The sequence below is a fragment of the Salvia hispanica genome, chromosome 6 (assembly GCF_023119035.1).
Source record: "Salvia hispanica cultivar TCC Black 2014 chromosome 6, UniMelb_Shisp_WGS_1.0, whole genome shotgun sequence".
Classification (NCBI taxonomy): Eukaryota; Viridiplantae; Streptophyta; class Magnoliopsida; order Lamiales; family Lamiaceae; genus Salvia; species Salvia hispanica.
The window spans coordinates 1,312,323-1,424,063 of NC_062970.1; the positions used below are offsets into that span (position 1 = coordinate 1,312,323).

The following is a 111,741-nucleotide window of genomic DNA, read 5'->3' on the forward strand; positions in this document are numbered from 1 at the left end:
AAAATTCCATGACTAGTGCCCTAGTCTATTTTTGTTAATTCTTCTTCCCTACTTCACAATATTATATTTATTTTATTTAATTTATGGAGAATGAGATCTTACCAAATATTCTATTCTAATTACCTAAAGATCTTGTTGGACTCTATAAATAAGAGCCAAAACCCCTAACCCTAGCCCCCATAATTTTCGGCCCCCACCATCCCATACACTCTCTCAAATTTTTCTTCTTCTACTCTCCAATATTTTGCTATCTTTTGGAGAAGAATTGAAGTTTTAATCCGAGGACTTTGAAGGATCGAGCCTAATACTTGTTTTCCACCGATCGTTTTTCTTCTAGAAGGTATTTTTGTTTAAGAATTTTACTTGTTCTTCTTCTACTTTTTCTTTTTCTTCTTCTCACCGATTAATCGGTCTTCTTGAACCCTCATGCATCTTAGTTGAGTGAAAGTGGGATAAAAGGGATGTGGGAATATGCGCGTGTGTGTGTGCGTGTGTGTGTGTGTGTCGTGTGGTGTGTGTGTGTGTTGTGTGGTGTAGAGTGTGTTTGATGATTAAATAATCTTGTGTGATAAAGATGATCTTGATTAATTAGTAGTGATAAGATAGATCGTTGGGAAGAGGGAAAAGTAACGAGACATGCATGAGTAAGAGTAGTATTGAACCTAATTTGTGATATGTGCCTATGTGTTTTAAAAGGTGAAATTTTGGTTGCGAAGCCGGATAACGGAAAAGCGAAACTACTTGATAACTAAGCAATCGAGGTGGGCTTTACTCTAAAAACTCTCTTTTAGTTTTATAAAATATTGTACGGTGTTATAAGGGTGGTTTAACTGTTATGCCATGCCTATGTTTGTTTAATTGCGATTGTTGGATATGTTATACGAATTCGGGTCTGAGTACGGGCCGCAAACCCTACCAGGCTGTGTACACGAGGGGATCGTGAGCCGTCCTTGCTAGTCGGTCGGTCTCGTGAGTGAAAAGTGTGGCCACACTTTCGTCGCACATGGATATGATTGTGATGGTGGAATTTGATGAGGAAAATGGGAGATATTTGATTGGGAAACCCCTTATTTTTCTTTTTTAGCTTGGGGCTTTTGGCTTTTATTGTACCTGAAGGCAAATTTTTTTCATACATAGAACGTATTTATTGTGGATGGCAAGGCTTCTTTTCCTCCAAGATGAAGCTAATGAGACTCTAAGAGATGTGGCTAAAGATATCTAATAAACGGGAAAGGTGTATGGTTAAACGTCTTCTTCTCCACTCCACTTACGTTTGATTCGTTTTGGCTTATGATTTAATGCATGATCTGTTCTTCTAAAGCAAAAAGGAAGAGTTTCGTGCGAGATGTTTCCCAAATATCTCCTTCCCCCTTTTCGAATGCCATGGGTTAGAACGCGGTAGTTACCCAAGTATAGATTTTTTAAAAGGGTTAGAGGTCTTAGATCTTTTATTGTTCTCCCAAAAAGACTTTTTTCTATATCAACCATGGGCTTCAAAGAGAGTATGTTAACTTTAAGATTGCAATACTTGAGGATTTTTGTGGTAGAAGGTTGTGAGTTTAAAGGGGGGGAATTACCCGGGGGGGCAACTAATTCATTTGAGATATTTGAGTTTGGTGTATTCTAATGATGGTCCAAAGTCTATATGCACCCTTACATCAGACCTTAATTTGAGTATTATTCTATTATTCTATTAGATTGCCAAATGTGATATGGAAGATGAAAAGACTAAAGCATCTTTTTCCCAAAGCTAAATAGAAGTGATTGGGGGGGAGAAACTAAAACTAGGGGGGCTACAAGAGTTGGAGAGCTTAGGTGCGATCAGCGTGGAACTTGCATTGCAGATATCCCTACATTGATTAGTCTACAGAACATGTGTGTTGAAGTTCGTGATGTGGATAGCCTGTTAACTGTATTGAACAACAAAAACAGCCAATTACATGAGAGTTGGCTTTCAGTTCGCTCATGTGATTTAAGTTCGGAGAAAGGTAGAGGTTTTGAATCACGGGTTGATGTCTCCTTCGTTGGTCAGTTTGGAGATACGGGAATGCAATTTGGGTAGCAGTTTTCCATACTACAAACCAGAGATGTGTCAGAATTTAGTAAAGTTGACCCTTAGAAAATGCAAGGTTAAGGTAGATGTGAAAGGGCTTTTGGGAAGTATCCCATGTTGCAAGAGCTATGGTTGATAAAGTCGAGATGGAAGAAACATTAACTTTCCCCTAGATTCATTTTCCCGGTCTCAAACAAATTACAGAATTTGGGTTTAAAGGAATGGGAAGCAGAGGAAGGAGCAATGCCAAAACTTACTTTCTTGAGTATCTATGGGTGCCCCAATTTGAAGAAGCGTCCAGATGGTTTGAGATTCTCCTCCTCTCTTCGAAAATGTTTTCTTTGATATCCAAAAATTCATGGAGAGAGTAAATGAAGAATATTATGGGCCATTTGTCGAAAAGAACATTCTATACATCATATATATAAACTAAATGCTACACCTTATACGATCTTGACCTTGTGCTATTTCTCTTTCAGATGATAACTTTCCGGTCCAACAAAAGTTTAATTCCTAGTGAAGGCTCTCTACACTTGCTTGCTTATTCGTATTAATAATAAGGCTCTAGGGACCTCCCACCATCCACCTACATCTGCTCCAACACTCCGCTCCATTTTGTGTCGTTGTTTCGAGTCAATTATTTATTTTCATCCGGGGTTTTCTTGGTGGTTTTTCCCCGATCGATTATGAGAATCAACCACATAGGGTTAGGTTTGTTTTTCCATTACAGTGAAAAAAAGTCTTGTTGTTTCCATTATTTCAATTGAGCAATAACAGCTTATCTTATTCAAACTCTAAACTCTCTTATTCCAGCATGTGTCCAGACTTGTATCATATATCCTCATGATATTCTACCAATTTGTTTTCTTGTTGGTTGGATGTGTTTTTTGTGGATAAAGGAAGTAATGTTTATTGACTTTTTGTTCTTTCAAGATAGATAAACAGGGATCAGAAATAACCAAGAACGTATAATTCCTTGATTGTAGTTCATATGTGCATTACTTGATTGAACTTATTATTTTGGGCCATATAAATTAAAGCCCAAATCCTACTAACCCAGATTACCATGTTTAGGCCATACTTTGTCTTTTGCTAGTTATAAGCCCAAATCCTACTAACCCAGCCCACCTTGTGTTATTAATTTATGTAATTAATCTAAAGCAGTCTGCTTTTCCTCTCATAATCTAAGGCTAATGCATTTAATCTAAAGATAATCACAGTTGAGCCCATCTCTCCTTGAGTCCTCTGCACAGCTCCAAATCGAATTTGTTCACCCGAATTTAAAAATAATAGATTTTTCTATCCAACTTTCACTTTAATTATTAAAAAAAATCACATAATTAAAATAAAATATTAACGGCCGGGAGTACATTATTATAAGTTCAAATTTTAGTAGATGAAAATTGGAAAGCAACCTACGGCTAGCACTAGTACTGTAGTAACTTTTTTATTTAATCTTCAAATAGTTAAATAGAATAAAAAGGAAACAATATATAAAAGGGGAGTTTTGTGGGTATTTAGGGAAATAAGTAGAATTTTGGGGTATTTAGGTAAATCAATTATAATTCAATTGTAATTATTTTAAATTTTATATTAAATTAAATATATATAATTTAAAAGCCAAAACATGTGATTTAGTGGAGTGAGTGGGAGGTTGTGATTAAATGGAGTGAAACGGTTTTAAAATGGGACTCTCTCATATTATTACATGGGCTATAAATATGTGATACGGAGTATTTGGTAGCAACAAATTCAATCATACACTCAGATAGTATATTTTTATGCAGAATGGAATTATTTTAAATTTTACATTAAATTAAATATATATAATTTAAAAGCCAAAACATGTGATTTAGTGGAGTGAGTGGGAGGTTGTGATTAAATGGAGTGAAACGGTTTTAAAATGGGACTCTCTCATATTATTACATGGGCTATAAATATGTGATACGGAGTATTTTTGGGGGTATTTAGGGAAATAAGTAGAATTTTGGGGGTATTTAGGTAAATCAATTATAATTCAATTGTAATCATTTTAAATTTTATATTAAATTAAATATATATAATTTAAAAAGCCAAAACATGTGATTTAGTGGAGTGAGTGGGAGGTTGTGATTAGAGCGTCTCGATGGTAGGCTAGCGACCGTTATTGATTGACGTGAGCACTGGATTTGGCCAAATTCGAACCATTGGAGCAAAGCTACCAATTTCAGAAAAATCGCCAAGGCTAGCCGATTGCGTGTGGCTGGCCGTTGCGCTGGCCGCCATTGTGGACGGCCCAATCAAATAAATGACGACATTTTTAAATTATTTTTTTTAAACCTATATAAACGCGATTTTAATTTCATTTTCATTTCAGACCGCTGCTTTAACGAGCTTTTCTCTCTCTTCCGGTTTCGAGAACTCCGGTTTCCCGCAAACATGTTCCGCGGCGTTTAGAATGCAGGAGTTGTTTATGCGTATCGTGGCGCATTAGAGCGTCGATATCGTGTTCCGCTTCGAGCACGATAGCGGTTGACGACCGCCACACCCCTATTCAAAAGTGCAGGCGGAATCGGCGGTGGCCTACGTAGGCGCGGACATGTGGGAGAGTACTCCACATTGGTTAGTCGAGCCCGGAATGTCCGAGTATTTCGCGAGGCGGATGAACGTTTTCGGTGAGCCAGACCTTCGAAGCCCTATTCCCGAAGATTGTCGATTTTGATGCGATGCACGGGGAGAAGCATGGGTTCCCCGGGATGTTGGGCAGCATAGATCGTATGCATGAGTGGAAGAACTGTCTCGCTGCTGGAAAGGGGCCTACACGACCAGCTTACAAGTCAAAGAATCCCACGATGATCCTCGAGGCCGTAGCTGATTACCGGCCGCGGATCTCGCACGCGCATTTTGGGGTAGCCGGGTCGGAACAAGCGACCTCAACGTCCACGAACTCGTCTCCCTTCTTCGAGAAGTGCCGGAGCGTCGGTCCGGCCCTCTCGTTTGTGGCCAACGGCGGCCGGCATGATATGGGCTACTACTTGGCGGATGGGATATACCACAGGTGCGCTGTCTTTGTGAAAGACGTCGAACCGCAAGTGATGAAAGAAGGCCTACTGTAACGGAGCAGCGAGAGTCGGCGCGCAGAATGGGACGCGCATTTGGTGTCTCCGGTCTCGATGGGCGGCATTTAAGGGTCCAACGCGTTTGTGGGATGTCGGATGCGTTTCCCAAAGTAATGTCACGCCTGCATTATCCACGGCCCACTGCAACATGATCGTCGAAGGCGAAGGCGTCTGGCCCGACTAGTTGGACGAATAGCACGGTGAAGCTAGGTCCCGAAACCATGCGAACAGCCACCTACTAGCATACGTACGTGGGGTACCTCTCGATGGAGCCGGCCGCCTCGAGGAATTTGCCAACATGCACCAAGTGGATGCTCATATTCAACTCCAAAGGATATAATTGAAGAGTTGTGGACCACGGAGGATTGCACGGCGATAGTTTTTTCTTTATTATGTACCTTTTTAAATGCAATTTTTTTTTATCAATGTACCTTTTTTTTAATGCAGCTGTATGAATTTTCCCATATATGTGTCGTAAATTTAATTTTATGTAAATTTAATCGTAATTTTAATTCCGTAAATGTAGTATTTTTGAATTATTTTTTTACTTGAGGCTGGCGCCATAGGCTGGCTTCAAATCTAATGACGGGTGGATTTTTGGTGTATGTTGACGTGGCGGGGAGAGAGAGTGGCTGACTAACCATTTGCTGGCTAATAGCAGTGGGAGATAGCTGATTAAATGGAGTGAAACGGTTTTAAAATGGGACTCTCTCATATTATTACATGGGCTATAAATATGTGATACGGAGTATTTGGTAGCAACAAATAGAATTTTACCTTATTCGCATCTCTCCTTTAGTTCCTCTGCAGAGCTCCAAATCGAATTTCTTCAACCAATTTAAGGTAACTTTCTCTATGGTGGCATTTTCCGATCATTCTCTCTCTCAATCTTCCCCAATCTCTTCTGAATTTGAGCTAGGTATCGTATCATGCGCGGCAATTTCGTTTTGTTAGGATATAATTACAGTTTATTAGTTGCACATCACATTCCTAGGTTCTGCAGCAGTTACCTTTTGAATTATTCAGGATAGGCCTTTTCAATCATTTCGCTATTGAATTTGAGCTGATAGTGCTGTTTTGTACTCATTTTCGATTATAAGAAACCTCAGATGAAGAATCGTTTAGAGAGAGGAAATCGTCTGCAGTGGAATGCTTATGCATAGATGTGGAATAACCAAACTCAGAAAGTACTAAAAAAATTACATGAAACTAAGTTGAATGCAGTGATTTGGCTACTTGGAAAATGGAAATTGATTTTGTCATATGTATAAACTAGATAGAGTAATGGTGTTGGCTTTCTTTACTTAGGGGTCTGAATTGTGGGGTAAATGGCTGTGGTATCAGGCAAAACTGAACTCAATTATACTATGAAACTAAGTTGAATGCAGTGGTTTAGCTACTTGGAAATTGTAATTTTCATCTGTATAAACTAGATAGAGTAATGGTGTTGGCTTTCTTTACTTAGGGGTCTGAATTGCAAATACTCATCATGGCACTAAGACTCTCATCCGTTGTCTCCTCCACAGTGGTCCGTAGGCGACTCCCTCTGGTGGGTGCCTTTTGTGTTCTTAGTTTCGGCCTCTCCAATCTCTGTGCCGTTTCTCTATCTTCGAGAACAGGGTGTGCTCAGTCTCTCCCTTTTGCCCCTCTCTTCCGGTAGGATGATTGGATATTTGCATTAGTTGTTCAATGGATTTTTCTTTCCAATCTAATGATTGACGTCCGTGTTACTTAATAATAACAGGACGAAATTCGGTAGTCAGTCTGAGAGTAAGAAATATCATAGTGTAAGGATGGAAGCAAGTAAGACGACTGTACCCAGCATTGTTGTCTATGTTACAGTTCCAAACAAGGAAGCAGGTTTGTTTTTTGTTTCGTAGTCTATTATGCTTAGTTTGTAACTTTGTAGAACTTCAGGGTACTATGTGGTTTACATATGTTGAGTTTATAGCTCTCTCACAGTTTTTCTAGTGTTTTTCATTGCTTCTGTTGGTCAAGTTTAGAGTGAAGCATATCAAGGAAGCTAATGATTAATTTTAAGTGATAGAAGAAACTAAATGTTCATCATGGAGAGTTCTACTTATCATAAATCTATAAATATATAGTATCTTCAAGTTTTGTTAAATACACCTATGTCACAAATAAAGGATAAGGATTTGTTTCCCTTAGGATAACTCGAGGTTGTAAAGTGAGACAGTGGTAGTATAGGAGCAAAGTGCTTAAAACTATCTTTTTTCTTAAACTTGGAGGAAATATTTGTTGTATTTAGTTAATGTATCTACAAATAAAAGTTATTGTCTAAAAATCTACAAATAAAAGATATTGACATCTAAAATCTGTATTGAGCCATCATAACTTTTAAAGGGAAACTTATAGGGTATTCATCTGTTTGCAGGGAAAAAATTGGCTGAAAGCATAGTCAAAGAGCGGCTCGCAGCGTGTGTTAACCGAATACCAGGTCAGATTTCTGCAATTTAGGAAATATGTAATACGGGGATACAGATGAAAGTGCACTCTCATTGTATTGAAGAATAGGTAGTCTCTCAGGGATTCTAATCTTGAGTTTAGATCTTAGCTTGCAGTAGATCATTAGTAGCTAAGCTGTTATTAGCATTTGATATTATGACTCTCAAATCCTACTTGTTGATTTGATAAACTATGACAGTTTTTACGTGTTAAACTAGTCTTGGAATTGTTGCATTTTGGGGTAAATAGTTTTCAATACTTATCATTGCTTGATCTTCCAATAAAGACGAAAAAAGTGCTTCTCTCTTTTCTTATCTTTGATATGGTGTTCTAAAATCTGCTACCTATGCAATTTATTGTGTTTTCAAAGTTGTGTTTCTGAACCCCTTATAAATTGAACAGTCAATCATTAGGGATCTTCATAATTAGAGATGGTTCTTCGATATTTACCTATGGATGTTCATGTTCCCATTTGACATGCAATGCCTGCTCTTACGTGATACTTGGAGTCGGCAATTTCTGGCCCAACCCAAATATTTTACTCTTTTTTCGGGGAAAATAGTTTACATGGATAGGGCACCAAAATTGTGAGTCCCGAAAAGGACTCGGCATATCTGGCAGGCGCAGCCCTCTTTTACTTGCAGTCGTTCCCGTGCACATTTAGTAAATGCATGGGCTGGTCTGGCCTTTGAAACACATAGCTGGATCTTTGGCTTGAACGTTTTCTGCCTCTACCAAAAAATAACCTTTTTTCCTCGATGCAGGTGTTGAATCAGTTTATGAGTGGAAAGGAGAGGTAAATGTGGTCATATTTCTATGTGTGTGTGTGTCTCAAGGATGGGTGGTTTGAATGTAATATAAAGCCACTGCTACTGACTCTATGCAAAAGTTTGTTGTTGTTTTAGAGAATTTACGTCTTGGTTCTATTTGACATGCAAACAGATACAAACTGACTCTGAAGAGCTGCTTATAATCAAGACGAGGGAATCTCTTCTAGAGGCTTTAACTGAGCATGTCAAGGCAAATCATGAATATGAGTGAGTAGTTTACCTTGTCTTTTACATGGATCTCGAAGATTTGTCTCTTAAAAGTGCAGTACATGTTAGCTATTTGTCCACTTCTTCATTCTATTATCTAAGTCATTCTCATTGATAGAAATGACACTAATTAAGACTAGAGCATAATTTTCATAAGCCACATCCCTATTTATAATCAGTATTCTTAATTTTTGTTTCTTTTGTTCTCCCAGTGTGCCTGAGGTGATTTCCTTGCCCATAACCGGTGGCAATCTCCAGTATTTGGAGTGGATTAAGAACAGTACTCGGGACTAAGATGAACAGGCAGTCGCTCATACCGGTTTGGACTGCATTAAATAAGTCTTACTTTGCATACTTATCCTCGGATTACGCCTGTGCTTGCTCTGAAACATGGATAAACTCGCATATGTAATGAACTATATTGTCGAGTAGTGTACTACTATATACGTTGATCTTCGTTTATGGTCTGTGTTTGTGCTTGCTTGCTTCCCCGCCCGACCTAAACTTGCCCAGTTTGGGCCAGTCGAGTTATCCATAGCGAGTCGAATCATGCAAATCAAACATTTGAATAAATTGGATTATTTTAGAAATCATACTTATATAATGTGATTATTATTGGTCTAAACTCTAAAATACATATATATGGAAATATAAGGTTCGAGTTGTAAGTTTGAGTGAAATTGAGATACCTACCCACTATAGTCTATAGAGGTTGTTGAGTTTGTGTGTAGTGATGTGATAATCATAGTAATCAATTAAATAGTTTTGTCGATATCTTAACTGTTTCTTGCTTTTGGTTACCAATCTTTTTTGGTGCATAATTTATTGATCATTTCGTTAATTCTTTATTGGTTTAGTGAAATTATAGTACTCCACTTAACTACTTCACCAACTAAATCAGTTTATTATGTGTAGATAATACGAAAAGAATACTCTGGAATCACAAGAATAATCCAGTCTCATTTGATAGTTACTACATCTAAATAATACATCTAATTTAGTTAATTATTGAATTCTAATTATGGATATTAAACATTAATGAGTATTGTGGATACATCATAACTAAAATAATATCACTGCTAAATCCTGGATTATATCTTAGTATTATTTTATCTATGAAATCGAACATCATCCATATACTATATAATATATGTGAATATGATTGATCAGCTGCGACTAATTTCCTCTTATCCGGACGTAAAATTACCATATCCGTCCCCTCCGTTTGCACCGACGTCACCCTGAAAATCGAAAAAACTTGTCATTTTCGCCTTAAACCAACCTACTAATATATATTTCGCTCCTTCCGTCTATGAATCCTGGATTCGCCACTGATCGGGACTAATGAATATCCTCAGCAATACAATAGTAGTGTTCATCCAGGTTGTCATTCATCAAATATATTAACAAAGGTATGTTATGAATAATTATTTATAGTCTTCTCTTATCACTATAGCAAATAAGTATTAACTGCATAAAGACATAATTATTTAGTGTTTATGATTCCCAGCCAACAATAATCTTTCAATGACAATGCGTTGCCCTACTTTTTTTTTTTATTATTTAAAACTTCTCCTATTTTATAATCAAACTGATATTGCCAGCAAGGCAGCAATGCGTAACTTTCATTGTTAGTTTATATATGGTGGAATCAATTTTTAATTGACGATGTTTTTTCTAATGAGAATTAAAAATTTATTGGTTGAGAACTCATACTGTAAATTTAAAATGCATAAAAAAAATAGAATTCATTTAGGACTATTGCTTTTGAATAATCTACTTTTGTCATGAAAAGAAACATCATTACAATAAACAAAAAATTATTGCATATATAAAAAAACATTATTCTAAAAAGTGTATAAATGCTCTATTTTATAAAACAATATTATTGTATATGTAAAGAGCATGTTTCTACACACTTCTACACATGAATCTTTTCTTTAAGTTACTTGTTTATTCTACTCAATCATTAATTAAAAGTTTGACTGTTAATCCTTTGAGTACTAGTTAAGTGTATTAGTCAATATTGTTGAGATTGCTATGTGTGAAAAAAATTCTGACAAACGACATAATTTAATTTCAAATACCCTGGTCACAAAATGTAATTAATTACATTTTGACTTATAAAATGTATAAACTAGATAAACACATGAACTTTGCTGTGACTTACAATTTCAACCTTTCTTTCTCACATTTCATGCACAAACTTTGTAAATGGTGCAAATCAGCATAACTAAGTTTTAATATATAAACAATCCAATTTAAATGATATATGAGGTAAGGAGGACTAGCTAGTGTCACATTATATGTGTAAATAAAAATAATAGTTGGGCTACTTGTGATTTTATGATTAAACCATATTGATATAGGAAAACTAAATTTAAGAAGTTACTATATAGAGGAGACGAGTATGCCACAGTATTTATCTTACAAATTGAATAAACTTCTTAAATCATTTTTTTTCTATTGATCAAATAATTCGTATAATTGTAAAAGTTTTATTATGAAAAAAAAACGATTTTTTACAGGGGTAGTTATAAGATAGTACTTATTAAATTATTTAAGAAGTTACATGTATTCTTATGCAATTAATCAAATTTCCTTCAAAAATTACTTTTATAACTAGCATTAAAATAAAATATATATACTCCATTGTAAACAAGAACGACATATATATTTCCAATCAATTAAAACACATAGTTTTTGTGCATTTCATAAAGAACAAAGCATTGAATTCATATAAAAAAATTGATGAAAAGTTTTATTATGAAAAAAAAACGAATTTTTTACATTTTTTATAAGATACTTATTAGATTATTTAAGAAGTTGCATGTATTCTTATTTAATAAAATATATATACATAGTAAACAAGAACGACATATATATTTCCAATTAATTAAAACACATAGTTTTTGTGCATTTCATAAAGAACAAAGCATTGAATTCATATAAAAAAATTGATGATCTTATTTTATGCTCAATTTTATTATTATCTTCATTAAATTTACATAATGATACATTTGCCTTAAAAATTACATAAAACATAAAACTAAAAAAAAAATATTTAACTAAATTACAAATTAATGAATTCTATTTTAATTTGAAATTAAATTACCTAACCATCATTATATCTGACACTAATCAGACGTTTGAGCTAAAACGGAGTAAATAAAATTCAGTTGCAGAAACGGCGTTTTCCTCTTTAAAACGGTCAACGGTATCGGCCGTTAACCGCAAGAAGCCGAAATGACACAAATGCCCCCTGACCAATTTTCAATTTTCGATTTTCATTATCTGTAGATAAACTACAGAGGTTAGAGAGAGAAGGCGTCGGTGGGGAATCGGTTTACTGAAATAGAAAAAAAATGGAAAAAAAAAAAAAAACTGTGAAGAATTGTTGACATACAATATATATATACATACATACACACACAGTTCGTATAATTTCATATGTGAGATAAAAGAGGGGCGAAAGAATCGCTTCGTATATAAGTCATCCAAAGCTGAAGACCCCTCATTCGATATATGTATGTATAATCGGATATTTACGTTTTATCTAGATTAGCGAGAGAATCTCGGAGTAGCAATCCAATATTGTGTGCGTGTGTGAGGAGAGAGGCGACGGCATGGCTGATTTAAGCGTTGATTCCGTTTGCCTCGATGTGGAGACAATCTATCTCGGCGGGAAGGTTGTGATTTTTTTTTTTTTTTTCAATTTTGTGGTGTTTATTGTTCAATTGAGGCGTATGCGTCGCTGTTTCTGAAATGAAACTCGCTCGTTTTGGTATTTGGAATTTGAATGCTGTGTTTATGAGCTACTTTCCGTTTTTTGGCTTGATTTTACCCAGACGATTTAGGGGGTAATGTTGAGAATTAAGAGCTGCTGGTGATTTGATTTTGGTTCGTTTTTAGTTTATTTGTGGTTTCGGATTGCCGGCGTGATATGTGAGAGCTTCATTTTGGGATAACTTTTCTTTTGGATCACTCTAGCTTTATTTTTGTTATTGTTGTGTTGCTTTGGTGTGAAATTTTGTTTTTTTTATTGTTTGGTAAGTTCACATTTCGTAATCTAGCAATCGTCGAAATAGCTTTGTTTTTTGTTTCCTGAATCAATTGAAGGAAGAATACCATGTTTTCTGCTTTATCCAGCTTGTTTTGTTGTTCGGCTTGCTAAAATAGTAAGTAGCTTTTGGCACATGTTAGTTTAGGCAAGTTCGTTTGAAGAGTTGAGAGATGATGACGTAGATATTACTTGTCGATTCCGAGAAATTACTATGGGATACGAATTGTGCGATACGATGTTTTTTGAAGCATCTGCGTTATCTTAGTTAGGAGTAGATTCTATTGGTTCTGATGCTCGAGCTTGTTGGCTTCTGATAGATTAAAGCCTTTTGTTATCTGTAGTGGCTTGTGACACCTGTAGATTTTGTTATTGTAGTTGTATGTAATATAGCTTGGCTGTTGCTCCGTCTATTCCATTTCTTGTGCAAATGATTAGAAGTGGCAATCATTACAATATTAGCATATCTGTCAGCATAACAATAGTTCGATTCTAGAGGGTGCCGGTGCTCTTTGTAAACGTGGTTTTTTGTTGTGTCAAATGATTGGGAACTGCTGAAGTTTTATTCTGCTTTAACTTTTTATAAGAATTATTTCACACTAAAAGTTGGGTGGATGCACATGGTTTACTTTATTCTTAAGAATGAAAAAGGTGCCAGAATAAATTATGGGGTTTTCCTTTCCTTGAAGGATGATCAAGCTAAATGAATGGTTATTTTTGTTTGACTAATGGTTTCCTGTTTGGTGAGAAAATAATGGTGATACTTGGCTCCTCTCTCGTACATTACTATATTCTGAAGAAGTTGAGTAAATTTGATTGTGAACTTTTTCTTATTATCTATGATGCGTACCTTCAATCAGGAGCATATTGTGCGAACAGGAACTGGTTCGGTATCTGTTATTATATACGGTGATCCAGAGAAACCAGCTCTCATCACTTATCCGGATTTGGCTTTAAATCGTAAGTAATCTGTTTCTCTATGTAATACTAATATTTTTCCTTAAATTGTTGTGACATTACTCTAACAAGTATTTATGCTTGTGTTTCTTTTTCATCAGATGTATCATGTTTTCAAGGTTTGTTCTTTTGTCCGGAAGCCGCGGCATTGCTCCTTCACAATTTCTGCGTTTACCATATCAGTCCTCCTGGGCATGAGGTTCGTTCTTTTCATTGTGTTAATTGTTAGTATGCTCCATGGATTATAAAATAATCACTCACAGAATGTAAATAATATCCAGTTGGGAGCTGCTGCAATTAGTGAAGGTTTTCCTGTGCCTTCTGTTGATGATTTAGCAGATCAAATTCTTGAGGTGCTCAACTACTTCAGGTGACCTAAATACTTCATCTATTTTTAAATTTGTTAACCTTAGATTCCTTGTATTGCGTCTTGTCGATATTTGCTACATTCTGGATAAATATTTTCAACTGATGGAAATTGATTTGGTCAGACTTGGTGCAGTCATGTGCATGGGAGTAATGGCTGGCGCTTACATCCTGACCTTGTTCGCTGTAAGTTTTCGATGGTGTTTCATTACTATATTGATAGTCATCGAGTCTTTAAGACTAATGAGTGTTGATGTTGGCAGATGAAATATAGGGAGCGGGTTGTTGGTTTGATACTTGTATCGCCTTTGTGCAAAGCACCATCATGGACAGAATGGCTCTGTAATAAGGTTATACATCTACACTCCGTATTACTATTGTCTTTCAACATGATTTGATGTGTGAAATAAAAACTATAATGGAACTATGCAGGTGATGTCAAATTTGCTGTACTATTACGGTATGTGTGGTCTTCTGAAGGAATGCTTACTTTACCGGTATTATAGCAAGGTATTTCACATTTCTGGAGTGGTTTTCTTGGGACTTTATTGGTTACCAATTTTCTGTATGCTGTATAGCAGGAAGTTCGTGGCAATGCAGAAGTTCCAGAATCTGACATAGTTCAAGCATGTAGAAGAGTAAGTGCGAAGAATCTATTTTTGTTATTTTTCTTTAAACCAATACCCCGGAGAATAATGTGATTTTTGTTCGAATATATCTAATCCAGCTGCTGGATGAGAGGCAGAGCGCAAATGTGCTTCGTTTTCTTCAAGCCATAGACAGGTAAATGAACATATGATAGTGATTTCGTGTCCAAGTTTTCATGATAATATCTTATCTTATTCAGTTTGTTTTTTGCCAATTATAGGAGACCTGACCTAACTGATGGTTTGAGGAAATTGAAGTGCCGAACTCTGATATTTGTTGGGGATAGCTCTCCTTTTCATTCCGAGTCTCTCGACATGATTGCAAAACTGGACAAGAGATATAGTGCCTTAGTTGAGGTTCGTGTACTTATTAAAACTTTAATCATTTTTTTAACATCTAAAGAGGAGAAAGATGAAGCAAGCATCATTTTATACGCGTAGTTTTTAGAAACGACAGTGATGTTTAGGCTATATCTTGAATTAATGCTGCATATGATGGTAGTTACACACACGCGAACTCTGCTTATGCAATGGAGGAACGATGTTGCTGTGCAGGTGCTCGATTGTGGATCAATTGTCACGGAGGAGCAGCCGCAAGCAATGTTGACATCAATGGAGTATTTCCTGATGGGTTACGGGCTGCACATGCCGAGTCAGCACAGTGGCAGCCCAAGGAGCCCGTTGAGCCCTACTTGTATCGCGCCAGAGCTCCTCTCCCCGGAGAGCATGGGATTGAAACTAAAACCGATCAAGACCCGCGTCACGTCACAAAGACTGCATTAGTCTTCTATTTGTCACTCTGTAAATTTGGGAGGGCCACATGATAGTTTTTTCTTGTTTCTACCATTTGTCACATTCTTTGGTTGTAACTGTTGTCGGAAAATGTTGGGGTAGAGAGAGAAAGATGGGCTGTAGATATATATATGTACATGTATACTGTAAAAGACTTGAAAATTCTTTGGTTGGACATAGGGTGGGATTTGGGAGGAGTTTGTTGGATGATTCATTCATTTGTAGTCTTTCATCATCTTGTAAACATCTGTTGTAAATCTTGATGACGGCGAGCTATCAATAAATAATGCAGATCTGGTCTCTCTCTCTCTCTATATTCCTCCCCCTCCCCGTTACATATAGCTGACAATTTTTGACACGATATGAAAATACGATATGGATATACACGAAATTAGTTGGTTAGTATCAAACTATTTACATTCTTATTCGGTTGATCTAATAAACACGATAATTTTGAGTTGGATTCGATTCAGATGACCCATTACTAATTAAAGATTAAGATTTTGTTTTAGGTTTCTTACTTTTCGTATGACACTTTCATTCTTGCCTTCGCCACAATCACCACTACCACGATGCTATCGAGTCATATTTCTTGCAATATGTGATTTTTTATGTTCATTATTGTGTGGTTGTTACGTATTTGTGTCACTACTGTTTCTTTATTGTATCGTGTCGATAAGAATGAAATCGTATCGTTAAGGAATTTATATCATATGCGGGTTCGAATGTTGCAAATTGAGATCGTCTTCGTGTTAAAGGTTTTCTTAACTTTGTCGTATTCGAAATTAGTCTGAATGATTATCAGGTTAATCGATAACAACTTAATTCTTACGACTTGTTAGTCGTGTACTTGTGTATGTATACACACATATATGTGATCTGTAAATTTGGTTGATTGGCAAAAAGCCAAAAAATGGAGAGTGATATGGGATTGAAAGCACATGGATTCAGCCACTTGTATTGAGGTGGCAGTCACGGATACAAAATTTTGATGCTTAGTAATGTAAATATTTAATAGTACTATTGGAGGACCAATGATTAATCAAATTAAAATAGTTATATGTGCGATGCACGAATGAGAATGGTAACCGTGGTTGTTAATTTTGTTTTATTGTGTACCAACTGGAAATCGTTCATTGGTTTTGGTTTCTTATGTTGTGGGCCACGGAAATTGCACTTTTGACCTACTACAGAAATTTATGTATTTTAAACTATTTTTTTTATTCGTTAGAAAACCTTTTTTTTATTGGATACTCCCTCCGCTTCATAATAATAAAGTCATTTTGTCATTTTAGTACGTTCCATAGTAATAAATTCATTTTTTTTTAAAGTCAATACATTTTCTCACTCCTAATTTACTCTTTATTACTTTTTTCTCTATTCATCTCTCTACCTTTTTCATTTTACACTTTATTCACTCGTTACTTGATTCACCTAAAACATTTTTTTTTAATCTCTGCGCCGAAAAGAAACGTCTCCATTACTATGGAACGGAAGGAGTACTTATTAGTTCTACGGCTTGGTTTTTTCCTAAAATATGACAATTCTTCTCTTAGTTGGTGGTAGACTACGTATGTTTAAATTGAAGTTTATCATTCATTTAGATAATACTTGTTTTTAATTTGAAGCCACGCTATATTAGTAAATTCCACGAAATGTAAGATTGATATAGTGTTCCACATACTATTATCACTCAATTTTTCATAATAGTAAAACATCTTTTTTCAGCCTTAATTCAATAGGCCACACAAAAAATTTACCCAACATATCAAACATTAGAAAATTTAACCAACATACGGTGGTAGTATATTTTTTCTGTAATATCAAATTATCAATAATATGGAGTAATAAATTGTGCTTTTATATTTATGTTATTTATAAAACAATTATGAGATACATAAAAATATAAATAAAATAAATTATGCCAATTATTTTCACGAATTAAAGCCCAATAACACTGCTGAAAGCCCAATACAAACTGGCCTAAAGCCCAAATATAACTGGGCCGCAACTAACAAGTCGTTAAAAGGCCCATTTCCACGTGCTTTCCACGTGGCTCAGTTCTCACTCACAGAGATAATATGAAGAAGAAAACCGTCTGCTGCTGAATCAAGCTCAGAGAGAGAGAGGGAGAGCTCCGGCTGAAATGGCCGGGAAGATCGTGATAATATTCGATTTCGATAGAACGCTGATCGAAGACGACAGCGACCGCTGGGTCTTCACCAGGATGGATCTCACCCAGCTGTTCCGCGACCTCCGCCCCACACTCCCGTGGAACTCTCTCATGGTCTCTCTCTTACTATACATACATCTATATATACGTATTTAGTGTAGCGCGTGTCTCTGCGTTCGTTTAATCTCTTCTCGTTTAGTTTTCCATCGTGTTCAAAGCTGGATGTGATTCGATTTGTTTTAATCTCCGATCACTTGCTTTTAGTTTGATTTAGTGTTTTGATTAGGGTGAATCGATGTATAGTTTCATTGTTTTATGATTTAAATGGATGATTATGTCAGAAATCGCCTCAATGAATTAGTTGTTAATTTCGTGATTTTCGTATTGTTTTGTGATTAGTTCACTGTAGGATTGGCGATTGGAGGAGATGTACATTATAGGAAATTTGGTAGATGATAATTGCCTCAATGAAATGCTAGAACTCAAATTTTACTATGAAATTTTGCAGCCTGTTGCTAGTTGTTAATTTCGTGTTGTGTTGTGATTAGTCCACTGTTTTATATAGGATAGGATAGGCTATTGGAGGATAAGCATATTTTAGGGAAATCGGTAGATGATAATTGCATCAGTGAAATACTCAAACTCTAGTTTTTGTATGAGATTTTGCAGCCTGTTAGTTTTAATTTCGTGATTTCGAGTTGTGCTATGATTAGTCCATTGCTTTCTATAGGATAGGCTATTGGAGGAGATGCACATTATTAAAAATCGGTAGATGATAATCGCCTCAATAAATTACTCAAACTCTAAGTTTTCTTTGGAATTGTGCAGCCTGTTGGTAGTTGTTAATTTTGTGAGTAATGTATTGTGTTGTGATTAGTCTACTGTTTATATAGGATAGGCTATTGGAGGAGATGCACGTTTTAGGAAAATCAATAGATGATATTGCAGATTGTTTGAGAGGAATGCCGTTGCATCCTAGTGTTGTTTCAGTTGTTAAGCAAGCTCATGCTCTCGGGTACTTCCTCGCCCGACTTTTTGTCCTTTTTTACATTTTTGTTGCTCGATTAGTTAGTGATATGAGCATTTTTGGCGGTTTCAGATGTGACTTGAAGGTGGCGAGCGACTCGAATCAGTTTTACATCAGAACTATTTTGGAACATTATGGTATATATAGCTGTTTCTCGGAGATCATCACGAACCCTGCTGTTGTGGATAAAGGAAGGCTGAGGATCTTTCCTTACCATGGTTCAGCTGCGCCACATGGTTGCGATCTCTGCCCATCCAACTTATGCAAGGTATGTTGGTTAGATGTTTAAATGTCTGCATATATGTGTTGATGCCTTGGCTTTGTATCTTGCTCGACTGTTAACTGTTGCTTCGTTTAAGATCATAGACAGTTTGAAAGTCATGTTGCTTCATTTAAGATCATAGACAAAGTTGAATGTTATTTAACAGATTTAGATTTAGATGTTGTGGATTGTGGTGCCTCATTTTCTCCTCGTATTAAGACTGAAGCAACACTGTTTGGGTTTTGATTCTTTTGAATGCAATGACAGAAAACCTAAAGGAGACGGATGGTTTGGTTGACAGGTTTAGACGAGTTAACATTTTGTTTATAAGTAGTAAGACATTTCTCTTGTGCTGACTGCAGGGTCGTGTCATCGAGCAGATCCAGGTTTCTTTATCCGAAAGTGAAAGCAAAAGGCTTATATATATTGGTGATGGGGGGAACGACTTCTGCCCGACTCTCAAGCTTGCTGCCGGAGACTTTGTGTTGCCAAAGAAGGACTTCCCTCTGTTGAGCCGTATCTCGAAGAACAGCAATCTTGTCAAAGCTAAGGTTTGCGAATGGAACAGCAGCGAAGATCTGGCTAAGATCCTCGGGAAACTTATCGAGTGCATGTCCAACGAAGACAAGATAAGTTCCTCGACCACTCAGCTCTAGTCAGTCATCTCTGTAACACACATGCATTCAAACTGCCAGCCATCACTGCATCATTCTCTATTACTCATGTGAACATGATAATTTTTACATTAATCAAATTGTGTAGTTCAAGTTTATAGCTTTAGTCTTTAGAAATTAATTTATGTCACTTCATAATCTAAGTTTATAGCATCCACATGATCAGATACTACAATTTTTTTCGAGTATTTTCTCGTGACACTTCCATTTCTTTCCAGCAATAAAGTTAGACATATTTTATTTTTAAAAAATATTCGTCAGGGGACAAAACGTAAAAAAGAAGAGAAAAGAACTGATACCTTTTCTTTTCTAAAATTCGCATCTCTTATAATTATATATTTATATTCTTGACGATTGAAAATTTGAAAGTAAGTAAAAAGTTCCTAACGAATTCCAATTATATATAGAAATAGAGAAATATTTTGCTACATAGCTTATTAAAATGAGACCATATAGTATATGTTTAGTTTGCTCTCGTTTAGTTCACCCAGCACTGTTAGTTGAAATGAAACCGTATGCATATATTTTGTTTAGTATAGTTTTAGTTTATGGATGAATAAATTATGTCAATCTACACGAGAGAACCTTTGACTTGTGCCTATTTTAACAATGTCAAACTTAAGTGTCTAATGGAGTTTATTTATGTAGATAGGTTGGGCTTTTGAATTTATTAACCAAAGCGAATAAGTCCATTTTTCAACGATGTATAACTCATTTGTCTAGACTAGGTATGATTTTTTGCTTTGTAAATGATTGAAATTAACAAAGAATGCACTTTCTCTATAAAAATAGAAATAATTAAGGTTCAATTCCCACTACTAATCTCCCTCTCAACTTAAAATAAAGAATAACCTTTCGAAAAATTCATCAAATAGTGATTATATCAAAATATTACTAACATTTTTCTTAATTATCTCATTCTTAGATTTGAAAGAAAATGAGTCTGGTAGATGGAAAATATACATAGTCAAAGCCGCATCAATAATTTTATAAATCAAAACGACGTCATTTAATACACTTAGGTCAATAAAGTAACACACATAAAATGCGGGATCACAAATTAAATAAATTTGATGTGTTTATAGCAATTTGTTCTGAAATAAAAAGAAAATTATAAACAAGACTAATCTATTAAAATCAAACCAAGAGATACACAAGGAAAATAACATGATTGCACAAAAACTCATGGGATTCCAAACAAATCATTGATCTAACAAAATCAAACCAAGAGAACATCATATACACGATAAAAACATGCCTAAAAACATGATTGCACAAAACACACTTATCCATTAACCCAAGGGGGTGGTCGAATGGCATGAGACTCGTCCATCCTTAACCAAATGGTCAGGAATCGATCTCTATCTTTGAGTATAGAACTAACTTTAAATCCTTAAAACTGTCCGTAGATTATGGATACCTTTGGTAATTAAAAAAAACACACTTATCCATTGAAACCTTACAAAGAATGTCATCATATTATATCAATTCAAAACTGTCATCATACACATTTAACATAATCAAGTTGACTTAATATACTAATTGAGAGAGAGTAAAAATTGTCATGCTGGTCTTGACTCTTGAGCTTGAACATTTATGACTTGTAAGGGGCAAGCAACATCACAAATAGAGTAAATAAGAAAAGTAAGAACAAAAAAAATTCAGCACACATTCGTTGCTAAACTAATCAAGCATCGCATCATTCACGATGGAGAACACCCAATTAGACCATCTAAAAATTCCCACTTTCCTTAACTACTGAATATTTTTTTAAAGAATCGGGAACTGGAATCTCCCCAAGATCGTTATAAACTTGTCCCGCTTGCGTATTAACCGCTGATTCGAACCCAAATTCTTGTCCCAAACGACACCACAACTCAGTCAGCAGAATTTCCATATTTGGGAGGTATTTTAAAGAGAGAGGGAGCAGAGCCCACCTCTCTCTCTCTCTCTCTCCATATATAGGTTTGTATTGGGGAGCAAGTTGTATACGACAATGGGAGAAGAGGGGGATGGCGGGAATGAAAAGGCGGCGGCTTTGGTGAATGGATTAATAGAAGGGATGCCTGTTTTCGTGAAGGAGCTGATTGCCGGTGGTGTGGCTGGTGGGGTTGCCAAGACCGTCGTTGCCCCTCTTGAGCGCGTCAAGATCTTGTTTCAGGTATGCTTCAGACTCTTGTTTTTGTAATTTTCATCATCAAAGCTGCTTTCTTGTGATTCTTGAACTGAATTTTGTCGGAAAGTCTTCAACTTTATGCCCCCTTTTGTGATGATGTGGAGATTGGGTTAATGGGGGTTCAAGAATTTAGAATTGTGTGTTGATGAGAGAGAGAATTTTGGACATATTCAATTTCTGCTGTGGAATTAGGGTGTTGGAGGCATTGTGCTGCCAAAAGTTGCAGTTGAAAGTATGTACAGAACTTGATAAATTAGTCCCTAACTTCTTCTTTTTTTTCCTTCATCAAAGATGGTTTCTTGGTTCTTGTGATTCTTGAACTGAATCTTGTCTCAAAGTCTTCAACTTTGTGCCCCTTTTTGTGCTGATGTGGAGATTGGTTAAGGGGGTTCAAGAATTTAGAATTGTTTGTTTGAGAGAGAGAGATTTTGGACATAATTCAATCTTAGCATATTTGCTAACCAATTTCTGATGTGGAATTAAGGTGTTGGAAGCATATCTTGAAAGTATGTACAGAGCCTGATTAGTAATCGATCAACTTATACTTAGGATTAGATTGTATAAAGATTATCAATTTTATGTTGTCATTGTACATCCATATAGTGGGTAGCACTTGATTTGAAGGGGTTGGTTTGCATTATACAGAGGTTGTTGAACTTTTATGGTCTTTTCTTGGATGCTGCATTTGCTATTTATTACGCTGTAATAGGTGGTTGGTTGGCCTATGATTACATGAACGTTTCCTCTTTGGGCCTTAATTAACAGTGTTTGCTTTCTAAAAGTGCATTTTGGCAGAGTGTGTTTCTTGTTTAGTGTTGTGTTTGTGTTTGTCTTTCATTCTATAGTTCACTCCTTGTTCAGTCTTCTGTAACCTGAGAGATGAACGTGGCTCCTTATATTCGTCCCCGTCTCCAAAGAAACAAAAAGATACTGATAGCATAAATATTCCTCTAATTATCAGACCACAGAAGCATCTGCCTTGTCCTTGGCCTTATCGGCCAATGCATATTCTTCGAGTAAAATTTTGTCATTGATGAGAAAAAAAAATGTGTTTTTAAGTTAACTTCCAACAAAATGGAATGAGGTTGTGACGGAATAATTACTTCAGTATGATGAAGGCTATATAGCTTGCTGGCTTAGCACGTAATCTCATTTTCAAGAGCGAAGAGAGAAGAAAGAAAACTTCGGTGCTCTCTCTCTCATTTTGTTGTCCTTCTCCTTGAATACGAAATGAAAAGCTTGATTCTATCCGAAGCATGGCAAGTAGGTTAAGTTCTGGCAATATGACTAAACGAAAGGTTCATTTACTGCATTTACCGAACTTCTAGGTTAGCATATGCTTCATCTTTTAGGCCTAATTCACTATTCTCGTTGCAACCTCAGACAAATGGAAAATGTACAGTGAGTCTTGTCTTCACTTGTGCCCGGATCTTTTGATACAACATTCTTATGAGGAGCATTTCATGTTGTTTATTCAGTGGTCTTTAGAATTTATTACAAGCTTGTGTATTATCGCCATGAAAATTTGGTTCTTGTGGTCGGTTCTAAGTGAACGGACTGTGTTTTTTCTCTGCCGGAAAAGTAACACGGAAATATGTGACGGGGGGAAGGAAAATAACATTCGTCTTTTTTCATATTTTACCCAGACCAGAAGATCTGAGTTCCATAGTCTTGGTTTGTTGGGATCCTTCTCAAAAATTGCAAAAACAGAAGGGGTGCTTGGTTTTTATAGGTAGAATTTTATCTTTGTTGTTTCATTTCATCCATAGTGTTTTCTTTGTTTCGTATTCTCCTTTAATCGTCGCATCAGTCTTGCTAACCATTCTCGATCACGTTCTGTTATTAGAGGGAATGGAGCTAGTGTCGCCCGCATTGTTCCTTACGCGGCACTGCATTACATGGCTTATGAAGAATATCGAAGATGGATCATCTTGGGTTATCCTGACGTGGGGAGAGGCCCCGTCCTTGACCTCGTAGCTGGATCATTTGCGGGAGGAACAGCTGTGCTATTTACTTATCCTCTCGATTTAGTTCGGACGAAACTGGCTTATCAGGCAAGTACCACGAAACTCTATCTCTTGAGTGTCTATATATGAATAGCCCGAAAATGGTGGACCAAAAGAGTCGAGGGATGGACAAAAACAACGAATATTAAGCTAACGACACATGTATAACCGGACAAGGGCCTTACGGGGACATAGATGTCCTATAGTGGTTAGGGGTGGCATGGTTGAACCGTTACTTGGTTTCAAGAACCCGTTTTTGTCAACGTGTTCAATAATGAGTGCATTGCAGGTTGTTGAATCCTCGAAGACCGCTGTACAGAGGCATGCTCGGAAAGATATAATCTACAACGGGATCCGGGATTGCTTCTCCCGGATATACAAAGAGGCTGGCATGAGAGGCCTCTATAGAGGCATTGGTATGTTTTGTGTTTGAATCCGTCTCACGTTATAAAAACTCGAACTTCCTTCCAACTTGTGTATCGTCTTTCGTTCTCAGCTCCATCGCTGTACGGGATCTTTCCTTACGCTGGACTGAAATTCTACTTCTACGAGGAAATGAAAAGGCACGTCCCTGAAGATCGCAAAAAGGACATCACAGTTAAGCTCGTGTGTGGCTCGGTTGCAGGCTTACTCGGACAAACATTCACGTACCCTCTTGATGTCGTCAGGCGGCAAATGCAGGTAACACACATTCATCTAACTCAACCCCCATGATATCCGTGTTTGAAACTGTTGTGACAGAATAGAGTAATTGTGTCGCGTGGCAGGTCCAACGGCTGATAATATCCGACAGCAGTCCTACGAAAGGGACTGTCGAATCTCTCGTCGCGATTGTCCGGATGCAAGGATGGAAGCAGTTATTCTCCGGGCTCAGCATCAACTACCTCAAGGTGAGAGCAACCTCTTTCGCGAAATACTCGACTCGTTTTAAAACCCCGGAAAGACTCAATGTGAGCGCGTCCGTCGTTTTCAGGTCGTGCCTTCGGTCGCAATCGGATTCACCGTCTACGATGTCATGAAGGCGTCGCTAAGAGTTCCGTCGAGAGACGAGGGCGCGACCGGGGTTTCGTCGGGGCGACGACACGGTCAGCCGTCGTCGATTCCTTCATCACCTTCATTATCTCAAACTCAACAATAGTCTCTCATTCTTTGCCAAGGTATATGGTTGAATGCCATCTCCAACATATAGGATCATTTAGTTAAGTATATATATACATAAATGTACACTAGTGAATTACTTCAAGATTGAATATAGGCATTTATTTGAGTCAAGCAAGCTTGCTATTGTTCAACTCATTTATATGGTTTTATTAGAAATAATTCCATAGTTAAATACCCTTAAAACTGAAATATTCTATTTTTAATAGTCTGAAATTATAATACTCCTTCCGTCCCACTTTAGGAGTCACGGTTGATCAATTTTGGGCGTCCCGCTTTAGGAGTTCTGGTTGAGATAAATTAATAAAAAACGCCTACAAAGTGTTAAAAGTGGCTCTCAACATCCACTAAAACTAATAAAAAAGTGTTAAAAGTAGGTCCCAACATCTATTATAAAATTTATTCATTGGACACTCAATTAAAAGTGGATCCCAACATCCACTACTATATTTATTTATTATACACTCAAACATTTTTTCTTAAAACATATACCCAACTCAACCGGGACTCCTAAAGCGGGACGAAGGGAATATGATTTTTTAAATCCAAAATAGCTATCGTCATTTGGATTTTGGAATCATACTTATCCAAAAATTATTACTTGTCGTGATGTACAAACCAAACTTCATGTCCAATAATTGTACTTACTTCATATTCAATGTGCAACTATCCTCATCAAATATTCACACTAGTATATATATTTTTTTCCTTCATACGCCCATATCTATTTATTTTTGAGCCATCAACATATTTTCTTAAATTACTTGAATTATTTTTCATTAAATAAAAAACAAAATATTTAAAATGGTCATTAATTTTATGCATATTAAAATGAAATAGAAAGAAATGGTCATTAATTTTATTTTTCTTTTCTTATAAAGCGATCGATTTTAAAAGCCAAATCCAATCACAACACGACATTATTTTTTCCGTCATTTCCAACGGCGAACCCTAACCACACCCAAAACGGCGCCGTTCCCTCATCCGCAATGCCCGCCGGAGAATTCCGCCACCCTTCGCCGCCGCAGGTGCCGCCGGGGTCGATGGAAGAGGAGGAATGGCTGTGGGGCCATATCCAGACCGAGGCTCGCCTAGACGCTGAAGCCGAGCCGGCGCTGGCCAGCTATCTCTACTCCACAATCCTCTCTCACTCCTCCTTGGGGCGCTCTCTCTCCTTCCACTTGGGGAACAAGCTCTGCTCCTCCACTCTCCTCTCCACGCTCCTCTACGACCTCTTCCTCAACATCTTCTCCACCGACGCCTCCCTCCGCTCCGCCACCGTCGCCGACCTCCGCGCCGCCCGCTTCCGTGACCCCGCCTGTATCTCCTTCTCGCACTGCCTTCTCAATTACAAGGGATTCCTCGCTTGCCAGGTAGATTGATTTTGTGTAGGAGCACTTTAACCTGTTTGATTGCCGTCTCGCCCTAAATTGGAGCTCGAATTGATCGAAAATCGTCTTGTTTGATTGCTTTGCTTAGATATTTTGAGCGGTGACATGAAATGGATGATTTGTGGTGCTGGATTTAATTTTTGATTTATCTGAAGCTCATCCTGTTAGCTAAGTTGATGGTAGTCTGTGAGGCATTTGTGAGGGTGGAGATATCTCAACGAACGATTGTGATTATGATTGTGATTGTGTGTGATGAGTTTTCACTGAGTTGAATTGATGATCTTTGCGATTATGATTGTGATAATTACCTGATTAAATTAAATACAGAAGTCAATAGTTTTAGGATTTCATTCGTCGGTGTTGAGTGAGAATACAATCCGCATGCTATTACTGCAGAAGAGGTTAAATTCTTACTCTTTGCATGATGATAGCTGAAATATGAAGAAATCTGCTTGATTGTACTTTGTTTCCGTGTATGAGTAAGATTTGAATGGTTTGATCATCCATTTTTTCTTGTTCTTTGTATGCAATATCTTTCTTTCATGATTTTTCCCTTATAGTAATTGATTCTGAGCATTATTTTTCCTTTGGAAACCCTCTTAGACAATTCAGTTTGGTAGAGAACTGAACTTGGCTGTTATGTAGCTTCACACTTGGGTCAATATGGTGGACAAAAACACGAATTGTTTGATCTTCTACTTTCTTATAGATGCTTATTCATCTCTCAAGTTTATTTGGTTGGGCTTTCAGCTTTCTTGTGATTGATTCTGGCCTTCAATAGGTCTTTTTTAACACCTTTTGGCATTTAGAAAGCACTCAATCTTTGGATAATCTGTATTTTTTGGTTATGCTGGAAGCAAATTGGTATGGCCCGATAGGAACAGGCATTGCAGTATTTAGGATTTTGGTAGGAAGGTTGTCAGTGGCCACTCTATGAGCATGATATGCAATTATTACTCATTGTTCATTTTTATGAATGCTTTGAAGTATCACATACACAGTGTCGTAATATGCTCGATTCTGCTCTGTGGATAATAGAGTTCTGCGTTTGTAATCATGTGTTGCATGAACTGTTCTAAAGCTTTGCTCAAATATGTGCATTCAGGCTCACCGAGTGGCTCACAAGCTGTGGACTCAATCACGAAAGCCTCTAGCACTTGCACTCCAAGCTCGAATTTCAGATGTCTTTGCTGTTGACATCCACCCGGGTGCAAGAATTGGAAAAGGCATCCTCTTTGATCACGCAACGGGAGTTGTAGTAGGCGAGACCGCTGTTATTGGAAACAATGTCTCCATCCTCCACCACGTAACATTGGGAGGAACTGGCAAGTCAAGTGGTGACCGGCACCCTAAGATTGGCGATGGAGTTCTCATCGGTGCTGGGGCGACTATACTCGGAAACGTGATGATCGGGGAGGGGGCCAAGATTGGCGCAGGGTCGGTGGTGCTGATAGATGTACCGCCAAGAACAACAGCTGTGGGTAATCCAGCCCGATTAGTGGGTGGAAAGGGACAGCCAACGAAGCACGAGGAGATCCCTGGGGAGTCGATGGATCACACATCGTTTATATCCGAGTGGTCGGACTATATAATATGATTCCGATCGTTCGGTAATGTTTAGGATTATTAGCTTGATAGGTGGCTGTGAGGACTGTTACAAGGTTACTACATATCTTAGTAATAAATCCTCATTGTCTGTGACTGTTATACTTTACTTGATTATGGTATGAGTTGGAATAAATGAAACCTCATTCTCCATTTGCCTCTCAACAAGCTGTTGATTGTACATGGAGAACAAAATTGCAGATCATTGTAGCACATATATATATATATCCAGTTTAATGGTGATCTTGATTCTTGAAGGTGTGTAGGAGTAACAATAATTATGAAGCATGAGTTTTGGCCTTATATTGAATATTAAAGAATTTTGGGCAAGTTTTCGAATATTTATAAGTTTTAAGTCTATATAATTAAATTATGATTTTGATTTGTAACTTCCAATTATGCATTAATTAAAAAACCATTAAACATAACTAAAAACCATTAAAAAATTATGCATTACAAATATTGAGGCCGTTATAGTTTGTGACTCCATAGCCTAATGTGTGCCATCCAAATTTGGAGACTCATGCCCAAATTAGTATTAAATGTGAAACGGTTAAGCCATTAAAAAAATTATTACTACTTTATAATTATTATTCAATTTAGAGATTTCATGGTCAAATAAAATTTAATTTGCCATTAATCATAAAATATAGTATGTCATGGCTATAAATACATGTATTAGGCTAGCTAATGGAATCATACAGTTCTTGTGTTTCGAAACTAAGGTACTCTCAAATTGAGAGCATGCACATTCTATGTCAATCGTAGAGAATTCTTTTGAAATTGATTATGTATAATGATGATACGTAGAAGTCGGATGAGAAGATGAGTGGTGTTGGTAGCGTCGTCGGCGAATTTTTCTGGCAGTTATGATGAATCCGATTCTTCTTTAAGGTTTATTTGGGTCGAGAATGGAAGGTTGATTATTTGGTTTATTTGTGTTGTATAGTATAATTGTATTGATTTAATCATTGTATGTTTTAGTAGGTTTATAATTTATGGTATAAATTATATATGTTGTATAATATCTGCCCATTTTCTATAAGTTTGTTATTTTGTGGTGGACTTTTTGTATAAATGTATTGATCATGGTCTAATCGTTCATTTTATTCTATACTAATTATGTATATTTTTTATTGTAGTAAGTTAGAGTTTGTTTTTTACTCATGATCTAAGTCACAATTAGATATGAAATATTTGTTCAATAGTATATGAACTTTAGTAGTTAATTTTTTCACACAAAATTTTTATTTATAGTATAACAAAATTTATTAATCAGTAATTATAAACAACATTATGTTGCTTTTCTTGATTTGATGACTTATAATTTTTTACCTATATAACCTATATTGCATAATTTAAGAAGAAAAGAATATTTGTTGACAATATTTATGTTATTAAGTGTAACATAAAATAAAATAAGAAATCTTATTATAAAAATTGTATTTGAATAAATATATAGTGGCATGATAATTATGGTGATAAAGGTTAATAATTTTAGAAAATTTGTTCTATTTATAAACACACTATGCTTATAAACATTTAATTATAATAGATTTACTATAAACTACATTTAATAGAATATTTTGAATTTAAATGAATTAATATTTATCTACAAATATTTATATTGTGTATTTGTTATTTATGATTACATACAATTTTTACATATACTAATATTTATCTGCCAATTCTTGAGTGTTTGATTCTTCTTATTTTATGTAATATTACTACAATTTCTACTGATTTTATGATATTTTTGGAACTTTTATGAGATGTTTAATTTATTTTAAACAAGTTGTAGTGCATAGCATGTTTTGCTGTTTAAGGACACAATACAATTTTTTTATATTTATTTGTTCATAAATTAGTTGAAAGAAATCTTTTTTGTTAGAATTGATTTTTGTAACTAAAAATTTTCTTTACTTTTAAATTAATCATTATGTATAATTTACTATTATATTTTATTTTTTTAATTTTATTTTTGAATTATTACATACAATAAAAGGAATATTAGAAAAATGTGTTTGTTTAATTTTTTAAATTTGTATGAATATAATAATAAATTAAAAATCCGTGCATAGCATGGGTGTTACACTGGTATATATAATAAGGTGAGTTTTGGCTTTATATTGAAATATTTGTAAGTTATGAGTATAAATTTTATTATTTATAAAATATGTCATAATTAATATAGAATATAGAAATATATATAAAAGGTGAGTTTTGGCCATATATTAAAATATATGTAAGTTATGAGTATCAATTTTAATAATTATAAAATATGTCATAATTATTATAGAAAATGAAAGGTTGTTATACTATTCATAATGATAGTTATTAGTTGTGAGTCATTTTACTATATTATAATTTTATTTTTATACTTAATTATTGCTATATTCATACATCTATTTAATAAAAAAATTGATAGGAGTATTAAATATACAAATTGTAACTTGCGGAAGTATAATTATATATGAAATTGAGAAAACCATCTTAAACCTACTTAATCCACAACTTTTATTTATTTTCTAGAAAAAATGATCATTAAAGATTCCCTATTTATTCTCGTGATGATCTGAATTCCTAACCTATTGAATTGAGAAAAAATGTTTTATCAACTGAGTAGTGTTTCATCGTCTTCTTATTTTAGTATTTTTATTGTACGGAATGTGTTCAAATAAATAATAAGCCTGATTTTTGTAATTAAAATTTGAAGATAATTTATAATAGAAATATTTAGGAATAAATAGAATATATAAGAAAAAAGTAGAGAATTCTAGAAGAGAAAAAAAATAAGATGAAAACTTTAGAACAAATACATATGTAGTCTATATATATGCCTATTGTAAATATTTTGTAGATGTTAAGTTTCGCAAGTTTAGTTTTTTTTAGTTTTCAAATTCGAGTGATGATAAAGTGATATATTAAATTAGTTTCCGTAAAATTAATTGTATTTAATTTAGGGCATGATGAATAGAAACAATTCAATAAGTCGTCTTCAAGCTCATATATTCTGCTAATTTTTCAACTGTTAAACTTAAACCTATGAATGCCGCAAAACCCCCAAATTCTTAACGATGGCTTTGCTTCTCCGAATTCGAAGGTCCTTTGCAGCTCAACGGCTCCATCACCGATGCTTCTCCACCTCACTCCCCAGTATGCTTACACTTCTCCTTTTTGCTCTAGCATCTATGCCCCATTACATATGCATATGATAGATATGATTATATGAATGTATATGTATGCTCACACAAAATCACGCTTTTGCCTATCAATGGAGTATCTTTCATCAGCGTTATTTCGTTGGCAGATTTTAAGGAGGAGCAGAAAATGAGCTGTGTGGAAACAGGGGGCAATTCTGGTTTTATTCATCCATCCGCCGTTGTTCATCCGGATGCCATATTAGGTCAGGTATTGACATCAATTTTCCAGTAATGTTAGAAGATTGTGGCCAAGCGCTTTAATTTGATGTGGAAATTTTACAGTAATTGATGAAAGATTGTAGCCAAGCTCTTTATTGTAACTTGTGTTGTGAAATTAATGTGAATAGTATGTATGTTATCGGCTGCGATACTCGTAAGCTGCAAATTGAGTCAATTATTGAAAATGAGATGAACTCTGTTACTTGTGAACAAGATGAAGCTGGAAATCTTTGTAAGAAACTGAGGTTTTGAATAATAGGTTATGTTGTTACATTCTCCGAAGAATTGGGTAACTGGAAATAAATCGTCTGAGTCTTTTCTATGGAAAAGGACTTAATTGGCAAGCAGTTCCTCAAAAGCCATTGATAGGCTGATATTCCTTGTGCCACCGAGATACTAACTTTCGGGATATTTTGAGGAATGAGAATGAAATTGTAATTGTACAGAGATACTGAGTTTTTTTTGGATTCTTAAGATATTGTAAACTGATTAAGTCTTATCTAAATGCAGGGTGTTTCTGTTGGTCTGTTTTGCACAGTTGGACCTTCTGCAAAGTTAGGGAATGGTTGTCAGTTATACCCGGGGAGCCATGTCTGTGGACATACAAAGATAGGGGATGACTGCACTTTAATGATGTAAGATAATTGTAGCTTACATATAATATTGGTTTAAAGAAAGTTGTCTGTGTTCCTTCCATTCAAAACTGAATCTGCCTACTGTGTCTATAGGGGTGCTGTGGTTGGTGATGATCTTCCTGGTAGTACTGTTATTGGAAATAACAATTTAATCGGGCATCATGCGGTTGTAGGCATTAAATGTCAAGATTTGAAATATAAGGTAGGTTGCAAAACCAACACATCTCTCATTAAAATTGCTATAAGAAAGAAGAAAAAAAGCTACCTGATAAGTGTCAAAATTCTGATTCTCACACTTTGATTAGTGTAAAGAATTTATATGTTGGTTTTTGGAACAACAAAGAAATATGGCATGGTTTATGAGATAGTAGCAATTCAGCATGCTCTGGATTTATTGATACCTAAAGAACTCATTTATTTGGTAATTTACTGAGAAAAAAATGCTCTGACAGAATGCGGTGAAATTGGTGAAAATAAGTAGATAGTTCTATATCCTTGCACTATAGAGTATAGTGACGATAATGACTTTCTCCACTTTTTTTTTAATCTCAAGTATGCATACTCAAATTCAACCATTTATTTTAGCCAGGGAACGAATGTTTCCTCGAGATTGGGGACAACAATGAGATCAGAGAATATGTATCTATTCATAGATCCTCACACCCCGATGAAAAAACAGTAAGTAACATGACTTTTTGCTCATTATTTTATGCTGCTTTGGGATATGAAGTGTATCATTAGTCAAATATCCTATACCTTACAATATTTTCATCAACAGATCATCGGTGCTAATAATCTCATAATGGGATCTTGTCACATTGCACATGACTGCAAAATGGGTAACCATAACATTTTTGCAAATAACACTCTGTTGGCAGGCCATGTAAATGTGGAGGTGTAGCCTTAAGTCTTTGCCTCTAACTTGGATTCTTAGATTCTATTGTTTTGTCTATGTAATGACAAGGTTGTGAAATTTGTGATATTGCAGAATTATACTCACACCGCAGGGGCCACGGTTATACATCAGTTTTGTCATATTGGTTCTTTTTCTTTCATTGGTGGCGGGTCAGTGGTAAGGACATATGCTTGAAATATTCTTGATTGTGTTGATAATTTTCTCTTTAATGAGCATTGAAGCATGCCATTCCAGAACCAGAACTGATGGTGTTTGATGACAAGTTGATCGTTTGCTCACACCTCATTTTTATTTAATCTCTTTGATGCACCTCAAAGGTTTCTCAAGATGTACCCAAATACACAATGGTCTCTGGTGAACGAGCTGAGCTACGCGGATTAAATCTCGAAGGCCTAAGGCGCCGTGGGTTTTCAGTTGGGGAGGTTGGTTTTCAGTCAGTTTATATATATTGTAATGTTATTTCAATCTAGTGAATTAAATTTATAGATCTTCCTCCTTTTTAACAAACAACCTTTTCCCCTGGAATTGTTGGATCCGGAACCCATTCCCATGATCTCATCCAATAAAGTTCAACTCAGTTATGTGCATTCCATACAGATATCCTATATTTTAGACATAAAACTCATTATTGGAAATCCCAATTCAAGTCCCCAAACTAGAGATAAAAGAAGAAAAAGAAAACACAACGATGTTCGTGTATACTCGTAATATAACAGTACTTTGATTTGTTTTCATTCCGACCATGACTAACTTTTCCTGATGTTTCCCAGATAAAGAGCCTGAGAGCAGCTTATCGAAAAATATTTATGCCTAGCGAAGGAAGTTGTCATAGCATTGAAGACCGGCTGACCGAACTGGTACTTCTCTGCTCTTTTCATATTCGTTCACCTTCTAGGATAACATTATCCTCCTAAATGCTCCCCCCTGACCTTCTCAGGAGAAGGATGACGAATTGGGTCAAGTAGAAGCCGTCTGTTTGATGGTTGAATCCATTCGGGATTCTTTTGCTGAGGATCGCCGCGGTATTTGCAAGTTTAGGTCACGGATCGGATCTTAATATTACATGCTAGGTAAATTCTTGTTATCTGCTTATCACAGATATCAACCTTGCCATAAAAAAATTATCTGGTTTTTGGCAAATGTCATCAAAATTTTGATATGGGAAAATCCTCAGACTCTTCTTTGTATAACATTTGTATCATAAGTCAAGACATTTCAAGATTTTAGCACTAGTTTGAGCATGTAAATTTGACATCCACCAATTTGAATCCATGATTGATCCTATCTACTTATTTTCATTACACTCTAGGTTACAATCTCAAAATCCAAGATATTATTTTTTTGAAGGGACCATTTAATTCTAAAGTTGTGGTTTTGGCATTAATTTCTAGAATAGGCGGTGGTGCAAATCATTTGTGGCGATACACATCATATATGTATAGTGGGGGGAAATCTACTCAAATATTGCATGTCCCTTTTAATATCCCACTATATATAGTGCTTGCCTAAATCAATTGCCTACCGCCATAAGTCATATGAATTATATAAACTTCCTCTAACAAAATCATCATAGAAATCAATCAGCTCAAAATGCGTACAACAATTCTCCATGTCACAATATGCCTACTTCTCTTAGCTTCGATCAATTGTTGGGCACATAGCTTTGGTGGTGAAGGTGGAAGACGAAGGATGATGGGCTCGTCGGAGCCTAGTGGCGCTTCGGAGACTCCCACCGGAGGTAGCGGGGAAGCCCACGCCCCGAGCTGGGACTACAGCTGGGGGTGGGGCTCCACCCCGACATCCGGGTGGGGCTACGGATCGGGCTCGGGCAAGTCTCCTAACGGTTTTGCGAGGGGGTCCGGTTTCGGGTTTGGGTCGGGGTCTGGCTCGGGCTCCGGATATGGTTATGGTTCGGGTAGCGGTGGCGCTCATGGAGGCGGTCACGGGAGTGGCAACGGGAACGAAGGCAGCGACGGCGATGCAGGCAATAACAAGCATGGTTGAATATGGACTTGTAGTATAAGTAAAGTGTATTATGTAGTGTGACAAGTAGAGCATGCGTGATGCTTTTATAGGACTTGTTCTGCTAAATTTTGAAGTAGTCTTTTTTTTACGGGTTCCATAAAAAACACTAACGTCAACGCTAATCGCGACAAATTTATATCTACCGTTAGTTTGTTAATGATTAATCGTAAAATGGACCCACTTCGACAAATATTTCATTTGTTATAGGCATCTATTTTTCAAAAAACTGAATATTTTTTCAGCCAAATTCATTATTTTCGATTGGGCTACAAATTATACTCCCAAAGTTAACAGGGGTCAAACATAATTAGTGGAAACTAAGAGGTCAAATTATAATAAACGTAAAACCTTCATCTCGATGGCTATGAGCGAAGAACTGTGCGAGTCTCCTCAACTGCAAGCGACTAGACTACAACTGAGAACTGTAGGTACAATATTGTGCTATTCCTTTGTTTTTTCCCTTATTGGCGACGGAAATTATCTACGTGAATGCAGTTAATTTTGATTCTACATAGCTTAATTGCCTCCGAGAAATGAGAATGTTCCTCTTTTTTGCTTAGTCTATAGAAATGAAGCCTGCTTTGATTCAGAAGCGGGATGAATTTCATGAATTTTGGGGAAATATGGCAGAAGTCGGTGAATTTTGATTAATCCAGTTTTATCAGGTCAATTTTGGAGGGAAATATTTCTGATTAGATGTCTGCCTATGGAGATTGACTTAGAATTGCCATCGTTGGAGATAAGAAATAATGATGGCGGTGATGACGAAATTGATGGAATTATGGGGGATGGAGTGAAGTTGAATGTCTCGAGTGATAGTAGAGGCAGGGTAGAGAGTTACATGCCTCAGAATGGTATGGAATTCGAGACGAAGGAAGGGGCCTATTTCTTCTACCGGGAGTATGCTCGGTCGGTTGGATTTGGCATCACGATAAAAGCTAGTCGAAGGTCCAAAAAATCGGGCAAGTTCATTGATATAAAGATCGCGTGTTCTAGGTTCGGGAGCAGGCCTCAGTCCGGCACGAGTGTTAGTCAAAGGCCGTGTGCCAAGACGGACTGCAAAGCTAGCATGCATGTTAAGAAAAGGTCAGAGGGGAAGTGGTTTGTGTACAATTTTGTGGAGGGGCATAATCACGAAATTTCGCCTAGTGATTTCTATAACACTGTAAGGGGGAAGAAGAATAAGGAGGGCGATGCTTCCTGCGAAAGGAGAGGGCTGCAGCTGGTTTTAGACGAGAGGGATGTGGAGTTGTTGATGGATTATTTCATGCGTATGCAAGCTGAGGCTCCGGGGTTTTACTATGTGTTAGATTTTGATGCTGAAGCACGTATGAGAAATGTGTTTTGGGTTGATCAGAAAGGTAGGAATGACTATGCATCTTTCGGTGATGTGGTCTTCTTTGATGCACATTACATCAGAAACAAGTATAGAATTCCTTTTGTACCTATTGTTGGGGTGAACAATCATTTTCAGTTCATTTTGCTTGGGTGTGCCTTGATTGGAGATGAAACGAAGTCTAGCTTTACTTGGTTGATGCGCACTTGGCTTAGATCAGTTGCTGCGCATGGTCCGAAAGTTGTTATCACTGATAATGACAGGTCATTTGCTGAAGCCGCACATGATGTTTTTCCTAATGCTTTCCATTGCTTTTGTCCTTGGCATGTCTTCACCAAAGTTGGTCAAAATCTAAGTGGCGAATTTGATGAATCCGCACTTATTTTGATGGAATTTAAGAAATGCACGTATAGATCTGGGACAAGCGAAGAATTTAATAAGATGTGGCACAAAATGGTCAAGCAATTTGATCTCGCAGATGATAAGTGGGTGCAATCATTGTATGATGACCGTAGAAAATGGGTTCCTACTTATATGAGGGGGGTTTTTCTTGGTGGGTTTTGTACAGTTGAGAGATCACAAAGTGTAGGGTCTTTTTTTGACAAGTACCTGCAAAAGGAAACTACTTTTCAAGAGTTCATCGATCAATACAAATTATTTTTGCATGAGTGGTGTGAACAAGAAGTTAAGGCCGAGGCTGAAACTCGCAGCAGTGGACCAATATTGATTTGTCACTCACCTTTTGAGAAGCAAATGTCTAAAATCTACACAAATGCAATATTTAGAAAGTTTCAAGCTGAAGTTTCAGGAATTCTTTCGTGCACTCCTGAAAAAGAAGGTGAAGATGGGGAAACAGTTGTATATAAAGTTCATGATCTTGAAAGGAAACAGACCTTCACCGTCTCCTGGAATAGAGGAATATATGGCATCCATTGTTTGTGCCGCTTGTTTGAATATAGTGGATATCTCTGCAGACACGCCTTATCAGTTCTCCAACTATCAGGCATTTCCACTATTCCGTCAAACTCTATACTGAAGCGATGGACACAAGCTGCAAAGATTATAGATATACCTCATCAAGCATCAGCCAATACAAACTTGAGGGTCCATCGCCTTAATGATATTTGCAAACTTTCTACTAGATTAAGTGAGGAGGGTTCGATATCAGAGGATGCTTACAATGTTGCTCATCATGCTCTAGAAGAAGCAATGGAGCATTGTGCGCGCTTGAACTATTCTGTAAAGAGCATCATGGAGACCACCAAGACTGCTGCTCATGGTCTTTTAGACATTGGACAGAATAATGATAAAAGTGCAACGACATCAAAGATAAAAGTTCCAAAAAAACGGAAGGTTAAATTTTGTCTTAGATTTCTGCAGACACTGGCATACTTGAAGCAAATTTTGGGCTTGTGAATTTGCGTCCTAACGTTGATCATCTCATTGATAGGTACGAGCAGCTGAGCCTGAAACATGGCCTACTGGGATGGAGGAAAGCGGCCATGATGTGGTTTGTTCCCTTTTGCGATCCTAGTTTATGCGTGTCCATTGAAACCTGCGTATGTTTATGCACCTCTATACCATTTTCATAGGAGCAGATGAACCAAAGATCACATAGGCTTCATGATTCTTACATGTCTCAGCAGGACTTTCATGGGATGGTATGTCAGATATATATCTTCATTCTTCAAAATCAATCTCCTATTTTCCCTTTTCTTTTCCTAACTTCAAGGAGCCGTAGTGAACCTTAAAATCTGCAGGAACCTGGGTTAAGAATCCCCATTGTCAATAGTTACTCTATTGCAGAACATGGCGGTCAAGGACCGGTATAGCTCTGTTTTTTTGCTTATGCATATACTAGATTCTCGTCCTTGTATCTAAACGATCATTATATTTACAGGGACATTTGAGTTCACCATCGTCTCTACAAGATTGCTACTACAGTGACCAATCACTTATGCAGGGTGTTCTGGTATGATGATTGAATCACTATGACCTTAAGTATCTGTAAATATAAGTTGTTTGGTTAATCATTGCATTCAGATGTATTTCTATGTGAAGCATATCTTCTTTTAATTTGACCTTGACTTTCTTTTCCAATCTAGGGGAATTTTTCAGCACGTTCCAGCCTAAATGCTGCCCAACAGAGTCTGCATGCTATGGTATATGGTTGAGCGGACATAAGTTGTTTGAGAAACATAATGAGTTCTTATGCATCAGCTTCAACTCTTGAAAACTATATTTGTAGTTGCAGGGCCACTTTAGCTTCAGGCCCCCGTCCCTGGAAGGCTGTTCTCAACTACGGGATAGCTTGCACAATGTAATATTTGTATGAGAAAACTTCCGCATGCTTTTCTATACGCTTTTCTGTTATGTTTTTGTTCTCTCTGGCCACTGCAGGAACACACGATGCCAAAGCATTTGCACGATTAACATGCTTGGAGGTTTGGTGATCTGCTGATTCAGTTAGAAGGGTAATTCTGCTTTTGATGATTTCGCTCTTCCAAACATGTTTAGATAGTATTATCTACACCAAATTTTCGTGTCAATGTGTCATGCTATGCAACAATTTTCCGTAGTTTTTTGGTTGCCTGGGCTTAAGCAAAATTAGGTGATTGTGATTGAATTGGTGCTATAAATCTGTCACTTTAACATTTGCTTGTAAATTTCTATTTTCTGAACTAATTCATTGAGGTAAACTAATATGCAGGGAAGATAAATTACAGTACTACATACTCTTATAAATAAAAACACATGAGCCACATTACACATGTACAGCCTAAATATTCTTTCTTTAACCCTTGATGTCAATCGACTGAAAACATGGTATTCATGTCCATAATGAAGTTCTGCACCTAAGGTGTGATTCAGAACGATGAACATCGTGTTTGTTGCTGAGTAATAAGAAAATATTCGATTACTTTCTCACCTAAAAAAAGTGGCAACACGTTTGACATAACTAGAGATGCTAGAAAAGAATTACTATCTGTTTTAGCGGTACTCTCTAGTTTAGGATACTCATTGGCAGAACTTGGTGCTGAATATTAGCTACAATCAATGAAATTTTGTCAAATACTAATATAATTAATTCTGATCTCCATTTGCTTCTCTGCTGCCAGTGCTTGTTTAAGTTTTGGGAGCTGACGAGCTTTGTTATGCAGAGATGGAAAGGCTGATTCCTCGAGTATATTTTGCGAATGCTGGTCTTTCTCTTTCCCCCTCGTAAGACAGATCCTCTCTTGTCCAACTAGAAGCGAGATATATGCCTCACTTTCTTGGTGGATACTGCTTGCTGTGCCGATGCACGCTTGAGCTTTTGAGAAGTCACATACATTATCAGCATCAACTGAGAGTTTGCCAAATAGGGTATCCATTATCAGTTGAGCTGTGTTACACCAAGATGATTTATAATATTCATTCCTTGTAGAAAGTATTAAGTTGGTTGGTTTAGTTTATTTTTCTTGCAAGTTACATTTATGAAAATTGAGATATGCAATTCAGTTGCTTGTTTCTGAAAATTGCAAGGTTGTTGTGTATGGAGAGAGGATATAGAATAATGTTTCTTTTATAAATACCAATTGTATTAGAGCATTTACAACCCAAGAAATGAATCAAACCAAAACAAACTAATAAAAATAAAGAAAATTAATTAAATGAAATTGAAACAAATAAATAAAATTGTGAAGAAATTGAAGATATTATATGATAAATTAAAGAAAAATGATCGTTGCCACGTGGTGCAATGTGAGTGGACGAGGGCATGCAGCCTGGGCCAGACTGTTTGCTGCTAGGTGGCCCAAGCTGCGGTTCGCCTTGCTCCCTCGGACGTTCATAGGTTGTGCCTCATGTCCTCAAGTTCATTCCATTCTTTTGGTATCATTTGTGAATGGGTGGCCCAAGACGCGGTCCGCCTTGCTCCCTTCGACGTTCCTCAGTTGTGTCTCATGTTCTCATGTTTATTCCATTCTTTTGGTATCGTTGTGAATGACCTCATGTTGCTTCTATTCTTTTGGTACCGATGTGAATGCTCTTAGAAATTTTTAAGATTATTTAATTAGAAGGTGCAACCACCGTTGCTAATATGAGGTTATACCATAATGACTATTGACTAATATGTAAGACTAATCTTTTTTGTTAAATATATTCATTGAATATTGACCATACATGCATTGTAGTAAGTAGATTTCATTCTAGTTTCCAAGAATTTCTTCAAATTGAAATTTGAAACCATTAAGCCAACCTCATTAGTCAATATGACTAAGAATTCATGTTGGAAAGCTGTGAGTTTCCAAGAATTTATCTACCTTTCTATGCATTGTGAGTGTGATCATTAAGATTTAAGACTATCAACAGAGGAACGATATACTACATACCTTACAGATTATTATTAGCTTTATTATTAGATAATAAAATTTAAATGTGATATATAAACAAAGTTTGATTTTTTCCTTTTTCCCTTCTTGAACGTTCAAAAAGATCAATAAAAGAATAGAGCAAGTTATATAAACTTTTATGTAATTTAAATTTGATGATTTTAATAATAATTTATGTCGGTATCCGAATTGAAAATTAATACTCCACGTAACAACTCGATAATAGAAAAAGTTTAGGTGAATTATTTACGGCAAACCGATGGATTGTGAACACTTTGCACAAATTATATCATATTGTGGCTAATCACAGAGATTAGATCCAATCCTTAAAAAATAAGTTTAGCACTTGAAAAAGAACTAGGAAGTTAGGAAAAGATATTTCTTTTTAAGCAATTAGCAAGAACTAGTGGAGGTACTTTTCGGTACGATAAAGATAATCTTTCAATAAATTATAAAGATTTAAAAGTAATTAATGAAGTATTAACTGTTTGCTTTAAGAAGTTAATCATTTACAAAGGTAGCACCACTCAAAAAGTAAATTAAAGCCAGTTGCTTATGCTAATTCCATACTTAAATTAGGTATATGGTGATTAATTATCTTTCATGTTGTAATAGTATTAATTAGTTTAATTATACAAATCTCTAATGTTGTAAATTATTTCATCCGTTTATAAAAATCGGTTCTTCTATTTTGATAATGTTTTTTAATAAGATGAACGTCATTCTTATTTAACAATACTTTAATCATATTTTTTATATATCTTCTATTTTATTGATATAGTATTAAAATATATGCAATCTTATACTAAGACTATTATTAATAGTTGATGAAAAGAATTTTACTATCTTCTTCTATTACATCTTAATTCAAGTTGTGTGAATGGTTATGCTTATTCAAGATTTTAAATCAGTTAATAGGTGAGCACTATATGAGTGGCGTCTGAGTACTAAATGTTAATTTTATAATATGGCCAAGTAGCAAATAGTAAGAGAAAAGACACTTATATATTTTGATGGGACAATCAAGATATAGCAATCCCACTTATCCAGCCACATGTTAACTTTAATTATTTGAACAAAAACAATAAATCACAAACTAAAAAGAGAGGGAGGAAAGAACAAAAATCTAACATTATGATAATTTAAGTAGCATAATTAGACACCATTTAGTGGACTATAGAGAGGTGATAGTTTCCTTAGGGGCAAGTTAAGTAAAGTTGGCTTATGTTAGAAAAAGGAAAGCATAAATTACATAATTAGTAGATCAAATAAAGATAGGCCTCAAGCTCTGAGCCTAATTAATGAGCCTTGGAATGTGACATAATATGGTAATCTTGTTCATATATTGACAAATACGGAGTTAAATAGGACTCATGTAACATCTGAGACAACTTGTTGAGATATTCACATGTGAGTTGTCTCACATAAAAATGTGAAGTAAAAAAGATAAACTTCAATGCTTATCGGGTAACTCCTCGATCTAAGATTTAGATGGTTTCCTCTTCTATGTATTAAGTATGCTCTAGTTAATAAAATTGTAACTTAACCATTGTAAAAATCAAACTCCTATTTATTAAATAATTTAGATCACGAGTACAACTTAGTAATAGTACAATTTTTTTCGATTAATAAACTAGGGTTCAAGTTACGTAGAGGGATTGTGTATGTTTATGAGACTAAAAAATGTGTTAAATAAATAATTTTGATTATTATTAATATCTTCACGAATTATGACAAAGTAAGCCCATCTAAGAGATTAGGCGAAAAGAAGGGACAAGATATGGTTTTAAATTTACTTTGATTGAGATATAGATAAGTTGTGGGGTTTTCCTGTTCTCAATTTCCAAAATTAATTCAAGTTTTTGACTTCCTAAGTCTTGGGTTGAATTAACAAGCTAAGAAATTAAAAAAAGAATATTACTATTTCTATTTGCTTTTACTTCGTCAACGCTGTATATATATATGAAACTAAGAATTGGAAATGAAGCAGTAATTTTGGTCCTAAATTCAATGTTTTGATCTTCAATATTCTGAAAAGAGACTTTTTTATCAAGATTATTTGAGCTCCTATTTAAAACAAATATTTATAGATCAACCTTCCCCAGATAATGCACACCATTATATTCTTAAGTCTTTGTCAATTGTCAGCATCTTGGGTTGAAAACACTATTTTATAAATTAATCAGATTATCTTTATTTGATGTGCGTAACAGAAGGTTTAATATTTAAAATAAAATTTGTGTCTTCATTAAAGTCTAAAAAAACTAAGAGTGACACATTTTTTTTGGGATATATATAAGAAAGACTGCAAAAGTCTAAAAGTTAATGATAAAAATTAGTAGAGTTTTTGTATCAATATTTTTTCTGCGTCTGTCACAGCATGCTAGTGTAAGTATAGATTCAAAGAGAAATATGGATTTACCATGCGTCAATCAGTAGTAGTTGCGATTATTGCATATACGCATAAATTTATTGAGTGCAACGAAAATAAAAATAGCAGATTCTCGTGACATAAAACAATAACAAAAATGGAATAGCGACCCGTTCAAATACAAACGAAAAGGTACATACAAATACACCCGCATATGTATATATATGTATAAGTATATTTCTATCTTGAGCAAGAGAGTCAAGTTGGTAAAATATCAACCATAAAATAAATCTTGATCCAATCATCTACAACTACTTATATATATGCACATATATTTCTATCTTGAACAAGAGTCAAGTTGGAATAAATATCAAGCATAAATAAATATTGCTCCAATCACATAAAATTGATGTGCATACCATTTTGACAAACCCCAACTTATCCTCTCACATCATATCACATACTATATCATGAAACAAGCAAGTGTGCTTCTCAATCAACAATAGCCTCATCTCTCTCTCTCTCTCTCCCCTCTCTCTTTCTCTTTAGGGTGTGGATGCATGCAAAGAATTAAGCATAGTGAGAAAAAAATGGGGAGGAAATGCTCACATTGTGGGAACATAGGGCACAATTCAAGAACTTGCAACTCATCAAAAGGCCACACCAATATTGGTGGTGTGGTGAGGCTTTTTGGGGTTCAACTCGAAATCTCCTCGAATTCACCTTCCTCTTCTTCTTCTTCGTCCTCAATCCCAACCGCCATCAAGAAGAGCTTCAGCTTGGAGTGCTTGTCGTCTTCGTCTCCAACCTCTTCCTCCTCCTCGCGACTTGGCCCGGTCAATAAGGCCTCCCTCGGCTACCTCTCCGATGGCTCTCCACCGGAGAGGAAGAAAGGTACACATATATCTACACTCCTATTTTCTTGGAATAATTAGGTTAACTTGTTTTTTGCAGTTTTGTGTATAGAAATAATTAGGGAACATTGCAATCCTCATATTAAAATGAATGTTTGTTATGTCTTGTTTTTTTGTGGTAACCTATGCTTGATTTTTTTTTTCTATGCCTTCTCTCTCTCTCTCCTGATTGTTGTGATAATTCTCTAGTTTTCCATACACTTCCAAATATAAAATTAAATTAAATACTTAGTGGAAATTGACGTTAAGCATACACATTGGCTGCTTATACACTTCTGAAAACAAAATATAAATAAAAATTTAAAAGTAATTGGTTATTTTTTTAGATTTTAATTTTGTGACTTTAGATTTTAAATTTGATAAATGATTAAAATAGAACGATAAAATAGTTTGGTATATGCTTATAAATATTTTGGATGGGAAGATCAAGAGAAGAATTAATAATCATAATAATCTATATTAAGAATTAGTGAGAAAGGGTAAGTATGTAAAAATATTTGAATATTAATTAAATTTATTAATTTAGTGGTAATTTTTTTATGAAAATATATTAAAGATTACTTTTATTGTTAAATAAAATACTCAATGGAATTAATAAGGTCCAAATATAGAATCTCCACCACATACATTTTTAACATATAGTTGTGATTAATACTAATAAAATGGTGGGTTTATATTTTTATTAATTAGGAGTTCCTTGGAGTGAAGAGGAGCATCGCTCATTCCTAATGGGGCTTGAGAAGCTAGGCAAAGGCGATTGGAGGGGAATTTCTAGAAATTTCGTTACGACCCGAACTCCGACACAAGTTGCTAGTCACGCTCAGAAATATTTTCTCCGGCAAGCTTCCCTCAATAAGAAGAAACGACGCTCCAGTCTCTTCGACATGGTACTTCTTATATTCGATATTTTAAACCTAACCATTTTTCCTAAAATAAAAATAAAGTCAATTTTTTTTAAAGGTGGATGATTCAAAAGGGGATTTGGCGCGCCCTAAACACGATTTCGAGTTTGACCTAGACCTCAATTCACTCGGTGAGGAGGGTCGTGATCGGGATGATTTCCCAATGACGAATGCGAGTTGGCCGTGCGACTCGCCTGAGTTGGAACTCACGCTTTCCGCTCCCAAAAGTGGGTTGCGGAAAGCCCACGATTCTTCGTCTTCGCCTTCGCCGTCTTCTTCTTCCTCGGTCCTAATTAGTGTTACTTAATTGATGATCGTTGCTATTTAATTGTAATATTGGGAGTTTTATATGAATCAATTTTAATCTTAATTATATATTTTGAAATTGAATGTCGGCTCTGATTAATAATGTTAAAGTCGATACAGACATAAATTTGAATAATTACTACGACATAACTCGTAAACATTAATGGTCCACCAACAAAATCTTGTCCTAAATCTAACTTGTTTGGCCGTTTTCTAATGTAAATCTCTACGTGTTGGACTCACACTTGTTAAATCGTTTGGAGTTTATGTAATATTGTTTGTATTAATAATAGTTCGTGTGTACGGTTGTATTTGTATGTAACAAAAATTTCTCTTCATAGATTTTTTATTGAAAAAATGTCTAAAACTAGTACGTATATAATATTGATACGTTTTCGTGAAAATTTAGATTGTGGGAATATCTCAAGTCAAAATTGGATAAAATCTTGAAATATTGACTAATAGTTTATCACTTATTAAACATTGCTCCATTTAATAATATTGAAAATATAACTATATACTATAAATTTGGCATATAAACTAATGTCATTTTCACAACTGGGAAAAAGGGCTAACTCAGTACATTTTTTAGAAAATAATAGCAAACAAGTACCAACATAAATAGAATAAATGTATGAACTGCTTATCCAGTTCGATATATACATATCCACATATAGTAAAAAAGTTAAAAAGCAATACAAAAGCCGTCTAGAATAAAAAAAAAATCCGACAAAGAGTAACAAAATCAACGTATAGACACGAGTAAATGTTAGCTACATTATAATCGAAACTCGGTTGTAAATTAAGGAGGGCATTGGATCTGAGCTGTGACAGCCTTGAAATGTGATTTGGACCATTCGAATAGGCAAATAGTTCTAAGATAGGACCACAGAAATTGCTAGAAGAGAGTTTGTTTTACTTGGACCTAATAATTACTTACACATTCATATTTGAATGGATTGGGTCCATGAATTACCAACCCCACCAAATAATAATGGAATTATGAATATGATGGAACATTTCGAAATTAACGAATTGGACTCAAATTTAAGTTCCAAAATAAATTACTAGGTTTAAGTGGCTTGGATAGAATAAAGAAATAAAATACTATTAATACAAATTCATGTATTTTTGAATCATTGATGGGTGAAATTTTGATTTGTTTTTCCTACAACCAAATATTATTTATTTTGTTTGATTTTTTGTTGGCTTTTCAAAATAATACACACACTGCTTTAAATAACGTATAGTCATGCGACCTCCTAAAAGGGATAAACGTCTTGCTAACTGAGTTATATTTTGTTATTTATAAAATTAAAATTTAAATAATACTATTTCACCGTTTGTCGACATTGCACTAAAAACACATAAAAAAAATACTTTTTTTATTATATAAAAATAGTCATATATACATTAAAATACATCATTTATTATAAATAACCATATATATAGACGTAGATAGAGATATAATTGAGTTTGGTGTGGTCCATTCCTTGGAGATTCCAAAAATCTTGATTGTTATGTAAAGTTCTCAGAAAATAGGACAATCTATTTATAACGAAACGGTCCATATTTAAAGGACAACTTTTTGTATATAGGGACACTTGTATATTATATGTATATACATTTATATAATTTTGTCTTTTAATCAATACACACGAAATATTCTTGTAATGAGATAGTCGTTTAATTGTACGATGACACTGAGAATTCTCCCATATTAGAAAATAATGATTTTAATAAATCTATGCTAAGCTAATTGTATAAATAAATAACTAGACACTAGTTTTGTACTAATATGTAATGGATAGTATATCTTCTTGATAGCCGTTAGTTAGTTATTTTGTTAAAAAATCTAAATAAAGTTCCCCTTTGACAACTACTACTACTTAATTTACATATAAATAAAATTCTCTAATTTCCGGCCAAATTAAAGGCTAAAATGAAATGCAAATATAGATAAGATAAAATGAATGAATTTGGTGAAGAAATGATTGGACAAATTTGTCGATGACATATATGGTAGATATGTGGTGTGTGTGAATGGACACAAAGTGTTTTTGGAGAGAAAAAAGGCAAAGAGAAAGACAAAATAGTCCTAGGGCAAATTAATTTGGAACAAGAAACAAATTTTTTTTTCTCTCATGTTCTATACAAATTGTCGTCTTTTATTTCATTTTATCCTTCAAAAACTTAATATCCTACTTATGAATTAAATTCAATAGAAAAGCCACTATCAAGCCAAGCCCCCCTCTCTCATGATTTGGCACTATCAAGCATCTCTCTCTTAATAAATCATTTCTCAAATTTTCTTACATGAAATATGTGTTGGTTTTTCTATGGCTAGTTTTCAACCATGTATATACATTTTGATCATTTGTTGTTTTAAAGATATGTTTGTGCTTAAAACGAAAACCATTAAAGATTAAATAAATGTTTTTCTTTCCTTCTACTTAAACATGTAAAAAATCGTTTTCTTATTACTAACTTAATACATTGCCATATAAAATTATTGAATTTGTTGCAAAATATATTGAAATAAAAAAAAAAAATTACCACCACTTAAATTGAGTTGTCAAATGGGCCTATTTGGACCATCCTGGCCAAGGCCCAATGTGCACATAGCCATGACACATTTGGTAAATGGGCCCAATCAGGAAGGCAATGAAAAGGCTTCAAATAAAAATTTTAGGCGACTCTAATGTTCTTTAAATAAATTATTAAAGTGATAAATAAAGCCCACAAAACTCGAACCTATTTTTAATATTTCGTATTCTATTTCTTTTTTACAATCAATGAAGATCATATCAGCCTTATGGGTCAAGAATCAAGATTGACAATCGGCTTCACCAAATTTATTAATATTTTGAATTCAGTTTTATGTGATTTGAATTTATAAATTACTCCACAATTGTTTGTTCTTTTGTGTTTGTTTGATAGAAGCTGCTGAAAATTGTTTCCTTAAGTTTTACCTTATTTAAAAGTTACCTATGTTGAGAAATTAAAACATTATTTATGAATAGAATATATATATATAAACAATCAAAATAAGGCTCCATTAATTAATTAATAATCAGGTATGTCTCCTAAACTTCAGCCGTGAAATACTCTTAATGATGACCTAATCATTATTTAATCAAGCACAAAACTTGAGCCAGAGAATACTCTTTTTGTTGCCTTTAGTTTTAGCTTGTTCCCTCCCTTTTGACTTTCGCACATATATATCAATATTGGAAAGGAAAAGAAGTTGGGAAAAAGGCCACTAATGAATTCTTAATAGAAATTTTGATGTCAAGAATCAAGATTGTCACACTTTAAACAAGTGAAGAACATAAATCTTATTGATAGTTACACCATCTCAAAACTCTACCCCTCACGTCACAATTTATGATCCTACAAAAATATCATGATTTATTTATAATTTCTTTTGGCTCACTTTACTATTTAAGGTTATAGTAACCTCCAACACTCTTCCTCCATATTTCACTCTCTTACCTCTCTCTCATAATCAATCTCTCAACAATGGCTATGAGCAACAACATAACAGCCTTGGTGAACTTCATCGCCCTGATGTGCTCCATCCCGATCATCTCGGCCGGCATATGGCTCGCCTCCAAGCCCGACAGCGAGTGCATCCGGTGGCTCCGGTGGCCCCTCGTCTTCCTCGGCATCGCCTTCCTCCTCGTCGCCCTCACCGGCTTCGTCGGCGCCTACTGGAAGAAGGAGGGCCTCCTCGGCCTCTACCTCGTCCTCATGTTCATGCTCATCGTCCTCCTCCTCGTCCTCCTCGTCCTCGCCTTCGTCGCCACCCGCCACACCGGCGCCTACTCCGCCCCCGCCGCCGCCTTCCGCGAGTACCGCCTCGCCGGCTTCTCCGACTGGCTCAAAGTCCACGTCATCGGGGACGACAACTGGCCCGGGATCAGGGCCTGTTTGGCCGAGTCGCGGATATGCCCGAAACTCGCCGGAAAGTATTTCTCCGCCGCGGAGTTCTTCGCCGCCCATCTCTCTCCTATTGAGGTAGTTTTGCTTTTTATTTTATTTTATTTTATTTTTTTGCATTTGGTTAGTGAAAATGATCATGTCACGTCACATGTTAAATTTTTGGGTCGGAGGAAGTACCTATTTTAAACATATGGTTGCAATTGTTCACTAAAAAAAACACGGGATTTAGCGTCTGGCGAGTTTGAAAGTTTGTCGTAAACAGGGGTGGATGTAGAAATTCGTCTCGGGAGGACATATGTATTTATAATTAGAGTTCGGAATTTTGTTACAATAATTATTGAATGTTTCATTGTGGATTGTGGTGGTAGAGGATTCACACAAAATACTAGAAATTTGATAATATTATATAAAAAAATCTTTTTTAACATAGTAAAACCCCAAGAATTTCACTAGCAAGATTGAAGTGCTAGCAAAGTTTTGAGATCAGTCTCTTATGTTTATCGAATTTCACTTATGTTCGTGGTATCATTAATTATTTGGATAGACACTATGAAATTAATCAAGAAGATGCAAGGATGGAAATTTTTATGGACCCACAAATTAAATTTGTTTGGGGCCTGTTTCTTGATATATATGCCATGTGTGTTAATTAATCTAATTGAAATTGGTCAAAAAAGACTTCATCATAGACTCATAGTAATATTGAACCCACCTCATTATCTTTACCTAATGGTAGGTCCCTAGAACATTTTTCCTATGCTTATTTGCTAGTATTATTCCCATGTTCCCACTTATCATCCACACAAAATCACTAGCATCAAATATTTAATCTATGGATCATATCTTTAATTGTGGCATAAAGTAGCTATGATGACACATATATTCTACAAGAATGTAGTGTTTTTTTCCCCTTTTTCCACAGTTTAAATTACTTTTCTTGTTTTCAAAATGTTCAGTCCGGATGTTGCAAGCCTCCGATGATATGCGGGTACCAGTACGTTGGTCCCACGACATGGAATGGTGCATCCAGCGTTGTAGCAGACGTTGACTGTGCCATATGGAGCAATGACCCTAGCCAACTCTGCTACAACTGTGAGTCGTGCAAGGCAGGGTTGCTAGGGAACCTGAGGCGGGAGTGGAGGAAGGCGAACGTCATACTCATTGTGACCGTGGTGGTGCTAATTTGCTTATATGTCATAGCTTGCAACGCGTACAAGAATGCTCAGTTGGCGGACACAGTAAAGAGGTAGGAGGGGCTTAAGCCAACCTATCATTATTCATTTTAAAATATGTGGAAATCAGGAAAAAACTATGTCAACCCGAATTATGTCTAGATTATTAGTAGTCTCTACTAGCATTTTTTTCTGTGTCCGCTACTGCAGGTAGGGATGGGCTTAATTTTTTCCCCTAGTTTGATTATGGTTTGCATATGCCATTTTAGTGCTTTGTTTGTATATATTCTTTTCTAATAGTATTCTATTCTCTAAGTGAGTGGAGTTTGAATATTATGGGATAGTTGGAAGGGTTGATGTTTTTGAGGAATTGCAGATTTTGATGAGAGTAAAGTTTCCAACTTTTTGCTGTATTCTTTGAACATGATTCTCTGCATACATTATATTAGTACCATATTGTATTCAATTATTGATGATGCTTATGGCATCCAACAAATCATATCTTTAACTGTTCACATGCTATATCATTTTTTCATCCTTATTTATTCAATATTCAATATTTAAATTCATTAACACTTTACAATCGAAATAAAAAGAAGTTGCATAAATTTTTTTTTAAAAAAAAAAGAAAAAGAAAATGAAAATGAGGCCTAAATTACTATACATATAACCGATGCACCTCGCAGCCTAATTCATTGCGGGAGGAGGAGTGCGTGTCAGCCCGATATCCATGGCATGTCCCACTTGGGCTCCAAACCCGACCCCTGCCCTCAGTCCATATCTAGTCAGCGGGGTCCTTATTATAGTCTCAACCACATTAAAAAAGTAGTTTATGACTCAATTCTGAAAACTAAAAGCTACTCATAAAATAAAGTGAATGTGGCGTTCTTAGTCGTGTATTTAGAATTTATTGATTAATATGTTCCAATTGGAGAGAAAATGTGTGTGAAGGAAATATTAAAATAGAGAAAGAAGAAAGATTAATATTTAACGAGGTAGGAAAAAGTGGTTGAATGTATTAATTGAAGAGAGAAAATTTCCAAAAAATGAAATGTATCGTCTTAAGTGGGATCTTGAAAGAGTAGTTAATAACTCTTGTTGAATTTACATATTAAAGTGCGCTTTTGTTATGTGTGTGTATTATAGGCATTTCTTTTTAACCAAATAATTGACAAAACCATGTGCCGAATTAAGAGCAATTAAAGAAATCTCTTTCCTACAGTGTGAATAGGGTCGGTTGGAGTTGGGTGCGGGTTTTAAGAAAAGTTTGAGTGTAATAATTTAAGTGTGTGATAGTGGAATGTGGGACCCATTTATATTATTATTTGCTTTATTCTTTGGAATAATGAAATCTAACATTAAATTAAGGGAAAAGTGGGGTCATTTTTTATACTCCCAAGATAAAATGTCTATAAGGCCTCACAATAGGCGAGACGGATGAAAATGAAACGGCCAAAGGAATTTCATTAGTAGACATAGGAGAATCTTAAAAAAGCATTTATGACAGTGTTACATGTGGTCAGTTAATGGAAGTTGTCATAATAATAAAGACTACATCAATCTTGTGTGGTCTACCCATCCAAATGAAGAAAAGTGTCATGTGTTGATTGGTCATCAAATTTCAATTTGGATATAAAGATAAACACAGACCAAGTTTGTAATAGTTATTGATTTATAAACATATAAATTGGTGTTATGTTTGTCCCAAGGTGCATCGACGCATATAACTTAGAAATATTCGGAGACAGAAAGCACAGACATCACCGACTAATTCTTTCATTTCTGCTTTCCAATAGGCCTCTTTATGTGTTTTCAATGTAGGCTTCAATTATTTATTTCTACAATTAATATTACACTACTAATTTTTACAGTGTAGTGATGCACTATTTTGTTTACCATTCACTAGATTTTAATTATTTTTTATAGTATTTCGACTCGATCAATGATTTAGAATGGTGTTGTTAGTATCAACCCATCAGATTATAATTGCCTTCTTGAACAGGGGGTCTTGTTGTTACATTTAGGTTTTAATTTTCTTGTGAAACATTAAAATCGATGCATGTCCTGTTATATAAGTAGAATTTTAACCATAATGCAGCAATCTGAATAATATATATGTTACCGTTCGCCCGTGGAGCGTAGCCAACACAGCGTTGGTGAACCAAGTAAATCTGTGTCTTCTTTACGTTTACATTTGTCTGGAATTCTGTGATTATCTTCTGATACATGTGTGAGATCACACAAAAACAAGTTTCTTCATAAATAATATTCTCTCATATATTATTCAGATTTCAGAACCAATTGCTACTCATGAACTCATGGATTTTCGAAAGTGAAACTCAATAATGGCACCAAATAATCGAATCGAGAGCTCAACAGTAACTGCTGCGAGGACTGGACTGTGATTCGGACTCAGGCTGCTAGCTTTTTCGAGTACACAACATACATTGGGTCGGTGCGACCAGGATTTGGAGATATATCCACAGCCTACAAGAATACAAAATCAGTGGAGTTTCAGTAAAAACCAGCTAATCGATTCTAAAACCATTGCAGATACCAAACCATCAAAACCACAGAAGATTTCTGAGGGTGCATTTAATAACCTAATCTTGAAACGTTGAGTGGGCTCAAACTCTGTTCACGACTAATCTGTGTAAACGCGTTATTTATCCGGTAACCCGACACAAATTCCGTATTCGGTTAGTATGTATTTATTTTGCCAGGTCTGATTAAGCTAGTTGGCCGATGTATTCGTAAGAATACTATTAAGAAATGTATGTTCACCATTTCCACAGGGCTGTAGGCCTCAAGGGAGTACAGCCAAGAGCAGCAGATACCACTGCCGCGGTATGTTGTTTCCATTACGAATTTTCCTTATACGAACTCGGATCAACTACAATTCCAAAGAGCAGAACCATTTTCTTCTCTTCAGTGCCTAATCAAGTCAAGTCATTTTTAAGTTCATTGAAGGTAGGAGACAGAATTAATAGCCCAGGGTCCACAATGAGCTGGCTGTCCCTAATGTCATTTGAAGATCAACTTAGCTGCTGCATTCTTCCTTTGTTTTCCAAGATCTAAAAAAATGGCTTACAATCTTCAACCCCTCATCACCATTCTTGAAGGAATACTTGATCCTGACCAACCACGATGGATTGTCGATGAAAACAATCCTCAACTCCATTCCCTCCTTGACAAAGCTACTTCTCTTCAAAAACTCCTTGACAGTAAATCTTCACTCACCAAAATGGATAGTAGTTTGGAGAGTCAAATCAGAGAAGCAGCACATCAAGCTGAAGACATCCTTGAATCCCACATGGTTGATCAAGTGCTCTCTGGATCTAATTGTGTGAGATTCACTCTTTCAACACCAGGTCTGCAGCAAGTAGCACAAGATCTTGATTCTGTTATGGAGCAAGCCGAGAAGCTCATGGAGACGGAGGATAAGAAACTTGATTCTACTGTGGATAAAGTGTTGAAGCCCATGGAAATGGAGGATGAGAAGAAGCTTCCAGAACTTGATTCTTCTATGGAACAAGTGAAGCTCGTGGAGATGGAAGATAATAAGACGCAGTCTAGCAGTTCATCAAGTTCCAAGAGTGTTGTGGTTGGAATTGATGAAGATCTGATGCAGCTCAAGGATAGGCTGACCGGGATGCAGAAGAAGCTGGAGATCGTCCCCATCGTTGGTATGGGCGGAGTAGGTAAAACCACTCTTGCTCGAAAGCTTTATGAAGATCCTTTGATTGTTGATCACTTTGCATATCGTGCATGGGCCACAATCTCACAAGATTACAATATGCCACAAATTCTCAAAAGCCTCCTTAGTTGCATAACTGGACAAGAATGTGATGAACATAGTGATGATTTAAAAGATATGTTATATAGAAGATTGTACGGTAGGAAGTACTTGATTGTATTAGATGACATATGGAGCACAAAATTCTGGGATGAGATAAGGATGTACTTCCCAAATAACGACAATGGGAGTCGCATTGTGATCACTACTAGGGAATCCGATGTGGCAAACTATGCAGACTCTTTGAGTTCGCATCATCGGGTGCAATTGCTAAGCAGGTTAGAAAGTTGGAATCTGCTACACCGACTTGTGTTTGGAGAAGAGAATTGCCCTCCCGAATTGGATGAAATTGGTCAAAAGATAGCCGGTGATTGCAGTGGGCTTCCTCTAGTCATCAGTGTGATTGGAGGGATGCTATCTAAGATGGAAAGATCAAAAGATGTTTGGGAGAAAATTGGGGACAATGTAATAGCAGCAATTTCTGGATCAGACGAGCAATGCTCTAGTATATTGTCTTTAAGTTATAACCACTTGCCGAATCACTTGAAACCATGTTTTTTGTACATGGGAGCTTTCCCTGAAGACTTCGAGATTAGTGGCTCCACACTCGTACAATTGTGGGTTGCTGAAGGATTTGTAAAATCAAATGGGGAAAGAAGTTTGGAGGAAGAGGCCGAGGATTGGCTAAAGTCTTTAATAGAGAGGAATCTATTTTTGGTTAGAAAATACAAAAAGAATGGAAAACCAAAGAGCTACAGCATGCATGATATGTTGAGGGATCTATGCATTCTGAAATGTGCTGAAGACAAGCTTTTGTATGTGACGAGTCGTCCCAATGTCACATTCTCTAATACACGCCGCGTCAGATTTGACTCGTCAAATGGAAAGGTCAATGCTAAAGTTCTAATAGAGTCCATGTCACTTACTCGATCTTTTATATGGATTCATAATCGCCGCAAACAGCTACCATTTGGTGTCTTTTCCGTGTCAAGATTGCTAAGGGTGTTGTATCTCATTAATTTCAAGTTCACTGAGTTCCCAACTGAAATATTCGACTTTGTCAATTTACACTTCTTAGTTGTCGGCTTAGTTGTCAGCTTCGTTTCAAGGGTTTTTACAAATAGCCGTGTAAAAATACCTAGAGGAATATCAAGATTGAGAAATTTACAAACCTTGATTGCTCCTCGTTGCGAGTTTGATGTGCCGTCTGAGCTATTGCAGCTCTCCGAGTTAAGAAATGTCAAGGTGTTTGGATTTGAGTTGTTAAAAGACGAGGAAATGAACTATAGTGTTATGAAGAAGCTGCAAATGATTTCAGTTGTGGGTGTAGCTGACGAGGCAACTAACTTAGATGCTTTCCTCAAAAGCATTCCGAATATAAAAAAATTGGCAATTAATGGTCGCCACCTAAGCAAATCCGCTACATCTGATCTTAGCAATCTTCACAAACTCGAAATATTAAGATGCAAAGCTATCAAAACCATATACAGTCCTGACAGTTCTGATTGGCGCTTCTTGGTTATATTTCCTTGTAATATCAGAAAACTAGTTCTGGATGACTGTAAAGTGAATTCAAGAGTGTTGAGGACTCTGTGTGCACTACATAAGCTGGAAGTGCTCACGATAAAATCATGCAGATTTCTGAGTGATGAGATGACACGTGAAGAAGAAGAAGAAGAGTGGGAGGTAGCAGATGGAGAGGTGTTCTGTTCACTGCAGTTTCTATCTCTTGAAAGATTGTTTGTTGACCGTTGGATAGCCGATGAGACCAACTTCCCTAGACTTCGCCACCTCTATGCAAAGAGCTGTTGGAATCTAAAGGAAATCCCTAGCAGCATTGGAGAAATCCCAACACTCCAACTAATCGAGTTAGAAAGGTGCACCGAATACCTAGTGGCATCAGCTGAAAGGATTGTGGGGGAGCAATCTGAAAATGGTAACTACGATCTCAAACTTCGTATCTCAAAAACCCTCGACCAGTGATCACACTTCCAAAAGGTAACCAACCATTTCAGCAACTTGAATATTTTGAATGCAGTGTGGTTCCAGCAACTTGTGGGGCTTAAGTAGTGTTAGCAACTTCATTGTTGTTTAATACTGTATCTTATTTTTTCTCTTCTTCGTCAAATGTTCAAATGTTCAAGTGTAACTATGAGCTTTTTTATCCAAGGCTACTTGGATAACTTCCCAACACTTTTGACTTGTTATTAATGAACTGTTATCCAAGGCTACTTGTTGTGTCTTCAACTTTCTTTATTTATGTCTTTGATCATCTTGTGTTGTTCTTAACACTACTATTATGTGTATGTGGAGATGTTGATGCATTCGATTTCTTGAATATCGACTTTGAGCTTCATCATGAAATTAATACATCACATCTCCGGAGCTTCACTGGTTTTATGAATTTCGTGATTACTTCATAACTGTGCGCTTTGAATTTGAAACTAGATTGCTTTGATTGCTTGATTACTTTATCCGAATTGATTTCTTTAGTACAGTTTTTATAAGAGGCTCAAAATTCTAATCTTATCTCATGTTCGGTTGTCTTTTTCTCAACGCTCGATCCGTCACCACAATGTCAAGATTACATCGTATCTCAGGACTATAGTGGAGTTAAGACTTGCTTTATAAGTGGAATTTTTAATGCTTCTTTCAAGGTCATAGGTGATACTGATGAAGGGAGCTAAGTAGGTTTGACAACTTCATTTCAATTTAGAGACCGAAATAATTCTGACACTAATTTATAATTTATTATTGTTTTATTTTGCGGCAAACTTTTTTCGTCTTTAACTATATTTCAAAAAAAAATTAATTTCAATTTAGAGACAAAAAAATTTTAGAGACAGCAACAATGCGGACGATACGGAGTCAAGGGAGGTCGCTGAGTTGCTAACCATAGCGGCGAGGCCGGTGCCGCAGGTGTTGGATCTGATTATAGAAGAAACAACAACTTTTCCGGCCTTGGTGGAGCTCACTCGCAGAATTCGGGCGGGTGAGGCGACTCGCCGTTTGACTTGGGCGGAGGGCCTTATTTACTTTAATAGGAGGGTGCTGGTGGATACTAATTCAGCAGCAAAACGTGATTTACTGACTGCCCATGACGGGACACCCGGGGCAGGAGCGCACGTTTCGACTCCTTGCGGCAACGTTCTTTTGGCCTAAGATGCGCAAAGATGTCAATGCATTTGTGGACGAGTGTGTAGTGTGTCAATCTACCAAGTATTCCACACAGAAACCGGCTGGGTTGCTGCAACCGCTCCCCATCCCTTTCCAAGTATGGGAGGACGTTTCTATGGACTTTATTACTGGTTTGCCGCAATCTCGAGGGTATACGGCAATTATGGTTGTGGTTGATCGACTTTCAAAGTACGCCCATTTTGCCCCATTGGCTACTCGTTTCGACGCCTTTCGAGTTGCTCACTTATTCGTCAACACGGTGGTGCGCCATCATGTTTCCCTAAAACACTTGTTTCTGATCGAGATTCAGTTTTTCTTAATGCTACTTGGGAGGAGATAATGAGATTGAGTGGTACTAAGTTGAATTTTACCACAACTTACCATCCGCAGTCGGACGGTCAAACGGAGGTACGCAACCGAGGATTGGAGCAATATCTGTGTGCTTTTACAACGGATAAACCATCAAAATGAGCGAATTAATCAGAATACAATATTCTAGCTTTAAATCGTAAAAGATAAAAAAAACTATCACTATAATGGATAATGCAAATGGGTAATTACTCATAACTTTTATAAAAAATTTTATATATATTAACTTTAGAATTGAAAGAACCAGCAATCTCATCATGACAAACTAAAATCTTCAAAGTTTCACTACTCATTTTGTTTTCCAATAAAACTCAAAGATAAAATAACTCGATTGCCTTGCTTGGAGCTATTTGTTGCCCACTTATAAATGTAATAAAATACACATATAATTAAAAACTAAATAATAAAATTCTATATTTTACCTTAACTTTAAAATTGAATAAAATTAATAATCAATAATAGAATAAATTAGTTCTGAAAAATTTAACGGTTACTATTGAAAATAAAAATTATGATTATTAAAATGTGAAAGAAATAAAATGGTGGTAATATAGAAGGAAAAAAATCAAGAAAAATATTTGAATTTAATTAAATTCCATGCTAAATACTAACATTTCATTATTTATACTCCCTCCGTCCACAAACAATATTCAAATATAAATTGAAACTCATTTAAATATATCGCAATTACATAAAACATATCACGATAAACATAAAAAATAGCTAAAATTCAAGTTAGCAACAAATTAAAACCCACCACCACTTGAAAAAATATGGCATCAATTCCAACTCCGTGCGTGAAGGATGAGGCCGCCGCCCCAACCACCATCCGTGCCACCGTTGTCCAAGCAAGCTGCCACTGTGTTCTACGATACCCCTGCCACTCTCGGTTTGTACTAATTTGAAACATTTTGTATATACGGTGTAATTCTTTCATTTCTGCTTTCCAATAGGCCTCTTTATGTGTTTTCAATGTAGGCTTCAATTATTTATTTCTACAATTAATATTACACTACTAATTTTTACAGTGTAGTGATGCACTATTTTGTTTACCATTCACTAGATTTTAATTATTTTTTATAGTATTTCGACTCGATCAATGATTTAGAATGGTGTAAAAGTTCATTTAGCTCATATAGCATTCATGTAACTACGAAAAAAAATTACTATCATACAAAAACTAGTTTCTTCATAAATAATATTCTCTCATATATTATTCAGATTTCAGAACCAATTGCTACTCATGAACTCATGGATTTTCGAAAGTGAAACTCAATAATGGCACCAAATAATCGAATCGAGAGCTCAACAGTAACTGCTGCGAGGACTGGACTGTGATTCGGACTCAGGCTGCTAGCTTTTTCGAGTACACAACATACATTGGGTCGGTGCGACCAGGATTTGGAGATATATCCACAGCCTACAAGAATACAAAGATAACTCGATCACTGCTCGTGCTCGAGCAACATGGTTGCTAAGGCTATTGCAAATGTATGAAATTATCAAGACAGAGTCCAGATTCCAATTACCTTAGGAGGCTCAAACCCTCCAGCATAATGGAAATAGGCTCCGACTATAATTACATGATCTGTATCTCCGGTCGATGTCCAGATTGAGATTGCCTTCGTAAAGAAGCAGCGATTGGAGAAGCTTGCATGCAAAACTCACAAAATCAGTGGAGTTTCAGTAAAAACCAGCTAATCGATTCTAAAACCATTGCAGATACCAAACCATCAAAACCACAGAAGATTTCTGAGGGTGCATTGCTAATAACAAATTTTAGTTGCATAAAATTGAGTAATTATCACCTCATTATAGCAAGTCCGCCTGGTTTGAGGATCCGTGCCATCTCCTTGAAAATTTCAATAGGCTTAGATAGGTAGTCCACACTAACCTGAGACGTAATAAATCTTTTCAAACAGGATTCATATCATCACATGCATAAGAAGGGTTGATGCAAAAGCAAATGCTAAGCATCTTCAAGATTTTCAATGAATGTCTATATTGATTCAATTTTCCAATTCAAGAGAAGGAAATCAGTTACTATATCTCTTCCCACTGAATATTATCATAAAGAAAACAAGTCTCGAACTTGAGCATGGACAGATATTGAAATAGATTTGCATACCACATTTGTAATAACGTCGAAGGTGCTATCATCAAATGGGAGTTTAGGATCAACGTTCAAGTCTTGCACGATATACTCAGTCAAAACCTACAAATACATTAATTGAAACACATGAATCATTCAGTTCATGAAATGCAGCATCATTTCCATGGAGAATTGTTAGCATCCTCAAAACTTATATCTCAACATTGTGCTATGGAGTAGGGATATGACATCGGAACTGCTATAAAACGATCAGCAGATATGATCTTACTGGATTTCTCTTTAACTCTTCTTCATTTAAGCCCATGCCAGTTATCCTTGGTTGCTTATACCCCTTAGGATAATGACTGACCTAGACAAACCATAAGAATCATGTTATTGTCAACGTAGCGACTTTTATTAGGCAAGAGCAATATAAAGGTGAACATGTAACTTACCCAGCTGCTACACATGTCAAGTATAGCAACTCCAGGAGTATTACTTGGGGGCAAGACCTCTGAGTAATATTTAGTCAGGGCAGCAATTGCTGGATCATCAATATGAGTCACGAAACGCGGAGATTCATAGAACAATGTATCCGGTGACCTGTAGTGTTGTCCAGACAACCTTTGTCAGTGGATGAAACTGAATGTGTAATAACAATTGATTTACAAAATCCCAATTTTCAAGACATTGACATATAAATCAGCTAGATTGTTCGGCTCTATGAGGGAAATCCTCATACCGCAGCCACTACTATACTCTCCTCTCCCACTATCTCGCTTTCTCACTTGAGGGTCACACGGCATGATAACAGAAAAACTCCCTATAGTTTCACTTATTAAAACCCTTGAGAAGCTGACAATACAAAGGAAGCAATTGCCATATCATTCATGATTGCTTGCACTCAGCCATCTCAATTCTACACTCTTGAGTAATACGTTATCACAATGGCTATGGCAATTTCTGGTGCAACTCGTCAAATTTCGCTCTCTTGAATGTAATAACCTATCTATTCATCATCTCCACTTTTTCATATTTCACATTTTAGCTAGCATATCAGACAAAATATGCTCTTAAGATCGTACGAATACAAATTGGAACGAGCAGCCTCGTCCAAAGGGGGAAATGAAAGGATGAACGAAACATTTTGTAAACATCAAACCGTAGCTCCTACCAACGACAGCTGCTTATGCAATGATGAGAGCAAAACTGTGGTTCATCTCTTCAAACTCAATACTCGACCTTAGCTTTCCTAATTTTCCTATCTTTAACAAGACTCAATTCTCGAATCAAGCATAAAAGTTCGATCTTCTTAATAGACTTACTCATCAAAGCGTTGGAAGTCCTCTTCCTTAAAGGGAAACTGCTCAGGCCATTCCATATTCTCCAATACCTTTAAAATTAAAACAAAGCCATCAATCAATAATTTAGGAGCTCTGAATGCAGCAACTCTCCTTGAAAGTGGAGGTAGAGCAGCAAAAGGAGCTGCAAATTTGATAACGCCCAATCCATTTGCTGCCATTTTACCCCTATTTTTAGCTCTCTTTTTTAGCTCATTTCAGTATTCAATTGAGTTGGGCTATTTCTCCCACATGCAATAATAGGTGTTTTAATTGAAGTAATAATATTAATAGTTCTAAAATATGTTTAAAATTTGAAATAAAAAGATGATTTAATTTATGTTATATTCTAATGAAACTTCAATGGAATTTGATTCATCTCCTCGTTAAATTTTTAATAATTTTGGGTTCAGTATCAATTTGCATTGGGAATTAGTGAAATTGTTGATAACCACAATTGCATTAATTTGATCCAATTTGATCAAATTTAGAGGGAAAGTGTTGTTGATAACCACCATTGCATTAATTTGATCCAATTTGATTAAATTTAGAAGGAAAGTCTATCCTTTTTGAGTATTTATTGACTGATGCAGGTGTATGTTACGTGGCTACCATATCCAACACTAGGATAATGGTATGATGGGCTTTTGGGCTGAACAAGAAGGCCCAAATTTAATACTACTTCATAAGCCCAATCAAGAAAACACGACACGATAACAACATATATATGACACAACACAATAACAACACTATAATAATAATATTATACTCCTTCGTCCCACTTTAGAGTCCCTTGAGTTCAAGACGTATTAAAAAATGTAAAGGAAAGTTGATGAAAAAAGATAGTGGAATGTGGGTCCTACCTTTTTATATTAGTTTTATAATAAAATGTGAGTGAAAAAATGTTAGTGGAATGTGAGGCCTAATACTATTTATGGAATATTCTAACCGAGACTCCTAAAGTGGAACATCTAAAAATGGTAAATCGGGACTCCTAAAGTGAGACGGAGGGAGTATCAATTTTAGCGAAATAAGATTTTTATTGTGAGACGGATCAAAATAATTGTGACATGTGTGCTACGAAGAAGAGAAGTATGCTTTTGGGTCACAAAAATTCAACGATGAAATTGCTTAAGCAATTGGTGCTATGAAAATGACTCATTTGCGAAAGTGATAGAAACGTACATAACAACCTAATAATATTCAAACATTTCAACCTTACCAATTTGAGGCATATGTAGATTTTAAATTCGATATCATGCATAATAAAATTAGTGCATAGACTTTGCCATCGAACTTAGTTCGAATCACAAGTTGCTCTATTCTTCCCATTTGATAATAAAGTAAACAAATAATAAAAAAAAAACTAACATAATCATAAGATCACATTTCATAAAATCACAAATAATAGAAGAGACTAGTTAAACAATTTATCAAAGTTACTTATAAATCAAGCATTAATTTAAAAGCAATGAAACGTTTAAGACTGTAATGATAATTAATCAAATGATGAAAGCTATAACACCACATTTAATAACATTAGTAGCATATAAAAATGCAATTGAAAATTGTAATGCTTGCAAGCTTGCACCAACTATATATGGAATTGATACAAACTTGCTTTTATTCATTTTTGTATTTGTCATTGATTCATCATAACTCATAAGTCATTTTCAATCCACAAGTAGGAGTAGACAAAACCATCTCCATTGCTTAGTGCCACATCATCAAAATGATTAAAAGATGTTATTTAGTGTTTGTTTTGATTTATTGGTAAGTTGATTATATTATCTCACACTAATCTATTGATATAATTTTTAAAAATTCTCTATCTATCCATAAAAAATATGTTATCTTTAAATTGTATTTAAAACACGAGACAAAATGGAGCCATTTTTAAATATTTTTTTATTGTACATTTATTTTGACTCTTATGTTATAGTACTAAAATTCATTATTGATGTTGTTACTTCTATAAGTTTCTTGAAAGTTTCATTTTCTATATAGCTTTCAATAAAGTAATAAATAATAAATTGGACTTGATTTTTTATTTAATTTATAAACTTAATAATGTCAACAATAGTTTTTAAGATATTATAATCAAATTAAATGGAAGTGATGGTTCCATTTCGAAGCTAAATTACCCAATAGTTGACAAAAAATTTATAATTTAAATTATTATAGCTAGGCTTCAGCAATTAGAATCTTCCAGCAGAAATACAATGTTTAGAATTATAGTTCCTTTCTTGACAGAAATACTAATGTTTCTATCAATTCAAAGATGGACTTTTAATGTGTTTTCTACCCACCATTTAACTTAATAAATAATTTGTCATGCTCTTGTTTTGTTTGTATCCCAGTTTGATAGGGGGAATATGACTCCACATGTCTATAATTTAGTGCCAAATAATTAATATACTACTATACATCATTGGATTTAATGGGAACAAATAAAAAAGGGAAAGCATATATAGTGACCCCTAACATTAATGTAATTATTCAATCATTTAATCATTTGTCTTGGGGTACTACCACCTATGTACTTACTGTACAATCTTGACTGTTCCAAATATTAATTAAAATAAATCATTATAAGGAGACGTTTGTAAAACGATAATTTTATATGACGAAAAAAATGCATTTTAATAGTAAGACTTTTTTTCTTCTTTGACCGTGAAAACATACTAGAAATTGAATTCTTGATCACATATTGGATTTTTTAGGAGGGTCAACTATAAAATAATGTTTTAAAATGTTTATGATTATATAAATAATTTTATCTAGTTACTAATAGTCCGTTTTGGTCATGAAATAAAATGAAACTATCACTTTCATTCAATATCAACTCAAGAGGATGTATATTGAATTTTATTAATATTGGCATTCATTATTAAAACGAGGATACAAATTCTATATATTTATTTAATTTAGTGCACCACCAAATTCATCCATTCATTTATAATACAATTTCATTCTTATATAGTACTCCCTCCGTCCCACGTTACTTGAAATAATAATACGTGTATGTGTTGAAGTAGATGAGATCATAGAGACGTAAAATAAAAAAAAAACGTTAATTGTGTAAAGTGTTGATGGGACCCACATAAATCGACTTTAATTCATTGATAAGCATGAATTAGTATTGTGAAAATTAAGATGACCACTAATAAAGAAGATATCAACAAAATTGTCTATCAAATTATTAGCATGAAATTGAAAGATTTTTGTGATCCAGATCCATCTGTTAGGTTGGTCGTGGCGTGGGTATTGGGGAAGTAATAATGAAATAATTAAAGGAATACTTTGTATTTTAGTACTTCATTTTATAATTATAGTCCACATGCGTTGTATTCACACAAATTATAGTAAAAAATATTGATTTATTTATTAGAGAGGATGTGTCAACTGATTAACAAGGTTATGTCGTGTTATTGGATTCTCAATTTTATAGTCAACTTTTCAATTACTTTATAGGGATTAATCAAATTTAAGACTGTTTAATACGCACGAATTTATTCATATATAGGTGTTTTTATAAACGATATTGTGATTTTAACGTGTGAAAAACATGAGATAGGAAAATAAAGTGGTCACACGAAGACAATCAAAAAATGCACTTAAAAGCGAATTAGAGTGAAGTGACAATGTACTGGTATTGGTATTAGTATCCCACATTATTGGGAAAATGAAATAAATTACAATTATTTTGGCTAATATAGGCCAAAGGTTAAAAACAATGGTAGCTAGATAATGTTTTCAATCGAAAATAGAATATTACGTGTGGATACAACCTCAAAGCCATCTGTAAAACTCTTACTATAAATATACATTCATCGAAATTAATAGCAATTTTTTCTAAATATTTAGTAAGTAAACTTTACAATCTTTACAGATATCATGTCCACATAAAACATCCTCTCCAAACTTTTAGTTCTCAAAATATCCATTTAGCTTTTCACGTAAAAAAAGTCAATATTTTTATTTAATTAAGACGCTTCAAACGTAGCTAAATTAGAACCACGTTGACCCGAAATTAGACCAATGATTACGTTTAAACTGTATCTCATAGGTTGAATCAGAACCGATATACTAGCAACAATTTTGATCCAATATCGGTGGAAAAAAGTGAAAACCTAACCACCATAAACCGCAAAACGATCTATCTTTTAAATATAAATGAGTTATGAGACAATTGAAGTCAATTAGAGCCACGTAATTTAATTGGAACGACTAATATTGGTCCTAATTTGGCATCGACTAGGGGTGTGCAATTTTCGGTTCGGTTTTTCCTACAAACCGATTCAATTTGATCCAAAAAATCGAATTTAGGCCGTACAAAAGATGTCACACTTTCCTTTTTAGTTTGTCCCCTATAAACGATATGTTCAATTTTATTTTAAAAACGTATCTCATTGGTTGAATATAAAAATTATATTTTCTCTTAAAAATGCTATTGAAAACCGCTAAAACTCATCATTTCAAAATCGAAATCGTCATTGGTCAATTAAGATTCGACTCCTCTTGAAAGCGCTATTCCGAAAAACACGATTCTTTAACAGATGACGCACCAACAACTACCAAAAAATGGAAGTGCGAAAGAAGCAGCAAATCAGATCCTATAAATACGCTTCCACCACCACCACCTCCTTCCCACGGCCACTCCTCCGCCAATAATCACCGCCGTCGCCACCTCCTCCTCTCCAATTTCCCTCTCTCCCAATCACACACACAAAAATGAATCACACTGTGACGCAATTCGTGATGGAAGCCTCCGTGGCCGAATCCATCGCCAAATCCCTCAACCTCCCCTCCGTCCTCCACCTCCTCCCCCACCTCGTCCACTCCGCCCAGTCGCTCGCCCGCCCCCCGATCTCCAGCTTCCACGTCGGCGCCGTCGGCCTCGGCTCCGACGGCCGCGTCTTCGTCGGCGTCAACGTCGAATTCCCCGGCGTCCCGCTCCACCACTCCATCCACGCCGAGCAGTTCCTCCTCACCAACCTCCAGTCCCACCGCTGCCCCTCCCTCCTCGCCCTCGCCGTCTCCGCCGCCCCCTGCGGCCACTGCCGCCAGTTCTTCCAGGAGCTCCGCCGCTCCGCCGACCTCCAAATCCTCGTCACCGACCACCTCAATTGCGTCCAGAACCACGACCGGATCGGAATGCCCGACGTCAAAACCCCCGATTTCGTCCCCCTCCTCCGATTCCTCCCCAATCCGTTCGGCCCTCGCGATCTGCTCGACGACGAAACCCCTCTCCTCCTCGAGAAGCACCACAATCGCTTAGATCTGCCCGATCACGACGAAAATCCCCCAATCCTCTGCAACGGAAACCACAATTCCCCCAAATTAACCAATGGAAATCACGAAATCGACGAATCTCTTCTCAAAAAAGCAGCTCTGGAAGCTGCAAACGACGCTCACGCTCCCTACAGCGGCTGCCCCTCGGGGGTTGCATTGATGGATTGCGAAGGAAAAGTGTACAAAGGCTCCTACGCCGAGTCTGCTGCCTATAACCCTAGCCTCGGGCCGGTTCAGGCGGCGCTGGTGGCGTATATCGCCCGAGGCGGAGGCGATTACGAGAGGATCGTGGCGGCCGCGCTGGTCGAGACTAAAACGGCCAAAATCAGGCAGGATGACACGGCGAGGCTGCTGCTCAAGGCGATTTCGCCCAAATGCGAGCTTCGGGTTTACCACTGCCAATTGGCTGGCAATGTGTGTAAAAAGGTTCCTGCCTAGCTCATTATCAAATTCGATGATGATCAGAAATATGATATCTTGCAACTGTAGATTGCCCCTGCAAATTTATATATTTATCAATGAATAATTGCATTTCGAATATCTTGCAAATGTTGATTCTTTGTTCTTGAAATGGAGATTCTTAGTCATGCTGCAATCTAGTTTATGCTTAGGAAGAGCTAGTTTACTTGGTGATTCTACGCATTAGGATGGCTTTTGCAGTGTATAAACGGGCTTGAGTTTGTGTCGAGCGATGTAGGTGGTGTTGTTCGCACTTTTACTGATCTTAAGGTAGAAGGCATGGTTCTAGTGTATAAAACGGGCCTGAGTTTGTGTAACGTAGATGATGCTGTTTGCACTTTTGCGAATCTTAACGTAGAAGGCATGGTGCTAGTTGCGCTGCGACTTTAACAACTTTCCCCCATGCTTACAGTCGATAGGTTCCTACTTTATGTGTTTCTTTGTTCTGTTGTGTTGGTGCTCTCGATTGCTTTAATACTAACTATGCATTAGGTTGGTGTTTGCATCGTATAAACGGGCTTGAGTTTGTGTCGAGTGATGTAGATGGTGCTGTTCTTACTTTTCAAATCTTAACGTGGAAGGCATGGCGCTAGCTAGTTGCGTTGCGACTTTAACGAATTTCCCCCATATTTAGTCGTTTACAGTGGATATCTGTTATGTGCTTTCTTGATAGGTTCCCATTCTACTTTAATGCATTTCTTTTCGTCTTGAATTGGAGAGAGACATGTCAAAGGGAGCTTTTCTGAGTAGGAATTCCAATCTTAGGTGCTTTTCCAAAGTCCCTTTTTTGTGCTTAGATGGAATAGCAAAGTTCCCCACCTTTTCATCTATATCAATAGTAAAGTACTAGCATTAATGTGAATAGCCTTGTTAGCTTCATTCAATTGGATGATTGGTGGTTGTAACACATCTCTTTCTCATAAACGTACACATGATAAGCATCATCGACTTGTTATCACACAGCAGGTGGAGCATGAATGGGGTCGTAGAATTCAACGATTTTGGGTTTCCACGTTTTGTTTTACTGTACGTTGTTGCTCCTCTATTCTTAAATTTGAATCGGTGTTGAACCAAAACGTCATATTATGTGCATTCGAATTTAGCCCGGTGCGTTTAGCTGTAGCGAAGAGCTCTGTCTAGTGGTTAGGACTCAGGAACTTATTGCTCAGAAAGTGAAGTGGAATATAAGAGTAGAACAACATCATTCACCAAAATTGGAGGCCAATTTGATCTTGTAAGTGGAGGTAATGGTATTTGGCCCTATCCAGTTAGATTTCTTGAGAATATATTCATTGGTATCTATATATATGATCTGGTGATGGTGCCTCAGAAGAGAATGTTACAGTTAAAAAGAAAGCAAGAGAATGTAGCAATTACAAGTAATCCTACACGCAAAAGAAAAAGAAAAAGAAACAAACAAAGACAAGGCCTCAAAATAGGAACTTTCTGCAAGATCCGCTGAGATAATGAGAAATATTTCTACATGTACGAGCAAATCGGTAATAATATTAAATACGGTAAATCAGCCCGACTCCGCTAACTAATGAGATGCCCCAATAAACTACAAAAATTTGCTTTAGCAAGTTCCACAATCAGAGGATAATCGGAACAAGGGTGTCGATCTAGCCCTTATCAAATGAGCCCCAAAGCATAAAAACACGAATAACATTAGTGGCAAAAATATAAGCTCAACCACATGGCATCGTATATTAAAATGAGTAACAGAGACCAAACAAAGTTGGGGATCATCAGTTCATCGTCATACAAGATTATTCGTATTATCTAGTAAATGACCATAATCTGTTTGCAGTTATCCATGACTAAGAATCACAAGAGCAAACATGATGCTGCAGTTCCTTGTTAGGCATGTAGAGTGAAGAAACTGAGTAGCAACGACTAGCCCGTTGCTGACTATTTCTTGATGAATGCAGGAACATCACCTCTCATAACTCTCCAAGGCCCTCGATAGAACACCGGCTTCATCAATGGAACGTCATGCCCAGGGTGCTCATCCCAGAATCTCTCCTGAACAATGCAGCCATAGATTACAATGAAACACTTCTGAAAAAGGTGCAAACTTTTTCTGCGAAGACGTAAATAGGCGAAAGGAAAATTGCAAGGGCACCAGCTAAATGAACAAAGATCATATCTGTCTTCTCAAGCACCCGAGCTCACTATTCCATAATTTTCTTTGGTAAACTGTAAATATAGGCCCTGTTTTTCTATAGTAATTTAACCAGTGTGCCAAAATAGGCTAATTGTTGGTTCTAACTTCTAAGACAAACATACCATCAACGTACTATTTATATGAACATCTTGTAATCAAAAGCGCAGCATGAGTTTATAGCAGCGTTTCGACTAGCACATTATGCAAGACTTGATGTAAAGCAATCAGAAAAAACTTATACAATTTGCAGACAATAGAACTTCAAGCTGAATGTGTGCAATGCTGTCCAACAAGATTCAGGATATAGGCTAGGCAAGAATAGATTTACAAGACAAAAAAGCCACTAGAAATTCCTACCAAGTTAACAACATTAACTTAAATATATACCCTCAACCTTTTTTCCACATATCGAGTTTTTCAAGCAAGTAGTGATTTTTGGTAAAGTTAATTCTGTCCAATCACAATTTAAACACAAATACCAAACACTCATCAATGCTATCTTAACCATTCAGAACTAAGTAATTTAACAAGAGTTTTAACTCACTAATCGAGCTTATGCATAAAAAACAAGTCTTGCAGTAAAAATTCAAAGATACTACCTTGTAGAGCTGCTCTTTGATGGCAGCCCCAATAACCCCAGTGTAAAAAGCACAGACATAGATGGTGATGAGAGGGGTGAACGACTTGGGACGCTTGTAAGGCTCGATCATATCCCACAGAAGCGTTCTCTCCCACTTTGTGTACACATAATCAGCGTATTTCCTCCACAGGTAGCTCGCCATTTCCCGATTCTACCTACCCTGAATCAGATTGAATCCATGTCAATTCCCAACAGCCGAAATAGTGATCGAAAAAATCAAACAGGCATTAAAACAAACAGTTGGGGTGCGTGGTGAGAAGCCACCAATCGAAAGCGATTTCTAAAACTAATTGTGGAGTGCAAACAAGAAGTAAAGACGATCAAATCGGAGCGGAATTTCAGCAAAAGGGCTATCCGATCAGTTTAGAAAGATGATTGGGTTACAGATTTGTAAGCATGGGAGAAGCTCACCGCCGGATAACTGAATACCTTACCCGTTTCTCCGACGCGATCTCGTCTCAAGACGGCAAATCGCTCAGCCGCCTTCTTTCCGTCTCCTCCGACTCCCCCGCCCTCCTCTCCCTCGCCGACGCCCTCAATACTTTCCAGGTCGCCCTCTTACTTGTTCAATTTTGTATTTCCCAACTTAAAAGATCGTATTTTCAACTCACCCAAGTTGGTGATTCGCTTATTTGTAGAGTAGTTTCAGTGGTTTTAGTACCAATTTGCAAATTGTTGTTGAAAAGGATTAGAAATTGGAAGTGTAAATTTGTCCCTGTTCATATGCAAATTAGGTTGAATTTAATGTCTTTGCTACTCAATTGTTTGAACCCCTCCATGATTCAATGTTTTAGGGTTCTAGTTCCATGATTCAATGTTATTTTTCCAGTCATCCATTGATGAAAATATAGATTCTTCACTTTTATCGATCGGTCTTTGATTTGGTTGAATATATTTTCAGGATGCTAACAGGGTTATTAGGCAATCTGAGAGATTTTCTCAGTATGGGGACATTCTACTTCATGTATTCCGGGCCTTGCAGAGTTATCGGTTGAAGAATTTGGTCGAATCGTATATGGCCTATGAAAAAGCATCCAAGTAAGTTACTTTCAGATGAAGTTGCTCCATGTTTAAGATTTTTATGCCCTGTAGTTATTCCTAATGATGGAGAATTGTAGTGCTATTGTTCAGGAATTTCGGAATTGGGAAACAGCGTGGGCATTGGAGGCATTATATGTGATTGCATATGAAATTCGGATTCTTGCTGAGAGGGTGAGAAATTCACGAATTCCGCTCTTTTTGTACAGTTATATTTGTGTATATTATCAAGAGTACAAAGAGGTAAACCGATGTATGCATTGCTGTTTCGTTTACAGGCTGATATGGAGTTGGCTTCAAAAGGGAAAACACCTGAAAAACTGAAAGGTGCTGGTTCTTTCCTTATGAAGGTGTTCGGGGTTCTTGCTGGAAAAGGACCAAAACGTGTCGGGGCTTTGTATGTGACATGCCAGCTTTTCAAAATATATTTCAAGCTGGGGACTGTCCATCTCTGTCGCAGCGTGATAAGGAGTATTGAGACTGCTAGGATATTTGACTTTGAGGAATTTCCTGTGAGGGATAAGGTCACATACATGTATTACACTGGTCGTTTGGAGGTGTACAATGAAAACTTTCTAGCTGCTGACCACAAATTGTCATATGCGTTGACGCATTGCAGCACAAAGAAAGAGGCTAACATAAGGTGAGGGTATACGTCCACTTTTACTCATTCCATTGCTAATCATAAACCTGAATCAAAAGAAATCAGTAAAGTGGGAACCGAGGCCAATGTGATATATTTATGACAAGTTTCTCTTTTAACTTTTAATACATGATAACCTTAATACATTAGTAATACATAGTGGAAAGGCTTAGGTTATTGGTTTAATTTCATCATCGTGTTAAGTTTACAGTCAATTGTAGAGTCTCTTCTTTCTGTTTGCATCGTAATGTATTTTGTTTACTGCAGTTCTAACTAGCCATTTCTTCTTGCAATTAGGATGATCTTAAAATACCTTGTTCCTGTGAAGCTTTCCATAGGTATCTTACCTAAGGCGTCACTCCTTGAGAAGTTTAACTTAAATGAGGTATGGATCCATACACGTTGCCTTATATATTGAGTTACTTGTCAGTCTGCATTATGTGCTTCTTTGAACTCTGCTGTAAAAAGTTCTCAAACTCACACTATCTGTTTGTTGCAGTATAAAGATGTTGTGCTTGCTCTAAAAAGAGGCGATCTTCGACTCCTAAGACATGCCCTTGAAGAACACGAAGACAGGTTAGAAACTTTTTTTTCTTTTATACAGTATTGTTTGGTAATGCATTGCGAAACTTCTTCATTCAAGTAAATCATGATCAGGTTCTTAAGGTCAGGCGTATACCTTGTTCTCGAGAAGCTAGAACTCCAAGTTTACCAACGACTGGTTAAAAAGATGTAAGTGGCGGTTTTCACATGTCTCTGTTTATGGCAATTGAGCCCGGAGCTATTATTAATTGTCTTTTTCGTATCGATTGCAGCTATATCATACAAAAGGAGAGAGATTTAAATCGTGCTCACCAAATCAAGTTAGATGTCATCGTTAAAGCACTTAGGTGGCTTGACATTGACATGGATGTCGATGAGGTAATTCTTCCTTTATATTGATGGAATTGATTCACAAAAAAGTGTATTTGTGTTGGTTTATACTGATTCCTAGTAAAACTTCAATGACTAAGTTATTCATCTCATCATCTCCTGCTCTTTTCCTAGAGTTAGAAATGCCATTTTTCTCAATATTTCGCGTGTTTTGCAGGTGGAGTGCATAATGGCGATTCTGATATACAAGAACCTGATGAAAGGGTACTTCGCGCACAAAAGCAAAGTCGTGGTTCTTAGCAAACAGGACCCCTTCCCGAAACTAAACGGCAAACCAGTCAATGCATAGACATAAACTACACACACTGTCTTAGCAAACAGCTTCTTGTATTGACAACACTGTGTTATTCTCTCTGAGTGTATTTTCTCTGTTCTTTTTAGGTGATTTTGATCTTCATTGTAACTTATTTTTAGGAATTTTTAATTCTATAACACTATACAGCTTTGTTTTCTCATTCTGACTTTGTAGTAGAAGATCTGAAATTCCAAAGTTTTAAGAAAAATGTATATTTGGGATTTGAAGAAAAAGGTCAGAGAAAAAAAGTCAAATTGTTGAAATCAGAAGTAACAATTGTTACATTGTCAGTCTTGACTTGACCATTAAGCTGATTTGGGCATAGATAGTGAAAAGAAATATATAACTAATAGGTTTGGAGTTAGAGGGTAAACATTACTACATAATTTGTATGTATTCTTCTGAAAAAACATTTTAGTGTCCTTTTATTTATCACTTGATAAATGATTTTAATCAACATTTTCACTGCATGGGGATCCAACTACAAGAACAAAGATCTTGTTATTTCTTCAACAATTTCTTATCTCTAGTATGATTTGAACCCACACAAAGTTCTAACCGTCTATTAAAGAAAATGAATTAATTGGACTTTTAGGATTTCTAGTACAAAAGAAATAGTAGTAAATTTTATATTTGTAGCTATGGTGAATAACCAACTTCTTATGATGAAATGAATTGTATCATATCATACTAATTTCTATTTTCTTAGGCAGTGAAATGAAAAAGATTTTGGTTAGTAAATGTATATCGTGACTTATTTTAGGAATGTTAAACCTTTTGTCCCCCACCATGTGCACCTAAATCCCAAAATCTACTACATATTTCACAAATTACATAAGCGTTCACACATACTAATACAAGATTATGCAATAGAATAGACATGCACGTTTGATTATGATATGAATCACATTAGTTAGTTGTGTTAGTTCACAATTGAGAACTCTCCTTTTATGTTAATCCCCAATGTGAACACTAATCTTTTGGACAATGGAAGAAAAACAGTATGAAATTAGAGGTAATTCAGTGTTAGACGCAACAAATTTGGTGCCCCAAATGCACAACAATACTTTATATTTGGCTCATTTTGCAAGCTGATTTGCGCCTTTTTCAGCCTAGTATCGTGTGGCGTTACATGATTTCCACCTTGCTTGAAGAGTAAGCTGATCTTACTTTCTCTTTCGAAATCAATGTTTTTTAATTTCTATTGTTCCTAATTTATCTTTTGCAAAAACAGAATGAAGATAGATAGCAACGAATGGCAATAGGAAAAACATGGTAAGTGCTTGCTTTAACCCTTCTGAATGTCTATCAATACTTTGAAATCGGGAAAGATTAGAGAAAGATAGATACACACTAGAATTATTGAAGCTTGACTAGCTGATAGCATACTTTGAAATCAATGTGTTTTTTTCTCTATACATATGGCACATGCAATTTCAAGTCACCTTACGAATTTCAAGTGATCACCGTGCAAATTTCAAGTCATTGTTTCACAGAAGCGGTGCGAATTAAATACACATAAATTATTCAATTATTATGATTTAACCTTATATTTATGGTATGCCATTATTAGAATATACTTATTATATCCTTCAAGCTCCAACAATGAACAAAATAAAAACAAACAAAATAAAAAATAAAATAAAATCAAGTAGAAGTGGATCTGGTGCGATGGTCTAACCAAAACTAGATGGATCATTCAAATAAAGTGAAGTGATCTAAAAGTCATGTTCTAACAAAAAATAATCTAAAAATAATTGCAAATTTTAAAATGATTGCATGGAAGTATGCAAGTTATTCCTTAATTACTAGGGTTTTACCTTGTACCTATGATACCGTAAAGTAACTTCAACACACCGCGCGTTAATTTTTGTAAGTATTATTTCATCGACGCGTGTAATTAAATACACATAATTTGTTCAATTATTAGGTTTAGTCTATATTTACAGTATGCTAGAATGACTTTTTTAGCTCGATTTTATAAACATTATGCGAAATTCTAGTCATTCTAACATTGCAAATACTTTTGGTCCGCTTCTCGCTCATCATCGTAGTAAATCAGCATCACATATTTCAAAATTCAAAACATAATTATATCATATATATTAATAATTTAAATCACAATCATCCTTTCATAACTGTTTTAAGAGAATAAAAAATTACATGTCTCTTTCAACTATATTTGTTGATATCATATTTATATTTGTGTTATTTTGAATCATTATTAGAATGTAATTTTATGGTTAAAAAGTAATCTTAAAAGTTTCCTCTTGACCAAAATAATTTATAAAATCATATGATGTATGTATATATTAGCATGTGACAACCGTTAATTTTTGTTAATTTTACTCAAAGTAATAAAATATGAAATATTTTATCCACTCTAGTACAATCCATTTCATAACATATAAGATCCAAAAACAATTTGAGCCGTAAGACCCAATTTCCGTTCTATTTTTAGCAATTTCTATTACAATTTCGAAATAAACCCCAAATATACGTCTAATACATCAAATTAGCATTTTCTTTATGCAAATATTTTTCACAAAAAGGCGACCATACTTGTTGGGCGTTTAAACTTAATTTTAGAGATAGCTAGATAGATAAAGATACAGATACACCTGCAAATTAAATTCTTATACTTTAACTTGGGTACATTTGTAGTCTCCAAATTTTCTTAATATACAGGATGTCTCCAAATTTTGATATAATAATATTGTTGAATTTTTTGATATTTCTCATCCTTTTTTTTGTATTTTTATTTCTTTCTTCTTATTTATATTAAATGACACAACATATATTCTCTCACCTCAATTTTGCCTTTTCTGTCTTTTTTTATTTCTCACACTAGATATATATAGTACTCTCCATATGAATTTTTTACGAAAAAACTCCAAGCTCTTTCAAAAAATAGGCTCGAAAAAATTAAAAAAGAAGAAACTATATGCAAACTAATCATTATGGAAAAAACTCAATATACTTATCATGTTATAACTCATTCTAATAATTAATTTTATTGTTTCAAAATGAAATTTATTCATTTTTTATATCTCCGCTCTTGTTTGTCAGAACGCAACTACAATTCAGCAGCATATCACTACTTGACCATTTCTTATACACAATGGCTTGCCCGATTCCGTTGCATAATAGTACTATAATATATGATGATAAAAATACAACCACATTTAATTTGTACATAACAATGGTCATGACTACAGCAGCCGCAGCCGAAGCGGAAGTCATCAATCCCCACCGTGATGCCTATTTAAAGCAGCGCTCTTCCGTTCTTGCTTATCCGTTTCCTCATAAACACTATAAGTTCGTCTCGTCTTGTCTTGCCTCTTACTTTTTTGTAGATTTGATTTCTTGTTCATAATCTTATCACTGTTTGATATGAAGATTATTAATTAATTAGATGAGTTTCTCACTTAATTAATGGATAAATGAATTTAGTTTTAGGCAAAACTCAATCTTAATGAACAAAACTCAATCTTATTTTTGAAAGAATGATCTAAAATGATTTTAAAATGACAGTACTGTAGTTCTGCATTCATACATTCACTAGTGTAATTTTCAAATTGTGTAATTGTTTTACTTTTTTTTTTTTTAAAGGTGGATGCTGCAGAGAAGCTCTTGGTGGTCCCTCTTAACTTGGAAGAACTAAAGCAAGTTGGTGTGAAGGTTTATGGTGCTAAATATACGAGAGTCATGGACGAACAAGGAAATGAGATCAATGACATGTCGAGGTGTTGAGAAATGGGGATCGGATTGTTTATGCTAGCCGGGAATGGGCTGAGGAAACGAAGGCACAGGCCATGATCTTGCTCACGATCACCTGCTTGGAGAAGGGAGATTCTGTGGGAAGGCTCTTGGTGCTTCCTCATTGCCTCGATGTGGTACATGAGGTTGGTGCGAAGATATATGGTGCTCACTGTGTGGAAATGTTTGATGAAGAAGGATTTGAGATCAATGACATTAGGAGGTTCAGAGATGGTGATTGGGTCGATTATGCTAGCAATAAATGGGCTAAAGGAAGCGAATGCTTGGATCACGATCACGACCACGTGCTATGGGAGATTTTGTGGGGAAGCTACTAGTGCTTCCTGGTAGCTTGATGAGGTTCAAGGTGATTGGTGCGAAGATATACGACTATATCTACGACATAATCATGAACGAAGAAGGAGTTGAGATCGATGACATACGAGTGTTGAGAAATGGCGATTGCGTCGTTTTCACCAGTGAAAAATGGGTTAAGAAATTGAATGCACGTAAGAGGGCTAAGGAATCGAATCCACAGAAACAAGTTGAGGAATTGAATGCACATAAACAGGTTGAGGAATCGAATGCACAGAACCGGGATGAGGAATCGAATGCACCTGTCACGATCACTTGCTCGACACCTATTATGAGAGTGTTGAGAGGGTTGTGGTGATCAATTTGAGCGATAAAGAAAGGGATCGAGATCAATGATATCAACTTCCTAGTGTTGAGAAGATTAGTTTGAAGGAGAGAAAACGTGACTTTACCATTTTTCAAATTTCCTATTTTTCCTTTTCAATAACTAGGAAACCATAACTATAAAGTAACTAAAGTAATGAGTTGAGCTAAATATAAACGTTTTGACACTTAAATTTGATAAGTATTCAAACATATTTTGATGTTCACTTTAGTTTTGACCCTGTCCCATGGTTAATTCTCAAAACAAACAAACAAATAAATAATCCACTTAATTTATTTGTGGTTAATTGACTATAAAGTCACAAAGTTTGGCCAAATTAATTTTGATTTGTTTCCAACCTTTCAAAATTTGATTGAGATATCACAAAGTTCAAATAATTCTCAATTCTCCCATTTTTGTGGCAAATTTGATGATAAATTGGTTAAAAATTGTCTCATGATAACTTTATATTTATTGATTGTAAACTAATAAACCAAATATACCAAGATTAAGATGAAAATTATGTATTAGAATTATCTTTTGTAAACTATAGCAGGCGCTTTTGATAAATACTGTATTAATGTACAATTAATAAAATTCCATTTTTATGTCGAATAAGTAATGACTCACTCTTTGGTTGGTGGGTAAATATATCACATGAACATAGTCTGCCAATTTTTTCAAAATTTTAAATACTGTTACATGTTTCTAGTTCAGTTTCTTGTAATTTAATTTTATAATTGTGTAATGAGGTCTCTTTATATCCAATTAGGGTTCATAATTTAGATTTTGCCTAAATGATTTTTGGAAGTAATAGTCATAATTTCTATTCGCAAATGGTGAGAGATGTAAGTATGCAAAAATATTTGAACAAACTATTATTAACTTTTTTGAATATTTAGAAATAGTGTGAAAGGGTTAACTATTTTGATAAAATATTATAATAAAAAACTAGTAGATAATGAGTATATATGTACTTATACAAATAATCAAATAATTAATTATTTATTAGAATAAATTATTAAACATTATTAATAGTTTCTTTGATAATATGTACTAGTATAATACTCCCACCATCCCACCTTAAGAGTCCCAATTATTTTTCTACACTCATTTTATAAAAATGACAATAAATAGTAAAAGTGGGGAAATGGTAAAGTAAGAGTAGTAATATTCTAAGAGCTAATTTCATTAAGAGATGGATGGTCAAAACGAAAACACCGGTTTGGCCCAATTAGAACCAACTTTAACTGTAATAAGACATATTTTATTGTCCATATTTCAAATCCAACATCTTTTTTGGAAATTAATGATTAATCGTAAATTTTGATACACTCATAAGGAGATTGTAACAAAATATTCAACTTATTACTTCGTGGATGTGAACTCCACAATCTCTATTGAAGTTGTTTGGTACATTTCACCGATACTTTTACAAGAATATGGTTTAATCTATCCCTATGTTTAATGTATTTAAAATTGTCAAATTGGATAATTACTTAGAGATTGTAACAAAATATGCAACTTATTAGCTTCGTTTGGATGTGATCTCCACAATCTCTATTGAAGTTGTTTGGTGCATTTCACCTATACCTTTAAAATTGTCAAATTGTCAATCCCTATATTTTTTGTTTTTCTAGGTTATCTTCATGGCTATTATACCTCCGGTCGAGATGGAAGTTCTATATGGATCGAGTTTTATTTCCACCGCAAACGTTGTCAGTTGCTCGTAACTGATCCTTGATATGGTCATCAAACTATTTGTTGAATATGTGGACAAAAACACATATGCTGTGGTTGACTCGCATATGGAGATTGTAATGAGATATGCAACTTCCTCCTTGGCTCTGGATGCGCTCGTTGCAATCCCTATTGGAGTAGTTTCGCTCAATTTCCCGACACCTCTCAAGCAATACGGTTTATAATGTTTGATCCGTCTATGGCGTGTCAAACGAGTGTTTGACGTGTCTGCTAGGTAAAACACACTATCTCATCTCACGTTAGGTTCACATGTTGCATTGTCTTACCACCTAATATATTTCTTTTCTTACAAAAACAGAATGGAGAAAAATATCCGTGTTAAATACGTCTGCACGAGGTGGCTAAAGCTTATAGTAGTACGTATTTTGTAATTCATAAACTCATAATTTGTTTATTGATTAAATATCCGTTATTCTTGTTATTGCATATAGGTTACCGTTTTTTTTTCAATTAATCGTGTTGCTTGCATTTTCTACCTACTTGTTGCATATAACAACGATCCATCCAATACTTGGATCGCTAAAGCTGTGCCTGGCAATTTTCGCCAACTGAGCCTTCTTTCTCGTTATATCATTTCCATATATTGGTCTGTCACCATCTTCTCTATCATCGGTTTTGGCGATTTACATGCCGTCAATTTAAAGGAGAGGCTGGTGTGCCTTATTGTCATGTTCTTGGACTGCGGAGTCGGTGCATATGTGATTGGAAATGCTGCAGCTGCCACCAGTTTCGCACACATAAACCAACTACCTCCTCGACTTGTAGACCAGATGATGTTTCATCTGTCATTAACATTTAGAATCGAGTCAGAGGGGATACAACAACAAGAGAAGCTCAATTCACTCCCAAAAGCTATGAGGACAAATATCTCCAAGCACCTTTTCCACACTCTGTTTGAAAATGTGTAGTTATTTCGTGGAGTTTCCAAAGTGTTACTCTTACAACTGGTATATCATAGTAATAACTAACTTTATATCCTTCAATTTCTATGAATCTCATATGCTAAACTATTTCCCAGGTCATTTCACCACTAACCAATACATGATTGTTAAAAATGAAGTGTCAACCGACTTTTATATAATTGCCATTAGAGCTTTGAATGTGTTAAAATTGTACATAGTATTTGTGTTAGTTTTCATACAAATAACATGCACATCAGCCTGGAAAAAATAGTTTGTATTTTTACTAAAACATGCTTGAATTGGTATGATAGATCTTGGTGGTTGATTCTGACCTCTAGTTATCTTGATGGCTTGTATCCCTCAAAATGAGATGGGACTTCCTGACGTAAAGTGGTGCAATGGAGCATGGTGCTATATTTCCATCGCGGACAATGTTTTCATTGCTCTATTGGCAATTGACATCATCGTTACGATGTTTGTAGCTTATGTGGATGCAACGACGCATCTTCTTATTGATGATCATAGGAGGATATCACTTAGATATGCAACTTCAACCTTGGCTATGGAGGTCAACTCCGCAATACCAACGAAAGTTGTTTGGTTCATATCACCATTGCCACTAAAGGAGTATGGCTTATTGAGTTTGATTCGCCAGTGGCGTCTCAAACGGATTTTTGACATGTTTGCTAGGTAAAATCGTACTTTCTCATCTCATGTTATAAACCTAATGTTGTATTGTATAGTTTGTTAATACTCTTTTTTTTCTTTAAAAAATAGATTTTAGAAAAATATCAGTCTAAACTACATTTTTGTGAGGTGCAGCTAGCTTATATCATTAAGTATATAATTTACAAACTCATGATTAGATTATCCATTAGAAAATGATTTATATCGTTTGTTGTTGTTGTTGTATAGGTTACTATTTTCTTAGTTAATCGTGCTGCTTGCTTTTTTTATATGCTCGCGGCGTATAATGATGATCCATTTAACCTTGGATCGGTCAATCAATGCCATTTGGAGTCGATTTTCGTCATCTAAGCATCTGTTCTGATACGTTATTTCCCTCTACTGGTCAGTCACAATGTTCTCGACAGTTGGATTTAGGGATTTTCATGTCGTGAATACAAAGGAAAGGTTAGCTTGCACTATCTACATGCTATTCAACGTCGAAACAATTACGTATGTGATAGGACACGTCTCACAGTTGCTTGGTGACGTCCCTATGAAGACGAAGTGCTATGTAAGTAATTTAGTAACATATCAAGTTGACTCTTTTAAATATTTTGACTTTCATATTCAATTTTTTTATCCTACAATAACAGAGAGACAAGGTTCAAGCTGCCACGAATTTCACCGAAAGGAATCAATTGCCTTCTTATCTTGAAATCGAAATGATGTCGCATCTGTCTTTGAACTATAGAACTAACTTAGAGGGGCTGCAAGAGCAAGAGATGCTCGATTCACTCCCAAAGGCCACGAGGTCGAGTATCTTGAAGTACCTGTTCTACCCTTTGCTTGAAAATGTTTCATTGTTTCGAAAAATCTCCGACAAGTTACTCTTCCAATTGGTAAACTTCATACTTCTAATTAACATTTTTTCCCTTCTTCACTTTCTATCAATCTTATATGCCACAATGTTTTGACAGGTTTCTAAGATGAGGGTAGAGTATTTCTCTCTAAATAGAGATGTGATATTGCAAAATGAAACGCCTAAGTGATTTTTATATTATTGTCACTGGGGAAGTGGTGAAATTTTTATCCCTAAACCTTCGAGTCACTCTTCCATTATTGTGTTAAATTTGCTGATCTATAAACTGTTTTTGTTTTCAGGAGCTACTGGTTGTGATAGATGGAGATGAAGAGGCAATAATATTTTATATATATATGGTCCTGTTAGGTAGAAATTTTTTAGCTTAATTGAGAATTGAGATGCATTTTCAGCCACTCATCCACAACATTTTTGAAATGCCAACTGCAAGTAGATTATGTCAACTCTGGGGTATTATCGTCAATAAACTGTACATCAAATGTCAATAGCTTGCACATCAAATGTCAACAACTTATAGTTGACATTATATGTGTATAGTTGACATGAATATGTATATGTAGTTGACATGAATTGTATATGTTGTTGACAAAAAAAAATTAATTTTTTTTTTAAAAAATAATTTTTTTTTAAAAAATTAAAATTAAAAAAAATGCATTTATTGAATAAAATGTACTCCCTCCATCCCACATAATTTTACTCAAGTATTCCATTTTGGGCCGTCCCACATAATTTTACCCATTTCACTATTACTACCTCTGTCCCCGAAAATTTGATACATATTACCATTTTGGTCCGTCCCCGAAAATTTGATACACTTCACTTTTACCATTTTTGGTAGTGGACCCCATATTCCACTAACTCATTTCTACTCACATTTTATTATAAAATTAATACTTTAAAAGTAGGACCCACATCCCACCAACTTTTTCAACTCACTTTCCATTACATTTCTTAAAACCCGTGTCGGGTCAAAGTGTTGCAAATTTTGGGGGACGGAGGTAGTACCATTTTTGGTAGTGGAACCTATATTTCACTAACTCATTCCTACTCACATTTTATTATAAAACTAATACTTTAAAAGTAGAACCCACATCCCACCAACTATTTCAACTCACTTACCATTACATTTCTTAAAACCCGTGTCGGTCAAAGTGTAAAAAAAATGCATTTATTGAATAAAATGTACCATGAAATTACCATTGTGCCCTTTCATAATTAATTAATCTAAAAATATTTTCCATGTGGCAAATTCTGGACCACTCATTTAAATAAAAATGAGTGGCTAATAATGCATCTCAATTCTTAATTAGACTAAAAAATCTCAATTGATCACATACGTCTATGTATAGTCATATATAAGAAAGCTGACGATATATCCGTGGCAACAAAACAAAAATGCAGGTTGTCGGGGAGGCGCGAAGGGGTGAGCTTTTGTGGCGAGATTGGGGTAATATGTCATATGCCTCAACCTTACACGGTCAGGACAAAACGGTTAACTCAAGTATTACGGTTGAAGCTCACCGCGTTTCGGAAAATAGTTGAAGCCAATGTTGGAGTTGGAGTTGGAGGAAAAATCGTGGAAAACCTTGATCAAGTATGTATATACACATATAATTAACTTGTTCACTCAGAAGGGATCTCCATACATCTTCAAACCAACTATGTTCATCTTCCTCAACTCTCATATGGCTGGCAAAATTGTGAGAATTGTAGAATTGGATTGAGATAATGGAGAAACCTCCATTGGAGGAAGAAGAAGACGTCGGTAGAGAGAGAGATGAGAAAAGGGAAAGTTCATTTATGGACTACATTTTTGTAAAGTGTTAATGCAAAATACAATGGAAAGCCTTATATATAGGCACAAAATAACAACTAATAAATCCTAAACTAATTCTTATTCTAATAAAAATCGACCCGATCGCCATCTCTCACGAGGCTAATGCCATCGATCTCAGCTTCTTCATCGTTCAATACTCTCACGAAGGAAGCACCATATTTCTTCGCACCAATCTTCTTCAGCTCCTCTAAACTACGAGGGAGGAGCACGGGCCTCCCTTCAACATCTTCCTTCTCAAAGCAAGTGATCGTGACACGTGCATCTAGTTCCTCAGCCTGTCTGGCGTAAAGAAGAAGAAGGAGGAGGAGCAGAAGAAGAAGTGAATTTATTTTAATATCGGTTTATGATTAGGATTAGGATTAGGACTCGGATACTATAGGGCGAGGAGCCTCAAAATAATAATCAGAATCAGAATCAGAATCGGAATAAAAGGAAGAGCGCTTCTTTATTTTAGAATAGCGGACTCCTGCTGCAATGGCCGCCATTCTTCTTTAGAGTTTTACTTGTAAATTTTTTGTACAATCATTATCACTATATATAGGCATCCATTGTATCTATTTTACTATCGGTATATGATTAGGAGTTAGGATTAGGACTCGGATACTATAGAAAAAGGATATTATTTGCACTTTTAATATTTATTTTCTGATTTTTCTCAAAAAATTAAAAAATATTTCGAGCATTTGAAATACTTTGGCTATTTGAAATTGCATTCAATAACCAAACTCAGTCACCCTCAATCTCGGCCAAATAACTACTCCTTGTGAAAGATTTTTGGCCCACGTGAATTGGGCCAAAAAATTATCTCCAAAACTAAAACTAACCCTGGTGATAATTCTTTGAATTTGTACATGTCAATTACTATACTTACAATTAAAATTGAAGTTAAAAGTTTTATATAGTATGCCTCTAACGAGAAGTAGGTCAATAAGTAGAAAGAAATACTATAGAAGTCGACCTTAATTATGAGATATGTATGTAGGAAAAGAGAGAAACTGATTTCTCTCATAATTGGACAAATAGACGAAATCCATCATTATTTTTAGTACATATGTTATACGAATGTCTTGCATACAAATACATATATTTATAATGGAATGTTATCTTTATTAGCATTCACTCAAAATGTCTATTATGCAAAAAAGAATAATATATACAAATATAATCTCCTATCTCTGGCTGGCGAAATTAACCCGATCGCCATCCCTAACCACCCGAATATTATCGATCTCAGCTCCTTCTTCGCTCAAGACTCTCACGAAGGAAGCACCGTATTTCTCCACACCAATCTTCTTGAGCTCCTCGAAGCTACGAGGAAGTAGCACGAGATTCCCGCCAACATCACGTGATCGTGACCCGTGCATTTAATTCCTCAGCCCCTTGTTCGTTCAAGGCTCTCACGAGCACGCACATCGTTTCTTGAAGAAGAAGGAACGATAGAGCGCTTCGTTATTTTGGTTCTGCTTGTGCGAGAGAAAGGAGCCGAAGAAGACGAAGAAGAGCGTTGTGTTATGTTGGCATTGCCTACGCGACGGGAAGCGAGGGCGCCCGCTGCGGCTGCTGCAATGGCCGCCATTGTTATTAAGAGTTGTAATTGTACTATATTATGAGTATATTTGGAACAATCGGGTTTATCTCTTAATTATTTATTATTTTTCATTAGCATTAGAATTAGGATTAGGATTAGGATTGAATAGAAAATAATTATTTGCCCTTTCTGATTTTTCCCTAATTACATAATACTCCTACAATAATATTTAAGATACGTTGACCGTTTGAAAATTCATTGACTTTTTGAAATTGTAATTCAACCAATTGCTTAGAGTATGAAATTCATTGAGGTATTGAAATTGCAATTCAACCAATTCAAGAAGAAATACTTTGACTCTACACATCGACGTTCAATTGTTTTGCCGAATGTAACGTTTTAGGTAATAAAACAAATAAAAATGGCTTGACCTTGGAAAAAAGCAGCAAGAAATCAATTATCAACGTGGGGCAGGCAGCAAATGATTTTAAATGTTGGAACTAAAGCTATCGATTTCATTTATAATTTTATTGATTAGACAAATCTAATCACTAGCTGAGTATTGAGTAGTAGTAGTAGTGATTATTTATTATTAGGAGTTTGGGGCAACAAATGACTACTTTTGTAAGATGTCTGGTTCTATTAGTATTAAGCAGAGAGAAGAGACAAATTATTGTGTGTAAATTGGTCAAGCGGTACGTAGAGTGACAATCACTAATACCAAAAATCTCGAGTTCGAGTACATTATAGGGTGGCTTTTAAATTTATATTCATTTAGCTATAAAAATATAAAAGAAATTATTTACAGAGATCCTACTATATTATTGTAATTGTAGTTGGTGGAGTACAATATGAAGGATAGCTGAAATGAAACTATATATGGCCTTAATAATGGGCTGATCTTCGTTGCCCACACGAATTGGGCTAGAAACTGATCTACAACTCCAAAACCCTGGATGATAAATTTTTTAATATATATACAATTAATTAGTAGTATAATTTATTTATTAAAATTGAAGTTGATACATGCATGTAGTAGAGTGTGCCTCTAATCATAATCATCATGATTAAATATTACTGAAAATGGCCGATAATAAGTCATGATTAGTTTATTAATTAAAATTTCCTTTGTTCCACTCCTACATCAAGTTCAACTTTTTTTGGTCACAGAATTTAAGAAGATAATATTTACTGAGTTAATTGACTTGAATAAATTTGAGAAGTAGAAAAAATAATATAAGAGAAAGTAAATATGTTGTAATTTTAGAAAAATAATGAGAATAAGCCAAGAGATATATATATAGTATAGGAGTACATAATTAAGTCAAACCATATTGTTATTTACAAGATTTTTATAATGTTGTACACTAACAATTTGGAGTATAATGCATACAATTTAGATAATGATCCGAAATCACTTAATTTTAGCCCTTATTGAACTGATGCAGATATAGACTAATTGATTTTCAAATAATGGAGGTTTAGGACTAGCTGAAATTCAAAGAAAATTTTCTACAAAAATTGGTTTGAGAAAGAAAAAAGGAAAAATTCAAACTAAGGAATATAAAGTAAAAGAACAGTTTCAATTTTATTTTTTTTGCATAAACCTAATTTTATGCTAGGCTAATGTATCAAAACAATTTTAAAATATATACTCCTACTAAATACTAGGAGTAGTATATTATTTCAACATATATAAACCAATTCGACTATAAGAAAATATTTAAGAGTTTTTTTTTATTGTTGAATATATATTGAAATAAGAATCATAGGCTATGATATAAATTAATCGAAAACTTAGGACTGAGAAATTCATATTTATTTTGATTGTTTGTTCGATTTGAATTAAGAAAAATAGAAAGATAACAACATTTGAAAATTAATAAGGGGCCAAAAAATTTTGATCGTGAGTTTTGTAAATTTTGGATAAGGAGAAGAAACAATTTCCAATCCTCCATCACTCTTCGGTATAAAGTTTTGATTCTATCGATTTCAACCATGGTGCATTGCACAATTCAATTTACAAAAATTGAATATGAGATGAGATATTATTAAAGTAGTAATAATTTATACTTGTATTATGCTATGCTTTTATAAGTTTTGATATAAATATTTTTAGAATTGTGGACGTGGTTGGATAATGTATAAGTGATTCAGCGTTGTTATACACTTTTGTTGGTTTCTACAATAAGTTTATGGAAAACACTAAATTAGGTTAAATTTTTGTAATTTTAGTGATTAATACTAGTCTTACTTAAAATTTCTTCTTTGTCATTTCTCTTACAAAATAGTACTATCATATTTTAAAAGGAGTAGTATATAATATTTTTCTTTATAGTATTAACATTACATGTGTGTCATGAAACATTTTATGGATTTTACTGTAATACTTCAATCCAAATAATTTCATATTTCCATTGAACTTATATATATCGAATATTTCAATTGTGAGACTCAATAAGATTAATTTGGAATAGAATGATACATTCGACATTACTAAATCGAAACTGTGTAGTATTATTAATTTTCATGAACATAACTTTTCATAACATAGATACAAATCCTCTCACAAATTTAAGTGTGATATGTCACATTTTTGTATGAAGTAAAACATACTCCATCTAACGATAAATTATTTGCATTCATATAAATTTTATAAAAATAATTTTGTATATGCTTAAATAATTACTCTATATTCCTATAATCAATAGTAGGAGTACTTACTTTTCTGCTTCTATTTGTGTTTCTTGGTACGCATTATATAGACTAGTACTATTAGTCTATTATTACTATCACAATTTTCAATAATTTCATATGTATACTCATATAAGCTCAAATCGAGGACATCTAATAAGATCTAATTAAATCAGTCATCTTTATATAGTGTCTTAAGCTGTCACCATCAATGAATCGTGCTTTATCTCAACGCCGTCAAACTAGCATTTTGATTTGATCATATTACTTTTTGGAATGTAGGAGTGAATGGGATAATAAAATATAGAGCATTAATAGTACATTTTTTGGGTTGTAGGAGTGAATATGATAAAACATGGAGTACTAGCATATTATACCCCCTTCTTTATTTCTTTCTTTTAGAGACAATCCCTCCATCTTATATTAGGAGCCTCATTTAAATTTAACATTAATATAAAAAAAATAAGTATCAAGTTTTTAGAAATGAAATGAAAAGTAGAGAGAAAATGTAGAAGAGAGGTCAGAGAGAGTAAAGAGAGATATAGTGTTACGGTACTTTTTTATCATAAAAGAAAATGTTTCACTTATAGTGTGACGATCTAAAATGAAATACATCACACTTATAATGAGACAGACAGAGTATAAAAGAAAATGAGCGAAAAAAATAGTGAAATATGTGATTCATTTTCTATATTACATTTTATAATAAAATGTGATTAGAATGAGTAAGTGGAAAATGTGACATACCTACCATTTATGATGAAAGTTAACTGAGTCTTTTAATGGCAGACGAAGAGAATATTATTTTTGGCCACTATATTTAAGAAAATTATGTTAGAATTAAGTGATAAGAAATAAAGTACTTAAGAAATATAAAAACTATTTTATCTCAGTAAATAAAAATGACTAATTACAATTCAAAATTAATACAATTTGGTTATAAAAGGACATCATGGAGTATTAAAATTAAATTGTGAGATTATTTTAGTTGGAGAGGATGGTTATGACTCATCATCATGAAATATACATCTAAGATTAAGTCGTGAGATTCAATCTTATAAACCAAATAAGAATTAATCTTGCCAATTGAACAACCTCTTAGATTACGTCATACTATCGTTTAAAATACAGTAATTATCTAGGCCCAACAATTGTATTTGCGAAATTGGACTTTATTTACTCTTGCCAATTGTAAGCATTGCTTCCTTTATCCGTGAAATGCTGTCCAATTTAGCTATTTTAGTCTGTGCATAAAAAATTGTAAACTTTGATTTTTCCTACTTTTTTTATCAATGAACCTCAATTTTCCCTAAATCTTTACGTTCACCTTCTATTATATTAGAATAAAACTAGTAAACTCTTGTTTCACTAATTTTATTAACATTGAGTCAAATTAGAGAAAGAGCTGATCCATGAAAGACAAAATCAAATGCTAGTTCGACGCCGTTGCAATAGGTACGATTTAGACAGTCTTACAAAAAGGATGTGGCCAATGAAAATCAGAAACGTCGAGAGGACGAAACCTATTTAGGTGTTTGCAATTTGTTCTATGCAATATTCAAATGTATGTGTGATTTGACGTCTCAGGCTATCAATATATTGACAAATTGTCCAATCTACTTGGATATCCGCGATTCTATACTTGTACAAAAAAATTAAAAATGCATTTATACATAAAATTTACTATAATAACATTAATGTTGGTACTTTATGTAATCATTATTAAACTCAATTTTATTTTAGTTGTTTGTAATAATAGAGTCGTTTCTTAGTAAAATTAGAGTCATTTCTTTTCATTACAATAATTAGTATACTTAATACATTTTTTATTTTTATTTTTTCCTCTCTCTATTTTTCTTCTTTTCTATTTTGTTGGTATCTTTATATTTAATACATAATACATCATTTTATTAATCTTGGTACTGAAATGAAATATCTGCATTAGTATGAAACGAAGGAAGTAGTAGTACTTATAGAAGTATAGTTCACACACGAGGATGAAATAAATTCTATCACCTCCAACATTTATAATATCCTCCCTCCTTTCTACCATAGTTTAGTCGTTTGTCTTTTTGAAAGTTCGTTCATAGTTGGGTCATTTCTCTATATGATAGTAATAATTAACTCACTTTTTCTTTTCTATTTATTCTCTTTTTTAATTTATTCTCTATATTTTATTCATTTTTTTTTTACTTTTCTCTATCTTTTACTTTTCTATCCCTTCATTTAATACAATAACATTTTTTCCCTAAATTATCTGAAACATCTCAACTATAATAGAACGGAGGGAGTAATAATACTCTAATTCAACTTTTGTAATTAAATGGTGCACTATTATTATTTTTTGTTTGACCACATGAATAATGAACGCGTTTTTTTACGAAATCCATCTAATCCTATTCGAACAATTTTGCGAATTAAGGCCGAAAGTTTCTTAGCGGATGATGGAGTTTGAACCCGCCGCATGGGTGGCAAATCGTGCGTGTTGTGTCGTTATCGTGTCGACACGATAACGACACGATACGACAACAATAAACACGAACACGACCCGCTACCCTCAGACACGAACACAACATGATAACAACACATATATGACACGACACAATACTTAATTATTTCTTAACGTGTAACACGAACACGACAGTAACTAATACCAAGTGCTCCATTAGACTAAACCTACACGATAACAGCAAAATAAATGAAACGACACAATACTTAATATTATTTCTTAACGTGTAACACGAACACGACACAAAATTTTCGTGTCGAAACGATAAAGACACGAACCCAATAAGCTTTGACACATACCCATTAATTTCGTGCGGGTTTGTGTCGTGTCAAAAATTGTCAGCCCTAACCCGCCGTGACTTGGTCCTTATTATTACTAAAAAATGATCTCTTTTTTTTTCTCTCAGAATTAAATATACTCCTAACAAACAATCAAAATCAATGTATCAATTTATTCAGCCAAGAAATCAAGAAATTATTTTGAATTCATTAGTAAAATAAAAAAGCAAAACAAAATAAATTAAAATGAGCCCTAGTTACGTCTTAAACGTCTTTTGAAACACTCCATCTTCTCCCAGCTAAGCTAAGCAAAATCTGAAACTGAAACACTCCATCTTCTTCTTCCAGCCAAGCTCAGCTTCAATGGCTTCGTCCATGGTCCGGCGCCTGTTTGCATCAACTCCGGACCTTCTCTCGACGGAGAGCAGCCCCCAAACACCGCTGCTTCCTGCGTTCCACCCAACCACGGCTCCGCTTCCGGCTTTGGGGGCACGCAGAAACCCTCGCTACAACCTTCGTGCATTTGTCATCTCACCCCACACTGCCTACTACAGGTTCATTTCCTTCTTATTAACCACTATTGCCATCTTTAATTATAAAAAACAACGTAGTGTCATTCCATCTCAATTTTGATGCGGTTCATGTATAAATGGATGCGTTTTAGCAACAGCATGCTGTGTGATTTAGCTGTTTTATGTTATGTTTTTCAAAATAGTTTTATTTATTTTATGTTGTGATACATTATACTATGAATTTTTATCACTATATTCTGATTATGTGTTTTTAAATCTTTTTGGTTGGAGTACATCATAGTATAACTTTATTGGTTGTACCCCACTCTATCATTGTTATTACATTTAGTTACAAACGCAAAATTAAATCAAAGCAATGAATTATTACTACAATATTTTAGGATGTTTTAATAAAAAGCATAAAATAAATAATTAAGTTAATGTACTCACGATTTTGAAGTGTTTCTCAACTTTAATTATTTGCTATTTATTGATTATTTGATTTGATTTCTCTTTCCATTATACTTGGGTGGTATTTAAGTATAATTTATGGATGAAACTTCTTTACTTTGAAGGGGGAATTTCGACAAGTTTTTATAAACAAATATTAATTCATAAAATAGGCTGTAAATTACAACTACACCATAAATGTATAAAGAATCCCTAAACCTACTTAAAAGAAGGGGCGCCGCTCTTCTTTTCCATCTCCATCCAAACATTTATATATTTACTTATGATAGACTGTATTTTCTTCCCTGCTTGTTATCCAATTTTCGAATTAATCAGTGTTTCATGATTTAGTTTGCCTTTGAAATATAGTTTTATTAACTCACTCTATTCTTGACAATAAAAGTGTTTCAATTGATATGCAGTGGATGGCAATTGCTTTTGGCTTTGCTAGTTATCATTTCTGCCATTGTGCCTCCAGTAGAGATGGTGCTTGACAATGAAGGATGGAGTCTTTTATCCGTTGCCGACAACATATGCAACATTCTATTCGGCATTGATATCATACTCACATTCTTCGTCGCTTACGTGGACAAATACACGCATCGTGTTGTTGACGATCATCGGAAGATTGCTACCAAATATGCATTTTCTTGGATGGTTCCTGATGTCCTCTCAGCAATTCCTATGAGAGCTATAAAGAATGTTTCACCGATGATTCTGACTGAATATGGATTATTCAGTTTGATTCGGCTGTGTCGTCTCAAGCGAATTGTGGACGTGTTTGACAAGTACAACTCTATTCTCATCTCAATAATACAAATTCAATTTTTTATTATATTGGTTGCTAATTGCTTTCTTTTCTTCAAAATACAGATGGGAGAATGATATCAAATGGAATTACAATGGGTTGAGGTGTGCCAAGTTTGCATCAGTGAGTATATGATTACAAACTCATGATTCACTTATTATTTAAAAATGATTTAGTAGTTGAATTGTATATCATTTTTCATTGTGTATAGGTTGGTATCTATGCAATTAATCGTGCTGCATGTCTCTTCTATGTGCTTGCTGCATACAACGATGATCCTACAGATACTTGGATCGGTCAAGCTATGCCACAAGGAGTCGATTTCCGAAAGCTCGGCCTCTGGTCTCGATATATTTTTTGCATGTATTGGTCCACCACAACATTCTCCACTGCTGGCTATGGGGATTTGCATCCCGTGAATTCAAAGGAGAGAATGGCGTGCACTATATATATGTTGTTGATCTTCGCAGCCTCGTCATATGTGATTGGTAATATCTCGCAACTGATGATCGATCTTACTATGAAAAGAAAAAGCTATGTAAGTAACTTGTCAAGTTTATTTTCTTTGAGTTTTTTTAATTATATAAGTAATAGTAACTTTTTGATATAATAACAGAGAGAATTGGTTCAAGTTGCTACGCATTTTGCACTGAGGAATCAGTTGCCTTCTCATCTTGAAGAGCAAATGATATCACACCTGACGTTAAACTATAGAACCGACTTGGAGGGCCTACAAGAGAAAATGATACTCGATTCATTGCCTAATGCCATCCGGACGAGTATCTTACACCATCTCTTCCACTCGGTTATTGACAAGGTTTACTTGTTTCGTGGAGTGTCGGAAGGGTTTCTCTTCTCGCTGGTAAAGACATACTTGTAGCTAAATTTTTTTTTGCTTCACCACTTTTTTTGTCAATCTTATATGACACTGTTTTGTTTTGCAGATCCGTGACATGAGTGTGGAGTATTTCAGTCCCAACAAAAATGTGATCTTGCAGAACGATGCGCCGACGGACTTTTATATTATTGTCTCGGGTGCAGTGGTAAAAATTAGATCCTTCAACCTTTTCTTCTCTTTTTCATCATTATGTGCTATGTTGAAAGTTCTAATATATTAACTTTGATTTTTCAGGAGCTACTGGATATGAGAAATGAACAAGGGGCAAGTTTATTTCCTATATTTGTTAATACAAATGTCTATAACCATTCGATATAATTGACAATTTATGTGCCAACACAACACTAATGCAGGTTGTGGGAGAGGCACAAAAGGGTGAGCTTGTTGGTGAGGCACGAAAGGGTGAGCTTGTTGGTGAAATTGGTGCGATTTGTTTTAAGCCTCAATTGTTCACGGTGAAAACGAAGAGGCTAACCCAACTATTAAGGCTGGAGCGCACTAAATTTCTCGATATTGTTAAAGACCATATTGAAGATGGAGAAACAATTGAGAAAAACTTTTCTGAGGTATACATCTATACGCATAGCTTTGAATATAATCTTTATCACATCCAGTTCAAGTGTTTCTGCACAACAATTAGAATTCCTCAATTGGTATTTCAAGTTTTATTGGAGTACATTTAAAAAATGAATATATGTTGCATGCAGCATTTGAATGACCCGGGAATGGAGCAACTACTTGAGGGTATGTCGATAGGTAACTTGATTTCAGCCGGAAAAGGGCATCTGACAGTGGCATCGCGGACAAGGGATAAGGCACCATCAAGAGACGATGCGCTTCTCACCTCAGGGGTGCCTGCCGGGGTCTCCGAGACAGGAAAGGCTACCTCCTCGGCGGTGGTTGCCCCTTGATTGTTGATGGTTTAGGGAGATACTATTAATCTATGGATATCATGTTGATGGTTTGGGTAGATACTGTGTGAAGCTCATTGTATGCTTACAAGGAAATTATTTTGACTATGTATATGCTAATCAGTGGACATGTAGCTTGTTGACAGTTTTTGTTGAATTAAGGACAATATATTAGGAGTAAAAATTGTTACCATTGGTTACCATTTTCTAATTAACTCATTTTTTTAATCATAACTACACATTAAATGTGAATTGATAAGTTTAAATTTAAACAAATATGTATTCAGTTGCCCCCGATGATATTATAATAGTGATGTCAGTGACAGTAACAATAATTGAATACAAGTAGTACAATTGTTACTCTAAATATTATGTAACCTTGAAAAGCAAGACTATTGGTTGCAAAATCGTGATATAAGAAAAATAGCCAGTTTACAAAAAAAGAAAAAGATACACAACAAATGAACAAGAATAAACAATTTCTCAGATTAATGCATAAAATTTTGTGCAGTTGAAGTCTTGAAGAATTATGATTAGGAATGTTTAGTTGAAAATTTTGGAATTCGGTTAGAGATTATTGAGTTGTCGGATTTAAATGTACTATTTGTAAATGTATCTTCTCTCTTTATTCTTTAGGTATTTGAAATTGCAATTAGCCGATTCAAAAAAAGTATGATTCGACTGTACACATTGACTGTCAATTATTTTGCCAATGACCAATGTAATGTTTTAGGTAATAAACCAAATTAAAAAAAATCTTGATCTTGGAGTTAGTAATCATAATTAACGACTTAATTTGGTCAATATCAGGATTAAAAACGTTGACCATTAATATTTGACGGAAAAGCTAGTTTTGGACCGATTGTGATCCGAATTGAAATGTTTGGGATGCGGAAATTCAAAAGATAATATCTAGGAAAAAAATCGTAAAATGAACATAGGTTAAAGACCAATTTTAGCTTTTACTCAATTTAAATTTCAATGATTTTTATTTGGATAGCAATGATTAGCAAATTACTAAAGCTATCCACTTGATTTATAATTTCACCGTTTACACAAATTTAATCAGCAGTTAGGAATTAGGTTTGAGTATTGAGTTACTGATTTCAAATCGAACCAAATTTAAAAAATTGTAAATTGTTAAAAGTTAAATCAATTTAGCAGAATTATTCGAAAAACCAAACTCGAAAGCAAAAATCCGAACCACAAAAATTGAGCCGAACAGAAAAACCAATTAAATACTAGTAGTGGTACTAGTACTAATAATGTGGAACTCAAAATCTATGCTAAAGTTATCTAGAGGTATATTATTTTCTAAAATAAAAAAAATAGTATAAGATACCTTGCAAAACATAAATATATAATACATTCTCAAATATGTTCCCCCTTAAAAAAATAATTTTTTCAAGGTAAATATGGTAGTTATAAAATTTTATTTCCATTGATAGAAAAGTAAAGATACATCCTCAAAATAGAAAAAGATATAATAATCCATTCTCGTTTACCTCTATTCTTGGAGATTGATTTACCATAAAAAGGAGGTAAATTTGGTAGTTATCATTCTTTACCCTCTCATTTACCTCTTCCCTTGGAGATGCACAACGTATTCCATTTTCTAAAATAAAAAAAATAGTATAAGATACCTTGCAAAACATAAATATATAATACATTCTCAAATATGTTCCCCCTTAAAAAAATAATTTTTTCAAGGTAAATATGGTAGTTATAAAATTTTATTTCCATTGATAGAAAAGTAAAGATACATCCTCAAAATAGAAAAAGATATAATAATCCATTCTCGTTTACCTCTATTCTTGGAGATTGATTTACCATAAAAAGGAGGTAAATTTGGTAGTTATCATTCTTTACCCTCTCATTTACCTCTTCCCTTGGAGATGCACAACGTATTCCATATATTATTTTCTAAAATAAAAAAAATAGTATAAGATACCTTGCAAAACATAAATATATAATACATTCTCAAATATGTTCCCCCTTAAAAAAATAATTTTTTCAAGGTAAATATGGTAGTTATAAAATTTTATTTCCATTGATAGAAAAGTAAAGATACATCCTCAAAATAGAAAAAGATATAATAATCCATTCTCGTTTACCTCTATTCTTGGAGATTGATTTACCATAAAAAGGAGGTAAATTTGGTAGTTATCATTCTTTACCCTCTCATTTACCTCTTCCCTTGGAGATGCACAACGTATTCCATATTTATGTTTTGGACAGCATTTGAACTATTATTTTATTTTAAGGATAATTTATTTTTTATAGAGTAAAGACCAAAATTGGCTCTATACATATGACCATATTACGATTTTGGTCCTAGACATTATCTTTTGAATTTTCGCATCCCAAACATTTCAACTCACATCACAATCGGTCTAAAACTAACTTTTCCGTCAAATTTTAACAGTCAACGTTTTTAATTCTAATTTTAACCAAATTAAATCAGTTAACTATGATTACTAACTCCCTAATTTATCACCTCATTTGCATATGCTAGGAAATTTATTTTGCGTCAAAATGTGGAATCCAACCACCTCTTGCCTCTTGTAAAGCATTTGAACTATTATTTTATTTTAAAGATAATTTACTTCTTTATTTATCTTTTCTTTTTGTAAAAGTGTTAATTGTGATAAGGAATATATTTAACTTTTATAAAAGTAAATAAATAAAAAATACATTTTTCATTTATTTTTTCTTTCAGGAGATGCTCTAAGAATGTTCACAATAGGCGGAACAGTCACGCCACAACCATAAAAAACATGTCCGCCTAGTCAGCACCGCCACAAGAAAACTTGTACACCTAGTCAGTACAAAAAAAATTTTAAAAAAATAAAATAAAATAAAATGTTTTGACCGCCGCGACGGTCTCGGCGGCTCACAATACGCCACTACGGAACTGCCGCTCCACCTTTTCCACCGCCTGGTACCCGACGCTCTCTCCCCCGCCGCGGCTCGTCCTCCAACTGCAATAGCCACCGCAGCTTTGCTATTGTTGACACTCTAACACAACTTCTTCTATTTTTATCGATCTCTCCTACTTTTTTCTCTTCTTTTTTACTTTACCAATTGCATATGAAATAAAAGTCGTGTCATTTATAAGTTTTTTATTTTTTTTATAACGGATGGAATACTATATAATAGTACTCCTTCGATTTCCTAAAAATATAAACTTTTGAAACGACACAAATTTTAATACATAAAATTGGTAAAATGAAAGAATGGTTGAAAGAAAAGTGTGTTAATAAAAATAAATCTCACTTTATACAGGAAAGAAGTTTCCTAAGTGGAGTGTTTTGATTTTTTTGGAAACGACCCAAGAAAAAGGGCTTTATTTTAGGAAACGAAGGAGTATAAAAAAATTTGTTTTTTTTTTTGTTTTGTTTTTTCCGCTTTCATACCCCATTACTGAAAAACTGAAATTTGCTAGAAATTCAAATTGAACTGAATTTTAGATTTCGGCTTGTTTCAATCATATTAGTTTACTTATATACTTATTAAGCCTTCTAACAAAAGTATCTTAAACATAATAATAAATGAAAGCTTATAAATTCAAAGCATATTATTCAATCGAGCAGTGATTTAGAGACATAATGTCTCTATGCCATAATACCCCTATGTCACTTTGCCATAAGTATATTTTATATTGTGACTAATTTACCCTAATATCATATTAAATGGATATCTACAATTAAGGAAAATTAAAATCAAACTAAATACATTATCTAAATGCATGTGAATTAATTAGGGATAAACTTGAATCATGGGATTTCAAAATATTAATTCAGATTATAAATTTATCATTACAGTAGTATTAATTAACACATTATACAACTAAAGTATTATATTTAACTATAAAATAATTCGATAGCTTAATATAATAGTACTACCATTCTTTCATAGCTTGTTCTTTTATTTAAATATTCTAAAATATACAATAATGAAATCAATTATTTTAATATATAAAAAAAATAAAAATTAAAACATTTTTCTTATTCAATTCATATAATAAAATAATATAGTTACTATGATTAAGCATTTTTTGCGTTATCATATTTTTGTGTTATTTCTATAGCTTTTGTTACAAATAATATTTTTTTTTAATTTTAATTGACTAGTACTAGTAAGAAATAATCAGAATTTTGGAACGAATATTCAAATTTTAATTTGTTGCTGATATAGTGAATAAATAAAGAACTCTAATATTTTTTTTAAAGAAAAAGATAAAATATTAATTGTATATCTTTAAATATACCTTTAAAATGCTAAGTAGATGAACGGAGAAACATGTGATTATTTTTTTTTATCGAGGTTTGATGGTAATGTTTCAAAATTTTAAAAATTACATAAATCAAAATTATGAAAAACAAAAAATTAAAATTATAATATTCTTAGAATCAAAACCGTATTGCTCAATTAACATCAATATATTATATATCAAATTTAATTCTTCATACGTTATAGTGAATTGAACTAAGAATTCTAGTAAACTTTTTGCATCTATAAAAATTTTAATTTTTTATAAAGAAATTATTGTGAATAAAAAGTAGTAACAAAAAGAATAATTTCATCAATATTGAAAATTATTTCAGTTTAATTGTAAATTAATTATCAATAAGTTTATCAATATTTTAATTTATTACAGCTTATTAAAATTTGACCAAAAAATTTAATACTTCATTGTGCTAATTATTTTTGAATAATTATTCGATCATCTCATCTAAAGTCAATAAGGTCTAGTTTGATACGTCTTTTATTCACCTGTTAAACATACTATTAATTTAATAAAATTACAATATTTAAAATTATAAAATATGACTTTAAATAAATGTAACAAAAATAATAAATATTAAAAAAGATCATGCATCACAAATGTGTAGGTCCCACATAGTCAAAACAAAATTATACACGCATTATTAGTTCCATATCCTTAAATAACTAAGCAAATTAATGTAAGGGTAATAAAGTATATACACAAAATATAAATTTCTTCAAAAATAAAATTCAATGCACAATTACTATTTTAACCTCATTATGCCATTATGGCTTGAAGACATTATGTCTCCAAAACATTTTCCTATTCAATAATAACCAAACTCACCTATTATAGAAGTAGTAAATAATCTTTATTAATCAATAATCAATAATTGATTACATCTCATTGGAAAGATATCAAATCTTATAATTAAGGAGATAAATACGGAGTAATTTGAATTCGATTACAATTACCTAATAAAATATTTATGTCCTAATAGAATTGAGCACATTCCCAAAGCGCAACCTATATATATAAATGTACAATTAATTTACAACTACAACTTTAATTCCTGTCATTTTTCATTATATTTCTCAAAATCCGAGCCGAGTCAATCGATTTTAAATAATGCATGGGAACGAAGGGAGTATTTACGTGGCATCGTTGTTTAGATTTAAAATTCAAAAACTACTTACGTTGATTATTTAATGAAAGATTAAAGGTTGTCAGAAAAATATTTCATCTAAATTACAGTCCCCCCTCGACTATTCAATCGAAAAGAAACCATAAATTTCAAAGTAAATAATCTTTATTAATAAAAATCTAAGAAAGTGATATGCATCATTATTTAGTTAGTTAAATTAGAGATTTGCATATCTTTTCCATATCGTTGTTTTCTTGTTCATTAAGTTAGTTATCAGCATTATAAATAATTATTTGAAAAATCAATTAAGAATATTAATATTATCATTCATTCCCTTCTCCAAAGTGAAAGAAAAAACCGTCTTGCTCGACGTTCTTTTATCCAAAGTGAAAAAACCGTCTTGCTCGACGGGCACTCGCCCGTGACAGACGTTTATCAATTACCGATCTATGGACGCCCCATTGGGAGGTTTATCCTATTAGGAAGTTATAATATAGTAAACTCAACCAAATCTATCAAATCTTGTAATTGCGGAGATAAATATGGAGTAAATTGATTTCGATTATTATTACCTAATATAATAAATTAATAATATACATGTCCTAATAGAATTGAGCTCATTCCCAAAGCGAAGCCTACAAATATGTAAGTGTACAATTAATTTACAATTACCACAACTCTAAATAACGATGATGGCTGCGGCAGCCGCAGCAGGAGCGTTGGCGGCCGTTCGAGCAAACAATAACAAAAAGACCTATAGCATGTACAGCCACAAATCCCCAAGGTAAGTGAATTGCTTTACTTCGTTAATTTCTCTCACTTAATTTGAGTAAAAATTCAGTAGTATTTCATGTTGGCATGATTATTTGACAATTTATATTAGCTAATGAGTAGGAATATCAGTGCAACACACAATCTGTAAATTGACATGAATATGCATTATTGATATGTATGTTGGTTATAATAATAAAAGAAAAAAAAATTGACATGAATATGCCCCTAGAATTAGAGGATTAGGGATGTAATTAGCCTACAACCCTAGTCTAATATGGATCTAATTTTGTATAAATTATTTTTTTATAGATCTTAAATATTTTATGTATAAATTATTTCAAGGGACAACGTACGATACTCACCCCCGCGGAGGATGGTGGATGAGCCATTGGATTGGATCACAATAACTTGTTTGGAGGAGCTATACCATTTGGGGAAGCAAGTGGCGCTCCCTCGTAGCTTCGAGGAGCTGAAGCAGATTGGTGTAACGACATATGGTGCTACCTATGTTAGAGTATTGAACGTACAAGGAGCCGAGATCAATGACATCCGCGTGGTGAGAGTGTGGGATCGCGTTGTTTTTTCCCCCCCAAAAGGGGATGAGGAATCGATTGTACGGGCCACGATCAAATGCTTGGAGAAGGCAGATGATGTTGGAGAGGAGCTCTTGGTGCTACCTCATTATAGCCTCGAGGATTTGAAGTGTATTGGTGTGAAGAAATACGGTGCTTCCTTCACGAGAGTGTTGAGCGAAGAAGGATACGAGATCAATGACATCCGGGTGGTGAGAGATGGGGATCATATTGTTTTCGCCTGCCAGGCTGAGGAACCGATTGTAAGAGTCTTGGCCACCTGCTTGGAGAAGGGAGATGTTGAAGGGAGGCTCTTGGTGGTACCTCGTTGCCTCGAGAAGCTGAAGGAGGTTGGTGTGAAGATATACGGTGCTCCTTTCGTGAGAGTGTTGAGTGAGGATGGAAATGAGATTGATGATATCCGGGTGGTGAGAAATTGGGATAGGGTCGTTTTCGCTAGCCCTAAACCGGCTGAGGAAGAATCAAGTGTACGAGTCATAATCACGTGCTTGGAGAAGGGAGATGATGATGCAGAGGAGGTCCTGGTGCTACTTAGTAGCCTCGAGGATTTGAAGCGTATTGGTGTGGAGAAATATGGTGTTTTCTTCACGAGAGTGTTGAACGAAGAAGGATATGAGATCAATGACATTAACGAGGTGAGAGATGGCGATCGGATTGTTTTCGCTAGGGGAAAACGGGCTTTAGAGGTCTTGTTCAAGTGCATGGAGAAGGGAGTTGATGAGGTGGAGTTTATGGTGCTACCTAGTAGCATTGAAGAGCTGAAGGGGATTGGTGTGAAGAAATATGGTGCCCCATTTGTGAGAGTGTTGAATAAACAAGGAAATGAGATCAATGACATCCGGGTGTTGAGAGACTACGATCGGATTGTTTTTGCCAGCACGAGGGAATCGAGGGTCACGATCACCTGCCCGGAGAAAGGGGATGATGCGGGGAAGCTCGTGGTGCTACCTCGTAGCTTCGAGGAGCTCAAGTGGGTTGGTGTGAAGATATATGGTGCCTCATTCGTGAGAGTGTTGACCAAAAAAGGAAATGAGATCAATGAGATTAATGAGGTGAGAGACGACAGTATTGTTGTTTTCGCCAGCCCCTACAAAGGGGAAGAGGAATTGAATGCAAAGTCAAATAGTACACAGAAATGGGTAGAGGAGTTCAATGAACCTAACAAGATCACCTGCTTTACCGTGTTGAGCGAGATGTGGCACTATATGATAAAGAACATTTTATACCGTGTTGACATTGTGTTGATACTGTGTTGAAAAGTTTAGAGTTTGTACAATATATAAGTTTGCATTTTATCACTACTCATTTTGAATATATATAGATATATATACTACTGCTAATCAATGGACATGTAGTTGTTGATGATTTTGGTAGATTTAAGGATAATATATTAGGAATGAAAATTGCTATTTGTCCTCGACTTCTCATGTGGTTGTATCGGGTTTATATCTTTGTTATTTTATTAGTTTATAATTATGATTATGATTAGGCTTAGGATAGAAAACACACGCCTTTCATAGCAGATTCACTTGGAATTGATTAACATTTCCGTGTTTTCATGGTCAATAAGCATTTCAATCCTCATATAATTTTGAAATTTGAAATTGATGCTCATATAATTTTGAAATTAGAAATTGATTCTAGTAGAGGGTTATTTAAATGGTCGGATGTTAGAACTTATTTATAAATTTATAATTTTATTCTACGATCATTTGAAAGTGCAATTCAACCAATTTTTTTTTACTCTCCACGTTGACGCTTAACTCTATTATTTTGCCAAATGTAAGTAATGAAACAAATAAAAAGGCTTGATCTTGGCAAAAAGCCGCAAGAAATCAAATATCAAACGTGGGGCAGCCAATTATTATTAGTATTGGAACGATAAGACAAATCTAATCACTGTCTGAGATAGAATTAAGAGTGGGTATTTGGTTTTTGGTTTGACTTTTTTTTTATTATCTAAATTGAAACAAAAAACCAAAATTTTGTTAATATTAAAATTGAATTAAATCAAATTTTTCGAAAAATTAAGTTCTACAAAAACGAAATTTTGTTAAAACTACAATTGATGAATTGAATCAAATTATTCGAAAAGTCCTACCAAAACGAAATTTGAACTACAAAAACTCATCCGAACCGAAAAGGTGAAATCCGAACTATAAAAACCCATACGAAAGAAAAACTGAAATTACACAAATATATTTAAAACTAAAAAATCAAGATCCAAATCACAAAAATAGAACCAGAAAAATCCAAATTACAAAAAGATATTAAAATTTTTTAAAAAAATTGACTTTATAATTAAAAATAAAGCAGAAGACAACGATATGTTCCGGTAGATTATCTACTTTTGATACGTAGCACTCCAGTCCTCCATAATTTGTCACCTTTTAACCGTTTGCGGGTTTTAACAAATGTAATAGGAAATGAGTTGAAAAAGTTAGTGGCATGTGGGTCTTACTTTTACATATTAGTTTTATAATAAAATGTGAGTGAGAATGACACAGAGAGGTTGGAAATAGTTAATTCCATAGAAAAAAATATATGTGATGCAAATCCAAGTCGTCTTATGCTTAAATCAAAGTCCATTCTCTAACCGTCTTGTAAGCAGTGGCGGAGCCAAAAATTTGACGATGGGGGCCCAAATTTCTTTAAATAGTTAGTTTCACTTTTTTTAACAAAGCCGTCATAAATAGTTGTGGAAAAGATAGATAGTGAAAAATTAGAAGACGAACAATAGAAAGAATAAATATATATGGAGACAAAGTCAAGGTAAATTCCTACTAATTTTTATCCTTAGAATGTAAAATTCATTAATGGATAACTTTAAATTAAAAATATATGAAAGCAATTAATATATACAGTACTTCTATAAATATATCACATATTTATGTATAAATAAATATTTATGATAGCAAAATTCATTACTTTAAATTAAATTTTAACATAAAATCACTAGTTGTGAAAAATCAATAAAACCCATAAATGAAAATAAATTATATTGTACTAAAGTATGTTTCTATATTTATGAGATTCAAAAATGTATTTTTGTATTCATATATTAGTTAAAGTTTTAAAATGAAAGTAAACAATGATATATGTATAAATTAAATTTAAAATAAAAGAAAACAAAACAAACATAAATAAAGTTAGAATGGTGGAAATGGAATAAAAGGGACTACAGGCGCCACCAGGACTCGAACTTAGGTCTTGAGCGGAGTAGGCAAGTTAAGATCCCACCTGCGCCACTTTACTTACATATTGAAATACTTAGTATGGCATATGTTATATATAGGTAATGCTCATGATATTGAGGGCCCATAGGGCATGAGACTATTCATCTAGGATTAAGTTGTGGGATGTATTTTTAGTATTATGTGAGATCCACTACCAAAAATAGTAAAAGTGAAAGGTGACAAATTTTTAGGGACGAATGAAAGTAGAAATAAGTGATAAATTTTCAGGGACGGATGGAGTATTATCGTACAATCTTTATTAATGATACAATCGAAAACGGAAGATGATATGTTTTGGTAGATGGTTTGTGTTAAAATGACAACCCCTCTTAAAGTGACACTGTGACATCACTTATACAACAATATTACAAACACTACACAACAATCTATAGATTGTTGTATAGTGTGTCTAGATATTGCTGGACAAGAAAAATTGTTGTATAAGGTGCAGCATATTGCTGATCGTCTTTTTGGGGGGTCAAGGCCCATGTTTGGTTGCCAGGATTTTGTCTGGAAAAATAACCTGATTCCTTAAATTTTAAATTTATGTGTTTGTTTTGGTTTTTAATCAAACTGGAAAAGTAATCAGAATCCGAGAATAAGGAAAGTTAGTACAACTTTCCAGGATTCTGAATCCTAACTTTTCTTAGGTATTCTTTTTCTCCAATTTTAGGATTCTTACATATTTAAGCAATATAGTATAATTTTATTATTATTATTATTATTATTATTATTATTATTATTATTATTTTTTATTATTATTATTATTAATTAAAATATTTTAAAATTATAAATCATACTTAATTTCTATAATAAATAACTATAATTAAAATTATCATAATTATAACTATATTTTATAATAATTCATAATAGTAATTAATAATTTATTAATAATTAATAATTAAAATATAATTATATAATATAAATTATGTAATAAATAATATTTATTATATTTTATAAGTTAATAATTAATCAATAAAGTCATAGTGCAATTTTAATTTATAAAATTTATTCAATTATAATATCCGTAAATATTATAATTATAGTATAATAATTATTATATTTATTATTATAATAAATGAGTATAATACTCCATGTAACTATAATTATAATTATATTAGCATATATTATGATGGATAATCCATATTTAAACAATCCATCGTAATAATAAATATAATAATATTACAATTATTATTATTTATAATTAAAAATTTATTTAAAAATTTATAATATTATTTTTTTATAAATAAAAAAATAATAAGTATATTTTTAGTTTGATGTTTAAATTAAATATAAATTTAAAATCTTGATATTTTCCAAACACAGGAAAGTAAAGTTACTAGGAATCATATTCCCGGGATTCATTTTCCCAGGAATCATTTTCTACTTTTTAATCTTTATGAATAATCTACTTAAATGGAGAGTTAAGACATAATAAAAAATCTATAAAATCCTATAATTAAGGAGATAAATATATGGAGTAATTTTATTAATACAATAAATTAATAAAATATTGAGGAGATATATATATATATATATATATATATATATAGCTAATTCCCAAAGCGCAGCCTATATATATAAGTGTACAATCAATTGACAATTACTACAACTCTAAATAACGATGGCGGCAGCGGCGGCCATAGCAGGAGCGGTGGCGGCCGTTCGAGCAAACAATGACAAAGAGATCTATAACATGTACACCTACAAATCCCCTTGGTAAGTGAATTGTTTTACTTCGTTAGTAATATAATACTACTAGTATTTATTATGTTCCAAGTGTAGACAGCATAACTCAAACATTGTCTAACTATTTTGACCTATTATAGGAAATATAATCTTTATGAATAATCTACTTAATTGGAGAGTTATAACATAGTAAAAAAATATCAAATCCTATAACTAAGGAGATAAATATACGGAGTAATTTGAATTTGATTACTACTTACCTAATACAATAAATTAATAAAATATTGAGGAGATATATATGTCATAATATGTTAAGGATGAAGGTCCTTAACACGGATAATTTGCGTCGAACGTCGCGGGAGCTGTTGCCCGACGATCACTTCGCGCGTCAAATTTAGGGATAAAAGGTAGTCGCCGAAGCTTTGTCAATCAATCAAATCGGGAATGATACGATAAAAATGTAAAGATAAAATAAAAGGATAATTGATATTTCTTGAATGAATAATGATAATAACAATAGCCCTATTTATAATATGAATATTAACTTAATGAGCACAACAAAAGATCCTAAGAGATATATGGGAAAATATGGAAAAAATATTCTAAATTGATAACTAACTAAATAATAGGTCTGTAAAATATTTGTAGAGATATTCTCGTATCATAATACAATTGAGCTAATTCCCAAAGCGAGGCCTATATATATAAATGTACAATTAATTGACAATTACTACAACTCTAAATAACGATGGCGGCGGCAGCGGCGGCGGCAGGAGCGCGGGCGGCCGCTCGAGCATACAATGAACAAAATAGCTATAGCATGTACAGGTACAAATCTGCTTGGTTAGTAAATTGCTTTACTTAGTTAAACAAATAAATTTGATTTTATTGTTCTAATTGTGCAATCCTTTGATTTAACAAATAATTCAAGGCACGATAAGCCGTTGAAACCGTCGTTGAGGAGATCCGATTTTATGTTTACTCCAATCGATTGGATCACGGTCAGTTGTATGGAGAAGGGAGATAAACGGGGCCAGAACCTCGTGCTCCCTCGTAGTTTTAAGGAGCTGAGGCAAATTGGTGTAACGAAATACGGTGCTTCCTTCGTGAGAGTTTTGGACGTTAGAGGAGCTGAGATCAACGACATTCGCGTGGTGAGAGTGATCGATCGGATTGATTTTGCTAGCCATGAACCGGCTGAGGAGGAATCAAGTGTACGAGTCACAATCACGTGCTTGGAGAAGGGAGATGCTGTTGCGGAGGAGGTCTTGGTGCCACCTCGTCATACCCTCGAGGAGCTGAGGGAGGTTGGTGTGGAGAAATACGGTGCTTCCTTCACGAGAGTGTTGAGCGAAGAAGGATACGAGATCAATGACATCCGGGTGGTGAGAGATGGGGATCATATTGTTTTCGCCCGCCAGGCTGAGGAACCGGTTGTAAGAGTCTTGGCCACCTGCTTGGAGAAGGGAGATGCGGAAGGGAGGCTCTTGGTGGTGCCTCGTTGCCTCGGGAAGTTGAAGGAGGTTGGTGTGAAGATATACGGTGCTCCTTTCGTGAGAGTGTTGAGTGAGGATGGAAATGAGATTGATGATATCCGGGTGGTGAAAAATTGGGATAGGGTCGTTTTCGCTAGCCCTAAACCGGCTGAGGAAGAATCAAGTGTACGAGTCATAATCACGTGCTTGGAGAAGGGAGATGATGATGCAGAGGAGGTCCTGGTGCTACTTAGTAGCCTCGAGGATTTGAAGCGTATTGGTGTGGAAAAATATGGTGCTTCCTTCACGAGAGTGTTGAATGAAGAAGGAGATGAGATCAATGACATTAATGAGGTGAGATATGGCGATCGGATTGTTTTCGCTAGCCAGAAACGGGTTGAGGAGTCGGGTATTCATGTCATGTTCAAGTGCTTGGAAAAGGGAGATAATGTGTTGAAGCTCCTGAGGCTACCTCGTAGCCTCGAGGAGCTGAAGGGGGTTGGTGTGAATAAGTATGGTGCCCGATTCGTGAGAGTGTTGAATAAACAAGGAGATGAGATCAATGACATTCGGGAGTTGAGAAACTACGATTCGATTGTTTTTGCTAGCCCGAAGGTGTTGAGGGTCATGATCACCTGCCCGGAGAAGGGAGATGATGTGGGGAAGCTCATGGTGCTACCTCATAGCTTTGAGGAGTTGAAGTGGGTTGGTGTGAAGATATATGGTGCCTCATTCGTGAGAGTGTTGAACAAAAAAGGAAATGAGATCAACGATATTAGTGAGGTGAGAGACGACAGTCATATCCTTTTCGCCAGCAATAAACCGGTCGAGGAATCGAATGAACTAAAACGGGAAGAGTTGAATGAATCTGACCGGATCTCATGCTTGGCAATGTTGAGTGAGATGTGGCACTCTATCATAAAGACCTATAAATTTAATTTATTCGGGAAATGAGATGATAATCTCCGTAAGATGATTTTGATTTATTGTTATAGATGTTAGCATTTATTTTGATTTATTTTTATAGATGTTAGAATTTGATTTTTAATTTATTTTAATATATTTTTTAGTATTCTAAATATTTAGATATGTGTAGACAATCCAAAATCATTCCAACGGTTTGCCACAAAAATTTAAATTATTACTACTCATTTCTCCTTATTTAAAATCACAAAATGATCAACACCATAAAATCTAAGTGGTGGACCTTCTACAAACTGATGGATCACAAAAACAAACAAAAAAAAACTAAACTTCTCTCTTTCTCTAAATCAAATAAAAATCAGCCATGAACAAGGCCAGAAGATAGGGCCATGAGCAAGATTGCAGCTTCCTTCTCATCTTGAGGGAAAACTCGATGAATTAATGCCAATTTGTTGCTCAAATTTATCAAGAAATCCTCAAATTCCATCTTCCTCCCATTGCTATTACTAGTAGATGATCCACCACCACCCACTTTGCACCGTTTGGCCTTCACCTTCATCGGCTGCGGTGGTGCCACTCCAACGTTGCTTGCTGCCGCGGCCATGGCCCGCCTCGCCTTCCTTTGCCTAATCCCGCACGCATTGCAAAGAGACTACACAATTTGGTAGCATATAGAATCATGTGAGGATTATTGAGAGATAAAATGTGTTTGAAAAAAACGGATCGTGTCTCATATTTTATTATAAAACTATAAATTAATTGCCTATTAAACACAAAAAAATAGGTCATTTCTAGGTTTAATTTGTTGTAATCTTTTAAAACACGTACTAAAATCAAATGAGACATTTTATCGTATAGTTAATTACCTTGGGGCCTTTCGGACCGCTTCTCCAAAGAGGGGTCTTGGTTGTGTGGCAATCCGAGCAAACCCTAATAGGGTTGTAAGATAAATTCAGATCGGACGAAGCCATCATCACCTTCTTTACTTCCTTCTTCGCCTTCGAAGATATCCATTTCACTCCATTTTCGACCTTGTTTTCGATCTCATAGCACGATGATGATCCTCTATGACACCCATAGTACTCAACCTAATTAAGACAAAGATAATAATTAGTTGATGTATTTATTACACATTAATCATACAATAATAAAATAAAATATATACCTGGGGTTGGTACAAATGGGGATATTGGTAAAACCCCATGTGATGATCTTCACTTGGATCGAAGAAAACACGAAAAGGGGCCGAAGACGAGACAATTTGATGTTGCTCGTCATGCTTTTCGACGTTATACTCCATTTGCTCCACTGGAGAAAGACAAGGAGAAAGGTTAAGGTTCATTACACTTTCTTGATCAAAAAATGATGAGTGTGTAAAAACTAACTTGTTAGAGGTGTTTTAAAAGAGGGGGTGGGGTGGGGTGGGTTGAGGGTGACATTCACGTGACATCATGACAACCAAACAAAACAAAAATGAAGAAGTAGTAAAAAGGAAGGAGCAGAATGCTACCACATGACCATTTGACACAACCCTATCTCCTAAACTTCTATTTCTAACACACCAATGCTTTTTATTCATGTTCACATTCTTAGTAAATAGTAAATACAACAGTTGTTAATTGGTTTAGTGAACCATGTTTGGTTTCTTAGATATGTTATTTCTATATCTTTGGTTTGTACATGTTACTAGATAGGAAGGCGGACCGGCCAAGAGAATAATCCTTCCTTCACGACCCATAAAACGATATATTGCCAAGTTCGATTTTAGTAAGTGTACCTCACCGGGTCTACTTAATTAATTTACGAAAAGTTGGACCTTCATTACGCTCATAACAAATTCGATAAATTTAATAAAATTCGTGTGTTTTACAACATATTGGTGTGTTAGTTCAAGAAATATACATGTAAGATATCACTCTTAGGTTGTTTTAGCGAAACAAACACGCGGCCTAGGCCTAGGCCGGGGGGTGGACATAGAAAAAAATAAATAGTGGGAATTATGTTTCTTAAATTTCTTTGGATAAGACTCAAGAGTGTTGACATAGATTTTTGCTTAATAACTTCAAAAAATTTGTATTCACAAAAAAATTCCTAACTAGTAGCCCAAAATTAAGGATAAATGTCTACATGCTAAGCAAAACTATGCTTATTATAACTAGATGATAAGTTTTTAATTTTTTTAGAGGATTATTTATTTAGTGGTGCATAATTAGTGGTCGTGTACACACTTTATTTAGTTGCAATTTACACATCATCGATTAAGTTCAGAATTGTTTGATATAGAAGACATATGAGACCGGTTTTTTTATGTATTACAAATCATTCAAGTAAAAAAATAGCGAGTAACAAAATAGCAATACAAATTAAAGCACTTCAAAATATAAACAACAAAAAGTGCAACGAAATCTAAAAATAGATAAAAAAAGTTCTATCAAAAATCATTATCCAAAATATGTATTCCTATAACGGTTATCTGCATATAATAATGATTGAATGAGTGTGAAGAAAATGAAGAAATGAAGCCAAAAAACATTGAATATATGTGCAGGCAAAAGACAAGAGCACACCCCACACCCATGCTAGGTATCTAATTTTAATTTAATTTGGTCACTTACATCTAAATTTGGTACTATTTATCATCTTTATTGTAATTTGTAGTATTGCTATGGGAAAAATGGTCCAAAAATGTTCTTGTTTGCTTTCTCTATTATTTTATCCAGGTAATACTTGGCCAATTGTGTACATTTGTAGATTACAAATGGATAATGGATATTTTTATGATCAAATTATTACAACAATAATTTCTTTTTGTGGTCTAGACGTTTGTTATAACATATTTTCACTCGCCACATATTTGAATGCGAGAGGTGACTTTAAGTGCAGTACTATTTCATTGAGTATATATGATATGTATCTAACTCAAAAATGTAACAAAATAAAGGGTTGATTTTGTTTTGTGTCTCCAATTTTGAATATTTTCTAAAAAATTTCCACATTTTATATTAAAAAAAAAAAAACTCAGCCTTGTGAAAAAAATTATTTACGTCTCACTTGTTTATTGTGAGTTTGAAAATATAGAAAATCTCAAACATATATAGGAACTACTATATCTATGTTTTTCTGTTTTGATAGTGAAATTTGTAAATTGTTTTTCTTTTCTACACTGGAAATTGTTACCCTATTCTTCTTTTATAATAAGCACGTGAATTACCTATCCAAGAAGTCTCCACTTTTCATCATTATTAAATCATTGGCTTTGGCCTTTGCTTATTCACATTACCACAAGGAGATATTTAATTGAGGACCCACTATAAAACTTTGTGGAACAGTTATATGAATCAAAATTCATTAGAAAAAGAATCGTGAAGCATTAAGAAATTCATTATATTTTTATTTTTCTTATGTATACACGATGATATATTCTCAATCCTTAAAACACTAGTTATGTGAATACAAATTAACATATATATAAAGGACTGATCAGTTCATTTTTTCTTATGATAAAAGTATGTTACTATATATATATATATTATAGTACATTTTTGTAATGCACAATATATAATCAATATTTCTTCCATTAATCAAAATAATTAGCAATTAATTATACTTTTAAATTTATACATCATGATGGATTGATGGTAATTATAAGGGAAGTATTAGATAAGATATGTGGTGATTAGAATAAAAGTAGTACTATTACAAAGAGAAGAGGATGAAAAATGATTTATGTGATAATGGAGGAGACAACGTATGCAGTCTAATAGTCACTCTTTTGCATGTTGTGGGACTAACACACAAGATTGTGACATTTCCTCCTTCACTCTCTAATCTCTATTAAAATGTTCTCTTTTTTTAGTTTCGGGGGCCCTGGCTCCACTTCACTAACAATATATTTTTTGTCCAATAAGAACTATACCAATCATATCTGTAAAAGGTGAGGTATAGTTTGGTTGTTTTATTGGGTCACATCCACACATCATGTGTGATATTATGCCAACTTTAGGATAATATAAAGATTGAAAGTAATACTACTACTATTACTTAAGAAATTA

The 111,741-nt window shown here is 34.6% G+C and overlaps 18 protein-coding genes across 27 annotated transcripts; 15 read left to right on the plus strand and 3 right to left on the minus strand.

The window, feature by feature from the left end:
* Positions 1 to 5,930: 5,930 nt before the first annotated feature.
* On the plus strand, positions 5,931 to 9,116 carry LOC125196277 (protein CutA, chloroplastic-like). The gene is made up of 7 exons (XM_048094727.1): positions 5,931 to 5,994; positions 6,617 to 6,807; positions 6,896 to 7,011; positions 7,547 to 7,609; positions 8,382 to 8,413; positions 8,560 to 8,654; positions 8,867 to 9,116. The coding sequence occupies exons 2-7, from the start codon at positions 6,641 to 6,643 to the stop codon at positions 8,946 to 8,948; spliced, it is 555 nt and encodes a 184-aa protein (XP_047950684.1). The 5' UTR covers positions 5,931 to 5,994; positions 6,617 to 6,640; the 3' UTR covers positions 8,949 to 9,116.
* Positions 9,117 to 11,986: 2,870 nt separating this feature from the next.
* Positions 11,987 to 15,778, plus strand: LOC125196240 (protein NDL1-like). Of its 2 annotated transcripts, none has more exons than XM_048094672.1 (11): positions 11,987 to 12,343; positions 13,575 to 13,674; positions 13,773 to 13,870; positions 13,953 to 14,041; positions 14,163 to 14,223; positions 14,301 to 14,387; positions 14,470 to 14,547; positions 14,616 to 14,675; positions 14,765 to 14,820; positions 14,906 to 15,041; positions 15,240 to 15,778. In XM_048094672.1, the coding sequence occupies exons 1-11, from the start codon at positions 12,281 to 12,283 to the stop codon at positions 15,465 to 15,467; spliced, it is 1,056 nt and encodes a 351-aa protein (XP_047950629.1). In that variant the 5' UTR covers positions 11,987 to 12,280; the 3' UTR covers positions 15,468 to 15,778. The 2 variants fall into 2 exon arrangements, with proteins under 2 accessions (XP_047950629.1, XP_047950630.1); XM_048094673.1 differs by having other exon boundaries at positions 14,619 to 14,675.
* Positions 15,779 to 17,578: 1,800 nt separating this feature from the next.
* On the plus strand, positions 17,579 to 19,710 carry LOC125196413 (thiamine phosphate phosphatase-like protein). The gene is made up of 4 exons (XM_048094918.1): positions 17,579 to 17,763; positions 18,543 to 18,664; positions 18,749 to 18,944; positions 19,301 to 19,710. The coding sequence occupies exons 1-4, from the start codon at positions 17,623 to 17,625 to the stop codon at positions 19,592 to 19,594; spliced, it is 753 nt and encodes a 250-aa protein (XP_047950875.1). The 5' UTR covers positions 17,579 to 17,622; the 3' UTR covers positions 19,595 to 19,710.
* A 1,566-nt stretch (positions 19,711 to 21,276) lies between these two features.
* LOC125196314 (mitochondrial carrier protein CoAc2-like) lies at positions 21,277 to 25,131 on the plus strand. The gene is made up of 7 exons (XM_048094778.1): positions 21,277 to 21,773; positions 23,435 to 23,520; positions 23,635 to 23,842; positions 24,084 to 24,210; positions 24,291 to 24,475; positions 24,562 to 24,684; positions 24,768 to 25,131. Exons 1-7 carry the CDS (start codon positions 21,609 to 21,611, stop codon positions 24,930 to 24,932), a joined length of 1,059 nt encoding a protein of 352 aa, XP_047950735.1. The 5' UTR covers positions 21,277 to 21,608; the 3' UTR covers positions 24,933 to 25,131.
* A 719-nt stretch (positions 25,132 to 25,850) lies between these two features.
* On the plus strand, positions 25,851 to 28,205 carry LOC125197039 (serine acetyltransferase 5). The gene is made up of 2 exons (XM_048095732.1): positions 25,851 to 26,325; positions 27,449 to 28,205. Exons 1-2 carry the CDS (start codon positions 25,942 to 25,944, stop codon positions 27,938 to 27,940), a joined length of 876 nt encoding a protein of 291 aa, XP_047951689.1. The 5' UTR covers positions 25,851 to 25,941; the 3' UTR covers positions 27,941 to 28,205.
* Positions 28,206 to 30,970: 2,765 nt separating this feature from the next.
* LOC125192394 (probable acyl-[acyl-carrier-protein]--UDP-N-acetylglucosamine O-acyltransferase, mitochondrial) lies at positions 30,971 to 34,224 on the plus strand. Of its 3 annotated transcripts, none has more exons than XM_048089932.1 (10): positions 30,971 to 31,104; positions 31,259 to 31,359; positions 31,881 to 32,005; positions 32,099 to 32,207; positions 32,591 to 32,683; positions 32,784 to 32,900; positions 32,994 to 33,077; positions 33,239 to 33,343; positions 33,692 to 33,778; positions 33,859 to 34,224. In XM_048089932.1, the coding sequence occupies exons 1-10, from the start codon at positions 31,026 to 31,028 to the stop codon at positions 33,976 to 33,978; spliced, it is 1,020 nt and encodes a 339-aa protein (XP_047945889.1). In that variant the 5' UTR covers positions 30,971 to 31,025; the 3' UTR covers positions 33,979 to 34,224. The 3 variants fall into 3 exon arrangements, with proteins under 3 accessions (XP_047945889.1, XP_047945888.1, XP_047945890.1); XM_048089933.1 differs by having other exon boundaries at positions 31,088 to 31,104; positions 31,259 to 31,354; XM_048089931.1 differs by having other exon boundaries at positions 30,992 to 31,359.
* A 148-nt stretch (positions 34,225 to 34,372) lies between these two features.
* On the plus strand, positions 34,373 to 35,002 carry LOC125192395 (glycine-rich cell wall structural protein 2-like). The gene has a single exon (XM_048089935.1). It carries the CDS (start codon positions 34,512 to 34,514, stop codon positions 34,923 to 34,925), a length of 414 nt encoding a protein of 137 aa, XP_047945892.1. The 5' UTR covers positions 34,373 to 34,511; the 3' UTR covers positions 34,926 to 35,002.
* Positions 35,003 to 35,407: 405 nt separating this feature from the next.
* Positions 35,408 to 39,873, plus strand: LOC125196320 (protein FAR1-RELATED SEQUENCE 2-like). Of its 7 annotated transcripts, none has more exons than XM_048094789.1 (9): positions 35,412 to 37,635; positions 37,733 to 37,792; positions 37,875 to 37,943; positions 38,043 to 38,108; positions 38,183 to 38,254; positions 38,388 to 38,444; positions 38,531 to 38,602; positions 38,683 to 38,756; positions 39,402 to 39,873. In XM_048094789.1, exons 1-8 carry the CDS (start codon positions 35,653 to 35,655, stop codon positions 38,713 to 38,715), a joined length of 2,412 nt encoding a protein of 803 aa, XP_047950746.1. In that variant the 5' UTR covers positions 35,412 to 35,652; the 3' UTR covers positions 38,716 to 38,756; positions 39,402 to 39,873. The 7 variants fall into 7 exon arrangements, 5 of the variants coding, with proteins under 5 accessions (XP_047950748.1, XP_047950749.1, XP_047950746.1 ...); XM_048094788.1 differs by having other exon boundaries at positions 39,444 to 39,873; XM_048094790.1 differs by having other exon boundaries at positions 37,881 to 37,943; positions 39,444 to 39,873.
* A 3,507-nt stretch (positions 39,874 to 43,380) lies between these two features.
* Positions 43,381 to 45,232, plus strand: LOC125193432 (transcription factor KUA1-like). Its single transcript, XM_048091219.1, has 3 exons — positions 43,381 to 43,920; positions 44,631 to 44,827; positions 44,901 to 45,232. The coding sequence occupies exons 1-3, from the start codon at positions 43,587 to 43,589 to the stop codon at positions 45,147 to 45,149; spliced, it is 780 nt and encodes a 259-aa protein (XP_047947176.1). The 5' UTR covers positions 43,381 to 43,586; the 3' UTR covers positions 45,150 to 45,232.
* Positions 45,233 to 48,604: 3,372 nt separating this feature from the next.
* LOC125192573 (tetraspanin-2-like) lies at positions 48,605 to 50,678 on the plus strand. Its single transcript, XM_048090187.1, has 2 exons — positions 48,605 to 49,168; positions 50,050 to 50,678. The coding sequence occupies exons 1-2, from the start codon at positions 48,671 to 48,673 to the stop codon at positions 50,341 to 50,343; spliced, it is 792 nt and encodes a 263-aa protein (XP_047946144.1). The 5' UTR covers positions 48,605 to 48,670; the 3' UTR covers positions 50,344 to 50,678.
* A 2,666-nt stretch (positions 50,679 to 53,344) lies between these two features.
* On the plus strand, positions 53,345 to 56,446 carry LOC125192921 (putative late blight resistance protein homolog R1B-16). Its single transcript, XM_048090598.1, has 2 exons — positions 53,345 to 56,076; positions 56,108 to 56,446. The coding sequence occupies exon 1, from the start codon at positions 53,348 to 53,350 to the stop codon at positions 56,042 to 56,044; it is 2,697 nt and encodes an 898-aa protein (XP_047946555.1). The 5' UTR covers positions 53,345 to 53,347; the 3' UTR covers positions 56,045 to 56,076; positions 56,108 to 56,446.
* A 2,308-nt stretch (positions 56,447 to 58,754) lies between these two features.
* LOC125196751 lies at positions 58,755 to 61,100 on the minus strand. The gene is made up of 7 exons (XM_048095364.1): positions 61,025 to 61,100; positions 60,155 to 60,302; positions 59,989 to 60,069; positions 59,736 to 59,822; positions 59,416 to 59,501; positions 59,137 to 59,257; positions 58,755 to 59,027 (listed from the first exon to the last, which is right to left on the minus strand). The coding sequence occupies exons 1-7, from the start codon at positions 61,078 to 61,080 to the stop codon at positions 58,953 to 58,955; spliced, it is 654 nt and encodes a 217-aa protein (XP_047951321.1). The 5' UTR covers positions 61,081 to 61,100; the 3' UTR covers positions 58,755 to 58,952.
* A 4,552-nt stretch (positions 61,101 to 65,652) lies between these two features.
* On the plus strand, positions 65,653 to 66,874 carry LOC125194023 (cytidine deaminase 1-like). The gene has a single exon (XM_048092017.1). The coding sequence runs from the start codon at positions 65,774 to 65,776 to the stop codon at positions 66,770 to 66,772; it is 999 nt and encodes a 332-aa protein (XP_047947974.1). The 5' UTR covers positions 65,653 to 65,773; the 3' UTR covers positions 66,773 to 66,874.
* A 1,602-nt stretch (positions 66,875 to 68,476) lies between these two features.
* On the minus strand, positions 68,477 to 69,993 carry LOC125194024 (uncharacterized protein At4g29660). Its single transcript, XM_048092018.1, has 3 exons — positions 69,839 to 69,993; positions 69,560 to 69,760; positions 68,477 to 68,818 (listed from the first exon to the last, which is right to left on the minus strand). Exons 2-3 carry the CDS (start codon positions 69,740 to 69,742, stop codon positions 68,705 to 68,707), a joined length of 297 nt encoding a protein of 98 aa, XP_047947975.1. The 5' UTR covers positions 69,743 to 69,760; positions 69,839 to 69,993; the 3' UTR covers positions 68,477 to 68,704.
* On the plus strand, positions 69,779 to 72,666 carry LOC125193407 (enhanced ethylene response protein 5). Its single transcript, XM_048091190.1, has 10 exons — positions 69,779 to 69,849; positions 69,987 to 70,149; positions 70,502 to 70,638; positions 70,719 to 70,812; positions 70,917 to 71,281; positions 71,579 to 71,666; positions 71,781 to 71,857; positions 71,939 to 72,013; positions 72,097 to 72,202; positions 72,372 to 72,666. Exons 1-10 carry the CDS (start codon positions 69,779 to 69,781, stop codon positions 72,501 to 72,503), a joined length of 1,308 nt encoding a protein of 435 aa, XP_047947147.1. The 3' UTR covers positions 72,504 to 72,666.
* A 7,290-nt stretch (positions 72,667 to 79,956) lies between these two features.
* LOC125193420 (potassium channel AKT6-like) lies at positions 79,957 to 81,456 on the plus strand. Its single transcript, XM_048091209.1, has 5 exons — positions 79,957 to 80,300; positions 80,715 to 80,850; positions 80,933 to 81,178; positions 81,257 to 81,324; positions 81,441 to 81,456. Exons 1-5 carry the CDS (start codon positions 79,957 to 79,959, stop codon positions 81,454 to 81,456), a joined length of 810 nt encoding a protein of 269 aa, XP_047947166.1.
* An 8,912-nt stretch (positions 81,457 to 90,368) lies between these two features.
* On the plus strand, positions 90,369 to 93,584 carry LOC125193424 (potassium channel AKT1-like). The gene is made up of 9 exons (XM_048091214.1): positions 90,369 to 90,559; positions 91,390 to 91,755; positions 91,841 to 91,898; positions 91,987 to 92,313; positions 92,392 to 92,637; positions 92,720 to 92,818; positions 92,908 to 92,937; positions 93,027 to 93,239; positions 93,381 to 93,584. Exons 1-9 carry the CDS (start codon positions 90,369 to 90,371, stop codon positions 93,582 to 93,584), a joined length of 1,734 nt encoding a protein of 577 aa, XP_047947171.1.
* Positions 93,585 to 107,884: 14,300 nt separating this feature from the next.
* On the minus strand, positions 107,885 to 109,045 carry LOC125196880 (putative GATA transcription factor 22). The gene is made up of 3 exons (XM_048095540.1): positions 108,855 to 109,045; positions 108,556 to 108,777; positions 107,885 to 108,341 (listed from the first exon to the last, which is right to left on the minus strand). Exons 1-3 carry the CDS (start codon positions 109,029 to 109,031, stop codon positions 108,048 to 108,050), a joined length of 693 nt encoding a protein of 230 aa, XP_047951497.1. The 5' UTR covers positions 109,032 to 109,045; the 3' UTR covers positions 107,885 to 108,047.
* Positions 109,046 to 111,741: the final 2,696 nt, after the last annotated feature.

Excerpts from the sequence above, each read along its gene's own strand:
- LOC125196277 (XM_048094727.1), top strand. The coding sequence starts at position 6,641 with ATGGCACTAAGACTCTCATCCGTTGTCTCCTCCACAGTGGTCCGTAGG. Across the intron at positions 7,012-7,546 it reads AGTTCCAAACAAGGAAGCAG|GGAAAAAATTGGCTGAAAGC; the intron begins GTTTGTTTTTTG and ends ATCTGTTTGCAG. Across the intron at positions 7,610-8,381 it reads GTGTGTTAACCGAATACCAG|GTGTTGAATCAGTTTATGAG; the intron begins GTCAGATTTCTG and ends TCCTCGATGCAG.
- LOC125196240 (XM_048094672.1), top strand. The coding sequence starts at position 12,281 with ATGGCTGATTTAAGCGTTGATTCCGTTTGCCTCGATGTGGAGACAATC. Across the intron at positions 14,388-14,469 it reads CAGAATGGCTCTGTAATAAG|GTGATGTCAAATTTGCTGTA; the intron begins GTTATACATCTA and ends GGAACTATGCAG. Across the intron at positions 14,821-14,905 it reads TTTCTTCAAGCCATAGACAG|GAGACCTGACCTAACTGATG; the intron begins GTAAATGAACAT and ends TGCCAATTATAG.
- LOC125196413 (XM_048094918.1), top strand. The coding sequence starts at position 17,623 with ATGGCCGGGAAGATCGTGATAATATTCGATTTCGATAGAACGCTGATC. Across the intron at positions 17,764-18,542 it reads TCCCGTGGAACTCTCTCATG|GATAGGCTATTGGAGGAGAT; the intron begins GTCTCTCTCTTA and ends CTGTTTATATAG. Across the intron at positions 18,945-19,300 it reads GCCCATCCAACTTATGCAAG|GGTCGTGTCATCGAGCAGAT; the intron begins GTATGTTGGTTA and ends TGCTGACTGCAG.
- LOC125196314 (XM_048094778.1), top strand. The coding sequence starts at position 21,609 with ATGGGAGAAGAGGGGGATGGCGGGAATGAAAAGGCGGCGGCTTTGGTG. Across the intron at positions 24,476-24,561 it reads TCGTCAGGCGGCAAATGCAG|GTCCAACGGCTGATAATATC; the intron begins GTAACACACATT and ends GTCGCGTGGCAG. Across the intron at positions 24,685-24,767 it reads TCAGCATCAACTACCTCAAG|GTCGTGCCTTCGGTCGCAAT; the intron begins GTGAGAGCAACC and ends CGTCGTTTTCAG.
- LOC125197039 (XM_048095732.1), top strand. The coding sequence starts at position 25,942 with ATGCCCGCCGGAGAATTCCGCCACCCTTCGCCGCCGCAGGTGCCGCCG. Across the intron at positions 26,326-27,448 it reads AGGGATTCCTCGCTTGCCAG|GCTCACCGAGTGGCTCACAA; the intron begins GTAGATTGATTT and ends ATGTGCATTCAG.
- LOC125192394 (XM_048089931.1), top strand. The coding sequence starts at position 31,177 with ATGAATGTATATGTATGCTCACACAAAATCACGCTTTTGCCTATCAAT. Across the intron at positions 32,006-32,098 it reads GATGACTGCACTTTAATGAT|GGGTGCTGTGGTTGGTGATG; the intron begins GTAAGATAATTG and ends CTGTGTCTATAG. Across the intron at positions 33,779-33,858 it reads AAGACCGGCTGACCGAACTG|GAGAAGGATGACGAATTGGG; the intron begins GTACTTCTCTGC and ends TGACCTTCTCAG.
- LOC125192395 (XM_048089935.1), top strand. The coding sequence starts at position 34,512 with ATGCGTACAACAATTCTCCATGTCACAATATGCCTACTTCTCTTAGCT.
- LOC125196320 (XM_048094789.1), top strand. The coding sequence starts at position 35,653 with ATGGAGATTGACTTAGAATTGCCATCGTTGGAGATAAGAAATAATGAT. Across the intron at positions 37,793-37,874 it reads AGGAAAGCGGCCATGATGTG|GAGCAGATGAACCAAAGATC; the intron begins GTTTGTTCCCTT and ends CCATTTTCATAG. Across the intron at positions 38,603-38,682 it reads TACGGGATAGCTTGCACAAT|GAACACACGATGCCAAAGCA; the intron begins GTAATATTTGTA and ends TGGCCACTGCAG.
- LOC125193432 (XM_048091219.1), top strand. The coding sequence starts at position 43,587 with ATGCAAAGAATTAAGCATAGTGAGAAAAAAATGGGGAGGAAATGCTCA. Across the intron at positions 43,921-44,630 it reads TCCACCGGAGAGGAAGAAAG|GAGTTCCTTGGAGTGAAGAG; the intron begins GTACACATATAT and ends TTTATTAATTAG. Across the intron at positions 44,828-44,900 it reads GCTCCAGTCTCTTCGACATG|GTGGATGATTCAAAAGGGGA; the intron begins GTACTTCTTATA and ends TTTTTTTTAAAG.
- LOC125192573 (XM_048090187.1), top strand. The coding sequence starts at position 48,671 with ATGGCTATGAGCAACAACATAACAGCCTTGGTGAACTTCATCGCCCTG. Across the intron at positions 49,169-50,049 it reads CCCATCTCTCTCCTATTGAG|TCCGGATGTTGCAAGCCTCC; the intron begins GTAGTTTTGCTT and ends CAAAATGTTCAG.
- LOC125192921 (XM_048090598.1), top strand. The coding sequence starts at position 53,348 with ATGGCTTACAATCTTCAACCCCTCATCACCATTCTTGAAGGAATACTT.
- LOC125196751 (XM_048095364.1), bottom strand. The coding sequence starts at position 61,080 with ATGGAATGGCCTGAGCAGTTTCCCTTTAAGGAAGAGGACTTCCAACGC. Across the intron at positions 60,070-60,154 it reads TTGACATGTGTAGCAGCTGG|GTCAGTCATTATCCTAAGGG; the intron begins GTAAGTTACATG and ends TGGTTTGTCTAG. Across the intron at positions 59,502-59,735 it reads TCGACGTTATTACAAATGTG|GTTAGTGTGGACTACCTATC; the intron begins GTATGCAAATCT and ends ATTACGTCTCAG.
- LOC125194023 (XM_048092017.1), top strand. The coding sequence starts at position 65,774 with ATGAATCACACTGTGACGCAATTCGTGATGGAAGCCTCCGTGGCCGAA.
- LOC125194024 (XM_048092018.1), bottom strand. The coding sequence starts at position 69,742 with ATGGCGAGCTACCTGTGGAGGAAATACGCTGATTATGTGTACACAAAG. Across the intron at positions 68,819-69,559 it reads TCAAAGAGCAGCTCTACAAG|GAGAGATTCTGGGATGAGCA; the intron begins GTAGTATCTTTG and ends TGCATTGTTCAG.
- LOC125193407 (XM_048091190.1), top strand. The coding sequence starts at position 69,779 with ATGTCAATTCCCAACAGCCGAAATAGTGATCGAAAAAATCAAACAGGC. Across the intron at positions 70,150-70,501 it reads ACGCCCTCAATACTTTCCAG|GATGCTAACAGGGTTATTAG; the intron begins GTCGCCCTCTTA and ends ATATATTTTCAG. Across the intron at positions 70,639-70,718 it reads GCCTATGAAAAAGCATCCAA|TGCTATTGTTCAGGAATTTC; the intron begins GTAAGTTACTTT and ends GGAGAATTGTAG.
- LOC125193420 (XM_048091209.1), top strand. The coding sequence starts at position 79,957 with ATGGCTTGTATCCCTCAAAATGAGATGGGACTTCCTGACGTAAAGTGG. Across the intron at positions 80,301-80,714 it reads ATTTTTGACATGTTTGCTAG|GGATTTTCATGTCGTGAATA; the intron begins GTAAAATCGTAC and ends AGTTGGATTTAG. Across the intron at positions 81,179-81,256 it reads ACAAGTTACTCTTCCAATTG|GTTTCTAAGATGAGGGTAGA; the intron begins GTAAACTTCATA and ends ATGTTTTGACAG.
- LOC125193424 (XM_048091214.1), top strand. The coding sequence starts at position 90,369 with ATGGCTTCGTCCATGGTCCGGCGCCTGTTTGCATCAACTCCGGACCTT. Across the intron at positions 91,756-91,840 it reads ATTGTGGACGTGTTTGACAA|ATGGGAGAATGATATCAAAT; the intron begins GTACAACTCTAT and ends TTCAAAATACAG. Across the intron at positions 93,240-93,380 it reads TTGAGAAAAACTTTTCTGAG|CATTTGAATGACCCGGGAAT; the intron begins GTATACATCTAT and ends TGTTGCATGCAG.
- LOC125196880 (XM_048095540.1), bottom strand. The coding sequence starts at position 109,031 with ATGAACCTTAACCTTTCTCCTTGTCTTTCTCCAGTGGAGCAAATGGAG. Across the intron at positions 108,778-108,854 it reads CCCATTTGTACCAACCCCAG|GTTGAGTACTATGGGTGTCA; the intron begins GTATATATTTTA and ends TGTCTTAATTAG. Across the intron at positions 108,342-108,555 it reads GCGGTCCGAAAGGCCCCAAG|TCTCTTTGCAATGCGTGCGG; the intron begins GTAATTAACTAT and ends CAAATTGTGTAG.